Source organism: Anguilla rostrata, chromosome 14 (genome assembly GCF_018555375.3).
Source record: "Anguilla rostrata isolate EN2019 chromosome 14, ASM1855537v3, whole genome shotgun sequence".
NCBI classification, from domain to species: Eukaryota; Metazoa; Chordata; class Actinopteri; order Anguilliformes; family Anguillidae; genus Anguilla; species Anguilla rostrata.
This window is the reverse complement of record NC_057946.1, coordinates 37,239,150-37,351,456: the sequence shown is the minus strand read 5'-3', so window position 1 is coordinate 37,351,456 and position 112,307 is coordinate 37,239,150. Positions and strand designations below refer to the sequence as shown.

General features: G+C 42.0%; 2 protein-coding genes, 1 long non-coding RNA gene and 1 pseudogene across 3 annotated transcripts; 1 reads left to right on the top strand and 3 right to left on the bottom strand.

The window, feature by feature from the left end:
- Window positions 1-2,948: 2,948 nt before the first annotated feature.
- On the bottom strand, window positions 2,949-20,128 carry LOC135239014 (intelectin-like; annotated as a pseudogene).
- Window positions 20,129-30,839: 10,711 nt separating this feature from the next.
- On the bottom strand, window positions 30,840-73,850 carry LOC135239016 (intelectin-like). Its single transcript, XM_064307328.1, has 8 exons — window positions 73,677-73,850; window positions 36,518-36,586; window positions 35,357-35,425; window positions 35,016-35,263; window positions 32,849-33,007; window positions 32,505-32,625; window positions 32,241-32,344; window positions 30,840-31,272 (listed from the first exon to the last, which is right to left on the bottom strand). The coding sequence occupies exons 1-8, from the start codon at window positions 73,831-73,833 to the stop codon at window positions 31,120-31,122; spliced, it is 1,080 nt and encodes a 359-aa protein (XP_064163398.1). The 5' UTR covers window positions 73,834-73,850; the 3' UTR covers window positions 30,840-31,119.
- Window positions 49,317-53,443, top strand: LOC135239679 (uncharacterized). The gene is made up of 2 exons (XR_010325456.1): window positions 49,317-53,179; window positions 53,241-53,443. It is a non-coding gene; the product is annotated as an uncharacterized LOC135239679 (long non-coding RNA).
- Window positions 73,851-80,709: 6,859 nt separating the features above from the next.
- On the bottom strand, window positions 80,710-97,921 carry LOC135239015 (intelectin-like). The gene is made up of 8 exons (XM_064307327.1): window positions 97,729-97,921; window positions 86,601-86,669; window positions 85,435-85,503; window positions 85,094-85,341; window positions 82,809-82,967; window positions 82,464-82,584; window positions 82,200-82,303; window positions 80,710-81,136 (listed from the first exon to the last, which is right to left on the bottom strand). The coding sequence occupies exons 1-8, from the start codon at window positions 97,883-97,885 to the stop codon at window positions 80,984-80,986; spliced, it is 1,080 nt and encodes a 359-aa protein (XP_064163397.1). The 5' UTR covers window positions 97,886-97,921; the 3' UTR covers window positions 80,710-80,983.
- Between the last annotated feature and the right edge of the window lie 14,386 nt (window positions 97,922-112,307).

Below are 112,307 nucleotides of genomic sequence, written 5' to 3'. Positions count from 1 at the left end.
TTCATCTAGCACATATCAGCAATGATTAAATTTGAATATTTACTTTCTATACCTATGGAGACATTAATACACCATGTACAATAAAATATAATATTCTACCATGAGGAAAATGCTGGAATGTTCTAGCTTCACAGCAGATTGGTGCATCAAACACAACACATGGCTGAGCCTCCTACGAATGCTTACACTACAGTAAGTTACATGTCCTCATTAGAGAATAGTGTTAATCCCTTGAAAGACATTCAGTTTCATTGTGTTATGAATTTTGACAAAGCTGGACACAACAAGCCACTACGATAATGATGATTATCTATTACTTAGCCCCCAATACAAATATGCTCAGCATTATTAGAAAAGGCTAACAGTTTTCAATTAAGTCCAATGCAAACATAACAATATCAAAATTCTGGCTAAGGCAAAGGTGAAATGGAAGGAAATGACATACAGTGAACAAAAATATAAACGCAATACTTTTATTAGGGGCGACATAGCTCAGGAGGTAAGAGCGGTTGTCTGGCTAGTCGGAGGGTTGCTGGTTCAAACCTCGCCCTGGGCGTGTCGAAGTGTCCCTGAGCAAGACACCTAACCCCTAACTGCTCTGGTGAATGAGAGGCATCAATTGTAAAGTGCTTTGGATAAAAGCGCTATATAAATGCAGTCCATTTACCATATTTTTGCAGCCGTTTTTAATGTGCTTAAATAATACCTCAAAGATTTGTTCTATGTGCAAAAAGCTCTAATTTCTCTCAAATTTTGCCCACAAATTTGTTTATATCACTGTTAGCTAGCATTGCTCCTTTGTCAAGATAATCCATCTCCTGCACAGGTGTGGCATATTAAGATGCTGATTAAAAGCCATGGTCACTATACAGGTGTTCCTTATGATGGGGTCAATAAAAGGCCAACCAAAAATGTTGAGTTTTTTGTTGTTCAACACCATGTCACAGATGCCTCAAGAGTTAAGAGATCATGCATGTTAACTGCATGAATGTCCTGTAGAGCTGTTGCCAGAGTAGTGGGTGTTCATTTCTCCACCATAAGCCGCCTCCAGCGTCATTTCAGAGATTTTGGATTGTCTGAGGCCAGCCACACGGAAAGCTGATGAAACTGTTGGTTTACACAACCGTAGAATTTCTGCACAAACTGGCAGAAATCGCCTCCGGGAAGCTCATCTGCGTGCTCGACGTCCTCACCGGGGTCTTGATTTGTCTGCAATTCGGCGTCACAGTCGACGTGAGTGGGCAAGAGCTCACCTTCGATGGCCACTGGCACCCTGGAGAGCGGTCCTCTTCACTGATGAATCATGGTTTCAGCTGTACAGGTGTCTGTGTAGCACAGTGGGTAAGGAACTGGGCTTGTAACCGAAAGGTCATAGGTTCGATTCCTGGGTAGGACACTGCTGTTGTACCGTTGAATAAGATACTTAACCTGTATTGCTTCAGTATATATCCAGCTGTATAAATGGATTCTGTGTAAAAGTTGTGTACGTCGCTCTGGATAAATGCCTGTAATGTGAGCGGTTTGCTGATGTCAACATTGTGAACAGGGTGGCCCATGGTGGTAGTGGGGTGTTGGTAAGGGCAGGCATATCCTATGGGCAGAGAACTCAAGTGCATTTTATCCATGGCAATTTGAATGCACAGAGATATCGTGATCTTCATCTATCGAGAGATCCTGAGGCCCATTGCTGTGCCATTCATCCACCGCCATCACCTCATGTTTCAGCATGACAATGCACGGCCCCATGTCGCAAGGATTGGTACACAATTCCTCAAAGCTGAAAATGTCCCAGTTCTTCCAAGGCCTGCATACTCACCTCACCTGTTGAGCATGTTTGGGATTCTCTGGACCGGCACATACAACAGCGTATTCCAGTTCCCACCAATATCCAACAACTTCGTACAGCTAGGAGTTGGACAATATTCCACAGGCTACAATCAACAATTTGATTAATTCAATGTGAAGGAGATGCGCTGCATGAGGCAAGTGTTGGTCACACAAGATACTGATCGTTATTCTGTTCATTTCATGGTATCTTATTTTTTTGGGAATCAAAAAATGCATATCTGTATCCCCAATCACATGAAATCAATAGATTAATGAATTTATTTCAGTTAACTGATTTACGTTTGAACTCAATAAAATCTTTGAAATTGATAAGTGTTGCATTTGTATTTTTGTTCAGTGTATGTATTTGAAATATTTCAAACAGTAATACATATCGAGGAGGACATCATTGCCGTATTTCTATATAAATCCACTTCAGCCAGGAGAGGAGATGCCCTTGCCATGCTAAGTTCTTGAGATTAATATAAAATATGTTTTATTCACTAAGTACACTTAATGAAAACATATACCACTCTGTTAACTACCTCGTTAGATTTCAGCACAACCTGCCATAAATAAAGGCTATATCTAACAAAACCTGTACTTTAATATAATTTAAAACACAAAATTGCCATATTGCTCATGCTTGCCATGAATATTATTCAAGAAAACAAAGAGTACATGAATGCATCATTTAAAAAAAATGTTCATTGAAATGTGCACATTTTTGCAACACAAGTAAAAAGCTATCTTATTGCTAAACTAACCTAATTGAGGAGAGCTGGCTATATCTGATGGTATTGAGTATTTTATGACTTAATCACTGTATGGTTAATGAAGGAAATTGAGACCAAAATCAGTGGGGAAATTTTCTGCCTCCTCAGTTTTCAGCTCAGCAGCCGCCACTGTTTGGTGCGATGCTGAAATCTTACCCTCCCAACCTTACCCTCTGAGAAGCTTTCACACGTCTTAAATAAATCCCCTTTATGATTATTATTCACTGTAAAGCACTTGGGATTAAATTCACATGTGAAATTGTGTTTTGGGGTGAAAAAGAACTATTCAGTATCAGTTTGTATCACCCATAAACTTACATTAAAAGGAAAACGTGACAACATAAATGCTGCATAATTTCATATATTTAGTTTTTACAATTTTACTGCCCAACACCAATTTTATATTCTGAAAAAGTAAAAAATAGAAAAAAAATGGATTACACATCACTTAAACCTGCTAAAACAGTTAAAAGATGAAGTAGTATCCTGTTTTCTCTGTTAAAGCCTAAATAACATAGAGAACCCCTTTGCACCTGTAATTAAGCAAAGATAGTAGAAAGAGATTTGCTGCAATGTAATAATAACGATGAAGAGTGATGGGGAGAAATGGTGTCTCTTCAGCGGTAAAACAGCAGCATGGCAGACTCAGTCATATCCTGGGAGGCACTCCATCCTCTGTGGGTTCCATAGCCGTCCCAGTCAAACGCAGCAAAATCCCCACACTGACGTGGTGCCCCTTCAGGGAAATGGCCTCCTCCCCCCACACAGTACTGCAATACAACAGAAAAACTGAAGCTGAAAGAGAGGTAGTTAGAAGCCAAAACAGAGCTGAAGCTGACAAATATGAAGCTGAAGCTGGTGCAGGTGAAACTGAAACTGGTGAAAATGCCACAGAACTGTAGCTGACACTGAGCTGAAGGCCATGATGACTCATTTGTTCTCTACACACTGCAAAGGGAGGCTCTTTTGCTCTGAGCACTTTGAAGGTTATAAGTTTAGTCAATAAAGGTATAATATAATAAAGGTGCTTTCATGTATGGTGATATATTTGCCTATGAATGCTAATTAAATCAGGGCCATGTTTTCAAAAAGAAAAAGAGAGCAGAGTGAGTATGCATGAGCATACGTGTTCATGGGTAGGCATTTCATTCATAGTTTTGATTTGTTTTTAGTTTTCCTGTAGATGTTGTGGTGTGTCGTTCGTGAACGATTTGTTCTTTTTAAATGATTTTTTTGGTGAACGAATCGTACTGACTCACTCCAAATAAAGATTTGTTCATTTGAATCAGCTCTCAGTAAATTGCGGACTTACCATTCGCTGAACCTGCAGATACTCCTGTTGAACTATTTTCACCATTGGGCTGTGTGCTAGCGATTATCCAATGACAGCATTGATCCGCTTGAGCGGGGCGTGCTCTAAGAGCCCCTCTCGCCTGTGTGCTCAGAAGCCTAAAAATACCCGAAACTGAAAGCAGCGGCGGTGTTGAAGACGTGAAGGGACCGGATCCGCAATGGGCTAACTACGCTGTTCCTGGATCCGTACCGCTCTCCCTCGCCCAAACGTTTTCAAATTGCAATGGCAAGCACTTGTCTGCGTAAAATTAAAGCGGTTGGCTTACAACTTAACCAAGCTCTTTGACTGCATGATATAATATTGTAACCTACATAAAAAGTGAATGAAATAGTATATTTTCAGTAGGTATTCCCCAATGGATTATGTATCAATAAAGCTACACATTCATTAGAAATTGCCCTACACTGCTAAATAGTGTCCTCTTTTAATAAAATAGCCTATAGGTTATATTGTTATAATCAGTCCTTAGTTGGTTGCAAACGATTTCGTAACTTCTGTCACCTAACTTGCGCACCTTTTATTTTTTAAATGCAGGCTAAATGTTGCTCAAGCCTAACAACGGTGTATGATATGTATAAATTCAGTTGGTGACTTATTTCTGAGCAGTTTTTAGTCACTAAAGACAAAAGACAATACATTATCAAAATGTAAGTAACTGGAATATGCCTACATGATTTTTTTTGTATTTGCACAGTAGGCATTGCAAATACCATTTATGTCATTAAATAAATTATCGCTTGTGTACTGCTGTGCTGGAGCGGAAGCCCATCAGACTGGTCTTTCCTTTGTTTTTGTCAATTCGTTAAAAGTTCAAAAGACTCAAATGAACGAGATGAACTGAATGTAGGCTACTGAATGACTAAAATAAACGAAATATACTGAAAGACTCAAATAAACGGAATATACTGAAAAACTCAAAAGAACGAAATATACTGAAAAAATCAAATGACTCAAATTAACGAAATGTACTGATGACTCAAATGACCAAATTGTACTGTAAGACTCAAATGACTTAAATGGACTCAAATGATTCAAATGAACAAAATTTACTGAAAGACTCAAATGACCAAAATTAACTGATTGTGCTGAATGTAGCCTATTGAAAGATTCAAACGAATGAAACTAACTGAAAGATTTAACTGGTACAAAAACTCGAAAAGAAGCTTACTGAGAAAGAACGACTCGAGGAGTGTAGGCATGCTAATGGCTGCTGCCAGCAGCTGCGACGCAAACGCAAACAGGAAATGCAATGTTTTGCGTAAGAAGTGTTAGGTTTTTGAAAAATAGTGTCACTAGGATGTTTATAATGACGTTAATGGCAATGTTGATGATAATTAGACATTTTTAAACAGTATTATAAGGGCATACTTGCCACATTTGGTAAAAAATAAAATCAGCACATGGACCATTTCTCTATACAAAACCCAATGTATCTGTATAGAATTATATTATTTCGCTTGTGCTGAGAAACGGCGTTGCCCTTAATTATACAGTATGAACAGATTGTAGCAAATATTTGAATATAAAATATGTATGCAATCCAAATTTAAAATATTAGAAATAAAGGCAGCCCATGGCAAGATCAACAAACAAAAAATAACAGCACAAGAATTAAGAATAATATATATAAAAAACAAGTAAGAAAAAAAAACTATAATAAAGAATGAGAATAATTAATATATATATATATATATATATATATTATATATAATAAATAGGAAAATAAATAAAATAAAATAACTAAACCCCTTCAGTTGGATAAACCAACTAATGCTGGCTATAATATCTGAGGCATTCAGTCCAGCGGTGAACCAGATTGGTCTCAGCTGAGCCAGCAGGTGGAGAGAGCACACGCACCTGGGTTGCGTTAGCTAATCAGCCCGGGTGCTTAAAGGTGTTCTGCTCTCCACAGTTCGGGGCCAAGACCGGGAGCTCACATCGAGAGTGCATTTTTATTTGAGCATGATGGGTAAAAGGGCTGACAGGCTCCAGAGAGAATATTCCTATCTCTGAACATAGCCTCACATTTTGTGTTTAATTATGCTTGTCCAGGGGTTAAATTGGGATTTGGGAGGTGGGTGGACCCTGAGATCCGGTGGGAGGTGGGTGAAAAAAGGTACAAACCAATGAATGTCTCAACTCAAAATAGTTGTATCATTAATGTATTGTGCACATAATTGTAATTAAGGAAAACAATGTTTTAAAAAGAATGTATACTGTTGATGCAAGCTTTTACATAATATATTTCAAGTTTATTGAGTGTCATTAATGCTGAGAATTTTTTTTACCCACGAAAATAATCGGTCATCCTCCTCTTGTCCTCACTTTATTATCCATCTTTCTTAAACTGGTGAGGCGCAAAACTTTCCTTTAAACTAATCATTGATCTCAAGCTGTTTTAATTAAATTAAATTTTCAGTGATTAACAAGCATACAAACATCTGACTAATCAAATGGAAAGGGACACAGCTTCTTTCTTCTTTGCATTGTGTTAGGGAGATTAAATGATAAATGCGATTTAGAAAAATCCGTTTTAATTGCTAAGCAGTGGCGGAATCTTCCCCTGATTTTCCTTGAGTATCAATACAATTAATCCACAAAATAGGCTACTCAATATACTATCATATATAGCCAGCTCTCCCCAAATAGGCAGTTTTAGCAAGTAGCCTAGGCCGTATAGCCTACATTTATTTTCATTTGCAGTACGAAATTGTGCACATTTTTAATCAACATTATTTGCGGATACATGCACTTCTTTCTCCGCACTCGTATTCATGGCAAATATCTACAATGCGTAGGCAAGATTGTAAACACAATTGAAGTGCAGGTTTTGTTTTTGCTGGTTATTCTGAGAGCTAACATGGTAGATAACAGACTGATGTATCTTGTTTGTTAAGTGAACTTGGTGATTAAAACGGATTTTTAACGGATACATTGAATTTATGATTTAATCCCCCTAACACGGTATGAAGACGCTGTGTTAGGCTACTTGCCATTTGATTAATCCGATCATTGGCATGCTTGATTATAAAGGAAAATTACTAATGAAAACAGGTTGAGATCAATGATTAGTTTAAAGTTTTGCGCCCCACCAATTTTCAGTTCACCAGTCGCCGCTGGCAGTGGCGGTTCTTTAATGCGGGGCACTGGGGCGCCGTCCCACTAAATGCGAAATAATTATAAAATAAAAATTGTTTACTCCTGCAATGCGCCTGGTAGTCTGCCAGCGCCTGTCAGCATTCATTAAAAATTGGTTTCAAAATCAAATTGTATTTGGTTAATTTCTGTGTGAATACATATAGGCTACTTCCTGGGTGAAGGGTAAGTCCTTCAACTTTTGGCAAGCAGGTGACCTGAGGCTGCTCCCTAAATGGTTGCTTCAGTTTTTCCACGGGGCGCCCCAGACACTCCTACTTTTATTGGCAGCGAATTGTTTTTATGTTTTTTGATGTAATGTGATTGGACAATTCTCGACGCTATCTTTCATGTTCACACCCGCCATTAATATAACTAAGGCGTTCGCTGGAAGAAAAAAAGAGAATAACGGAGCTTGGACCGGACCGACCTGATTTACAAATTCAGCAGCAGGCAAGTGATCGAGAACGAGCCTACACCCGGGGCTTCTCCCGCTCTTGTTATGACTAACGGAGTTGGCTAGCTGGATGTGGTGTGAGTAATGCCATTTATTGGTTTCCCTGTTTGCTATTTCAAAGTGTCGGCACCGAAGCGTATGGGACAACGACGGGGGTACAAGACCTATAACATCTTTCTGAAAAATGCAAACGGCACGAAAGTAGCCGCAGCCGTCTGGACAATAGTATGAGACAAAACATTTTTTGGCAGGCTTAGCATTGCTGAACAGCTAGATGAAGGCTACAGGGTTGGCATTAGAAGGCACAACGAAGAGGTGACAAAATCGACACATCCTGTCCAGAATAATAGAAATTTTGTGGAGCCTTTGAGTTGGCTTTGCGTAGCCAGGATGAGAGTGAGAGCTCCGATAATCCCGGGATATTCCGTGGGTTGGTGAATTTTGTTGCTTCCTATCAACTTCAGCATTCACATATTCACATTTTGTCCAGAAGATGGGAGCAGAAGGCTCTATAATGACCTTGGGGTTAGCTAATATTTTCCTACTCTTTTTATGACTTCATAGAATGTAACTGGCAGTAAAAATGACTTTAATAGTTCCATATTAAGAAATTGAGCTGTTGCCTGTTGGTAACTTTAGGTGATGTAGGTGAAATGGGCATTTTGTCATCTCTACATATTATTTTATATTATTAAGGAGGGCAAAATATGTTCAAGTAGTGGTACTGGTCAGTGTTTAGGCAACATTAGTGTGTTGTGTTGTTTTTAGATTTATTTATTTATTTATTTTGCTTAGCTATGAAGTGCTGCTTCAGTTTGTTTGTCACCCCCAAAACTGCGCCCCCCCAAAATTTTTATCGCCAGCCGCCATTGGACTGGAGCCTAAATGGACTGGATTGTCATAGTTATTTGTAAAATTGCCGGTCAAAATGATTTATTTATTTATCAAAGGTGGGTGAACACCGTCCACCCGCATTTACCCCCAGTTTAACCCCTGTGCTTGTCAGAGATGCATTTTAGTATCATAACGTTGTAAACATAGAATAATATTCTGAATCAATCAAATTACATCGTTGTGTAAAGCAACTTTATGTAAACTTTCAACATCACGCTAAGGACAAAAATGTTCCAAGTGGACCCATCTAAATGCAATAAACATAATATTATAGTTATTATTATCATTAAAGTACTGAGTATTACTCTAGCCTATGTTGTTTCAATAGTAGTTATAACCTTTGACGTTGTGAACCGAGCTTAAGCATGGCTATAGTATAAATAAGGCAGCCGGGGCAAAACCTAATCCACAGTAAAATGCAACACTCACTTTTTAGATAGTTGCATCAAGCTTGCCTTTAACAACGTATTTCAGGTAAACATGCAGAATTATCATCTCTTTGTCTCCAACGAACGCCAGGAGAGTTCAATAAATATTTCGGCAGATATTTCCAGAAGTCTGTTTTGGCTATTTGCAAGTGAATTATTTTTCACCGGAAGTGTTTTTCGGCTACTGTATTGTGTTTATGTCAAGGAATCCTGATGTATGTAATCGTAAAACAGACGTTTAGTGACAAACAAATCGCAGATATTTTTGATATAGCAGCTTGCTGGGATTGCTAGCCAGGCAGACGTGTAGACCCTCCCCACCCCCCCATCAGCGTTATTAGTCTGATGTCAGTCGACTATTCTTAAAACAATTGATTGGATTTGTTCAACTCCCAATCTGAGTTGAATCTGCATTTACTTAACTCAACTTTAACTTTAGTCAAAATGGTAACATCAAATTTCATGGTGGTGTAATCATAGCCAAGGTTATTTGTATTAAAAAATTATTAATGTATCTCTAGTTATATTTTCAGAATAATGTCAAACACTAAAGCCGTTAGTTATTTCCCTGCTATACCCTATATTCAGAAAAAGTGATTTATTGTCAGCAGAACCAAAACAAAGCATCACGTAGGAGCCGGAGGCACACTGCAGTCTGGGAAAATAAATTGAACGAATCAATGACTCGAAAGTACGATTCATTTAGATGAACTGACTCAAACATACTGATTCAGTTTCATGAATCAAACTTCCCAACAGTAGTAGACGTGGGCAGTTTGTTTTCAAACAAACGTCTCTTATGAAGAAATTCTAGCTTACTTTCTAATTCAGATATTTCCTAATTTAAAGTAGTGGTGAGCACATGGGGAAATAGCTTTCTGTTTAAATGAACTGTGCACAGTGAACATGCCAGTTATTCCTTAGTTCTAACTTAGAGTAATCATAGCTAGCCATTATTATACACTCCAATAAACACTTTGCTTTAGATATAGTCATATGTATGTCTTAAAAAGCCTGCCATGCTATAAGCCGTCATATGTATAGCACCATGCTATAACAGTCATATGTATGTCTTAAAGCACACATGCTATAAGCAGTCTTACATGTTCTGTGTTGCATCCTGGGACTGACTCCAGAGCAGATGGCCATAGCTGCCCTCTCATTGTTGAAGACTCGGAAAGTGATAAAACCTGCAGTAAACTCCCCTGTAACAAAAATGAGAAGAGAATGATAACATCTCTGTCTGTGTTGTCTCCATAAGCATATCAGTATGGGTTGTAATACACACATTACATTACATTACAGGCCAGTCTGTGTTGTTTCTAATACACACACCAATCTGAGCTGTTTCAAATACACACACCAGTCTGTGCTGTTTCTAATACACACACCAATCTGAGCTGTTTCAAATACACACACCAGTCTGTGCTGTTTCTCTAACACACACCAGTCTGTGCTGTTTCTAATACACACACCAGTCTGTGCTGTTTCTAATACACACACCAGTCTGTGCTGTTTCTAATACACACACCAGTCTGTGCTGTTTCTAATACACACACCAGTCTGTGCTGTTTCTCTAACACACACCAGTCTGTGCTGTTTCTAATACAACACCAGCTGTGCTGTTTCTCTAACACACACCAGTCTTGCTGTTTCTATACACACCGGTCTGTGCTGTTTCTAATACACACACCAGTCTGTGCTGTTTCTCTAACACACACCAGTCTGTGCTGTTTCTAATACATACACCAGGCTGTGCTGTTTCTAATACACACACCAGTCCACTCCATGCTGTTTCTATACACACTGGTCTGTGCTGTTTCTAATACACACACCAGTCTGTGCTGTTTCTAACACACACCAGTCTTGCTGTTTCTATACCACCAGTCTGTGCTGTTTTCTAAACACACCAGTCTGTGCTGTTTCTAATACACACACCAGTCTGTGCTGTTTCTAATACACACACCAGTCTGTGCTGTTTCTAATACACACACTGGTCTGTGCTGTGTCTAATACACACACCAGTCTGTGCTGTTTCTAATACACACACCAGTCTGTGCTGTTTCTAATACACACTGAGTCTGTGCTGTTTCTAATACATACACCAGCTGTGCGTTTCTAATACACACACCAGTCCACTCCATGCTGTTTCTATACACACTGGTCTGTGCTGTTTCTAATACATACACCAGGCTGTGCTGTTTCTAATACACACACCAGTCCACTCCATGCTGTTTCTATACACACTGGTCTGTGCTGTTTCTAATACATACACCAGGCTGTGCTGTTTCTAATACACACACCAGTCTACTCCATGCTGTTTCTATACACACTGGTCTGTGCTGTTTCTGATACATACACCAGTCTGTGCTGTTTCTAATACACACACCAGTCCACTCCATGCTGTTTCTATACACACTGGTCTGTGCTGTTTCTAATACATACACCAGGCTGTGCTGTTTCTAATACACACACCAGTCTACTCCATGCTGTTTCTATACACACTGGTCTGTGCTGTTTCTAATACACACACCAGGCTGTGCTGTTTCTAATGCTTTCATACCCCTTGAGTGTGGCCCATACAGATTTGCAGTAGTTTCTGCATTCCCAAAATCATACACTATAGGAACAGTTGGGCCTTTGTCAGTGTTGCATGTGCCCAAATTGAATCTCACAGGGTAGCGCTGAAACACAGAAAGAAAAACAGCATCAGCAAAACCCATTTTGACTGCTCTGCAACACACAAATACAGTTATTTTATTACATGAATAACTAGAGTTTGTTTTGCAGATTGTACTTTCAGCTGTTAGACAGTTAGCTGTTTTTAAGCAAGAATGCCTTCCCAAATACATTAATACATAAATAGATGCAATACCTTGAACAGCTGGTAGAGGTTTCCTCCCTGTAATGTCAGGAAGCTGGTCGCTGTGTGGTAGCGCAAGATGGACTTGGCGATCCATTCTTTAATATCTGCATTGTTCCGAACATGCCACATGGACACGTCTTCCGCTGTGATGTCATAATACCCGGGGTTCTAGAACACAGAATCCACAAGAAGATAAAAGTGGTTGAAACCACTTGCTGAAAACCGGTGTTGAAAACTAGCTTTAGTAATTTGAGATGAAAGACTACACGGGAAGACTAATGGGATAGGACTGAATTATACATCTTAGACCATCTTCACGTCCCCACACAAAAATATATCATTATGATTTGAATACAAACATATGAATCTTTATAATTCCAGCATGCAATAAAACTGAGAACTTCCCTTCTCTTCTCCCATTCCTTCATGTTGGTCTCTGCCCTTCTTTTATATAAGGATCTGTTAAACTGTATACCGTTCTTTTGGACTGGCTGGCTTTATGAAGTTTAGACTGGAGCAAGGGCCAGTTCTGTCTGCAGTCCAGTTCTGTGGGTGAGGTTAGTACTGCAGAACTGTGGAAGAGCCAGTTCTGTGGGTGAGGTCAGTACTGCAGAACTGTGGAAGGGCCAGTTCTGTGGGTGAGGTCAGTACTGCAGAACTGTGGAAGGGCCAGTTCTGTGGGTGAGGGCAGTACTGCAGAACTGTGGAAGGGCCAGTTCTGTGGGTGAGGTCAGTACTGCAGAACTGTGGAAGGGCCAGTTCTGTGGGTGAGGTCAGTACTGCAGAACTGTGGAAGGGCCAGTTCTGTGGGTGAGGTCAGTACTGCAGAACTGTGGAAGGGCCAGTTCTGTGGGTGAGGTAGTACTGCAGACTGTGGAAGGGCCAGTTCTCATGTGATGGTGGTCATTCTGTGAGAGGATGAGTTCTTTGCAATGTTCAGTCTGTGAGAGGACTCAGTGCTGTGAGTTGGTTAGTTCTGTGCGATGGCCAGTGCTGTGAGTTGGTTAGTTCTGTGCGATGGCTAGTGCTGTGAGTTGGTTAGTTCTGTGCGATGGCCAGTGCTGTGAGTTGGTTAGTTCTGTGAGAGAGGTCAGTACTGTGAGATGGTTCGTTCTGTGACATGGTCAGACTCAGTACTGTGAGATGGTCAGTGCTGTGAGTTAGTTCTGTGAGATGGTCAGTGCTGTGAGGTGGTCAGTTCTGTGAGATGGTCAGTGCTGTGAGATGGTTAGTTCTGTGAGATGGTCAGACTCAGTACTGTGAGATGGTCAGTGCTGTGAGTTAGTTAGTTCTGTGAGATGGTCAGTGCTGTGATAGAGGTCAGTACTATGAGATGGTCAGTGCTGTGAGTTAGTTCGTTCTGTGAGATGGTCAGTGCTGTGAGAGAGGTCAGTACTGTGGGTTGGTCAGTGCTGTGAGTTAGTAAGTTCTGTGAAATGGTCAGTACTGTGAGAGGGTCAGTGCTGTGAGATGGTGAATTCTGTGAGTTGGTTACTTCTGTGAGACGGTCAGTACTGTGAGATGGTCAGTGCTGTGAGTTAGTTAGTGCTTTGAGTTAGTTAGTTCTGCGAGATAGTCAGTGCTGTGAGTTGGTTATTGCTGTGAGATGGTCGGTGCTGTAAGAGAGGTCAGTACTGTGAGATGGTGAGTTCTGTGGTAGGTGTCAGGTCTGAGGGGCAGCAGTGAATGGTTCACCTTGTAATCATCAGAGGTGGCAGCCTCAGGAGACCCAAAGGTAACCTTGTTGCTCCAGGTTCCGTCCCCCTCCGGCAGATTGGGGTTGTCGCCCTGCTGGCTGGACCAGCGATCCCCCAGAGTGCACTTCCCATACAGGTTATTCTCATGGACGCTGGCCACCAGTGTCCAGCCCCCACCCGCCGTGGTCATGTCACAGAACGCCTCGTACAGAATTCCGTTTGTGGTAGTGAGGTAATACAGCCCATCTGAAAAATGCCATTTCACGTCCATTGTTATTAGGAAAAGACTTTCTGACGCAATTGTTCCTGCTGGATTCAGGTTCTGAAAATAGCTGCATACCGTCATGAACTTGATATTTTTCTTTGAGCTCTTTGCAGCTCCGGGCGACGTATTGGATCTTGTTCAGCAGTTTGTCTGCTTCTGAATTGTTGACTGGGTCCTCAACAATATACAGAGAACCTACTGCAGGGCAGGAGAAAAAATCCATGTTTAAATAACTAAACAGCCTAATCATAATCATCTCTGCAAATTAAAGCACATAGCCTTATCACTAGAAAGGCCAGAGGCCACTAATTCAGGCATTTAGACTTTAAAGTTACAATCTCAAAGATTTCCGTTTTGTTTTCTTTGGCGGTACCAATGGCGAGAAGCGGTAATTGCAGGTGCGTTTTCAGACCTCACTTCCCATAGATCCAACTGGATCCAACCAATGTTGCCTGTGTGACGTCAGTCAGTTGGCACCTGGGCCACGCCAACTATAACACTTAGCTTACTATTTACTGAATACAAAATGGCTGTTATAAAAGTAGCGTTAAGGACATACTCATTCGTTGTCTAACATTAGGCTAACTTAAACTGTCTTTACACTGCCGAGCCGGGTTAAAATGCTGTTGCAGACCTGGGGTAGAATTAGTGATGATCAATTTTCACAAACGTTCTTTATCCTTTTTCCCAGTATGAACATCTTCACACTGCAGAGGTGAATTTGCGGGATTTGCTGTGGCTCGTACAATTATGTATCTCATGCAGAATAAACAGTCTTTTTCGAGAATGATTGTTGTGTGATATTTTTGAAACAACTGCCTTGCAAAGTGTTACCCCTGGTATTTCTGGTTTTGCTAGCTAAACTGTTCGAGAATAAAGCTGAGCTGGGTGTTAAATTAGCAATCAGAACAAGACGAATAAAACAAGAACAAAGGAAATTTCATCAAAAAAGGGAATCAAGGCTGAAGGAACATGTGAGGAAGCGTAATAAAATAATAACAACGCTAACCCATACTGCCGTATTCTTTTATTTAGTTTTCTCCGGCTTGACATCTTTACACAGAAATCAGACCCGGCTCTGCTCCACCTATACGCTGGCTTTATTCCGATCATTATAATATATTGATGAACTTGACGGCAATGTAAATAACGGTAACGTTAAGGCCAGTTCAGATCAATGATTTGCAACGAGATGAAACGGTTTTAGAATGTTGCAGAGAAAACTGCAGCAATGAGAACTGGTTAGTAGCAGAGCCGTTGTCTGCCCTGGGGTCTCAAAAGACCCACCTTGTCAAATCGCCAAGTGCAGTTTTAGAACGTTTACAATCAGACGTCTTGGAATTTTGCAAGTTGCATCCAGTCTCGTTGCAAATCATTGATCTGAACTGGCCTTAACTGGTTAGCTACACTGCAATGTTGCAGCAAGGGAACACTGCATTCGAGAGACGGTTTGCGTGGTCGGTACCGGTCGGTAGTGTTAGCTAGCGTTTTTTCTAATTGTTAGCTGACCTTAGATTGTGTTAATTACATTGACTAGCTAGCTAACGCAACGTTACCTGATATGAGAGATGGATACTGTGCGCAACGTTGTCTAAACTAATGTTGTCTTTCTTGACATGGTCCGGTAGCTAGCGTTAGCCATGTAATTTAGTAACGTTACATTGTCATCAAATGTAATACGAAATCTACATCAACAAATAATATGACCTCTCATGTTACACAAAAACTTATTAGGGTTCCATAACCCCCCCAGTTTTAACGCTATCAGACACCGGAAAAAACAGTACGCCGCTCACACACAAGTGAGTTGAAGAGCGAGCCTGTTGCGTTAGCTCCGCCTATCCTCTCTGGCGGACAAACCACTGATGGGTGATGGAAAACGCGTCACTAACTATGCGCCGCTTGTGATTTTTTCCCGGGAATGTCGCCACAGACACCCAGTTCTTTAATCATAAATAATAATAATAATAATAATAATATAAATTAATATAATAATAGGCTCAATCACCATTGTTTTACCTAATTCGGCGATAGATAGTGACTTAACAAACATTTATTTTTAAATCTTCGAGATTATTACTTTTATATTTAAAATTTTCCAACAGTGTAAATGCACTATCCTTCTCCGTACACAATTCTGTCTAAATATTTTACGTTAAAATTAATGTGTTTGAATTTTTAAAAAAATTGACTAAAGAAATACGGGCATTTTTTCCCATTTTCTTCAAACGCCCTGCAGTCAATAGGCAGCAGGATTTGGTACCCGTGATATGCCTTGCTATGTTTTTCCTTTAGCCTATGTAACAAATAACCACTATATATTAGAGTTCTTTTTCAAGAAAATAGACAATAGTTTTGAAACCTGGTTTCAAATATTTATTTAGCTTACCAGATTTAGAATCACATAGGTAGGGCTCCAATAACAAGGACATCACGAGAATGGCCCAGTGTAGCATCTCTGAAAGAAACAAAGTTCAGCTTATTTTTCTTGAGATGGCAGGTATGCTATCCAGCCAAGTTACGCCTTGCTGTCCAGCCGAGTTACGCCTTGCTATCCAGCCAAGTTACGCCTTGCCATCCAGCCGAGTTATGCCATGGCAGCGCATGCCCCATGCCTACACAGCACCGAGAGTTTGGCACTTTTCAGAGTTCCCCACAGAAATAACTGCAACAGCCACAGACACTCAACCCTTAAAAACATTCATTTCTGTACATTTCAAGAGATAGAATTCATAAACAACTTCACGTCCACACAATGAAATTGCCCTGCAATCTGGAGATTGCCGTGGGACGGTCTCACAACCTGTTTACCCCACCAACACTTGGCCTGCCCAGAAAAGGATTATCAGGATGGTGTCTGTTTACATGCCGTAAAAGCACCCATAGGCACCGTTGGGTCAGACAGGAACCTGATTGACCATTGCCCACATTATGATCTGTTGACAGTGTTATATGTATGTGCATGTAAATGACTGGGAATAATGTGATAAATGTGGTGGACTGTGAATAATATCATTTGTGATACAGGGGATACTGTATGTGTGGACTGGCACACTGAGCTGTCATAAGTTGGTATAGGGAGGTTTATCCCAGGTATGTACTGCCTACATAAGTGTTTGGATTATAGAAAGACCACCACCTTGGGCCTCCATAGGATAGTATTTTAGAGACAGATATAAGCATAAGGTCATGTTATAACTGTCACTCGATTTTAGATAGAGGGGGAGTATGCTTCCTGGAGGAGAGTAGTAGAGGGTATGGGTCTCTTGGTGGTGTGAATGGTTTGGGCTTACAGAGGGAACTGTGTAATGTGGAAGGCTTGCTCAGGATTGCATTTAAGGGAAGTCCAAAGAAACATTCAAGGAGAATCTTCTTCACAGTTCCCCTGGTACTACCGTCGAAGGTGAATCTGCTTGTCAGTTCTCCTGGTACCATAGTCTTCTCATATGAATATTTTATAATTTGTGCATGCATCAATCTATTTGTGTTCCTTTTCTTTGTCTTAATATGTTGTCTTTTCTCTTATTGAATAGTGGTCTTTATTTGTCTTGTTATGTTTATGCAATATTTACCTATAACTGCCTATCTTTGGTTAATGTCAACTGTCATTATAAACTGTTCATACTACATACTGTACATATTTGTGGAGTCAGATAAATGTGGTTTTCCTCATTGCAAAACACATCAAAATAAACTTCTTAATCTTCTTAATCACTTGGTCTCTTAGTCCCTGTCACTAATTCTAAATCCTTACAGTTTGGTGACCCTTACGTGATCGGCAGGGAACTAACTTTAACCCCTTACATTATACATGCTTATTTGCTCACAAATAATTACTTCTCAATTATTGTTTTTGCACCACATCTACCCCGTCTTTCACCGAACGTATACACTGCATTGTGACACCCTCTACACGTTCAGTTAACTGGCTACAATATCGCCAGGCCATATGGATACAACCGGAGCTCAGCTGTGCTTCCTGGACTGTATTCGTCTTTAAAACCATGGACACATTTAACCAAGAACATTCAGGGCTTGGACACCTATTTGATGGTGGCACACTGCTAATGTCATTGACTGGGAAGGGCAAAGTTGGATAATCAAATCCCGCCTCAGCCTCATGCAGATCTTTTCTGATCTTACACTAACATTTTCTTACACTTATATTTGCTATCTAATAATTGTCTATTGCTTTTGAACTATTACTTTTGTACTTATCGGAATATCAGAATCATCAATGCATATGTTTACCAAAAGTCACTCACGGGCAGCCATATGTTGCGTCGCCTGCCGCGCCTTCACCTTGTAGATTCTTGCTTGCTGAACAAGCTTACTCTACAGGGTTGGAGTCCTGATCGATGTGGTCACTTCTGGCACTACGATCCTTACTTCACTCTAGTGTTTCTTTTGCGCCTCTACATCATGAAACCTATGCACTTGTTGTACGTCGCTCTGGATAAGAGCGTCTGCTAAATGCCTATAATGTAATGTAATGTAATGTAGATTTAATTTAGTTAATTTTCTACGATCTTTGGAGGCGTGGTTTTTCAATGACATTTCTCAGCTGTTACCGGTTTCTCACTCAGCAGGCATTTGCACGCCCTTCACTCATTACTGTTATTGTGTGCACCTGTTTTCCACTGTTTATATTCCCTGTTCACCAGTCATTCAGTGCGAGATTGTTGCACCAGTTTACTGAGCCAGTCAATCGGTTTGTTCCTGCTGTTCTGATTGCCTGTTAGTTTTGATCCTTGCCCGTTTCCCGACCTGTCTGTCTCGTTATGACCCTGATTAATTTTAATTTTTTCCTACGCAATTTCACCCGTTACTTCAAGTATATAAACAAGTAATTAGTAATACCGTCTGTTTACTTATTGAACGGTATATAAAACTCATATAGCTCATGGTCACTATATTTTCTTTGCACTATAGTCTGTGAACATCAAACTTCACCTACATGCCCATTCTGCTAAAAACATATTGTTTCAGCTACTCAATTTCATCATTTCTCCTCATTTCTCTCATGCTACTGTTATTTTCTGATATGCAAAGATTGCTGGGAAATATGTCTGTGCTGCTATTCTCCACTGTCAAGTGTTCCTATTCTCCTTCTCGAATTCTCACATAAGGTCAGTGATCTAGCTAAGCAAAACAGTGAAGAGGAGGCCTACCTACAGCTAAGCGTATCAAAATGCCCTTTTAGCCTTAGAAACACTAAATGTGCATTTCAACAAAATAACATAAAATGGAGCAGGACAGAAGGGTACACAAGTTGCGACCTAGGGAGCTCTAATTCTACAAGCTTGCTGATAATTTTGTCAATGAAAGCTCATTGGATGGCTGTCAAATCAGTGAATACACACAATGGGGACATTACTGTTGCTTTTCTGCTGGTTCAGGTTTCTTTTATATACTTAAGCCACCCTTTGTCACAGTCATTTTTTTTAACATATATAGCAAAGCGAAATTGCTAAACGGTACATGTTGATCAGACTACAAATTCACACAAGGATAGCCATAATCCACAACCATTTCTTAAGGGGTCACTTCACATTTCTTCTCCCAGATCCACTCCGCTGCTCATTAAGAATCATGTCCTCAACTTGGCCCCTCCAAAATCTCGCTCTGCCTCTCAATCAAACCAGCCTGCATCCGGGACTGCCTACACTCTATGCATGCATATATGTGTATGCATACTTCTCATGTAGGTAGTCACCAGCAGTTTTGTACATTCATTGAAATGTCTTGCATAAGTCATTTTTAGTTATTTGACACTTTGATGTGACACAAAGTGCGAATGACAACATTATGAGATGGTTGATGGAGATGATTATAAGATTGATAAACACAAGGCCAAGTGACTTGAAACTATTTAGGAAATATTGGATATCATTGCTTTGGAATACAGCTTCTTTAATTTCAGTGAGCCAAGATAGCCTATTGTTTGTAGTAGAGTAGCTTGGCGTCATTTTGATTTAATGGCAGGCGTAAATTTTGCCTGTGTTTGAATGAATGACTTATAGACAATGCTTTGTATGTGTGAGTAACTTTTTTTGTATGTTGAAAACACGATTTTTATAAGATTTCATATACAGGACATATAAAGTGAAAGTGAAAATAGAATGAGTTATAAACAATGATGACACTAGAACAGGAATAATAAAACACAGGTATGAAAAACATGAGTAGGTGTCAAAGATAGCGATAATGATTAATTAATGATTAATGATAATTAATGACATATGATTCATCCTTACTTGGTCTGAAGATCCCGAATTCGGTTGTCGGCCTAGGGGTGTGTGGGTTCCGTGTGGGGCTCCTTGAGCTGGTGCTGTGTCGCTCCAGCGCAGAAACAAGCCGTTTCGTTGTGGAATGAAGCTTTGCTTCTTGTTCACAGTGCAGGTCTGTGCCCATTTTTATTCTCACAATTGCGTCACATCTTTGGTGATATACCCAATCATAAAGCTGTTAGACCAAGAAAAGGGCGTAACTGAGAACATTAACTTGGAGCCAAGTTTAACAAACTGTGTAATAAGTAGCCTACGATTTCAGGCATTCAGAAACATTGTATGTTTCTCACACATACTCACACATGTTGAATGTCTTCAGATTCAACCCAAAAACAGGGATTCCCTTCAATTCTGTCATCTTTTATTTAGGAAACTTCAAATTACCGGAGTGAATTTCCACCTTTTGTGTTATATCTCTTCTTTTGTGCTGTATGTAGATAACTGATTTAAAAAAAAACCTGTTATGAGAAACTTATCTGTGCTTTATCATTTGTAACAAGCATTATTAGTCAGAGTTGTCAGTGTTAGCAAACAGACGTTTGCTAACATTAACAAGTGTTTAGATAGTCTGTCCATCTGTGGTTGGTTGACACAGTTGCTTGTAGTACTAAAGATGATGTTTTTGACAAAGAAAATATAATTGAACAAGTAGAACTTTAATTAAATTGAATTGAATTAACCTATGAATAAAATGCATACTGTTCTTTGTTTTAAGTTTGCTTATCTTTACATACCAAGAAGGTTACTATCACACAGGCTATTTTTATAATTAACATATCAATCAAATTAATTTAATTTATCAGAGAGGTAGATACATAGGAAATCAATTAGATGATTTTTCATTATTCTTGTGTGGTTTGTTTGCATATGATTCTAATGAATGCTTGGAAAATGCATTACTTAAATAGTTTAATGCTTTTTGTGTCTTATTCTCACTTTAAGAAATACATGTATAAGTTGTATTTAATCCAAGGTATGCATAAGGCTATTTGCTTTCTCAGAAGAAAGTCCCAACCTACTTTGCCCACTGTTCCATCTGTTGCACCAAAATTAAAAAAAAAAAAAAAAAACGTTGCACGAAAATAAAAAATTAAAAACGTGCTCTTTGAGCATTTGGTAATGTTGTGCCTTTCAGGCTTGTGTGGTGATTTGACCAACTTCATCAGGCGTTAGGAAGCAGGTACATGTATTTAGGATGAAAATATTATGTTTCGTGTGTCTGTTGATTGGGAGTAATTGCCATGATAGTCTGCTTGTCTTGATGACTTGACATAATGAACAAATTCACAAATTACATGTTTTGAGTCAAACTGTAGCCCTGTATTACAAATTTAACCAATAAAAAACTTTTTGTTTAGCCGAAGGTAGAACATCAAAAATACCATGAACATAACCAATTGTATCCATAGAATTTTATCCACATTGAATGCATAATTTCAAATCATGGAACAGCCCTACTGTTTGGATGGAAGGATAAATAGATTGAGGGAGTGATGGGTTTGCAGCAAGAGATCTGTTCATTCTGCACATGAATGGAAGTATGTGAGGATCTGTGTGTGTGACCCGCATATTTACGCTTTACAGGTGTAACAAGTTGTGTTGTTTTTACCGTCTTCCTTGAAAGGGCAGGCATGGCACCTGCCCTGTTTGCTTTCTCCTTGCTATCACCACAGAGAGGATGTATGATCCTGTATGTGTATCAACATTATTCACTCCTTTCTTGTTATTGCAGTCAAGCATAAATGGACCTTCCATCACATGCCACCCATATCCTGATGCCATATTAATCTGTCCTGCTGGAAATGTACCGGCCAAAAGGACAGCAGCCTCTGCAATGACCCAGTCATTTGTCCACCATGACTTTAGTTTGCAATGAAATCATGAAAGTGTGAGGGAGGGGGGAGTGTCGGAGGACCACGCGCAACTGTACAGGAACGTGAAAATCTTATCCCCGAAGTGATAAGCCACTGAGGCTAGAGGAAACGAGGAAGGGGAAAAATAAAACAGACTGACAGGAGTGAAAACTCAAACTCCCTGTCAAGCCTTAAAAACCGGCCAAACCGAAAACAACCCTGTAAAAAACAAGGGCGAGAAACAGAGTACACTGAGTACCGCTCAGGGACGAAAATAGTTGGGATAGAAACCAGGGAAACCCAACGTGACTGAGTCGCAGCTCAGACCCAAAACAAAAAGGAAAACTTGGGGTCGAACACCGAGATACCCAAGAACCTAAGACGCAGCTTAGGAAAACGAAAAGGTAAAGCCCAAACACAGACCGAAATACAAACCTTCTAAGGGGGAAATGCTTCTTGAGAAAGTGAGAGAATAGGAGGCTTTTAAACAGGCTCTGAACACCTTACTCAAGTGAACATAAGTTAACACTGAATCAAGGACTGAAAGTCAGACAGCATCTTAAATACCCTTGCACGACGCGGTGGAATCACGCATAGGAGAATCGGAACGGCACCAATGAGGTATAAACAGCGGGGGCACTCAGCCAAGACTGACTGCACCCCAAACCTATGACAGAAAGTCACAATACAGATAAACCTGTACATTTCCTGGAACATGACCTCCCTGACAGCAAGTTTGCCAAATCAGAGAGTGATATGTGGAACTATTAAAGAACTATTAAGCAAAATATAAGCCATGTACCCTGGTGTCTTCAAATCTATCCAAATAGGCTAAATTGTGCATTTCAGTAAACCATAAAATTATCATATATTCCTCTACAAGTCACCTGTTGTGACTCATGAAACTCACTTGTGCATTATTTTCAAGTGGGAATTAATGCAAAAGCAATATGATGCACTTATGTACACACAGACCTAAATATGTAACAATAAACTCCTGTGCTTCATTAAAACACCACTTTGTACTCTATAGTATATAATCTTTTGTTGCATGCCAAGGGATGACATTTGTCTGTAGTGTGTCTCACAGATGTTTCTAGTTTTTGTCAGTTGGAAATTTTACATTCATCTAGCACATATCAGCAATGATTAAATTTGAATATTTACTTTCTATACCTATGGAGACATTAATACACCATGTACAATAAAATATAATATTCTACCATGAGGAAAATGCTGGAATGTTCTAGCTTCACAGCAGATTGGTGCATCAAACACATGGCTGAGCCTCCTACGAACGCTTACACTACAGTAAGTTACATGTCCTCATTAGAGAATAGTGTTAATCCCTTGAAAGACATTCAGTTTCATTGTGTTATGAATTTTGACAAAGCTGGACACAACAAGCCACTATGATAATGATGATTATCTATTACTTAGCCCCCAATACAAATATGCTCAGCATTATTAGAAAAGGCTAACAGTTTTCAATTAAGACCAATGCAAACATAACAATATCAAAATTCTGGCTAAGGCAAAGGTGAAATGGAAGGAAATGACATACAGTGAACAAAAATATAAACGCAATACTTTTATTAGGGGCGACATAGCTCAGGAGGTAAGAGCGGTTGTCTGGCTAGTCGGAGGGTTGCCGGTTCAAACCCCGCCCTGGGCGTGTCGAAGTGTCCCTGAGCAAGACACCTAACCCTTAACTGCTCTGGTGAATGAGAGGCATCAATTGTAAAGTGCTTTGGATAAAAGCGCTATATAAATGCAGTCCATTTACCATATTTTTGCAGCCGTTTTTAATGTGCTTAAATAATACCTCAAAGATTTGTTCTATGTGCAAAAAGATCTAATTTCTCTCAAATTTTGCCCACAAATTTGTTTATATCACTGTTAGCTAGCATTGCTCCTTTGTCAAGATAATACATCTCCTGCACAGGTGTGGCATATTAAGATGCTGATTAAAAGCCATGGTCACTATACAGGTGTTCCTTATGATGGGGTCAACAAAAGGCCACCCAAAAATGTTGAGTTTTTTGTTGTTCAACACCATGTCACAGATGCCTCAAGAGTTAAGAGATCATGCATGTTAACTACATGAATGTCCTGTAGAGCTGTTGCCAGAGTAGTGGGTGTTCATTTCTCCACCATAAGCCGCCTCCAGCGTCATTTCAGAGATTTTGGATTGTCTGAGGCCAGCCACACGGAAAGCTGATGAAACTGTTGGTTTACACAACCGTAGAATGTCTGCACAAACTGTCAGAAATTGCCTCAGGGAAGCTCATCTGCGTGCTCGACGTCCTCACCGGGGTCTTGATTTGTCTGCAATTCGGCGTCACAGTCGACGTGAGTGGGCAAGAGCTCACCTTCGATGGCCACTGGCACCCTGGAGAGCGGTCCTCTTCACTGATGAATCATGGTTTCAGCTGTACAGGTGTCTGTGTAGCACAGTGGGTAAGGAACTGGGCTTGTAACCGAAAGGTCATAGGTTCGATTCCTGGGTAGGACACTGCTGTTGTACCGTTGAATAAGATACTTAACCTGTATTGCTTCAGTATATATCCAGCTGTATAAATGGATTCTATGTAAAAGTTGTGTACGTCGCTCTGGATAAATGCCTGTAATGTGAGCGGTTTGCTGATGTCAACGTTGTGAACAGGGTGGCCCATGGTGTTAGTGGGGTGTTGGTAAGGGCAGGCATATCCTATGGGCAGAGAACTCAAGTGCATTTTATCCATGGCAATTTGAATGCACAGAGATATCGTGATCTTCATCTATCGAGAGATCCTGAGGCCCATTGCTGTGCCATTCATCCACCGCCATCACCTCATGTTTCAGCATGACAATGCACGGCCCCATGTTGCAAGGATTGGTACACAATTCCTCATAGCTGAAAATGTCCCAGTTCTTCCAAGGCCTGCATACTCACCTCACCTGTTGAGCATGTTTGGGATGCTCTGGACCGGCACATACAACAGCGTATTCCAGTTCCCACCAATATCCAACAACTTCGTACAGCTATTGGAGAGGAGTTGGACAATATTCCACAGGCTACAATCAACAATTTTATTAATTCAATGTGAAGGAGATGCGCTGCATGAGGCAAGTGTTGGTCACATAAGATACTGATCGGTATTCTGTTCATTTCATGGTATCTTATTTTTTGGGGAATCAAAAAATGCATATCTGTATCCCCAATCACATGAAATCAATAGATTAATGAATTTATTTCAGTTAACTGATTTACGTTTAAACTCAATAAAATCTTTGAAATTGATAAGTGTTGCATTTGTATTTTTGTTCAGTGTATGTATTTGAAATATTTCAAACAGTAATACATATCGAGGAGGACATCATTGCCGTATTTCTATATAAATCCACTTCAGCCAGGAGAGGAGATGCCCTTGCCATGCTAAGTTCTTGAGATTAATATAAAATATGTTTTATTCACTAAGTACACTTAATGAAAACATATACCACTCTGTTAACTACCTTGTTAGATTTCAGCACAACCTGCCATAAATAAAGGCTATATCTAACAAAACCTGTACTTTAATATAATTTAAAACACAAAATTGCCATATTGCTCATGCTTGCCATGAATATTATTCAAGTGCAGAAAACAGAGTACATGAATGCATCATTTAAAAAAATGTTCATTGAAATGTGCACATTTTTGCAACACAAGTAAAAAGCTATCTTATTGCTAAACTAACCTAATTGAGGAGAGCTGGCTATATCTGATGGTATTGAGTATTTTATGACTTAATCACTGTATGGTTAATGAAGGAAATTGAGACCAAAAATCAGTGGGGAAATTTTCTGCCTCCTCAGTTTTCAGCTCATCAGCCGCCACTGTTTGGTGCTGTCATGGTCCTGTTTTCCTGTCTGTGTTTCCCCTGTTGGGCCGCCAGATGGCGGCACTTCTGTTTTGTGTCCTGCTCCCCCCGTGTTAATTGCATTATTGTCTGTCTCGTTATTCTATCATTGTTCTCACCTGTGTCTTGTTATCCCCTCCTTCTGGTTTGATTGTTTTTTGAGTTCACCTGTGTCTTGTTACCCCTTGTCTATTTAAGTTCTCTGTTCCCTTGACTCGGGTGCTGGTTCCTTGCGTTTGTTCTTCCTTGTGTTTGTTGCCTATGAATTTTCAGACCCATTGTACCTGCCTGCGTTTTTTACCCGTTTGTGTTTTGTTCCTGATGTGTTTGTTTCCTATCCTGTTGCAAACTGTATTTACCTGCCTGCGTTTGTTCTGCCTTGTGTTTGTTTCATGACTTATATGTACCTGCCTGTATTTTGTTCCTGACTGTTTTGTTTGACCTTCCTTTGTGCTCTGCCTTCCCGTGTTCTGCCCTGCTTGTGTTTGTTTCACGACTTATATGTACCTGCCTGTATTTTGTTCCTGACTGTTTTGTTTGACCTTCCTTTGTGCTCTGCCTGCCTGTGCTCTGCCCTGACCGTGTTCTGCCCTGCCTGTAATTGTGAGTCCCTCTTGTTTTCTGCTTTTAGTTATTTTTTGAGTTTGTGGTTTTGCCCTTTGTGGCCTTGTTTGTTCCCTGTTTGTTTACCCGTTAGTAAAGTCTTTGTTAATTTTCCCCTTTTTGAGTTTCGTGTTTTTTTCCCACTCTGCGCCTGGGTCCCAGCACCCGAACCGTCACAGAAGGAACCAGCCAGTGTGGGACCCAGCAGAGTTTTTTTTTTTTTTTTTTTTTTTGTTTAGTTTAACATGCCATCGGGGTGGTGGGAGCTTGAGCCTCCCAGTGCCCGGGGCGGGCGGTCGCGGAGGCGCCGTGGTCGGGCTGCCTCCCGGTCGGCCAGACCTCCAGCTGCTCAGCAGGCGGATCCTGACCCTTTTGAGGGATCTCGGCTTGCCATTTTTCCGGGGTCCGGCCCGCGGGGGTCCCGCCGGTCCCGTCCGGCTGCCCAGCCGGGTTCCCTACAGCTGTGGTCCGTGTTCCTGTCGCCTGCTCCACCCCAAGTCCCGGAGGGGCCTTCACGGCCTGCTCTGCCCCGAGTGCCGGAGGGACCTTCACGGCCTGCTCTGCCCCGAGTGCCGGAGGGACCTTCACGGCCTGCTCTGCCCCGAGTGCCGGAGGGACCTTCACGGCCTGCTCTGCCCCGAGTGCCGGAGGGACCTTCACGGCCTGCTCTGCCCCGAGTGCCGGAGGGACCTTCACGGCCTGCTCTGCCCCGAGTGCCGGAGGGGCCTTCACGGCCTGCTCTGCCTCAAGTCCTGGAGCGGCCTTCACGGCCTGCTCTGCCCCAAGTCCCGAAGCGGCCTTCACGGCCTGCTCTGCCCCAAGTCCCGGAGGGGCCCCCAGAGCCACCTGGAGCCCCGGAGAGGCTCCCAGATCCGCCTCGAGCCCCGGAGAGGCTCCCAGAGCCGCCTCGAGCCCCGGAGAGGCTCCCAGAGCCGCCTCGAGCCCCGGAGAGGCCCCCAGAGCCACCTGGAGCCCCGGAGAGGCTCCCAGATCCGCCTCGAGCCCCGGAGAGGCTCCCAGATCCGCCTCGAGCCCCGGAGAGGCTCCCAGATCCGCCTCGAGCCCCGGAGAGGCTCCCAGATCCGCCTCGAGCCCCAGAGAGGCCCCCAGAGCCGCCTCGAGCCCCGGAGAGGCCCCCAGAGCCGCCTCGAGCCCCGGAGAGGCCCCCAGAGCCGCCTCGAGCCCGGAGAGGCCCCCAGAGCCGCCTCGAGCCCGGAGAGGCCCCCAGAGCCGCCTCGAGCCCCGGGAGGCCCCCAGAGCCGCCTCCAGCCCCGGAGAGGCCCCCAGAGCCGCCTCCAGCCCCGGAGAGGCCCCCAGAGCCGCCTCCAGCCCCGGAGGCCTCGCCTGCTCTGACCCTTCCGCGGAAGCCGCCTGCTACACCCAAGTTTCGGGCTGTACTTGTGCCTCGAGCCCGGGGGGCCTCCGGAGCCGCCTCAAGCCCCAGGGGAGCCTCCGCAGCCGCCTCGAGTCCCGGGGGGCCTCCGGAGCCGTCCAGAGCTTCGGAGAGGCCTCCAGAGCCGTCCCGAGCCCCGGAGAGGACAACGGTCCCATCTGTTGTCCCGCAGGGGCCGCCTCAGACTGCTCTGGCCGCCCCGCAGGCTAAGCCGCCTGCCTTGCCCCCTAGCGTTCGTGCTCCCCCTGGCGTTCGTGCTCCCCCTGGCGTTCGCGCTCCCCCTGGCGTTCGTTCTCCCCCTAGCGTTCGTGCTCCCCTAGTGTTCTCGCGCCCCCAGTGTCCGTTCTTCCCCTAGTGTTCTTGCTCTCCCTAGTGTCCACACCTTGCCCCCTGGCGTTCGTGCTCCCCCTAGTGTTCTCGCGCCCCCCAGTGTCCGTTCTTTCCCTAGTGTTCTCGCTCCCCCTAGTGTCCACACCTTGCCCTCTGGCGTTCGTGCTTCCCCTGGCGTTCGTGCTTCCCCTGGTTTCGTCGCTCCCCCAGTGGTCGTTCCCGGCTCCTCCCCAGTGTCGTCCGTCCTCCCCAGTGCGTCGCCTCCCCGTCTGCTCCCCCAGTGGTCGTCCCTCCCCGGTCTCGTCGCTCCCCCTGGTGTCCATTCTCCCTTTGGTGTCTGTCCTCCCAACCGTGTGTCCGTGTGTTCCCGGCCCCCTGTCTAATTGTCTGCCCGCCTGTTTGTCTGTTAGTCTACCCGTATGTGTGTCAGCCAGTTTGTTGGCCTGTTTGTCTGCCCCCAGGCCGTCAGCCCATCGGCCAACGTGTTTGCCCGCCTGTCTGCCTGTCTGTCTGTGTGCCAGTCCGCGTGTGTTTTGTCTTGTTTGCCTGTGTGTCAGTCCCTATGTCAGTTGTTGGGTTCCCCCCTCGCCTTCCCTGTCTGCCTGTCCCTTTGTGTGTCCATCGGTGTCGCCGTGTGCCTCCCCGCCTGCTTGTCCCTGTGTCTGTCTTTGTAGGTCTCCCTATTGTGCCAGTGTCTGTCAGTCTTTCCCTCTCAGTCTTACCCTACCCAGTCCAGTGTTGTCCACCTCGCCCCAGTCCAGTCCTGTATGTCTGCCTTGCCCCTGTCCTAGTCCCCCTGGTTTCCTAAGTTTCCCCGAGTCGCCCGATGTGCGGGCCCTGAGTTTCCCCGTGTCGCCCGATGTGCGGGCCCTGAGTTTCCCCGTGTCGCCCGATGTGCGGGCCCTGAATTTCCCCGTGTCGCCCGATGTGCGGGCCCTGAATTTCCCCGTGTCGCCCGATGTGCGGGCCCTGAGTTTCCCCCGAGTCGCCCGATGTGCGGGCCCTGAGTTTCCCCCGAGTCGCCCGATGTGCGGGCCCTGAGTTTCCCCGAGTCGCCCGAGTGCGGGCCCTGAGTTTCCCCCGTGTCGCCCGAGTGCGGGCCCTGAGTTTCGCCCGGGTCCTGCCCAGCCCTGAGTCTCCCCGTGTCGCCCGGGTCCTGCCCAGCCCTGAGTCTCCCCGTGTCGCCCAGGTCCTGTCCAGCCCTGTGTCTTCGTCGCCCGGGTCCTGCCCAGCCCTGTGTCTCCTGTTTCCTAGTTCCTGAGTTTTGTCCCAAGTTTTCCTGTTCTGTTTTCCCCCGTCCTCCTGTTCCCCAAGTCCGAGTCCAGTCCCAAGTCCTGTTCCCCCGTCCTAGTCCAGTCCCGAGTCCCGTCCTGTTCCTGTCCAGTCCTGGTTCTGCCCTGAGTCCTGTGTCCAGTCCTGTTCCTGTCCAGTCCTGTTTCCAGCCCCGAGTTCCCGTCCAGCCCCGAGTTCCCGTCCAGCCCCGAGTTCCCGTCCAGCCCCGAGTTCCCCTCCAGCCCCGAGTCTTGTTCTTGTTTTGTTCCTGTCCTGCCCAGTCCAGCCCCGAGTCTTGTTCTCGTCTTGTTCCTGTCCTGTCCAGTCCAGCCCTGAGTCTTGTCCTGTCTCTAGCTCCCACCCTCTGTTGACTCCCTCCCCGGGTCGGCCTCCTGGGACGTCAGGAGCCGTCCCTTGGGGGGGGGGTACTGTCATGGTCCTGTTTTCCTGTCTGTGTTTCCCCTGTTGGGCCGCCAGATGGCGGCACTTCTGTTTTGTGTCCTGCTCCCCCCCTGTTAATTGTATTATTGTCTGTCTCGTTATTCTATCATTGTTCTCACCTGTGTCTTGTTATCCCCTCCTTCTGGTTTGATTGTTTTTTGAGTTCACCTGTGTCTTGTTACCCCTTGTCTATTTAAGTTCTCTGTTCCCTTGACTCGGGTGCTGGTTCCTTGCGTTTGTTCTTCCTTGTGTTTGTTGCCTATGAATTTTCAGACCCATTGTACCTGCCTGCGTTTTTTACCCGTTTGTGTTTTGTTCCTGATGTGTTTGTTTCCTATCCTGTTGCAAACTGTATTTACCTGCCTGCGTTTGTTCTGCCTTGTGTTTGTTTCATGACTTATATGTACCTGCCTGTATTTTGTTCCTGACTGTTTTGTTTGACCTTCCTTTGTGCTCTGCCTTCCCGTGTTCTGCCCTGCTTGTGTTTGTTTCACGACTTATATGTACCTGCCTGTATTTTGTTCCTGACTGTTTTGTTTGACCTTCCTTTGTGCTCTGCCTGCCTGTGCTCTGCCCTGACCGTGTTCTGCCCTGCCTGTAATTGTGAGTCCCTCTTGTTTTCTGCTTTTAGTTATTTTTTGAGTTTGTGGTTTTGCCCTTTGTGGCCTTGTTTGTTCCCTGTTTGTTTACCCGTTAGTAAAGTCTTTGTTAATTTTCCCCTTTTTGAGTTTCGTGTTTTTTTCCCACTCTGCGCCTGGGTCCCAGCACCCGAACCGTCACAGGTGCGATGCCAAATTCTTACCCTCCCAACCTTACCCTCTGAGAAGCTTTCACACGTTTTAAATAAATCCCCTTTATGTTAATTATTCACTGTAAAGGGATTAAATTCACATGTGAAATTGTGTTTAGGGGGTGAAAAGAAAGTATTTTCCACTGAAAGGAGGCCATTTGTTTATTATGAATGGACATTTCTGGTTTAAGCAAAGCTGCTTCACATTTCCATTATGGAAAATTCAGTATCAGTTTTTATCACCCATGAACTTACATTGAAAGGAAAATGTGAAAACGTAAATGCTGCATAATTTCATATATTTATTCAGTTTTTACAATTGTACTGCCCAACACCAATTTTATATTCTGAAATATGAAAAAATAAAAAACAGAACAAAATGGATTACACATCACTTAAACCTGCTAAAACAGTTAAAAGGTGAAGTAGTATCCTGCTTTCTCCGTAAAAGCCTAAATAACATAGAGAACCCCTTTTGATCTGTAATTAAGCAAAGATAGTAGAAAGAGATTTGCTGCAATGTAATAATAACGATGAAGAGTGATGGAGAGAAATGGTGTCTCTTCAGCGGTAAAACAGCAGCATGGCAGACTCAGTGATATCCAGAGAGGCACTCCATCCTCTGAGGGTTCCATAGCCTTCCGCGTCAAACGCAGCAAAATCCCCACACTGATGTGGTGGTTGTTGAGGGAAATGGCCTCCTCCCCCCACACAGTACTGCAATACAACAGAAGAAAATTGGGCTGAAAGAGAGGTAGGTAGCAGCCAAAACAGAGCTGAAGCTGAGACAACTATGAAGCTGAAACCAGCTGAAGCTGATGCAGGTGAAACTGATACAGGTGAAGCTAATGTAGGTGAAGCTAATGCAGGTGAAGCTGAAACTGTCGAAGCTAATGCAGGTGACGCTAATGCAGGTGAAAATGCCACAGAACTGTGGCTGACACTGAGCTGAAGGCCATGATAACTCATTTGTTCCCTACACACTGCAAAGGGAGGCTCCTTTGCTCTGAGCACTTGGAAGGTTATAAGTTTAGTAAATAAAAATATTATATAATAAAGATGCTTTCATGTGTGGTGATATATTTGCCTGTGAATGCTAATTAAATCAGGGCCATGTTTTCAAAAATGAAAAGAAGGCAGAGTGAGTATGCATGAGCATACGTGTTCATGTGCAGGCATTTCATTCATAGTTTTGATTTGTTTTTAGTTTTCCTTTAAATGAGGCCTGTGGATATTTTGTTTTCAAGCAAATCTCTACTATTAATTAAGAAATTCTACCTTACTTTGTAATTCAAATATTTCCTAATTTAATGTAGTGGGGAGCACATGGAGAAATAGCTCTCTGTTTAAATGAACTGTACACAGTGATGAACATGCCAGTTATTCCTTAGTTCTAACTCAGAGTAATCATGCCTAGCCATTATTATATACTCATACTTATGTAAGTATGTGATATAAAGTACACCATGCTATAAGCCGTCATATGTATGTCTTATGAAGCACACCATGCTATAAGCCGTCATATGTATGTCTTATGAAGCACACCATGCTATAAGCAGTCATATGTATGTCTTATAAAGCACACCATACTATAAGCAGTCATATGTATGTCTTATGAAGCACGCCATGCTATAAGCAGTCATATGTATGTCTTATGAAGCACAACATGCTATAAGCAGTCTTACATGTTCTGTGTTGCATCCCCTGGGACTGACTCCAGAACAGATGGCCATAGCTGCCCTCTCATAGTTGAAGACTCGGAAAGTGATAAAACCTGCAGTAAACTCCCCTGTAACAAAAATGAGAAGAGAATGATAACATCTCTGTCTGTGTTGTCTCCATAAGCATATCAGTATGGGTTGTACTACACACATTACATTACATTAGCGGCCAGTCTGTGCGGTTTCTAATACACACACCAGGCTGTGCTGTTTCTAATGCTTTCATACCCCTTGAGTGTGGCCCATACAGATTTGCAGTAGTTTCTCCATTCCCAAAATCATACACTATAGGAACAGTTGGGCCTTTGTCAGTGTTGCATGTGCCCAAATTGAATCTCACAGGGTAGCGCTGAAACACATAAAGAAAAACAGCATCAGCAAAACCCATTTTGACTGCTCTGCAACACACAAACACAGTTTCTTTATTACACAAATAACTATTTTATGTAATAAAGTTTATTTTGCAGGTTGTACTTTCAGCTGTTAGACAGTCAGCTGTTCATGGTTTTAAGCAAGAATGCCTGACCAAATATATGAATAAATAAATAAATGCACTGTGTCAAATGCAATACCTTGAACAGCTGGTAGAGGTTTCCTCCCTGTAAAGTCAGGAATCTGGTCGCTGTGTGGTAGCGCAAGATGGACTTGGCGACCCATTTCTCCATTTCTGCATTGTTCCGAACATGCCATACGGACACGTCTTCCGCTGTGATGTCATAATACCCGGGGTTCTAGAACACGGAACCCACACAAAGACAAAAGCCAGTGTTGATAACTAGCTTTGATGAAAAACTACACGGGAGACTAATGGGATGGGAAGTCTCCACACAAAAATGTACCATAATGATGTGAATACCAACATATGTATCTTTATAATTCCAGCATGCAATACAACTGAGATAAGAACTTCCTTTCTCTTCTCCCATTTCTTCATGTTGGTCTTTGCCCTTCTTTTATATAAGGATCTCTTTTCTTTTCAACTGTACACTGTACTTTTGGACAGGTTGTCTTTATGAACCCGAGACAGGAGGAAGGGCCAGTTCTGTCTGTGGTCAGTACTGCAGAAATGTGGAACGGCCAGTTCTGTGGGGGATGGGTGGCGGTGGTCATTACTGTGAGAGAGATCAGTTTGGTGCAATGGGTCAGAACTCTGATATGGGCAACTACTGTGAGAGGTGTCAGTTCTGTCAGAGTTGTCCGTACTGAGACATGTAGGTACTGGGAGAGGTGTCAATGCTGTCAGAGGGGTCAGTACTGTGAGATGGTTAGTTCTGTCAGAGTGGTCAGTTTTGTGAGAGGGGTCAGTTCTGTGAGATGGGCAGTACTGTGAGATGGTTAGTTCTGTGAGAGAGGTCAGTTCCGTGACAGGGTAAGTTCCGTGTGATGGGTCATCATTGTGAGATGTGTAAGTACTTTGAGAGGGGTCTGTATTGTGAGATGGTTAGGTCTGTGAGAGGGGTCAGTTTTGTGAGTGGGGTGAGTACTATGAGATGGTTAGGTCTGTGAGAGGGGTCAGTATTGTGAGATGGTTAGTTCTGTGCAACGGGTCAGTACTGTGAGATGGTCAGTGCTGCAAGTTAGTTAGTTCTATGAGATGGCCAGTGCTGTGAGGTGGTCAGTTCTGTGAGATAGTCAGTGCTGTGAGTTGGTCAGTACTGTGAGTTGGTTAGTTCTGTGAGGTGGTCAGTTCTATGAGTTGATTAGTGCTGTGAGATGGTCAGTGCTATGAGAGAGGTCAGTTCTGTGAGTTGGTTAGTGCTGTGAAAAGGTCAGTGCTGTAAGAGAGGTCAGTACTGTGCGATGGTCAATGCTATGAGTTAGTTAGTTCTGTGAGAAGGTCTGTGCTGTGAGTTGGTTAGTTTTGTGAGATGGTCAGTGCTGTGAGTTATGAGTTAGTTTTGTGAGATGGTCAGTGCTGTGATTTGATCAGTGCTGTGAGTTAGTTAGTTTTGTGAGATGGCCAGTGCTATGAGTTAGTTAGTTCTGTGAGAAGGTCAGTGCTGTGAGTTGGTTAGTTCTGTGAGATGGTCAGTGCTGTGAGTTGGTTAGTTCTGTGAGATGGTCAGTGCTGTGAGTTATGAGTTAGTTCTGTGAGATGGTTTGTGCTGTGAGATGGTCAGTGCTGTGAGTTGGTTAGTTCTGTGAGATGGCCAGTGCTATGAGTTATGAGTTAGTTCTGTGAGATGGTCAGTGCTGTGAGTTGGTTAGTTTTGTGAGATGGTCAGTGCTGTGATTTGGTCAGTGCTGTGAGTTAGTTAGTTTTGTGAGATGGCCAGTGCTATGAGTTAGTTAGTTCTGTGAGAAGGTCAGTGCTGTGAGTTGGTTAGTTCTGTGAGATGGTCAGTGCTGTGAGTTGGTTAGTTATGTGAGATGGTCAGTGCTGTGAGTTATGAGTTAGTTCTGTGAGATGGTTTGTGCTGTGAGATGGTCAGTGCTGTGAGTTGGTTAGTTCTGTGAGATGGCCAGTGCTGTGAGTTGGTTAGTTCCGTGAGAGAGGTCAGTACTGTGAGATGATCGGTGCAGTGAGTTGTTTAGTTCTGTGAGATGGTCAGTGCTGTGAGTTATGAGTTAGTTCTGTGAGATGGTTAGTGCTGTGAGAGAGGTCAGTGCTGTGAGATGGCCAGTGCTGTGATTTGGTTATTGCTGTTAGATGGTCAGTGCTGTAAGAGAGGTCAGTACTGTGAGATGATGAGTTCTGTGGGAGGTGTCGGGTCTGAGGGGCAGCACTGAGTGGTTCACCTTGTAGTCATCAGAGGTGGCAGCCTCAGGAGACCCAAAGGTAACCTTGTTGCTCCAGGTTCCGTCCCCCTCCGGCAGATTGGGGTTGTCGCCCTGCTGGCTGGACCAGCGATCCCCCAGAGTGCACTTCCCATACATGTTATTCTCATGGACGCTGGCCACCAGTGTCCAGCCCCCACCCGCCGTGGTCATGTCACAGAATGCCTCGTACCGAATGCCATTTTTGGTAGTGAGGTAATACAGCCCATCTGAAAAAATGCCATTTCACGTCCATTGTTATTAGGAAAAGACTTTCTGACGCAATTGTTCCTGCTGGATTCAGGTTGAAAATAGTTGCATACCGTCATGAACTTTATATTTTTCTTTGAGCTCTTTGCAGCACCGGGCGACATATTGGATCTTGTCTCCTTCTGCATTGTTGACAATATACAGGAGAAAAAAAGAACAGAAGAAAAAATGCATGATCAAATAATTAAACAGCCAAATTGCAATCATCTCTGCAAAGTACAGCATTAAGGAATTTAGACTATTTAAATGTTTCCAACACTGTAAATGCACTACCCTTTTCCTTCCACAACTGTTTCTAAACATTCTACATTAAAATAAGTGTTTAATTTTTTTTGAAAAAATGGACATACAGGCATTTTTCCCCTTTTTTTCCAAACTCCTGGCAGTCAATAAGCAGCAGGATTTGGTACCCAGGTGCATATGTGTTGCTCTCACCTCCAGCACACTATTCAGCAACTGCATGACAGATGCTTTGATACAAATTGTTCTATCAAGCGCTATCAAACTAATTTCACCCATACAATCACTCACAATTCATTCATTTCAATACTACAATGGAGTTGAATATTTTAGGGTGGGGCCATTGTAGAAATATAAATGATAGGTTTATAAATCTGCAGAGATAACACCTTAGACAATGTTCACTGTAAGACTGAATAAACTGTGAAAACACAGCGTCAGGTCAACAAATGCAGTCAGAATAAGGTTAAAGACAACTGTGTGAAGTGCAATCGATTTGTGTGTGTTTCCTGCTCACTTATATCACCAAAGATGTGTGTTCTTTGTGCAATTGATAGGTAAGGGGAGAGAGATGCGTGAAAGTGCACTCCGAAGCAGGGGAAGGGAAAGTGTTATTGAATTTGTTATGAGAATAAATTACTTATTTAGAAATACTGAGAAATATTGCACTGTGTATTTTGTTACTACTTTTTCCATTTTTTGTTTTGTCTTGTTTTTCACATTTTAGTGGTTTTTCTCAGTGTACCTGTAATATGCCTTGCTGTGTTTTCCCTTTAGCCTATATACAAAGTAACCACTATATACTAGAAATTAAAATCTTGGAATGATTCAGTTGTGTCCTGTTTCAAGAAAATGGCAAACAGTTTCATAGCTTCTAAAGTTTTAATTCCTATAAAATAGTCAACATTTAAGTAAACATTAGTCACTAAAGACACTGAAAGCTCTGCATTAGAATACTTTGGACATTTGCTTACCACATTTAGAATCACATAGGTAGGGCTCCAATAACAAGGACATCACGAAAATGGCCCAGTGTAGCATCTCTAAAAGAAACAAAGTTCAGCTGACGTTTATTTTATTTAGCTCACTTATATGTTATCAATAATTCCATTTAGTACTTATAGCACCTATAACCATCATCAATCTCATAATTTCCATGAAATGAATGAAATGGTTTGCAGGACAATTGATTGTATCTGCGGTCTGGGTGAAAGGGTTGTGTAAAATAAGCTTGTATGCAAGAATATTCCTGTATTTATTATGGCAGGTTCTGTGATTTTGGGTTAAATAAAGAGGTATCAGACATTTCTTTAGGGAAGCAGAGGAAGTAAATAAATTACAACCCTGCCTCTTTTTCTTCACACTGATTCCTCACTTTTATTTCTGTGTAATTGCTATTCAGCTGCACACACTTTTTTACTTTAACTTCAGCATGATGTATAACTCAATATTACTAGTCCATATTTACTAGGGGTGTGCAGAGACATCATTATCTGTATCTGTATCTGTATCTGTTCAACCAACAAATTATCTGTACCTGTGTTTGGATAGAAGACAGGAAGTGGGCGTGGTTTATACAGGAAGTCACGTTAAATCAGGCAAATGTTGTATTTTTTAACCTAATATTCATTGGCAATGCAATTGTTGTGCCTTCAAAGCATCAAATTGATTTAATATTGGCATATAATTAATCATGAAATATATTTACACATCCTCATGCTGTACTTTTCATCTCTCTCTCTTTTTTATTTTTAACCAAACTAAGTTTTATGAACACTGTTCATTATAGCCAAGACCTATGACTGATACATATATCATGTTACATCTTAAATGGCTGAATATTGACTAAAATACAAGGTAAAACGTCGGTTTTTTCAATATTTCGACTGGGTTTTTTTTTTAATGGAGGAAATTAACACATACAGCTAAAAAGTGGATCTAAGCTTCATTTTGATGTATAGGTTGCGGGGGTTTGAAAGAAATCCAGCTGCCACACCAGGTTTGTGTCTCGCTAGCTCCCGCACCTCCTCCTCGATGCGAGAGTTTCCCTAAGTGATAGCCGGGAATGGTCAGGTCTCAGCCCGCTGCCTGCTGTGCGCTGACTCAGTGGGGGCAACTACATAATATAGCGATCACTTTTCGGTAATGTGTAGTAAATGAAACGACTAGTTAGTGAAATCAAAGTCCTATGTTGCAAACAGAATGGGCATTTTTATCTAGTGGCCATCCACAATGATTTGAATCGATTTGAAGAAACATAATGGCTGACGCATAGAACTTGCAGCGCAGTGGCTCAAAGTTTGTTGGTGTGTGTAACTGGTGCCCCCCACCCCTCTCTCTCTCTCTCTCTCTCTCTCTCTCTCTTCCCATGTAACGTTAGATAGAGGTTATGAGATACATCCCTAATATTTATAATATTTTCTCAGATTTATCCATGTACTGTACATTATACTTCCATCGCACCACATGGCCCTTTCCTTCCAAAAGAGCAAACAAAAACAAAATTGGGTTTGCTAATTTAGCAGTATAAGAGACCAGAGTATAATGTTGAGTAGGAGGATATGTATTATTCATGTAAACACACAACGGTTGAGGGGCAGTTACAGAATCCATTGCTGACCGATATTATGCGCAAATTTGAATGGCTTGTATTAGAGTAATACAGTCATTTTAGATAAAATAAACGGCATAGTGATTTTCAAAAGGGTGAATTACCTATACCTAGCAACTTTCAAGTCTTGTAGAGTGTTTTCCCACACCGTTTCAGCATGAATGGCAGTGAATGACGTGTCTGGACAAAATGTAAACAAACACGATATCTCAAAAATAAGGCAATTTTGGGAAAAATGGTTGAGGTTTATGTAAACTATGTGGCCGATGTTGATGGCCACTGACATGTAGTAACACTGGTGCGGTCCTTTAACTTTTTTCATAATTACGAGATCCTGATTGTAATATACTGGATGATTATACACTTAATTACTTGAAATAAGGAGGTCTGTCGGTAACGTATAGCTGGCTTGCTTTATTTCAACTTCAAGCCTGACATAATACATCAGCACTATGATACAGTACACTTCCGGGGCACAACTGCGGTTCCTTTGTAGATGGCACAAGTATTCCACAGACAAGGTAGTATAGCTATGCAAGTATATATACTATGATACTGATCTCGTAATTACGAGATCCTGATCTCGTAATTATGAGATTTTCTCGTAATTAGGCTACAAGATCTTTTCTCATAATTACGAGATCCTGATCTTTATATTTGCTGATAGACCTAGCTGACATCGTTTTCTGGAGTAAGAAGCGGATAGGCCTGTATCATTGATTTACTGCCTCTACCGAACACAGATAAGATCTCATCATTATGTAAGTATTACTGCTCAAAATATTTCGGTTATATACGTTATTTTTGAAATTGAGTGTCTTTAAATAGGTTAGTGGTATTTTATTGGATATTTCACACTGTAATGTAAGCGTTCGTTAGAAGTTTAGTAGTTTTTGTGATGCATGCAACAATGAGAGTTGGAACATTGCCAGAACGTGGTGGACGGTTGTTTTCGTGTCGTCCCATCCCCATTCAAGAAAACATACAAGAGCACAGAGTATAGAGTTGGAAGGAACATTGCCAAAACGTCCCCTCCCCATACAAGAAAACATGAGAGTATAGAAATAGAGTTAATTATTACACATTTAGGTACTGTACCGCATTGTGTGACATTATTTCTCCATAATTTTTTAATATCAATGCTTCATCTTAAACCTTCATAAGAGGCTAATTTATATGCTTTATAATGGACAAAAAGCATTTTATTCATTTTTGGAGAAATTTTGGATATGTCTCTGGACCCCTAGATATTTTAGACCACCAAAAGCTTGTAATTCCCAATTGAAAATGATACAATAGTGAGTTTCTTGAGTCAAAACAGTTGATTTGTAGTGAAATACGTGAATATATTGTGATATGTTGTGTTCTGACAGCAATGCATAATTTAGACATTTTGGGTAGATTTGGAGAGGCTGGGTACACTGCTTAGTGTTTGCTTCATAGATCTTTAGCAGTTCTACATATCCACCCTTAAGATTTTATGAACTTGTGGTCAAGAAGTTTTTGATCCAGGACATAGTTTAACCTGCTGTATCTTTCAGTATTTCATTGCAAACTAAAAAGAGCAAATTCATTTTGATTTTTGCCTAGACAATTGCATTTGTAGCACTTTATTTCTTCCAAAATTATGAATATGAACTAATCTAAATGGCATGGTATTTCTTCATTTAAGCCATTTTTCAAGTCTCTGTGGTGTTCTCATCTGAAGTTAAAAAGCTTTAAATAGGGTACCCCCTAAATGGGCAAGGATTGGTCAGATTTGGCATGTGCACTAAGGGGTTAAGTTCAGGAACTGTATTGTCACACGTGAGTGTTACAGGTGCAAATACGATGTGAACACATGCCACTTGACAACTGAAAAGGCTGACAGAATCCCTTATCATATTGCTCATTTCACTCGAACAGGATATGCTTTAATGAGCTCAAGATGTAAGGGATCGTCCCTGATTAATATGGGTTCACTAGAGTCAAGTGCAAACCACGTTGGGGAGATGTGAGAAAAAGAGACACTTATAATGAGATTAAGCAATGATCCCTTCAAAACACAGCTCTCTGTGTTAGTAATATTATTCCTCTGGTACTTTGTGTTCATGGTGTTCAGGCAAAGCCTCATTCTGGCACAGTGGTTTGCTGTTGATATAATGCTGACTGTGACAGTGAAGCCTATTTACAAACAGAACATTTTAAAAATCCACCTCTCTGTCAACCCGAGAGCAGCACCTTACAGCCTAGCTAAGTTTAATGGAATAAGCTTTTACTGAGAGCAGTTTACAGCCTAGCTAAGCTTAATGGAATAAGCTTTTACTGAGAGCACCTTACAGCCTAGCTAAGCTTAATGGAATAAGCTTTTACAGAGAGCAGCTTACAGCCTAACTAAGCTTAATGGAATAAGCTTTTACTGAGAGCAGCTTACAGCCTAACTAAGTTTAATGGAATAAGCTTTTACTGAGAGCAGCTTACAGCCTAGCAAAGCTTAATGGAATAAGCTTTTACAGAGAGCAGCTTACAGCCTAGCTAAGCTTAATGGAATAAGCTTTTACTGAGAGCACCTTACAGCCTAACTAAGTTTAATGGAATAAGCTTTTACTGAGAGCAGCTTACAGCCTAGCTAAGCTTAATGGAATAAGCTTTTACAGAGAGCAGCTTACAGCCTAACTAAGTTTAATGGAATAAGCTTTTACTGAGAGCAGCTTACAGCCTAGCAAAGCTTAATGGAATAAGCTTTTACTGAGAGCAGCTTACAGCCTAGCTAAGCTTAATGGAATAAGCTTTGTGGCGTGGATCTCAGCCTAAGCGGCGTAAGCTGAACCCGGCCGCCAGACAATCGATTCAGGACCCGGGACAGCGCCGGAGTAAGCAACCCAGCCGCAGGACCCTGGAGAGCGGCACGCTGTAAAATCACCAGCTCCCTGATTGCCGAGATGCACACCTGCAAGCACAGAGGAGACACAGCTGCCGCCACTCCAGGGAACTGTTCTGGGCACATAAAAGAGGGCGCCTAGCTCCCTTGGGGAGCGCCGTTAGGGAGTGCTGCGAAGCACCATGTTCGCTCTGTTAACCTGTATTCTCATTGTATTTCAGAATCCGGTTGAGACGCGGGAACGTCACCCTTCAGAAATTAAAAGAAGGACTTCTCTTGCTGTCTCCCGGACAAAGATAACCCCGCGACTTTTTTTGTTCATTTTATTGTTAAAAGGAAACTTTGTTTTTGCGCGTAGTATGGGGTTACGCGTGTAGGTGATAATAAAAAGTCAGATTGAGTTAATTTTTCTAAAACCTCCGCTCTGTGTGTTCTCTGTGCCGCCCACCTGCACCGTCACACCCAGTACGATGCCACAGCTTTTACTGAGAGCAGCTTACAGCCTAACTAAGCTTAATGGAATAAGCTTTTACAGAGAGCAGCTTACAGCCTAACTAAGGTTAATGGAATAAGCTTTTACTGAGAGCAGCTTACAGCCTAGCTAAGGTTAATGGAATAAGCTTTTACTGAGAGCAGTTTACAGCCTAACTAAGTTTAATGGAATAAGCTTTTACTGAGAGCAGCTTACAGCCTAACTAAGGTTAATGGAATAAGCTTTTACAGAGAGCAGCTTACAGCCTAACTAAGTTTAATGGAATAAGCTTTTACTGAGAGCAGTTTACAGCCTAGCTTAACTTAATGGAATAAGCTTTTACTAGGAGCACCTTACAGGCTAACTAAACATAATGGAATAAGCTTTTACAGAGAGCAGTTTACAGCCTAGCTAAACTCAATGCGATACCCCAAATGGGAGCTGAACCCACAACCTCAGAGTTATAAGCCCAGTTCCGTAACCATGACGCTCCTCTGTCCCTGTCAGGCAGGGTACATGAGTAGTTTCAAAAAATTTTGAATTTAAGAACACTGATTTTAACTGATTTTAATTTTTTAAACTATGATATTATATTACATTAGCATTTTAAAACTGTAAATTCTGTACTTTTTTATTTATTCCCTGTCTCACTGATAATTTTATCGATTTGAATTTGTTGGATGTGAATTCAAATCATATTTCAATCAATCACATGCACACATCACGAATGGAGCACCTTCTTAACCATTGGTGATGTGTGCATGTGATTGGATGAGTATTGGTGTCTGCCATAGGTGGCTCAATCTCATGTCATCAACTGAAATCTTCATTCTTTGGCCATTCTCACAGTTATCGATAATGATTAATTAATCATGAGGGGCGTGTATCTACGTACATCAGTGTGATCTGAGGCACAAGTGTTGTGTGTTTGAGAGAAGGACCGTGAACTGAAATGGAGGGAGAAACAGAACGGGCCTCGTTGCCTCTCCAAGTCTGAGATTACTGAACAAGTTAGGAATCACAAAATGCACAAAATGAACATCGTAATCATTTGACAAAACAATCCACTTTCCTTGACGGTCAACACAGACTCACACTAAATAAAACCAAACACTGCCCAGATGATTCAGCCTTACTTGGTCTGAAGATCCCGATCGGTTGTCGGCCTAGAGGTGTGCGGGTTCCGTGTGGGGCTCCTTGAGCTGGTGCTGTGTTGTTCCAGCGCAGAAACAAGCCGCTTCGCTGTGGAATGAAGCTTTGCTTCTTGTTCACAGTGCAGGTCTGTGCCCATTTTTATTCTCACAATTGCGTCACATGGTTGGTGATATACCCAATCATAAAGCTGTTAGAACTGCAAAAGGGCGTAACTGAGAACATTAACTTGGATCCAAGTTAAATAAACTATGCATAATCAGTAGCCTATGATTCAGTCTTTTATTAAGCCAACTTCAAATACCCAAGTGAATTTTACATTTGCGTTATTTCTCTTTTATTGTGCATTATGTAGATAACTGATACAAAAATCTGTTATTACATTACATTACAGGCATTTAGCAGACGCTCTTATCCAGGCGACTTACACAACTTTTTTTTTTTTTACATAGCATTTTACATTGTATCCATTTATACAGCTGGATATATACTGAAGCAATGCAGGTTAAGTACCTTGCTCAAGGGTACAACGGCAGTGTCCTTACCCGGAATCGAACCTGCGACCTTACCCACTGTGCTACACTCCGTCCTATATGTTATGAATGGTAAATGGACTGCATTTATATAGCGCTTTTATCCAAAGCGCTTTACATGATGTCTCTCATTCGCCAGAGCAGTTAGGGGTTAGGTGTCTTGCTCAAGGACACTTCGACATGCCCAGGGCAGGGTTTGAACCGACAATCCTCCGACTGCCAGACAATCGGTCTTACCTCCTGAGCTATGTCGCCCCAACATTTATGAGAAACTTATGCCTTATCATTTGTGCTGAGCATTATTAGTCAGAGTTATCAATGTTATCAAACAGACAAGTGTTTACCTAGTCTGTCCTTCTAGGGTTGGTTGGCACAGTTGCTTGCAGTATAAAAGATGATGTTTTGACAGGTAGGCTGTTTTGCTGGGAAAATATAAGTGAACAAGTAGAACTTTAATGAAATTGCATTGCATTAACCTATACATAACAATACATACTGTTCTTTGTTGTAAGTTTGCTTATCTTTACATAGCAATAAGGTCACTTTTTCACACAGGCTATTTTATAATTAACATATCAATGACATTAATTTATCAGAGGGATAGATACGTAGGAAATCAATTAGATTTTATACTGAAATGATTTTCATTATTCTTGCATGGTTTGTCTGCATATGATTCTAATGAATGCTGTTATTCTGAAATAATGCTTTTTGTGACTGGGAGTCAGGACTCTAATTGATTGGGAGAATAAATGTTAAATGTGTGATGCTCCATCTTGGCATATATCATCTCGTGTTTGCGTTCTGATGACTCAAAGACCAAAATCTGTGAAATCTGTTTTTGTTAAGTGTGGGGTCTCCAATGTTTTCAACATCGGCTTAGGATATGAAAACTCCTGTAGTGTGTACCAGGCATTAGTTACCACCTAGTCAGTCAGCTACAAGTATGAGATTGATGTTTTTTGTACTTTAAAGTCCCTACAGACTTTATTGAGATAGAGGGACTGATGGGTTTGCAGCAAGAGATCTGTTCATTCTGCACATAAAAGACAGTGTGTGAGTCTATTTGTGTGACCTGAAGATGTACTTGTGGCACATAGAATATTTATATATAATTGCCCACTTACTTAAATGTGTTATTTTATATGTATGCACTTTATTTTGCATGTTTACAGACACCCCCCATTCCATTTCAAGCATTTGAGTATAAAAGGCATGAGATCACCTGCGGGTATATAAGCTGTGGGTGCGCTGCGTTCTTCAGTTGGCAGTTAACACCTGAATCAATAAAGCCACTGAAGACCAGCCTCAATATTGTGTTTTTCGTTTATTCTTTCAGAATAAATAATTTCTAAAATATGTCACCCCTTGAGTCAGCTTGCACTCTATGGGTGTAATATACGCTTTGCAGGTGTAACAAGTTGTTTTGCTTTTACCGTCTTCCTTGGAAGGGCAGGTGAGGCCCCTTGCTCAGTTTGCTTTCTCCTTGCTACTGTACGCTTATCAGCATCCTTGGGGCTTGTGTTTGTGCCATAGATAAAGTTGGCGCTTAGGAGCCACGTCGCAGTCCAGTTTGGATGAATGCCATCTTGTTTAAAAAATCAATTTCGGAGCCAAAACAGGTTGAAGTTGTCAATGAAATCGACTCCGCATGTGGCACAGGCTGTTGTTAGCCAGGTATTAAGGCTGAGTGGCCTGCTGAAGGATCCAACTCCTCAGTTCAGAGTAGGAATTGAGCCTGAGATGAATGTCTGTAAAGGAAGCTTAGCAAGTAGCTTCAACAGGTTGGAAAAGTCCTTTTTCAATAGCTCAGATCCCTGTGATTCCTTAGGGAGGATATCATATAACGCTGCATGTACAATAACTTTCTGTACATAGGGTTTGGTGGAGAGGATTTGTGGTGTTAACTCTGTTACCCATTTGACTGTTGCATTTGGGATGAAAATATTTTATATTATCTTGCTCTTCATGTTTATGGTTATTGAGTCCCCAGTGAGTAGTATTTTTGTGTTAGTAGTTTGCTATTTCTCAGCAGGATCAGTGATCAGATTCATCCTGGCATTAGCATTATGGCTGGTAAATCTAGCAGACTGTCACGTAACGGGAAACATACGTCGGAAACAAACACAAGGAACCAGCACCCGAGTCAAGGGAACAAAGAACTTAAATAGACAGGGGGTAACAAGACACAGGTGAACTCAAAAAACAATCAACCCAGAAAAGGAGGGGATAACAAGACACAGGTGGGAACAATGATAGGATAACGAGACAATTGGAAACAATTATACAATTAACAGAGGGGAGCAGGACACAAAACAGAAGTGCCGCCATCTGGCGGCCCAACAAGGGAAACACAGACAGGAAAACACAGAACCATGACACAGACATCACGTTAGACTCACCACTGGCGCCGGAGCTGGCGCTAGTGGGCTGCTTAGGTCCAGTAGGGCAGCTGGTGTTAGTGTTCGGACTAGCATTAGCAGGCAGTTTATGGTAATTGAGAATTGAGTTTATGGTAATTGAGGCAGTTTATGGTAATTGAGAATGCAGAAGAGTGGATGACCAGTGTGTAGATCAAGTCTATGACTATCTATGAGTTTTGCTTGCATACACACACATAAACAGACACACAATGTCTATGCGAAAGCTACAACCTCAAAACATGAGAAAGATACACTCTCTGCTCTTTGGATTATGTGGGATAAGCAGATGGAGCAGTTGCTGCTCCTGGACAATCCTGAACCTGAAGTCATGGTGGACAAATGACTGGGTCCTTGCAGAGGCTGCTGTCCTTTTGACCAGTACATTTCCAGCAGGACAGATTAATATGGCATCAGGATATGGCTGGCATGTGATGGAAGGTCCATTTATGCTTGACTGCAATAACAAGAAAGGAGTGAATAATCTTGAACGCATACAGGATCATACATCCTCTCTGTGGTGATAGCAAGGAGAAAGCAAACAGGGCAGGTGCCATGCCTGCCCTTCCAAGGAAGACGATAAAATCAGAACAACTTGTTACACCTGCAAAGCGTAAATATGCGGGTCACACACACAGATCCTCACATACTTCCATTCATGTGCAGAATGAACAGATCTCTTGCTGCAAACCCATCACTCCCTCAATCTATTTATCCTTCCATCCAAATAGTAGGGCTGTTCCATGATTTGAAATTATGCATTCAATGTGGATAAAATTCTATGGATACAATTGGTTATGTTCATTGTATTTTTGATGTTCTACCTTCGGCTAAACAAAAAGTTTTTTTATTGGTTAAATTTGTAATACAGGACTCAAACCTTGTAATTTGTGAATTTGTTCATTATGTCAAGTCATCAAGACAAGCAGACTATCATGGCAATTACTCCCAATCAACAGACACACGAAACATAATATTTCCATCCTAAATACATGTACCTGCTTCCTAACACCTGATGAAGTTGGTCAAATCACCACACAAGCCTGAAAGGCACAACATTACCACATGCTCAAAGAGCACGTTGTGGAGGATCGGTGATGAGCTGGCGGTGCTTTAGCAAGGCTGGAATCGGGCAGATTTGTCTTTGTGAGGGATACGTGAATCAAGCCACGTATGAGGTTATCCTGGAAGAAAACTTGCTTCCTTCTGCTCTGACAATGTTCCCCAACTCTGAGGATTGGTTTTTCCAGCAGGACAATTATTTATGCCGCACAGCCAGGTCAATCAAGGTGAGGATGGAGGACCACCAGATCAAGACCCTGTCATGGCCAGCCCAATCTCCAGACCTGAACCCCATTGAAAACCTCTGGAATGTGATCAAGAGGAAGATGGATGGTCACAAGCCATCAAACAAAGCTGAGCTGCTTGAATGTTTGTGCCAGGAGTGGCATGAAGTCACCCAACAGCAATGTGAAAGACTGGTGGAGAGCATACATTACATTACATTACAGGCATTTAGCAGACGCTCTTATCCGGAGCGACGTACAACAAGTGCATTGGTTCACGATGTAGAGGTGCAAAAGAAACACTAGAGTGAAGTAAGGATCGTAGTGCCAGAAGTGACCACATCGATCAGGACTCCAACCCTGTAGAGTAAGCAGAAAGCTGTGATTGAAAATCAGGGTTATTCCACCAAATATTGATTTCTGAACTCTTCCTAAGTTAAAACATTAGTATTGTGTTGTTTAAAAATGAATATGAACTTGTGTTCTTTGCATTAATCGAGGTCTGAAAACACTGCATCTTTTTTGTTATTTTGACAAGTTGTCATTTTCTGCAAATAAAGAGAAATGTTGTCAGTAGTTTATAGAATAAAACAAAAATGTTCATTATACTCAAACACATACCTATAAATAGTGAAACCAGAGAAACTGATCATTTTGCAGTGGTCTCTTAATTTTTTCCAGAGCTGTATACATACATACACACAGTATATATGCAAAAATATGTTGTGTATTTTTAAAAAATATTTTAAATAGCTATTTTTCAAGATAGGGCAGGTTTGTGATTAGGCTGTGATTAGGCGGGTTGATTATTTTCAAATCAAGGAACATGAAAAACTCATTTCTCACTTTAATGTCAATGAAACACCTATAAAATACTTAATTTCTTCAGCAAGAAACTTGAGGACATCCTCAAAAGTGTGGATATGAAAATATAAAACTGATGATGACAAATTATTATCATATATCCAGAATGCAACATAGATTATTTATATCACTGTAAAAATAATATAGCAGAGAAATGCAGTATTACATCCAGTTGTAAGAGGGAAATTATACTGGGACCCAGAAAGGGCTGACATTTGAACGAGCCAGCATGCTGGGACGCAGCGTGTACTTCAAAGGACCCGAGAGCCTTGTGGTAAAACAATAAGTCACTCGGACTTCCTCTGAATGGGCAGGCCATTTGGCTCTCTGGAATGTTACCACCTGGACACAACCAAGATAAGGGGAACTAGTCTCTTTGCCTGTGGTTGTGGGTGTGGGTGTTTTGGGGTCATAAAGGGTGAAATGACCGGCCACATGGCGGGACAGTGCCCTCATTTGGGCCCCTCTGACATTCCACTTTGTATTTCTTTTCTGGATCTGGACTTTAAATCATCTGTTTATCCTATTTACAAACCCCAGAAAACCGTACAAACCATGCACATGTTTTCATTGTATTATTGTATTATGCATTATGTAATAATAACATGGATTGCATGTACAATGGTTAAACAAAAGGGTATTTTCATGACAACTGCACCATAATATTACATCCACTTGACATGTTTAGTATGGACATATTCAGGAAAATTATAGCAATTGAATGAAATATGTTTCATACCAAATAGAATTTAATAAAACATAGTTTCAATAACTCAGGAAAAAACTAACACAATGGAATGTCCTCTCTGGTAATCATCTCCTTTTCCCCATTTCCCCACCAATTGTTTTAACAACCTCCTCCAAATGGTGGGGGCCGGAATTAGAGATTTATGATTCGGACAGGTTAATTTATGGCAATGCCGCCTAGACCAAACGCGGGATTTGGCTTAAAAGGAAGGGAGACAAAGCAATCGAGGAAGATCGTAATCGACTTCCCACAGTGCACATACTCTGTGCGCTGTGTGTAGACAGACAAGGAAGATCGTAATCAACTTCCCTCAGTGCACATACTAGGCTATGTGTTCTGTGTAGAGATAGCCATGGAATACTTCCATGGCATACTTCCTGCTCTCAACGAAGGACGCTTTTTCCTCTGCTCCCTCCCTGCCCTTATCTGCCCCTGCTTGCTGCTCTCTTGTCTTGTGCTGCGTCTGTCTGAACTATCCGGAGCCTCTCTCTGCATTTCTCTCCGAAACCTAAAAGCATGGATCTGATCAACTGGTCTCTCAACGCAATTGATAGTATTTTCTCGACGAGAAGAACGGGTCAGGGAGAGCCCTCTTGCCCTGACGGAACGTTTGCAGCCGGATACACGATGGACTCCTGGAACGAGTGGAGGGTCGTGTGCCTGTCGATCCTTTCCGTTGAGGATGTTGAAGACGTTTACTTGATTGGAATTATGATAACAGGCTTTCTGCTGTTTGGAGCTGGCAGCATCCTGATTTATCACAAAATGCCGAAGGCGTTGGCAGCACTAATTGGGAAGCTGCCCGCCATTGAGGGTTACTGGGTTTCCTGATCCTTGGTGTGGTGAGTGACACAATTCTCATATATTAGCCTGTGCTAGGGAGAGTTTTTTAGTCACTGTGCAGGGGATCGACATATCCCAGACAGGCCTGGGACCGTAGAAACCAGGCATTTTCCATATTACTACCCTTCGGGGGAATGCATAAACAGGGAAAGAAAGAAGCTTAGGCTGGCATGTTTTTAGGAAATGTGTTGTGCTAATACGGCAAAATGCGGTTTAGAAAAAACTAGCCTATAGCAGTAGATGGTTGCGTATGTGTACAAAAATGTAAATGTTTGTAGAAAGGAAGGGAGTTTTGATGCAAGGCTTACTACTGTTTCTGCGCAGAGGCGCAGAAAACCTTGCTCAAACTCAGGAGAAATGAGGCACTGGTGAACAGCCAGTGAATTCTGAAGGTGAACAGAATGGAGTATGAAAGACTAAAAAGCAATAGAAGGTGAACAGTGAGAAAGTTTATAGCTGCCAGTAAGCGTGTGCAATCCCAGAATGCACACGCGAAGAAGTTTGAACTTTGCTAGGGGGCTAACCCAGGAAAAGTGGCAAGCTTCTTGTTATATTTAAATTAAATAATATTAAAACACTGCTGAATGCTGAATCAGGTGCATAACCTCGGCTTCAAAGTTACAGTCCTGAAAGCAGAGTCTGTGCTGATCCTTAAACCCAGGTATGGCCCTGCGGCAGTACACACGTCTCAAGACCTCTGACAGTGCAGACTGCAGCTGCACCAAGTTTTGAAACTGTTCGTATCTGTCCGGAGAAGACCATACTTTAAGTCTCAGAGATCGAGGCCGGTGCTGGTGTAGTCACTGTACCTCTGAGTACCGCGCCCGATGTAATGTCACAGGACCGCTGAGTGCCACGGCAAATGCAAGTCTCCATCCCTCTGAAAGTGTAGCTACAGGCTACAACAAGGGTGGCGACCGTCTGGAATTTGCCACATGTGGGACTCATGTCTAAAGACCTCTGAGACTGGTGAAAAGGTATCAGGACACAGAACTTCTGCATTTCTGAGGTGCTGGAACCAAGGTCCTTGGCCTGTGTTATCTGTCTCAGTAAACAGTGGTGTACTATTAATTAAATAAATAGGTTAGGATTTATGAAACAGTTGAGATAAGCCAGTGTAGAAGGTAAAATTCCAACATGGCTTACAACCAACCAAAAAATAGACTTTGGCCTATTATAAATAAAATAACCATTAGCCTAGAGCTAAATTAAATTATATAGGCATAGGTGTACCACCATTCACCTTTCTTTAGAAAGCTCGCTTTCAAAAAAGTGTAGTGAATTCTGGAGTACCCTATTGTTTTCATCTGGGTTTTATTCTGTGTGTTTTAGCGGCACAAGGAGGAAATCAGAGGATTTAAACTAATAATATTAACAAATAATATATTAATTATTAACGCATGCCTGTGCACGCCATTTAGAAACTGTCAGAATTCACTAACAGACTTATTTGGGTGCCAATTACATTAGCCAAGGCATGTTAGATACTAGAGATCTAATGGTATTTTTGTGTGAATTTCACCATAGCACAACATATACCTATTAGACTCTTTGTCAAACCGTTGATAAGCCAGTCAAATGCCATAAATGAACATAAGGTTATCAAGCTTAAACTCAGTTAATAAAGGCCAGTATCATCTGTGCCTGCAATGAAAATTATTTAAGGAAGAAGTCTTCCAAACTACATATCTCAAATAAATAAATAAATAAATAAGGAGAAGAAGCACTTACTCCTAAGTTTACACCAAATTTGTCTTTTTAGCATTCAAATGTTGAAAGGGGTGTCATTTTTTGGCAAGGACTGGCTTACTGGTCTCACTTTATTCTACTTTTCCACATTTTCTCTCCTTTGATCTCCTCCTTCTTTTTCATTTACTGTTCCTCCTCCTCCTTTCTCCCTTCTCCCCATCTGTCTGTCTTGTTCTGTTTCCCCCCCTTCTCTGTCAGTTGTTGAATATTTAAGGAGCAGTAAACCTACACTCCCAAGACAGTGTCTGATTTTCTTTTTGTTTTTTCATCTTTTTATTTTTTGTCAGTTGTGGTTTAACCCCCAAATTATGCAGATAGTAACCATACCTAGATTTTCTCTTCTTTGCACAACTACAGGCAAAGAGTTTCACACCTCATGGTTAGGGGGATTTGTAGGTCCTTTCTGGAAGAATGTTTTAGAAATATGTGAAATTTTCTTAATATTTATGGAATTTCTGTTAATGTTAATGGCAAGTTTCACATTCATTTTAAAATATATCTGTCACAGACTTCAGGATGCTACAACCCCCGAACACTACTTGTCTTATATGTCTTAAATTGTGCTTTTTGTGTTTTTCTTTATTTTTATACTGTATGTTCATTATAATGGTTCTTTATTTTTATACTATCATTTTCAATGCCCATCCATACAAAATGTCTTGAGTTTTGTCTCCTTTCTTTTTAATTTCCCAAATCCAGTTTATCCAAAATTACAAAGGATATTATCATGAGAAGGACAAAAAACATATTTACCACAAAATGCAGTTGTCATGAAAACTCCGAACTACCTCATTCATATATACCATGTCTCACAAACCTTTTTCCCCCTAATCCCACCAAGTTTATTAAGGTTCAACCTCTGCACAGCCCCGTGGATGTCAACCTTAAGTACAGTGTCTCCAAGACTTTGCTTCGATAGATTCAATCGAGAGGACACCTCCTGGTACAAAGTTCCTACGTCACTGTCAGCTGTCTTGTGAGTTTTCCTGTGCTTAAGAACACGGCGGGCCCCGACTGATGGAATGGACTTAGTGCAACAGGTCATCTGAGGCAAAAAAGTTTCCATCTTCACTCCAACATCTGATCCGTTCCATACCATACACACCTCAACCCACACAACCCTTGATATCTGCCTTCCCAGTTATTCCCACCATCAGCCCTACGACCCTGGACCTCCGGCACCAACCATTTGGGAAAGTGTCCATGACCCCTTGGGAGGACGTTTTGAAGTGTCCCCCATTGGGCCAGAGGGGGGAGCTGTAAGAGGGAAATTATACTGGGACCCAGAAAAGGCTGACATTTGAACGAGCCAGCATGCTGGGACGCAGCGTGTACTTCAAAGGACCCGAGAGCCTTGTGGTAAAACAATAAGTCACTCGGACTTCCTCTGAATGGGCAGGCCATTTGGCTCTCTGGAATGTTACCACCTGGACACAACCAAGATAAGGGGAACTAGTCTCTTTGCCTGTGGTTGTGGGTGTGGGTGTTTTGGGGTCATAAAGGGTGAAATGACCGGCCACATGGCGGGACAGTGCCCTCATTTGGGCCCCTCTGACATTCCACTTTGTATTTCTTTTCTGGATCTGGACTTTAAATCATCTGTTTATCCTATTTACAAACCCCAGAAAACCGTACAAACCATGCACATGTTTTCATTGTATTATTGTATTATGCATTATGTAATAATAACATGGATTGCATGTACAATGGTTAAACAAAAGGGTATTTTCATGACAACTGCACCATAATATTACATCCACTTGACATGTTTAGTATGGACATATTCAGGAAAATTATAGCAATTGAATGAAATATGTTTCATACCAAATAGAATTTAATAAAACATAGTTTCAATAACTCAGGAAAAAACTAACACAATGGAATGTCCTCTCTGGTAATCATCTCCTTTTCCCCATTTCCCCACCAATTGTTTTAACAACCTCCTCCAAATGGTGGGGGCCGGAATTAGAGATTTATGATTCGGACAGGTTAATTTATGGCAATGCCGCCTAGACCAAACGCGGGATTTGGCTTAAAAGGAAGGGAGACAAAGCAATCGAGGAAGATCGTAATCGACTTCCCGCAGTGCACATACTCTGTGCGCTGTGTGTAGACAGACAAGGAAGATCGTAATCGACTTCCCTCAGTGCACATACTAGGCTATGTGTTCTGTGTAGAGATAGCCATGGAAGATCGTAAACGACTTCCCCACGTGGTACATACTCTGTGCTCTGTGTGTAGCTAAACAGGCTGGGTAAGAACTATTTTACTCTGTATTTATGTTTTTAACCCTTATAATTGATTTTGGAAATTGAAGATAATAACCTACCTGCCTGTTCAATAAATTCTTATTTTTAACTTGCGTGGTCTTCATGACTCTAATCCATTTTATCTTCTTTTCAGCCGAAATTCCGTTTAAATACTCAGGGGGGCAATTCTGACGGGGACCTCCTGATCAGGGGTCTAGTACAGTAAACGTCTTTAGTGGGGTCTTCAAGTTAGATAGGTGACCACGATCTGCCTGTTAAGGGATTGGTGGTATTGGTTCTGGTGTTTTGGCTTAAGAGAACCCATGGGCGTAGTACGCCGGTTCTTGTCAAATTCGCCTGAAGGAGCCCGATAGTATACGCACCGTCCTGGGCTCATAACTGTCGATGCACTATCCATGTAAGCCAGGCATGGAAGGCATGTATTATGGTGGTCAGCCTCCTACCCTCTGGATTCCTCGCCGAACTGAGATTTAACAATAATGCTAAAGCCCGGGAGCATATATTGAGGAATGATGGCACAAGATAGAGTCGAGTGTAACCACTCCCAAGTTCCACGTATAGTTAAACCCTAATTTTAATTTTCATATAAAATGGAGTCAGATTTAACACGAGAGTAAAACATAGTAACTGTTACGCTTTCTTGCTGTAGTCACGGATAGATCGGGTGTGTTGTTCCGCGTATTTGTGAATATTCTGATGCTCCCATTGGATTATTGACAGTCCGGCGACAGATCTAATCTATCTCTGATGACAACATAGCCCCGTTTACGAACGGAGAGTAACCAGAGTGCTACTGATCCGTTTCAGGCCAGCTTTAAGCGGGATACGAAGCAGCGCCTTCATATCTAACCCGTGGCAACGGAACCAGTGCATTCTTAAGTATAATTGTGCCCTGTTCTTACGAACAGAGGAAAAATAACTAACATCTCCGGTTTTGAATCACACCAGCCAAGGGAGAACACGCGATACCTTCCCCTCCAGCTACAAACCCTCATTGGTCTAGCTGTGAGGTGTTTACACAGTATTACTTGCCTCCATAGCACTGTTAACTCAATGCCAGCACTTGTGTTTCCACATTTCCCATATTCAGCTGTTATTGCACTTTCCATTAACCCTTCTGTTATGTTCGGGACAAAATGGATCCTTTGCAGATTTTATTCCAGCCTGAAACTCGACAATATCCTGAAAAGTGTGGATATGAACAAATACATTGAACAAATAAATTAATGGTTTTATTAAGCCAGTACACCATTTTGGTGCAAAGACACTGCTCCAGGTCAAATTTGACCCCGTGATACAGAATGGTAATTGAGAATGCAGCAGAGTGGAAGAACAGTGTGCAGATCAAGTTAATGACTGTCTGAAGTTTTGCACGCACACAAACACATGCACACTCACACACACACACACACACACATGTACACATACACTATCAATGTTAGAACTATAACTTCTCAACATGAGAAATAAAATTGCCTGCTCTTTGGGTTATGTGGGATAAGTAGGTGGAGCAGTTGCTGCTCCTGGACAATCCTGAAACTGAAGTCGTGGTGGAGAAATGACTGGGTCCTTGCAGAGGCTGCTGTCTTTTTGGCCAGTACATTTCCAGCAGAACAGATTAATATGGCATCAGGATATGGCTGGCATGTGATGGAAGGTCCATTTATGCTTGACTGCAATACCAAGGAAGGAGTGAACTATCTTGATACGCATACAGGATCATACATCCTCCCTGAGGTGGTCACAAGGAGAAAGCAAACAGAGCAGGTGCCATGCCTGCCCTTCCAAGGAAGACGATAAAAGCAGAACAACTTGTTACACCTGCAAAGCGCACACAAATAGACTCACACACTGTCTTTTATGTGTAGAATGAATAGATCACTGGCTGCACTTATTTAAAAAAATTGCATTGTATGAATATTGTTCATATTCATGAAATTTTTGATATTCTTAGTTTGGCTAAAAATAAAGGGGAACACTTTCTTTGAATGGTCCTTCATAAGAGCAATACTACTCCTTCACATGCTCTACATAGCACATTCATAAGCACTGCATAAACATTCTTCAGTGCTTCTGTGAATAACCACAAATAGTCATTTGGTGTGTTATGTCAACATTGCTGCAGCAAGAGACATTACCCTGCCATACCAAGTTAAATAACATAAGATCTTCATGTCTAGTACTGTAAATAGGCATAGTCCATTTTATTCCACTACAAAAGCAGCAAGTTACCTTAGCATGACACACCATATCCCAATGGGTAACAGCTGTAACCTGTAAGCCAGGCAAATGCAGTGCAGATCAGAATGACAAACCTGCCCATTGTTAGATGTAAAAGGTGAAAGTGGCACTTCAAACAGAAAAAACCACTTCCATCAACAGCACTCTGAGAATGACTGGTGCCTAAGCTACACGTCCCTGGGGTATTTGCACGTCCCTGGGGTATTTGCACGTCCCTGGGGTATTTGCACGTCCCTGGGGTATTTGCAGTGCTCTTCCCAGATGGTAAAAAAGCTCACCTTACTGGTGGGTGTGCGAAACTACCTGAGATACATGAGATTACTTTGAGATATATTACATAATATATGATAGAAAACATATATTATATATGTTTTATAACAGGACTCTGAAGGACTTTTTGGCCATGTGTCATACTATTCACAACAGTATATGAAACTATATTTCTCCCTCATGTAGTTGATGCATTAGCCTTTAATGCATATTCAAAACAGCTTTCTAAAGGATCAAAGTGACATATGATTCACCAACACACCAGCTCTGCGTGACCACAGGAACCTGTCTGTTCTCCCCACGCTCCCTCATCAACAAACACCCAAGGGAACATCCTTGGGGCAATTAAGCCAAGTTGCAGGTCTGATCTCTGCACAAACCAGGGGTGTCCTGGAGTGTCCTCTTCTTTGAAAGCTTTATGGCTTCACTGCCTTCTTCGTCATAATAGCTGAACTGAATGGCCTCCTAGCATATGCATGTTTGGTCTTGTTAGAAATGGGACTAAATTCATGAATGTTTTGATAATCATATCATGGTGATTAGCCCTGCTTTCAACAACATAAGTTCAGTTTAATTAATAAGTACATAGTCATCTTTTAGATTGGCCAGTCCTGGTCATAAATGAGCCAGATCCCTCCCATCCCCACCCACACTTGGCATTACCCAATCAAAGCAAACAACCTGAAGCCTTGCTGGTTATGGTATTTAAGATGGAAAACGTTGTGTGTGATGCAGTTGGTTTTGGAGCCTTGGAGAAGAGTTTCCCTCTTTTTATTTTGGTCGTGGTTCCTGTTTAGCTTTTCCATTCATCCTGTGGCACTGAAACTGGAACAGGGTAACACTCTGGGAAGGTCTTAGAAGTCTCTTTCTCTTTTCTGGTAATTTCAAATTAAAATCTTGTTTAATGTCTTCCATTTTGGAATGCAGAAGCAGTGAGCCTACATTCAGTAAATAATGTATGATTATTCTAATTGACTTCTTTTTGTTTAAATAAATTATTTAGTCTTAAGACATAGAGTTTGTTTTGACTTGTCAGTTGATTCCACCAGGTTACTGTAGATTGACCTATCAACAAATTCAGAAGCTTAATTGATAACTGATTTTCATATGGGAGTTCTAGAACACAATAACACTTCTGTTCAGCATTCAGAGTGCTGACCCTTTTAACAGGGGCATTGACTGTTGTAACTGCTGGATTCAGGAGATTAAACATATTTAACCTAATCCTCACTTCCCTGACAATTCCCGAGGAAGACGTTAGTGGGACATTATCCATAAAGACATTCATAACAGATTTATAAATTATTTGAGGACCCTTAAACTGAACTGCACTATTCATAAAAGCATTATGAAGCCATATCCCCCCCCCCCCCCCCCCCCCCATAAGCTTTATAAAGGATATTGGTGCAATTAACTAAACTGACCTAAAGTATTTTTCATTTGTATGAACTTAAAAACCTTTTTGAAAAATAATAGACTATTAGCACTTAAGATATTCAATATAAATAACTGTCACATTGTCTGCAACCCATTTTGTGTCCTTTCTTTCTATTTGTCAAGAAAAAAGGAACCAACATCACATTGCCTGATTTGAAAATAGTGAACCTGCCCAATCATGAAATTTTGTGAGCATGTTGATGTTTTCACTTAGGGCCACTATGGAAAATTTGGGAACAGTCGGCCATTAGGGGCAAAATAACAAATGTGCCGATGTATTTTCCACCATTTAGAATTTTTGACAAAATCTAATTTTGCTAACTAGTCCTAGGCCATTAGGCTGCACGCCACCAAATTATGCTTGAAAGAATCTGAGGAGTCTGTAATTGCGGAGTATGGAAGTATGTAGTTTGGAACACAGCCAATAAGAGAAATAATTAACTGCAATAAGAAAAGTGGCTGCGTTTGTCATCACATTGGTGGGCAGTGCCTCAAACCTGCCCAATCTTGAGAAATAGCCCTAATACAAAAAATGTACAACATGCAGAGGTGGGTAACCCGGCTTCAAAGAGTAAAAAGACTGACCATGTATTTGCTCCATCACCATGCACTAAACCAGCTGACTCTAATTAGCATAACTCTTCAGCATGATAGGAGACCTAATTATTGTAATCAGCTGGTTTAGTGCATGGTGGTGGAGCAAATACATGGTCAGTCTTTTTACTCTTTGAAGCCGGGTTACCCACCTCTGACAACGTGTTTTTTTATATATAATGTATATATGTGCGCGAGGGGTTATGGAGGAGGTCTTCAGCATAAAGCACTACTCGGAGAAAGATAAGCCATTGAATTGGGCCGACATGATGTCTGCGGTCCATTAATCCTTTGAAGCAGCACGACAGCATGTTGGCTAATCAGTTATAAAATAAACAAGGTGAAGACATACTGTGTGATATTTCTAAGACAGCTTTGCAACACGGAACACCCGCCACCAAAACGGCTGCTAAACCTGAGCTCATTCATATTGCATGGGATGTAACCGACCCTGTGACTACTGTGCCCCTCTGTTTCCCTGCTGGCGGGGATGGTTTCTTGTAATTTATAGGTGCGCCGGGTAGTGGCTGTGCTCGCCTGATTTGATTGGCTTCACCTGGCCTGCCTTATTAAGGAGACGGTTGGCCACTCCGTGGCGGCTCACACTTCCTCCTCTCCTCCACAGAACCGGGCGGCTGTGGTTGTGCAGTCCGCTTATTTCTTGTCATTGGTTTTCTTGCTGCCTGTGCAACACCTGCTTGCTGATCTCATGGCGCACACACGCGGCCATTCGTACGCCATTTGCATTGCGCTTCACACCTCACGCTGGCAGTGTCAGACGTTTGTGAGTGACGTGTTCAATTTCATTGCAATAGATTGTTTCTCGTACTCGTGTTGTCTCCATCTTGTGGCCATTCAATCGTTACAGCCGTGAGCTTCATATTATCAACAGCGTTTTAAATGTCAAAATATCATCAGTGATTGCTTTACGCAAATCGGCAGCAAATTATGCTTGTTTTTCCCAATTTCTGTTCCGCTGTGGAGAAGTCCCGCCTCCCTCACTCTCTTCTGATTCACTCCCCAAATCCAATTCAGCCAGGAGAGGAGATGCCCTTGCCATGCTAAATTCTTGAGATTAATATAAAATATGTTTTATTCACTAAGTACACGTAATGAAAAGATATACCACTCTGTTAACTACCTCGTTAGATTTCAGCAAAACCTGCCATAAATAAAGGCTATATCTAACAAAACCTGTACTTTAATATAATTTAAAACACAAAATTGCCATATTGCTGATGCTTGCCATGAATATTATTCAAGTGCAGAAAATGAAGAGTACATGAATGCATCATTTAAAAAAATGTTCATTGAAATGTGCACATTTTTGCAACATAAGTAAAAAGCTATCTTATTGCTAAACTAACCTAATTGAGGAGAGCTGGCTATATCTGATGGTATTGAGTATTTTATGACTTAATCACTGTATGGTTAATGAAGGAAATTGAGACCAAAATCAGTGGGGAAATTTTCTGCCTCCTCAGTTTTCAGCTCAGCAGCCATCACTGTTTGGTGCGATGCCAGAATCTTACCCTTGCAACCTTACCCTCTGAGAAGCTTTCACACGTCATAAATACATCCCCTTTATGATTATTATTCACTGTAAAGCACTTGGGATTAAATTCACATGTGAAATTGTGTTTAGGGGTGAAAAGGAAGTCTTTTCCACTGAAAGGAGGCCATTTGTTTATTATGAATGGACATTTCTGGTTTAAGCAAAGCTGCTTCACATTTCCATTATGGAAAATTCAGTATCAGTTTTTATCACCCATGAACTTACATTGAAAGGAAAATGTGAAAACGTAAATGCTGCATAATTTCATATATTTATTTAGTTTTTACAATTGTACTGCCCAACACCAATTTTATATTCTGAAATATGAAAAACAGAACAAAGTGGATTACACATCACTTAAACCTGCTAAAACAGTTAAAAGATGAAGTAGTATCCTGCTTTCTCTGTTAAAGCCTAAATAACATAGAGAACCCCTTTGCACCTGTAATTAAGCAAAGATAGTAGAAAGAGATTTGCTGCAATGTAATAATAACAATGAAGAGTGATGTGGAGAAATGGTGTCTCTTCAGCGGTAAAACAGCAGTATGGCAGACTCAGTCATATCCCGGAGGCACTCCATTCAATATGGGTTCCATAGCCGTTCCAGTCAAACGAAGCAAAATCCCCACACTGACGTGGTGGTTGTTCAGGGAAATGGCCTCCTCCCCCACACAGTACTGCAATACAACAGAAAAACTGAAGCTGAAAGAGAGGTAGGTAGAAGCCAAAACAGAGCTGAAGCTGACAAATATGAAGCTGAACCTGATGCAGGTGAAACTGAAACTGGTGAAAATGCCACAGAACTGTAGCTGACACTGAGCTGAAGGCCATGATGACTCATTTGTTCTCTACACACTGCAAAGGGAGGCTCTTTTGCTCTGAGCACTTTGAAGGTTATAAGTTTAGTCAATAAAGGTATAATATAATAAAGGTGCTTTCATGTGTGGTGATATATATTTCCCTGTGAATGCTAATTAAATCAGGGCCATGTTTTCAAAAATAAAAAGAGAGCAGAGTGAGTATGCATGAGCATACGTGTTCATGGGCAGGCATTTCATTCATAGTTTTGATTTGTTTTTAGTTTTCCTGTAGATGTTGTGGTGTGTCGTTTGTGAACGATTTGTTCTTTTTAAATGATTTTTTTGGTGAATGAATCGTACTGACTCATCTCCATATAAAGATCTGTTCATTCGAATCAGCTCTCAGTAAGTTGTGGACTTACCAGTCCCTAAACTGAAAGCAGCGGCTAACTCCGCTGTTCCTGGATCCGTACCGCTCTCCCTCGCCCAAACGTTTTCAAATTGCAATGGCAAGCACTTGCCTGCGTAAAATTAAAGCGATTGGCTTACAACTTAACCGAGCTCTTTGACTGCATGATATATTGTAGCCTACATAAAAGTGAATGAAATAGTATATTTTCAGTAGGCATTCCCCCAATGGATTCTGTATCAATACAACTACACATCCATTAGAAATTGCCCCACACTGCTAAATAGTGTCCTCTTTTAATAAAATAGCCTAAAGGTTATATTGTTGTAATCAGTCCTTAGTTGGTTGCAAACGACCTGGTCGTAAAAAATAAAATCAGCACGTGGCCATTTCTCTAGGCTATACAAAACCCAATGTATCTGTATAGCATTATAGTATTTTGCTTGTGCTGAGAAACTGCGTTGCCCTTAATTATACAGTATGAACAGATCGTAGCAAATATTTGAATATAAAATATGTATGCAATCCAAGTTAAAAATATTAGAAATAAAGGCAGCCCATGGCAAGATCAACAAACAAAAAATAACAGCCAAGAAATAAGAATAAGGAATTAAGAATAATATATATATAACATACAAATAAGAACTTTAATAAAGAATGAGAATAATTAAAATAAAAATATATATATAAAAAAATAATAAATATGAAAATAAATAAAATAAAATAACTAAACCCCTTCAGTTGGATAAACCAACTAATCTTGGCTACAATATCTGTGGCATTCAGTCCAGCGGTGAACCAGATTGGTCTCAGCTGAGCCAGCAGGTGGAGAGAGCACACGCTCCTGGGTTGCTAATCAGCCCGGGTGCTTAAAGGTGTTCTGCTCTCCACAGTTCGGGGCCAAGACCGGGAGCTCACATCGTGAGTGCATTTTTATTTGAGCATGACGGGTAAAAGGGCTGACAGGCTCCAGAGAGAATATTCCTATCTCTGAACATAGCCTCACATTTTGTGTTTAATTATGCTTGTCCAGGGGTTAAATTGGCATTTGGGAGGTGGGTGGACCCTGAGATTCGGTGGGAGGTGGGTGAGAAAAGGTACAAACCAATGAATGTCTCAGCTCAAAATTGTTGTATCTTTAATGTATTGTGCACATAATTGTAATTAAGGAAAAGAATGTTAAAAAAAATGTATACTATTGATGCAAGCTTTTACATAATATATTTCAAGTTTATTGAGTGTCATTAATGCTGAGAATTTTTTTTACCCACGAAAATAATCGGTCATCCTCCTCTTGTCCTCACTTTCTTATCCATCTTTCTTAAACTGGTGAGGTGCAAAATTTTCCTTTAATCTAATCATTGATCTCAAGCTGTTTTAATTAATTTTCAGTGATTAACAAGCATACAAACATCTGACTAATCAAATGGAAAGGGACACAGCTTCTTCGCATTGTGTTAGGGAGATTAAATGATAAATGCGATTTAGAAAAATCAGTTTTAATTGCTAAGCAGTGGCGGAATCTTCCCCTGATTTTCCTTGAGTATCAATACAATTAATCCACAAAATAGCCTACTCAATACTATCATATGTAGCCAGCTCTCCCCAAATAGGCAGTTTTAGCGAGTAGCCTAGGCCGTATAGCCTACATTTATTTTCATTTGCTGTACGAAATTGTGCACATTTTTAATCAACATTATTTGCGGATACATGCACTTCTTTCTCCGCACTCGTATTCATGGCAAATATCTGCAATGAGTAGGCAAGATTGTAAACACAATTGAAGTGCAGGTTTTGTTTTTGCTGGTTATTCTGAGAGCTAACATGATAGATAACAGACTGGTGTATCTTGTTTGTTAAGTGTACTTGGTGATTAAAATGGATTTTTAACGGATAAATTTAATTTATGATTTAATCCCCCCTAACACGGTATGAAGTGTTAGGCTACTTGCCATTTGATTAATCCGATCGTTGGCACGCTTGATTATAAAGGAAAATTACTAATGAAAACAGGTTGAGATCAATGATTAGTTTAAAGTTTTGCGCCCACCAATTTATCAGTTCACCAGTCGCCGCTGGCAGTGGCGGTTCTTTAGTGCGGGCACTGGGCGCCCCCCACTAAATGTGAAATAATTATAAAATAAAAATTTTACTCGTACAATGTGCCTGGTAGTCTGCCAGCGCCTGTCAGCATTCATTAAAAATTGATTTCAAAATCAAATTGTATTTGGTTAATTTCTGTGTGAATACATATACTTCCTTGGTGAATGGCGCTGGCCAAATGAGTGTGTATGTAAGTCCTTCTACTTTTGGCAAGCAGGTGACCCGAGGTTGCTCTCTAAATGGTTGCTTCAGTTTTTCCACGCACTCCTACTTTTATTGGCAGCGAATTGGTATTGTTTTTATGTTTTTTGATCTAATGTGATTGGACAATTCTCAACGCTATCTTTCATGTTCACACCCGCCATTAATATAACTAGGGATGCGCGACTGTCACTCCTGCTCCTTAGCTAGCTGACCGGTATTTTCAGGAGATGACAGGAGGTTATTTCCTTACAAAAACGCCTTTTCACAAGGCGTTCGCTGGAAGAAAAAAAGAGAATAACGGAGCTTGGACCGGACCGACCTGATTTACAAATTCAGCAGCAGGCAAGTGATCGAGAACGAGCCTACACCCGGGGCTTCTCCCGCTCTTGTTATGACAAACGGAGTTGGTTAGCTGGATGTGGTGTAAGTAATGCCTTTGTGGTAGAGTGGGCGTGGTTTTGCGTTGGCTGCAGAGAGAGAGAGTGGGCGGGGCGGCTCTCGGAACTCTGCGCCACAGCTGTTGGGGATTATTAATCAGCACAGATGGTTAATTGTTTGATTGATGGACAATGTGCTGATTACCTCGACAGTGAGCCTGGACACTTAAAAGCCGGTCTACGGAGGCAGAAAAGAACGGACTGGAGACAGAGGAAGTGCTGACAGAGAATCAGCAGCGACCATTGTGTTTTGTATTAAACAGAAAGCCGCGTGGTGGCCGTGAAAATAAAAAAGACGCATTCGCGTCCAGAAATAACCTCGCCTCTCGCTCTTAACTGAACGGTGGCACTCAGCCTGCTACAGCCTTTTATTGCTTTTCCTGTTTGCTATTTCAAATTGTCGGCACCGAAGCATTGTGGACAACGACGGGGTACAAGACCTATAACATCTTTCTGCAAAGGGCACGAAAGTAGCCGCAGCCATCTAGACAATAGTATGAGACAAAAAAAGTTTTGGCAGGCTTAGCATTGCTGAACAGCTAGATGAAGGCTACAGGGTTGGCATTAGAAGGCACAACGAAGAGGTGACAAAATCGACACATCCTGTCCAGAATAATAGACTGTGTGAAATTTTGTGGAGCCTTTGAGTTGGCTTTGGGTAGCCAGGATGAAAGTGAGAGCTCTGATAATCCCGGGATATTCCGTGGGTTGGTGAATTTTGTTTCTTCCTATCAATTTCAGCATTCACATATTCACATTTTGTCCAGCAGATGGCAGCAGGAGGCTCTATAATGACCTTGGGGTTAGCTAATATTTTCCTACTCTTTTTATGACTTCATAGAATGTAACAGTGGCAGTAAAAATGACTTTAGTAGTTCCATATTTAGAAATTGAGCTGTTGCCTACATTTGAGCTGTTGCCTACATATTATTTAATATTATTAATGAGGGCAAAATATGTTCAAGTAGTGGTACTGGTCAGTGTTTAGGCAACATTATTGTGTTGTGTTGTTTTTAGATTTATTTATTTATTTTATTTTTTTGCTTAGCTATGAAGTGCTGCTTCAGTTTGTTTGCCCCCCCAAAACTGCACCCCCAAAATTTTTTATCACCAGCGGCCCCTAGACTGGAGCCTAAATTGACTGGATTGTCATAGTTATTTGTAAAACTGCCGGTCAAAATTATTTATTTATTTACCAAAGGTGGGTGGACCCCAGTTTAACCCTTGTGCTTGTCACAGATGCATTTTAGTATCATAACGTTGTAAACATATAATAATATTCTCAATCAATCAAATTACATCGTTGTGTAAAGCAACTTTATGTAAACTTTCAACATCACGCTAAAGACAAAAATGTTCCAAGTGGACCCATCTAAATGCAATAATCATAATATTATAGTTATTATCATTACAGTACTGACTATTACTCTAGCCTGTATTGTTTCAATAGTAGATATAACCTTTGCAGGGTTTCCGCCAGTGTATTGCAAGCCCGGCGGCCCGCCGGGCCTACGCATCGGGGAATTTAAAATATATATATATATTTTAATGTATTTTTAAGATGTTTTTTAAACTACAGTTACAGTGGGGCGGCTCGGTTGAAAAGCTCACCACGACATCTGTTGGTTAAAACGTGAACGCACTGTAGGAAAGCAGGTCTGAGGTCAGTGTTCTTTACCCTCATTGTCCGCAGAGTGACATTCAACACTTGACGCTTCCAACTATCACAAGCTAACATTACCTAGGAAGCCACCATTTTGTATTTAGTAGGCTAACTAACCTCGTTACAAACTGCATTATCACTTCATCTCATCGGTAAGTAGGCCTACATTGTTTTTATATTAACGTAAGCAGTGTGTAGGTAACGTTAAATAGTAGCATGAATGTAACGTTCGATATATTGTAACATTACATGACTTATTCATTGCCATCAAAATAACAACTTCACTTGTTTATTAATAACGTTAGCTTGATGACATTGATGTGCACGAGAATGTTGTCATAAAGTTTTTCCCGACCGTGAAAAGTGCCTGACTTTTTTAACATTTTGGACAGATGTGGCTACATAGTAAATCCATTGTTGTTTCCATTGCAGCACTTTCGACACAAGTAATATCGGAAAAATTCTAAAATTTCTTCTTATGGTGAAGAGTGCCTGACCGGCAACCGTAAAAACGCTACAGTTAAGGGTCAGGCACTCTTCACGATAAGAAGAAATTTCAGGATTTTTTCGATATTGCTTGTGTCTGAAGTGCTGCGACGGATTGATTTACTGAGGAGCCACATCTGTCCAAAATGTAAACAATCAGCCAGTTTTCACGGTTGGGAAAAATTTTATGACAACGTGGTCATGTAGCTAACTTAGCTAGCTAGCCAAACAGTCAATAACACAGATACTTACTTTGTGCCATTTAGGGATAATGTCAAGGAGGAAAGGTAGCCTACTGTTAAAGCCAAAAAACCTTAGACAGATTTTTAAATGTGCTCAGCATTCCAAGGCTTGTTGTAAGATTCAGTAGCCAATCAGGACTTGAATACAAGTTTTTGTAGAGTGCAAAAACCTTGATATTATTTATTTTAATTTAATTAATTTTGTTGTTGAAATGTGCCCAGCATTCCACGGCTGTAAGAATCAGTAGCCAGGTTTTTTTTCCAAGTTTTTTGTGGAGTGCAAAAACTTTGATATTATTTATTTAAATTTAGTTTAATTTCTTTTGTTGTTGTTGAAACCACAGCATTCCAAGACTGTACATTGTTGTCAGATTCTTTGTAAGACTCTGCTATGCTGTAAATAGTTGTTGAATTTTTAAATGTGTGTTGAATAAATGACTTATTTATAACAACATTCACATTACGTAGTCATATTTTCAAATCTCCAGTCAGCTTTTAGCACTGACTTAATGTAGGGCCCTATGGAATCTGTGTTATAGCTTTTTTAAATTCTCAATTCTGCGATTCCGTCCATGATTCTGTTATCACAGAAACTATGGGGCCCTACCTTAATGCTGCCATCAGTCTGTCGCAGGCCCGCGCTGGACCCCATCAAAAAGACACTTGGCCGCCGGCCCGTGCCGGGCCGCTGGGCCCCGTCAGAAGATGCTTGCCACCGGGCCTAGCAACTTTTCTGGGGGAAACCCTGCTTTGACGTTGTGAACCGAGCTTAAGCGTGGCTATAGTATAAATAAGGCAGCCGGGGCAAAACCTAATCCACGGTAAAATGCAACACTCACTTTTTAGATAGTTGCATCAAGCTTGCCTTTAACAACGTATTTCAGGTAAACATGCAGAATTATCATCTCTTTGTCTCCAACGAACGCCAGGAGAGTTCAATAAATATTTTGGGAGATATTTCCAGAAGTCTGTTTTGGCTATTTGCAAGTGAATTCTTTTTCACCAGAAGTGTTTTTCGGCTACTGTATTGTGTTTATGTCACGGAATCCTGATGTATGTAATCGTAAAACAGACGTTTAGTGACAAACAGATATTTTTGATATAGCAGCTTGCTGGGATTGCTAGCCAGGCAGACGTGTAGACCCTCCCCTCCCCCCATCAGCGTTATTAGTCTGATGTCAGTCGACTATTCTTAAAACAATTGATTGGATTTGTTCAACTCCCAATCTGAGTTGAATCTGCATTTACTTAACTCAACTTTAACTTTAGTCAAAGTGGTAACATCAAATTTCATGGTGGTGTAATCATAGCCAAGGTTATTTGTATTAAAAAATTATTAATGCATCTCTAGTTATATTTTCAGAATAATGTCAAACACTAAAGCCGTTAGTTATTTCCCTGCTATACCCTATATTCGGAAAAAGTGATTTATTGTCAGCAGAACCAAACCAAAGCATCACGTAGGAGCCGGAGGCGCACTGCAGTCTGGGAAATAAATTGAACGAATCAATGACTCGAAAGTACGATTCATTTAGATGAACTGACTCAAACATACTGATTCAGTTTAATGAATCAAACTTCCCAACAATAGTAGAGGTGGGCAGTTTGTTTTCAAACAAATATCTCTTATTAAGAAATTCTAGCTTACTTTCTAATTCAGATATTTCCTAATTTAAAGTAGTGGTGAGCACATGGGGAAATAGCTTTCTGTTTAAATGAACTGTGCACAGTGAACATGCCAGTTATTCCTTAGTTCTAACTTAGAGTAATCATGCCTAGCCATTATTATACACTCCAATGAACACTTTGCTTTAGATATAGTCATATGTATGTCTTAAAAAGCCTGCCATGCTATAAGCAGGCATATGCATGTCCTATGAAGCACACCATGCTATAAGCAGTCATATGTATTTCTTATAAAGCACACCATGCTATAAGCAGTCATATGTATGTCTTATGAAGCACAACATGCTATAAGCAGTCTTACATGTTCTGTGTTGCATCCCCTGGGACTGACTCCAGAGCAGATGGCCATAGGTGCCCTCTCCCTGTTGAAGACTCGGAAAGTGATAAAACCTGCAGTAAACTCCTCTGTAACAAAAATGAGAAGAGAATGATAACATCTCTGTCTGTGTTGTCCCCATAAGCATATCAGTATGGGTTGTAATACACACATTACATTACATTAGCGGCCAGTCTGTGTTGTTTCTACTATAAACACCGGTCTGTGCTGTGTCTAATACAAACACCAGTCTGTGCTGTTTCTGTTACACACACCAGTCTGTTCTGTTTCTAATACAAACACCAGTCCGTGCTGTTTCTCTAACACACACCGGTCTGTGCTGTTTCTAATACACACACCAGTCTGTGCTGTTTCTCTAATTCACACCGGTCTGTGCTGTTTCTAATACACACACCGGTCTGTGCTGTTTCTAATACACACACCAGTCCATGCTGTTTCTATACACACTGGTCTGTGCTGTTTCTAATACACACACCAGTCTGTGCTGTTTCTATACACACTGGTCTGTGCTGTTTCTAATACACACGCCAGGCTGTGCTGTTTCTAATGCTTTCATACCCCTTGTGTTTGGGCCATACATATTTGCAGTAGTTTCTGGATTCCCCAAATCATACACTATAGGAACAGTTGGGCCTTTGTCAGTGTTGCATGTGCCCAAATTGAATTTCAAAGGGTAGCGCTGAAACACAGAAAGAAAAACAGCATCAGCAAAACCCATTTCTGACTGCTCTGCAACACACAAATACAGTTATTTTATTACATGAATAACTAGAGTTTATTTAGCAGATTGTACTTTCTGCTGTTAGACAGTCAGCTGTTTTTAAGCAAGAATGCCTTCCCAAATACATTAATACATAAATAGATGCAATACCTTGAACAGCTGGTAGAGGTTTCCTCCCTGTAAAGTCAGGAAGCTGGTCTCTGTGTGGTAGCGCAAGATGGAGTTAGCGATCCATTTCTCCATCTCTGCATTGTTCCGAACATGCCACACGGACACGTCCTCTGCTGTGATGTCATAATACCCGGGGTTCTAGAACACAGAATCCACAAGAAGATAAAAGTGGTTGAAACCACTTGCTGAAAACCGGTGCTGAAAACTAGCATTAGTAATCTGAGATGAAAGACTACACGGAAGACTAATGGGATGGGACTGTATTATACATCTTAGACCATCTTCACGTCCCCACACAAAAATATATCAGTATGATTTGAATACAGTCTTATGCATGTTTATAATTCCAGCATGCAATAAAACTGAGATAAGAACTTCCCTTCTCTTCTCCCATTCCTTCATGCTGGTCTCTGCCCTTCTTTTATATAAGGATTTGTTAAACTGTATACCGTTCTTTTGGACTGGCTGGCTTTATGAAGTTTAGACTGGAGCAAGGGGCAGTTCTGTCTGCAGTCCAGTTCTGTGGGTGAGGTCAGTACTGCAGAACTGTGGAAGGGCCAGTTCTGTGGGTGAGGTCAGTACTGCAGAACTGTGGAAGGGCCAGTACTGCAGGGGGTGGGTGGGGGTGGTCATTCTGTGAGAGCGATGAGTTCTTTGCAATGGGTCAGTACTGTGAGAGGACTCCGTGCTATGAGTTAGTTAGTTCTGTAGGATGGTCAGTGCTGTGAGATGGTTCGTTCTGTGAGAGAGGTCAGTACTGTCAGTTAGTTAGTTTTGTGACATGGTCAGTGCTGTGAGATGGTTAGTTCTGTGAGATGGTCAGTGCTGTGAGGTGGTCAGTTCTGTGAGATGGTCAGTGCTGTGAGATGGGTAGTTCTGTGAGATGGTCAAACTCATTACTGTGCGATGGTCAGTGCTGTGAGTTAGTTAGTTCTGTGAGATGGTCAGTGCTGTGATAGAGGTCAGTACTGTGAGTTGGTCAGTGCTGTGAGTTAGTTCGTTCTGTGAGATGGTCAGTGCTGTGAGAAAGGTCAGTACTGTGAGTTGGTCAGTGCTGTGAGTTAGTAAGTTCTGTGAAATGGTCAGTACTGTGAGATGGTCAGTGCTGTGAGATGGTGAATTCTGTGAGATGGTCAGTGCTGTAAGAGAGGTCAGTGCTGTGAGATGGTCAGTGCTGTGAGTCAGTTAGTGCTTTGAGTTAGTTAGTTCTGTGAGATAGTCAGTGCTGTGAGTTGGTTATTGCTGTGAGATGGTCAGTGCTGTAAGAGAGGTCAGTACTGTGAGTTGGTTAGTTCTGTGGGAGGCGTCAGGGGCTCTCAAACTGGCCACCTTCCTGAGACACCCACAGCCTCCGTGTGTCCAATGCTCCAACCTTTATTGAGGACAGGGGGGGATTCTTAAAAAAGCCCTGGATTTTAAGTGGGTTTTAAGGAATGAAGCACGACAATATCAAAGTGATTCAGTCATTTTGTTCATGAGTAACGGGAATTTTCACATTTTCAGCTGCAATAGTGCCACCTATTGACCAAACAGAACAAAGATTTTCATGTGTCCTGGATTTGACCTGGGGAAACTCTGTGTCATGTTTCCTGATGCTGAGACATTGCGTTCAAAAGCTATTAACATGTTCTGTGAAAAGCCACACCCACATCAATTTTCATTGGCTCCTTATTCATCAATTCTGTAACCTTGGTCTAACGTGGGTTTGCATCAAATTCCATGCAAATCAGTCCATTTTTGTAGGAGCAGTAGCATTTTAAGTGTTTTCCACTTAATTCAAATTAGAAAAAAATCCTAATATGGCACACAATATGGGCCCTTGAGGCAAATGTGTTTGCTATGAGCCAGCCAGAATCTGAAAAAACTATTTTGACAATAAGCCAATTAGTTCTAAAGTTATAGTCCAAAAAAGGTTAATTTAACTTTATTCCTACAGTGCCATCATCTGGCCACCATGTCAAGTTTTGTGATCTGAGCAGTGGGTGGGAACTGCCATACTGCCAAATTTGGTTGCTCTAAAATATACAGTTTTTTCTATGTACTTTTAGGGCAGAAAATCATAAATATTTGGACCCAAATTAAATTTTTAAAATAGTAACAAAAACAGCATGGTTCCAGCACTTTGTGATCTGAAACTGATAAAACTGTTTGGAGAGGTGATTTAAGAAATAAACGGATAGTATAAAACATACAGAAAAGCCACGCACACTATATGTGACAATGAATCTTGGCATTGAAGCCAGTTTACAGACTGAACATTTTTAAAAAGTCCTCCTCAATCTTTGCCACAAACATTACATATAATTCAGCAGCCATATGTCAATTGCTAACTGTTTAGGTGGCCATTTAGAATTTCTTCAATAACTCACTTCCTGTTTAAGATTTTTTTGGGCACCCCTTCTAGGATGTCTTAGGATCACCCAAGGGACATATGTACCAAATTTCACGCTTTTATCCGCCGCATAACGACTTTTCGCAAAGTTCCCCCTACTACCACTCTAGCCCAGAGCAGGGTTGCTAGATTTAGAATTTCTCAAAACCGGACAACACACCTGGAAGCATAGTCATGAAAAAGGGCCTCTAGCCATCTGAACTGGCATCAAATTTAAATTCGGGCCATCAGTTACTCAGACAGAACACCACAAACCAAACCTGTACAAATAATTTGTAAAACAGACATTTTGTCCAGAAACTTGATGTCTGGCAACCCTTAACTCAGAGCACACCCTAAGTGCAAGTGGAAAGGAGCAGTACCCAGCCAGAGAATCAAACTTATAACCACAGAACAGTAAGCCTCATTCCTTAGCCATTACACTACACTGCCTCTCGCTGAGTCCAGCAGCAATTTAACATGAGCAATGCCCACATTAAGATTAAGCCGTGAGATGATAATCCAGTGGAATTAATCGTGCACTTGAACTGTGCATGAATGTGTGTATCAAATGAATTCACATTTATGGGGTCAGTCAGCATCTGATTGGCTGTCTCCTGGCCTAGTTTTGGGATTCTGGGGAAGAGGGTAACCAAGTAAGTGCGCTTGGCTGCTTTCATTTGCTTGTCACAGCAATACTTTTTTGATAAGTAAACATGACCCTATTGTTGAAGTTCAGTAGAGTGACTGTGTGTTGTAGTCTGTATTTCCCAGTCACTTGTCTCCCCAGTACTGTCTCTGTGTCTGTGTTCCCTGAGCTGCTTCACTCCCCTGTATTTGTGTGATTTCACTATTCGGGTGGTTCCGGGTTTTCGTGGTTTCCCCCCTTCCTTCCAGTCTCGTTTTTACTTACTTCCTACTTATTTCTAGTTTTACTAATTTCTACTAATCCTTACTAACTTATAGATTGTAAAGTACTAACCTCATTAATATACTAACATGTGAATATCACTAATGGATTAACACACACTAGTTTTGGGTTTTTGATAGTTTAGATCACTATACTAATACATTAACCAGTCTCCCCTTTTCCATGCTGCGCTGTAGCTCCGCCCCTTTTCTTTCTAGCCTGCTCTAACGCTGAGTTCTGCAATTGCCTGCACCTGTCTCTTGCTCTGACTGCACCTCTCTCTCTCTGCACGTGTTTTTACCTGCTTAACCCAGGCCGTCTATTATCATTGTTGTCTATGTGATTCCAGTTCCGCGTTTTGTCAGTCCCCTGTCATTTAGTTAGTTATCCTAATGTTCTTCACCTGGATGTTGTTTGTTACTCCTCCCTCACTCACTTAACCCCTCCTTGATTGTTACCTTCCCCAGTGTATAAATGTCAGTCTTTTCCCCCAGCTCACGGTCAGAACGTTGATCGAATTCATTGTGCCGATATTTAGTAAGCCTTTGTTTATCGAGATTCCTGAGACACCCCTTCTGAACGACTTCGAGTTTGCCTGCCCCTTTTGGTTTGTTTGCTTCTGGTTTGACCTTCGCTTTGCTTTGACTTCTCTTTTGCCTGTCCCTTTGTACCTTCACCATTCTGATCTCCTGGTTTTTGATTTTTTGCCTGTTTATCACAATTCTTTTGGAAACTCGATTCGGCACCGTCCTTTCTCTGATTACCTGGCTTCTAACCTCGGACTGAATAAAGACAACGTTTTTTGGATTTTCCTGGTCTGCGTTTGGGTCCTTGCACAGAACATCACTGTGTGCACATCCAACCAGTATTTGGCCAGGTGCAGGATAAAAGTACATGTGATGATTGAAAGAAAATGGATATCTGCCCACTGGATTACAGCTCCCAATACTTTATTGACTAACAAAGCAAAGCAACGTTTCAACCCAACAGGGTCTTCATCAGGCAAATGACTCACATGACAGGTAAAAAAGGTATATATAGGCAGTAAGCCAATGACATCGCATTGACATCACTGTCAGCCAATTAAGTAGGCCATAGCACATTGGCCATTTGACAGTCGAATTGAACTGTAATCCAGTGTGTGGATATCCATTTTCTTTCAATCCTATTGTTGAAGTTAGCTATGTGCATGTGTGCTCAAAGGAAGCATAGACACAACAAAGGGATGATCTGTGGCCCAGGTAAGGTACAGCAGAGGGAAGCAGCCTTGCCCTTTCTGGTTGGGGGGACAGCTGCTCCACAAATGGAGAACACCTTGCAAAAACGTCATTATTGCATTCTGTTCTTCGTTGTTCTGCTCCAGTTGTAGGTTTGTGGACAAGAAAGTGAGAGAGCGAGTGAGAGAGAGAGAATGATAGAGAGCGACAGAGAGAGAAGAGAAAAGAGGAGGGGTGTGTATGAACATACTTCAGTGTGACCTCAGGCACAAGTGTGCACAAAGGGCCATAAACCAAAATGGAGGGAGAAACAGGACAGGCCTTGTTACCTCTCCAAGTTAGAAATTACTGAACAGTCAAAATCACAAAATATATGGTGCAATCATTTGACAAAATAATGCACTTTCCATGACATTCAGCACAGGCTCACACTAAATAAAGTCAAACACTGTCCATATGATTCATCCTTACTTGGTCTGAAGATCCCGAATTCGGTTGTCGGCCTAGGGGTGTGCGGGTTCTGTGTGGGGTTCTTTGAGCTGGTGCTGTGTTGTTCCAGCGCAGAAACAAGCCGCTTCGCTGTGGAATGAAACTTTGCCTCTTGTTCACAATGCAGGTCTGTGCCCATTTTTATTCTCACAATTGCGTCACATCTTTGGAAATGCGTGTACAGGTGTTTAAATAGTTACACTGGATAAAGTCTAAAGGTACCTATATTGATTTTGTGATTTTTTCTTGGGAAAATGAGAATTTGTTAAAATTATGGCAGTTTTTGAATACAGCGGTTTTATCAGCTAACGCCCTCATTTAACATTTGCCACTGAATACCAAACACAAGTGCATCAACAGTACAAACATCTCATTTGTCCAACATATAAAATATATTTATTTGATTTAATTTGGTAATTATTATGAAAGATATCAATTATCAATTAAATTGAAAAATTGGTTGATAGGCAGAGCAACCAGCTGGATCAAACTTTATCAAAATGCACAATTCACAACCATATTAAAATTAAGAATTGTATTAAGTTACAACAAATATATGTCTAATCTGAAGACGAAGGTCAACTATCTTAAAAACATGTTACAGACATTGACAGGTCACAGTCACAAAATACATTTTACCAAAAGCAAAAACAAACCACAGCTCTCAGACAATCACAGTGTCTCTCAAGAAAACCAAGCTCAAAGTTCAAAAACCAAAAAACAGCTGAATATTACAAAATGCCAGGTATAAAAATGTAAACATGCCAGACAAGCCGTAAGACCTAGAATGTCAGACCCTGTGCACACTAAAAACATGAGGCACAAATGCAAGGTTCAGATTCCCTGGATACCAACAACAGAAGCCAACCCCGATTTCCACCACAACAGAAGGAAACTGGCTGTAACTACGCTGATGACGACTCTCATGAGCACCAAATTTGCGGAAAGGCCCACATTTTTTGTAGTTGAAAGAGGGTGAGAACAGCCCTCTTCCCTGGCGTACGCATACTTACTGAATGATCAGGGGATGGTGGTTGCATTGATTTTTGAGGCTTGGATGGAAGGTCAGACAAGGCCTGGCTTATCTAAGACCTGACAAATTTACATGTTAAAGTTGCTTTATGTTGTTGGAATCTGGGCTAACCACTATGCCATTCTTATGAAAAGATTCATGGTTCTTGCCTCTTTATAATGAGACCAAACATGAATATGTGAGGAGATAATGCAGCTCAGCTACTGAATACTTCTACAAAAATGGAAGTTTACTCCTGCTTCTAACAAAAGAGGTGATATTTGTTGACAAATAATTCTTAAATCCAGCCAATTGTAATCTCCACCTTCAGGCAAAATATTTTCCATGTAACAAAACCAAATTGCATAATGTTGCTTCACACTTGAAACTGGAACTGCCTCTAAAATGTCTGACCCCAACAACCATTACCTATATAGACATTAATATTTTCAATCAATAATTTCAATTAAATGTCACAGATTGCATTCAAATTTAAAATCAAAAGGAACCACGACACTGTGTGAACTATGAGCAAGTTTGCCAGATCAAATTATATTGTCTGTCTCACAAATATGATAATTTATTAGAAAAACTATCAGATATCAGACAGTACAGTCACAGCAAATAGATTTGGTAAAAAAGGTGTTACTTAAAAGTTACTTAAAAAAAAAAAAAAAATTATTATTTTTAGATCCTCTGTCACATTGTCTTGGAGGCAAGTTATACTGCATGTTGAGTTTTTCCTCTGTAATATTAGTTTTACACAGAAAATAAAAATACGCTATTTTATGCACAGGATATAATATGAATGTCAAATGAGGGTCAAAAGTATGGCCTGGGTATTAACAAGTAGAAATATCAGGTGTAGGAAACTGTTTGCATGGAGAATAGAAGAACATGCATTCAATATTCTTGATGTTTAAAGTCAGATTATTTTGTTTGAGCCAGGAGTAATGGGTGTTTACATCACTATTTAGTTTTGAGGTAATTTGATTTGGGGTCTTACCTGAGATTAATATAACATATCAGCATTCAGAAGACTATGTCAAGCATTGGTAATATATGGTGATCATTAATATATAAAAGAAAAAGCAAGGGACCCAGAATAGAGCCTTGTGGGTCTCCCAAGAGAGCAGGGGGATGAGGTTCAGTGAGTAATGACTATTCTTACTGACAAGGATTGGTCTTGGAGGTATGATGCAATCAAGGTGGAAGAAGTAGGTGATATGTTAAAATGCTGTAGTTTTAGCAGAAGGAGTTCATGGTTATTGGTATCAAATGATTTCCTGAAGTCTTTGAATATGGCTCCAGTCATTTGACCATTGTTAAGAGCAGAGCGGATGTGTTTATTGAAGAGAAATGCATCTGATATCACAGAGTGTTTTTTCATTACATTTATTTGGCAGACGCTTTTATCTGAAGCGACATACAATAAGTGCACACCGAAGGTCATTGGAACATCTACAAAACACAGGTCCAATAAGGTACAATACTCATTATGAAACAGTTCATAGCCATGAACACATCATCAAGATAATGATACAAGTGCAATATAAGTGCTGGATGGAGGTACATGTAACATGAAAGTAGCACAGGAGGTACATGTGTAACATGAAAGTGCTATAGGAACATAGCAGAAGTATATACATGATAAGAATGATCCTATATTGGGAGTGCCCTGCAAAGTGGTGATAATCCAGGTATAGTTTGAAGAGATGCATCTTTAGACCACGGCAAAAGATGGGCAGTGAGTGTTTCATAGAGGAACAGGGAGTTTGTTCCCCCACTGGGGAGGGTGGAGGCAAGAACCGTTCACCCGAACGGCAAGGGGTGCACGTCGCCCTGCTGCAGCAGAGCAGAGTGGTCGAGCTGGCGTGTGGGGTTGAATCATGTCCTGTAGGTAGGCGAGGGCTGTACTGTTGGCTGCAGTGTAGGCGAGGGTCAGGACTTGGAACCTGATCCTGGCAGTGACCGGTAGCCAGTGGAGTGACCTCAGCAGGAGAGTGACACGTGAGAACACAATTCAGTCGGGCAGCAGCATTTTGAATCATCTGTAGTGGCTGTATGGCACAAGCTGGCAGGCTTGTAAGGAGGGATTTGCAGTAGTCAAGACTACTCCCTCCTTGCAAGCCTGCCAGCTTTTGCAATCCATATTGGAGAACGTTTAGGAGATGTTGACTGGCTAGGTAGCATGTGAGTTTCTTTGTAAGAATCCTTTCAAGCATCTTTTTTAAAAACAGGCTAATAGGTCAATTATTAGATGCTATTTGTATCACCGGATTTAAAAACTGGAGATATTAGGGCATATATAGGTCTGGTTATCAATGACTATGATTATAGTTTAGCCTCTGTTGTGAATATGATTCAATAGTTGACTAGCTAGCCATCTGTGAAACAAACATGCTGTATGACCATTGAGAGAGGAACTAGACAGACACGGTTGTTGCTAAGTGGTATAGGGATACGTGATTTGCTGGAATACTTAAATAACTTTTCCATTGCAGTAAAATCCCTTATTCTGAAATGCATGTTTTTATTACAATTATGCTTTTTGTTGGCAAGCCATTGTATAAGCAGGAAAATGACAAAGGGGCTGGGCCTATGCACAGTTTATGTTCATAATTTAGGTATAAATTAAGTGAGACACATTTTTTTAAAATCTAGGCAAAGATGCAAACATGAAGCTATTGCCATTTAGTTTGCAATGAGATCATCAGAGTCACAAATGTAAAACAGGTAAACCTACACATTTCCTGGATCATAACCTCGCTGACTACAAGTGTGATAAGTGGAACTAATAAAGAACTATTAAGCAAAATGTAAGCAGTGTACCCTGGAGTCTTCAAATCTATCCAAATTGGCTAAATTGTGCATTGCAGTAAATCATAAAATTATCATGTATTTTTCTACAAATCACCTGTTGTGACTCATGAAACTCACTTGTGCGTTATTTTCAAGTGGGAATTACTGTATTTTCACCATTATAGGGAGATGGATATCAAGAGATCCAAAAGCAAATCCAAAACCTCTCAGAACATGAATAAAATGCTTTTTTTCCCATTATAAAGCATTTAAATTCATCAATTTTTCATCACAGCCCCATAAGAAATGTTAGAATATGAACAAATGACATAATGCAAAAGCAATATAACACACTTCTGTACACTCACCAAATTATCTAACCATAAATTTTTGTACTTCATTAAAACACCACATTGTAATCTATAGTATGTAATCTTTTTTGCATGCCCAGGGATGACATTTGTCTGTAGTGTGTTTCACAGATGTCTCTAGTTTTTCTCAGATGGAAATTTTACATTCATCTAGCACATATCAGCAATTAATATATTTTAATATTTACTTTACCATTGAGACATTAATACACCATAGTGTGCCTTATGTACAATAAAATATAATATTCTACCATGAGGAAAGTGCTGGCAATGTTCTAGCTTCACAGCAGATTGGTGCATCAAACATAACACATAGCTGAGCCCCCTACAAACACTTACACTGCAGCAAGGATCATAAACTCTGGCCCTCAAATCCAAATCCAGCCCTGGTTTTCTTTTCTTCCGGGTAATTAGTGCTACTGATTGGCCAGACTGTCTTCACACCTGACTCCCAGGCAAAGGGAGGGTGGAAGACCAGCAGTTCTCGGCCCTCGAGGACCGTGAACTGCTGATCCCTGCACTACAGTATGCGACATGTCCTTATTAGAGAATAGTGTTAACCCCTTGAAAGACATGGGGCTCTATCTTACACTCGGCGCAAAGCGGCGGCAAGCGCAACTCAAGTGTCTTTGCTAGTTTCAGACCGACGCCAGTTGTCATTTTCCCGTCCAGCGCCCACGTTGTTTAAATAGCAAATGTACTTGCGCCCATCTGAGCGCCCATGGGCGTGTTGGTCTTAAAATGAGGTGTGGTCAGGCGCATTGTGGGCGCATTGCTATCTTGAGGCAGCGGAAAGCAATTGCGCGATTGACCAACAAAAACCTGGTCTTAAGTCAATGGCGCAGTATTTTACTTTTATTTTAAGGGCGCATTTTTAAGATAGTCATATGTGCCTACATAGGCAGGTGCACATGTCATACATGTCATAATGGTCATAATGGTTAGTCTATTATCTGATAATATTTATCAGAATTAGCTACCTACTACTTGGTAAATTTCCCTCAACTGCACGTTAACGCAAATATCTAATCAGCCAATCACGTGGCCGCAACTAAATTCATTCAGGCATGTAGACATGGTCAATACGATCTGCTGATGTCCGAACCAAGTCTCAGAATGGGGAAGAAAGGTGATTTAAGTGACTTTGAACATGGCATGGTTGTTGGTGCCAGAAGGACTGATTTGAGTATTTCAAAAACTGCTGATCTACTGGGATTTTCACGCACAACCATCTCTAGGGTTTACAGAGAATGGTCCGAAAAAGAGAAAATATCCAGTGAGTGGCAGTTCTCCAGGCGAAAATGCCTTGTTGATGGCAGAGTTCAGAGGAGAATGGCCAGACTGGTTCGAGCTGATAAAAAGGCAACAGTACTGCAAATAACCACTCGTTACAACCGAGGTATGCAGAAGAGCATCTCTGAACACACAGCACGTTGAACCTTGAAGTAAATGGGCTACAGTAACAGAAGCCAACTCGGTACTAGGGAGGTGTACCTAATAAAGTGGCCGGTGAGTGTATATTTGAAATATTTCAAACAGCAATACATATCGAGGAGGACATCATTGCCGTATTTGTGTATGTTCTATAGATCCCCCTCGTGAGAATCACTGCTGTCCCGCCTCCCTCGCTCTCTTCTGATTCACTCCCCAAATCCAATTCAGCCAGGAGAGGAGATGCCCTTGCCATGCTAAGTCCTTGAGATTAATATAAAATATGTTTTATTCACTAAGTACACTTAATGAAAAGATATACCACTCTGTTAACTACCTCGTTAGATTTCAGCACAACCTGCCATAAATAAAGGCTATATCTAACAAAACCTGTACTTTAAGATAATTTAAAATACAAAACTGCCATATTGGTGATGCTTGCCATTTCCTCAAGTGCAGAAAACGAAGAGTGCATGAATGCATTATTATAACAAGCACGAAACCGTCCAGACCCACGGCGCACCTGTACAAAGTGTCATGAGTAAAACTTGACTAACTGTATATCTAGCTAGCTATGGCATGTCCGCACCTCTGTAACGTTACTTGTTGTCCTCTGTGTGTCCATACATCTGTATCGATGGTACGCGCTAGGTGTAGGTGAAACGCTAACATGTTAGGGTTAGTTAAAGTAACATTAGGCGATAAAGCTGTGCTTAAAAATCTTGTGCCGTTCGAAGTGGTGATTTTGGGAGATGCACCTGCGCATGCATCCTACTAAACGAAGCACCACCTGCGCATGCATCCTACGAAACGTCCCTCTCAGATCGTCCATGAGTGAGTGAGTGAGTGACCACAATTTGCCATGCATAGCCCATGGCGGCAGGCAGTCATGCACGCCGTGGGAAAAAATGTTCATTGAAATGTGCACATTTTTGCAACACAAGTAAAAAGATATCTTATTGCTCAACTAACCTAATTGAGGAGAGCTGGCTATATCTGATGGTATTGAGTATATTATGACTTTATCAGTGTATGGTTAATGAAGGAAATTGAGACCAAAATCAGTGGGGAAATTTTCTGCCTCCTCAGTTTTCAGCTCAGCAGCCGCCACTGTTTGGTGCGATGCTGAAATCTTACCCTCCCAACCTTACCCTCTGAGAAGCTTTCACGCGTCTTAAATAAATCCCCTTTATGATTATTATTCACTGTAAAGGGATTAAATTCACATGTGAAATTGTCTTTAGGGGGTGAAAAGGAAGTCTTCCACTGAAAGGAGGCCATTTGGACATTTCTGGTTTAATTACTGGGCAAAGCTGCTTCACATTTCCATTATGGAAAATTCAGTATCAGTTTTTATCACCCATGAACTTACATTGAAAGGAAAATGTGAAAACATAAATGCTGCATAATTTCATATATTTATTCAGTTTTTACAATTGTACTGCCCAACACCAATTTTATATTCTGAAATATGAAAAACAGAACAAAGTGGATTACACATCACTTAAACCTGCTAAAACAGTTAAAACGTGAAGTAGTATCCTCCTTTCTCTGTAAAAGCCTAAATAACATAGAGAACCCCTTTTGACCTGTAATTAAGCAAAGATAGTAGAAAGAGATTTTCTGCAATGTAATAATAACGATGAAGAGTGATGGGGAGAAATGGTGTCTCTTCAGCGGTAAAACAGCAGCATGGCAGACTCAGTGATATCCCGGGAGGCACTCCATCTTTCGTGGGTTCCATAGCCGTCCCAGTCAAACGCAGGAAAATCCCCACACTGACGTGGTGCAGCTTGAGGGAAATGGCCCCCTCCACCCACACAGTACTGCAATACAACAGAAGAAAATTGGGCTGAAAGAGAGGTAGGTAGCAGCCAAAACAGAGCTGAAGCTGAGACAACTATGAAGCTGAAACCAGCTGAAGCTGATGCAGGTGAAACTGATACAGGTGAAGCTATTATAGGTGAAACTGATACAGGTGAAGCTAATGCAGGTGAAGCTGAAACTGTCGAAGCTAATGCAGGTGACGCTAATGCAGGTGAAAATGCCACAGAACTGTAGCTGACACTGAGCTGAAGGCCATGATAACTCATTTGTTCCCTACACACTGCAAAGGGAGGCTCCTTTGCTCTGAGCACTTGGAAGGTTATAAGTTTAGTAAATAAAAATATTATATAATAAAGATGCTTTCATGTGTGGTGATATATTTGCCTGTGAATGCTAATTAAATCAGGGCCATGTTTTCAAAAATGTAAAGAGAGCAGAGTGAGTATGCATGAGCATACGTGTTCATGTGCAGGCATTTCATTCATAGTTTTGATTTGTTTTTAGTTTTCCTTTAAATGAGGCCTGTGGATATTTTGTTTTCAAGCAAATCTCTACTATTAATTAAGAAATTCTACCTTACTTTGTAATTCAAATATTTCCTAATTTAATGTAGTGGGGAGCACATGGAGAAATAGCTCTCTGTTTAAATGAACTGTACACAGTGATGAACATGCCAGTTATTCCTTAGTTCTAACTCAGAGTAATCATGCCTAGCCATTATTATATACTCATACTTATGTAAGTATGTGATATAAAGTACACCATGCTATAAGCCGTCATATGTATGTCTTATGAAGCACACCATGCTATAAGCAGTCATATGTATGTCTTATGAAGCACGCCATGCTATAAGCAGTCATATGTATGTCTTATGAAGCACACCATGCTATAAGCAGTCATATATATGTCTTATGAAGCACACCATGCTATAAGCAGTCATATGTATGTCTTATGAAGCACACCATGCTATAAACAGTCATATGTATGTCTTATGAAGCACGCCATGCTATAAGCAGTCATATGTATGTCTTATGAAGCACAACATGCTATAAGCAGTCTTACATGTTCTGTGTTGCATCCCCTGGGACTGACTCCAGAGCAGATGGCCATAGCTGCCCTCTCAATGTTGAAGACTCGGAAAGTGATAAAACCTGCAGTAAACTCCTCTGTAACAAAAATGAGAAGAGAATGATAACATCTCTGTCTGTGTTGTCTCCATAAGCATATCAGTATGGGTTGTACTACACACATTACATTACATTAGCGGCCAGTCTGTGCGGTTTCTAATACACACACCAGGCTGTGCTGTTTCTAATGCTTTCATACCCCTTGGGAGTGGCCCATACAGATTTGCAGTAGTTTCTGCATTCCCAAAATCATACACTATAGGAACAGTTGGGCCTTTGTCAGTGTTGCATGTGCCCAAATTGAATCTCACAGGGTAGCGCTGAAACACAGAAAGAAAAACAGCATCAGCAAAACCCATTTTGACTGCTCTGCAACACACAAACACAGTTTCTTTATTACACAAATAACTATTTTATGTAATGAAGTTTATTTTGCAGGTTGTACTTTCAGCTGTTAGACAGTCAGCTGTTCATGGTTTTAAGCAAGTGATGCCTGACCAAATATATGAATAAATAAATAAATGCACTGTGTCAAATGCAATACCTTGAACAGCTGGTAGAGGTTTCCTCCCTGTAAAGTCAGGAATCTGGTCGCTGTGTGGTAGCGCAAGATGGACTTGGCGATCCATTTCTCCATTTCTGCATTGTTCCGAACATGCCACACGGACACGTCTTCCGCTGTGATGTCATAATACCCGGGGTTCTAGAACACGGAACCCACACAAAGATAAAAGCCAGTGTTGATAACTAGCTTTGATGAAAAACTACACGGGAGACTAATGGGATGGGAAGTCTCCACACAAAAATGTACCATAATGATGTGAATACCAACATATGTATCTTTATAATTCCAGCATGCAATACAACAGAGATAAGAACTTCCTTTCTCTTCTCCCATTTCTTCATGTTGGTCTTTGCCCTTCTTTTATATAAGGATCTCTTTTCTTTTCAACTGTACACTGTACTTTTGGACAGGTTGTCTTTATGAACCCGAGACAGGAGGAAGGGCCAGTTCTGTCTGTGGTCAGTACTGCAGAAATGTGGAACGGCCAGTTCTGTGGGGGATGGGTGGGGGTGGTCATTACTGTGAGAGAGATCAGTTTGGTGCAATGGGTCAGAACTCTGATATGGGCAACTACTGTGAGAGGTGTCAGTTCTGTCAGAGTTGTCCGTACTGAGACATGTAGGTACTGGGAGAGGTGTCAATGCTGTCAGAGGGGTCAGTACTGTGAGATGGTTAGTTCTGTCAGAGTGGTCAGTTTTGTGAGAGGGGTCAGTTCTGTGAGATGGGCAGTACTGTGAGATGGTTAGTTCTGTGAGAGAGGTCAGTTCCGTGACAGGGTAAGTTCCGTGTGATGGGTCATCATTGTGAGATGTGTAAGTACTTTGAGAGGGGTCTGTATTGCGAGATGGTTAGGTCTGTGAGAGGGGTCAGTTTTGTGAGTGGGGTGAGTACTATGAGATGGTTAGGTCTGTGAGAGGGGTCAGTATTGTGAGATGTTAGTTCTGTGCAACGGGTCAGTACTGTGAGATGGTCAGTGCTGCAAGTTAGTTAGTTCTATGAGATGGCCAGTGCTGTGAGGTGGTCAGTTCTGTGAGATAGTCAGTGCTGTGAGTTGGTCAGTACTGTGAGTTGGTTAGTTCTGTGAGGTGGTCAGTTCTATGAGTTGATTAGTGCTGTGAGATGGTCAGTGCTATGAGAGAGGTCAGTTCTGTGAGTTGGTTAGTGCTGTGAAAAGGTCAGTGCTGTAAGAGAGGTCAGTACTGTGCGATGGTCAATGCTATGAGTTAGTTAGTTCTGTGAGAAGGTCTGTGCTGTGAGTTGGTTAGTTCTGTGAGGTGGTCAGTGCTGTGAGTTATGAGTTAGTTTTGTGAGATGGTCAGTGCTGTGATTTGATCAGTGCTGTGAGTTAGTTAGTTTTGTGAGATGGCCAGTGCTATGAGTTAGTTAGTTCTGTGAGATGGTCAGTGCTGTGAGTTGGTTAGTTCTGTGAGTTGGTCAGTGCTGTGAGTTGGTTAGTTCTGTGAGATGGTCAGTGCTGTGAGTTATGAATTAGTTCTGTGAGATGGTTTGTGCTGTGAGATGGTCAGTGCTGTGAGTTGGTTAGTTCTGTGAGATGGCCAGTGCTGTGAGTTGGTTAGTTCCGTGAGAGAGGTCAGTACTGTGAGATGGTCAGTGCAGTGAGTTGTTTAGTTCTGTGAGATGGTCAGTGCTGTGAGTTATGAGTTAGTTCTGTGAGATGGTTAGTGCTGTGAGAGAGGTCAGTGCTGTGAGATGGCCAGTGCTGTGATTTGGTTATTGCTGTGAGATGGTCAGTGCTGTAAGAGAGGTCAGTACTGTGAGATGGTCAGTGCAGTGAGTTGGTTAGTTCTGTGAGATGGTCAGTGCTGTGAGTTATGAGTTAGTTCTGTGAGATGGTTAGTGCTGTGAGAGAGGTCAGTGCTGTGAGATGGCCAGTGCTGTGATTTGGTTATTGCTGTGTGATGGTCAGTACTGTGAGATAGTCAGTGCTGTGAGTTACTTAGTTCTGTGAGATAGTCAGGGCTGTGATTTGGTTAATGCTGTGAGATGGTCAGTGCTGTAAGAGAGGTCAGTACTGTGAGATGGTGAATTCTGTGAGTTGGTTACTTCTGTGAGACGGTCAGTACTGTGAGATGGTCAGTGCTGTGAGTTAGTCAGTGCTTTGAGTTAGTTAGTTCTGCGAGATAGTCAGTGCTGTGAGTTGGTTATTGCTGTGAGATGGTCGGTGCTGTAAGAGAGGTCAGTACTGTGAGATGGTGAGTTCTGTGGTAGGTGTCAGGTCTGAGGGGCAGCAGTGAGTGGTTCACCTTGTAGTCATCAGAGGTGGCAGCCTCAGGAGACCCAAAGGTAACCTTGTTGCTCCAGGTTCCGTCCCCCTCCGGCCGATTGGGGTCGTCGCCCTGCTGGCTGGACCAGCGATCCCCCAGAGTGCACTTCCCATACAGGTTATTCTCATGGACGCTGGCCACCAGTGTCCAGCCCCCACCCGCCGTGGTCATGTCACAGAATGCCTCGTACCGAATGCCATTTGTGGTATTGAGGTAATACAGCCCATCTGAAAAAATGCCATTTCACGTCCATTGTTATTAGGAAAAGACTTTCTGACGCAATTGTTCCTGCTGGATTCAGGTTGAAAATAGTTGCATACCGTCATGAACTTTATATTTTTCTTTGAGCTCTTTGCAGCTCCGGGCGACATATTGGATCTTGTCTCCTTCTGCATTGTTGACAATATACAGGAGAAAAAAAGAACAGAAGAAAAAATGCATGATCAAATAATTAAACAGCCAAATTGCAATCATCTCTGCAAAGTACAGAATTAAGGAATTTAGACTATTTAAATGTTTCCAACACTGTAAATGCACTACCCTTTCCTTCCACAACTGTTTCTAAACATTCTACTTTAAAATAAGTGTTTAATTTTTTTTGAAAAAAATGGACATACAGACATTTTTCCCCTTTTTTTCCAAACTCCTGGCAGTCAATAAGCAGCAGGATTTGGTACCCAGGTGCATATGTGTTGCTCTCACCTCCAGCACACTATTCAGCAACTGCATGACAGATGCTTTGATACAAATTGTTCTATCAAGCGCTATCAAACTAATTTCACCCATACAATCACTCACAATTCATTCATTTCAATACTACAATGGAGTTGAATATTTTAGGGTGGGGCCATTGTAGAAATATAAATGATAGGTTTATAAATCTGCAGAGATAACACCTTAGACAATGTTCACTGTAAGACTGAATAAACTGTGAAAACACAGCGTCAGGTCAACAAATGCAGTCAGAATAAGGTTAAAGACAACTGTGTGAAGTGCAATCGATTTGTGTGTGTTTCCTGCTCACTTATATCACCAAAGATGTGTGTTCTTTGTGCAATTGATAGGTAAGGGGAGAGAGATGCGTGAAAGTGCACTCCGAAGCAGGGGAAGGGAAAGTGTTATTGAATTTGTTATGAGAATAAATTACTTATTTAGAAATACTGAGAAATATTGCACTGTGTATTTTGTTACTACTTTTTCCATTTTTTGTTTTGTCTTGTTTTTCACATTTTAGTGGTTTTTCTCAGTGTACCTGTAATATTCCTTGCTGTGTTTTCCCTTTAGCCTATATACAAAGTAACCACTATATACTAGAAATTAAAATCTTGGAATGATTCAGTTGTGTCCTGTTTCAAGAAAATGGCAAACAGTTTCATAGCTTCTAAAGTCTTAATTCCTATAAAATGGGTAGTAAACATTTAAAAAACACATTAGTCACTAAAGACACTGAAAGCTCTGCATTAGAATACTTTGGACATTTGCTTACCACATTTAGAATCACATAGGTAGGGCTCCAATAACAAGGACATCACGAAAATGGCCCAGTGTAGCATCTCTAAAAGAAACAAAGTTCAGCTGACGTTTATTTTATTTAGCTCACTTATATGTTATCAATAATTCCATTTAGTACTTATAGCACCTATAACCATCATCAATCTCATAATTTCCATGAAATGAATGAAATGGTTTGCAGGACAATTGATTGTATCTGCGGTCTGGGTGAAAGGGTTGTGTAAAATAAGCTTGTATGCAAGAATATTCCTGTATTTATTATGGCAGGTTCTGTGATTTTGGGTTAAATAAAGAGGTATCAGACATTTCTTTAGGGAAGCAGAGGAAGTAAATAAATTACAACCCTGCCTCTTTTTCTTCACACTGATTCCTCACTTTTATTTCTGTGTAATTGCTATTCAGCTGCACACACTTTTTTACTTTAACTTCAGCATGATGTATAACTCAATATTACTAGTCCATATTTACTAGGGGTGTGCAGAGACATCATTATCTGTATCTGTATCTGTATCTGTTCAACCAACAAAATTATCTGTATCTGTGTTTGGATAGAAGACAGGAAGTGGGCGTGGATTATACAGGAAGTCACGTTAAATCAGGCAAATGTATTTTTTAACCTAATATTCATTGGCAATGCAATTGTTGTGCCTTCAAAGCATCAAATTGATTTAATATTGGCATATAATTAATCATGAAATATATTTACACATCCTCATGCTGTACTTTTCATCTCTCTCTCTTTTTTTATTTTTAACCAAACTAAGTTTTATGAACACTGTTCATTATAGCCAAGACCTATGACTGATACATATATCATGTTACATCTTAAATGGCTGAATATTGACTAAAATACAAGGTAAAACGTCGGTTTTTTCAATATTTCGACTGGGTTTTTTTTTTAATGGAGGAAATTAACACATACAGCTAAAAAGTGGATCTAAGCTTCATTTTGATGTATAGGTTGCGGGGGTTTGAAAGAAATCCAGCTGCCACACCAGGTTTGTGTCTCGCTAGCTCCCGCACCTCCTCCTCGATGCGAGAGTTCCCCTAAGTGATAGCCGGGAATGGTCAGGTCTCAGCCCGCTGCCTGCTGTGCGCTGACTCAGTGGGGGCAACTACATAATATAGCGATCACTTTTCGGTAATGTGTAGTAAATGAAACGACTAGTTAGTGAAATCAAAGTCCTATGTTGCAAACAGAATGGGCATTTTTATCTAGTGGCCATCCACAATGATTTGAATCGATTTGAAGAAACATAATGGCTGACGCATAGAACTTGCAGCGCAGTGGCTCAAAGTTTGTTGGTGTGTGTAACTGGTGCCCCCCACCCCTCTCTCTCTCTCTCTCTCTCTCTCTCTCTTCCCATGTAACGTTAGATAGAGGTTATGAGATACATCCCTAATATTTACAATATTTTCTCAGATTTATCCATGTACTGTACATTATACTTCCATCGCACCACATGGCCCTTTCCTTCCAAAAGAGCAAACAAAAACAAAATTGGGTTTGCTAATTTAGCAGTATAAGAGACCAGAGTATAATGTTGAGTAGGAGGATATGTATTATTCATGTAAACACACAAACGGTTAGAGGGGCAGTTACAGAATCCATTGCTGACCGATATTATGCGCGAATTTGAACGGCTTGTATTAGAGTAATACAGTCATTTTAGATAAAATAAACGGCATAGTGATTTTCAAAAGGGTGAATTACCTATACCTAGCAACTTTCAAGTCTTGTAGAGTGTTTTCCCACACCGTTTCAGCATGAATGGCAGTGAATGACGTGTCTGGACAAAATGTAAACAAACACGATATCTCAAAAATAAGGCAATTTTGGGAAAAATGGTTGAGGTTTATGTAAACTATGTGGCCGATGTTGATGGCCACTGACATGTAGTAACACTGGTGCGGTCCTTTAACTTTTTTCATAATTACGAGATCCTGATTGTAATATACTGGATGATTATACACTTAATTACTTGAAATAAGGAGGTCTGTCGGTAACGTATAGCTGGCTTGCTTTATTTCAACTTCAAGCCTGACACAATACATCAGCACTATGATACAGTACACTTCCGGGGCACAACTGCGGTTCCTTTGTAGATGGCACAAGTATTCCACAGACAAGGTAGTATAGCTATGCAAGTATATATACTATGATACTGATCTCATAATTACGAGATCCTGATCTCGTAATTATGAGATTTTCTCGTAATTAGGCTACAAGATCTTTTCTCATAATTACGAGATCCTGATCTTTATATTTGCTGATAGACCTAGCTGACATCGTTTTCTGGAGTAAGACAGAAGCGGATAGGCCTGTATCATTGATTTACTGCCTCTGTCTCTACCGAACACAGATAAGATCTCATCATTATGTAAGTATTACTGCTCAAAATATTTCGGTTATATACGTTATTTTTGAAATTGAGTGTCTTTAAATAGGTTAGTGGTATTTTATTGGATATTTCACACTGTAATGTAAGCGTTCGTTAGAAGTTTAGTAGTTTTTGTGATGCATGCAACAATGAGAGTTGGAACATTGCCAGAACGTGGTGGACGGTTGTTTTCGTGTCGTCCCATCCCCATTCAAGAACACAAACGAGAGCACAGAGTATAGAGTTGGAAGGAACATAGCCAAAACGTCCCCTCCCCATACAAGAAAACATGAGAGTATAGAAATAGAGTTAATTATTACACATTTAGGTACTGTACCGCATTGTGTGACATTATTTCTCCATAATTTTTTAATATCAATGCTTCATCTTAAACCTTCATAAGAGGCTAATTTATATGCTTTATAATGGACAAAAAGCATTTTATTCATTTTTGGAGAAATTTTGGATATGTCTCTGGACCCCTAGATATTTTAGACCACCAAAAGCTTGTAATTCCCAATTGAAAATTATACAATAGTGAGTTTCTTGAGTCAAAACAGTTGATTTGTAGTGAAGTACGTGAATATATTGTGATATGTTGTGTTGTGACAGCAATGCATAATTTAGACATTTTGGGTAGATTTGGAGAGGCTGGGTACACTGCTTAGTGTTTGCTTCATAGATCTTTAGCAGTTCTACATATCTACCCTTAAGATTTTATGAACTTGTGGTCAAGAAGTTTTTGATCCAGGACATAGTTTAACCTGCTGTATCTTTCAGTATTTCATTGCAAACTAAAAAAGAGCAAATTCATTTTTGATTTTTTGCCTAGACAATTGCATTTGTAGCACTTTATTTCTTCCAAAATTATGAATATGAACTAATCTAAATGGCATGGTATTTCTTCATTTAAGCTATTTTTCAAGTCTCTGTGGTGTTCTCATCTGAAGTTAAAAAGCTTTAAATAGGGTACCCCCTAAATGGGCAAGGATTGGTCAGATTTGGCATGTGCACTAAGGGGTTAAGTTCAGGAACTGTATTGTCACACGTGAGTGTTACAGGTGCAAATACGATGTGAACACATGCCACTTGACAACTGAAAAGGCTGACAGAATCCCTTATCATATTGCTTATTTCACTCAAACAGGATATGCTTTAATGAGCTCAAGATGTAAGGGATCGTCCCTGATTAATATGGGTTCACTAGAGTCAAGTGCAAACCACGTTGGGGAGATGTGAGAAAAAGAGACACTTATAATGAGATTAAGCAATGATCCCTTCAAAACACAGCTCTCTGTGTTAGTAATATTATTCCTCTGGTACTTTGTGTTCATGGTGTTCAGGCAAAGCCTCATTCTGGCACAGTGGTTTGCTGTTGATATAATGCTGACTGTGACAGTGAAGCCTATTTACAAACAGAACATTTTAAAAATCCACCTCTCTGTCAACCCGAGAGCAGCACCTTACAGCCTAGCTAAGTTTAATGGAATAAGCTTTTACTGAGAGCAGTTTACAGCCTAGCTAAGCTTAATGGAATAAGCTTTTACTGAGAGCACCTTACAGCCTAGCTAAGCTTAATGGAATAAGCTTTTACAGAGAGCAGCTTACAGCCTAACTAAGCTTAATGGAATAAGCTTTTACTGAGAGCAGCTTACAGCCTAACTAAGTTTAATGGAATAAGCTTTTACTGAGAGCAGCTTACAGCCTAGCAAAGCTTAATGGAATAAGCTTTTACTGAGAGCAGCTTACAGCCTAGCTAAGCTTAATGGAATAAGCTTTGTGGCGTGGATCTCAGCCTAAGCGGCGTAAGCTGAACCCGGCCGCCAGACAATCGATTCAGGACCCGGGACAGCGCCGGAGTAAGCAACCCAGCCGCAGGACCCTGGAGAGCGGCACGCTGGAAAATCACCAGCTCCCTGATTGCCGAGCTGCACACCTGCAAGCACAGAGGAGACACAGCTGCCGCCACTCCAGGGAACTGGGCTGGGCACATAAAAGAGGGCGCCTAGCTCCCTTGGGGAGCGCCGTTAGGGAGTGCTGCGAAGCACCACGTTCGCTCTGTTAACCTGTATTCTCATTGTATTTCAGAATCCGGTTGAGACGCGGGAACGTCACCCTTCAGAAATTAAAAGAAGGACTTCTCTTGCTGTCTCCCGGACAAAGATAACCCCGCAACTTTTTTTGTTCATTTTATTGTTAAAAGGAAACTTTGTTTTTGCGCATAGTATGGGGTTACGCGTGTAGGTGATAATAAAAAGTCAGATTGAGTTAATTTTTCTAAAACCTCCGCTCTGTGTGTTCTCTGTGCCGCCCACCTGCACCTCCACACCCAGTACGATGCCACAGCTTTTACTGAGAGCAGCTTACAGCCTAACTAAGGTTAATGGAATAAGCTTTTACAGAGAGCAGCTTACAGCCTAACTAAGGTTAATGGAATAAGCTTTTACAGAGAGCAGCTTACAGCCTAACTAAGTTTAATGGAATAAGCTTTTACTGAGAGCAGCTTACAGCCTAACTAAGTTTAATGGAATAAGCTTTTACTGAGAGCAGCTTACAGCCTAACTAAGTTTAATGGAATAAGCTTTTACTGAGAGCAGCTTACAGCCTAAGATTAATGGAATAAGCTTTTACAGAGAGCAGCTTACAGCCTAACTAAGTTTAATGGAATAAGCTTTTACTGAGAGCAGCTTACAGCCTAACTAAGGTTAATGGAATAAGCTTTTACAGAGAGCAGCTTACACCCTAACTGTCATGGTCCTGTGTTCCTGTCTGTGTTTCCCTTGTTGGGCCGCCAGATGGCGGCACTTCTGTTTTGTGTCCTGCTCCCCTCCTGTTAATTGTATGATTGTTTCAATTGTCTCGTTATCCCATCATGGTTCCCACCTGTGTCTTGTTATCCCCTCCTTCTGGTTTGATTGTTTTTTGAGTTCACCTGTGTCTTGTTACCCCTTGTCTATTTAAGTTCTCTGTTCCCTTGACTCGGGTGCTGGTTCCTTGCGTTTGTTCTGCCTTGCGTTTGTTACCAATGTATGTTCAGTCCATTTATACCTGCCTGCGTTTGTTACCCGTTTGTGTTTTGTTCCTGACCCGTATGTATTTTCTGGTGTTTCTTTTATGTGTTTGTTTCCGATGTTGCAAACTGTATGTACCTGCTTGTTCCCTTGTGCTCTGCCTTCCCGTGTTCTGCCCCGCCTGTGTTTTTGAGTTCTTGTTGTTTTCTGTTTCATTAGATTATTTTTTGAGTTTGTGTTTTAGCCCATTGTGGCCTTATCTGTTCCTTGTTTGTTCACCTTGTGTTAGTAAAGTCTTTGTTAATTTTCCCTTTTGAGTTTGTGTTTTTTTCCCTCTGCGTTTGGGTCCCCCCTACCCGGACCGTCACCCCCCCCTACCCGGACCGTCACAGAAGGAACCAGCCAGTGTGGGACCCAGCAGAGGTGTTTTTTATTTTTTATTTATTTATTTATTTATATTTTTTTTTTGGTTGTTCGTTGTTTGTTTGTTTATCATGCCACCGGGGTGGTGGAGTGACCCGGAGGACTCGCCACCCAGCGACTGGGAGTCCCTCGCCCTTGAGCTTCCCAGTGCCCGGGGTGGGCGGTCACGGAGGCGCCGTGGTCGGGCTGCCTCCCGGTCGGCCAGACCTCCAGCTGCCCAGCCAGCGGTTCCCGGCCCTGCGTCATTCGAAGGGACTCGACTGGCGATCTTTCCAGGGCCTGGCCCGCGGGGGTCCCGCCGGTCCCGTCCAGCTGCCCAGCCTGGTTCCCTACGGCTGTGGTCTGTGCTCCTGTCCCCTGCCCAGCCCAGTCGGCAGGGCCCTCGGCCTGCTCCACCCCAAGTCCAGGAAGGGCCTTCACGGCCTGCTCTGCTCCAAGTCCCGGAGGGGCCTTCACGGCCTGCTCTGCCTCAAGTCCCGGAGCGGCCTTCACGGCCTGCTCTGCCTCAAGTCCCGGAGCGGCCCTCACGGCCTGCTCTGCCTCAAGTCCCGGAGCGGCCTTCACGGCCTGCTCTGCCTCAAGTCCCGGAGCGGCCTTCACGGCCTGCTCTGCCTCAAGCCCCGGAGCGGCCTTCACGGCCTGCTCTGCCTCAAGTCCCGGAGCGGCCTTCACGGCCTGCTCTGCCTCGAGCCCCGGAGCGGCCCCCAGATCCGCCTCGAGCCCCGGAGAGGCTCCCAGATTCGCCTCGAGCCCCGGAGAGGCTCCCAGATCCGCCTCGAGCCCCGGAGAGGCTCCCAGATCCGCCTCGAGCCCCAGAGAGGCCCCCAGAGCCGCCTCGAGCTCCGGAGAGGCCCCCAGAGCCGCCTCGAGCTCCGGAGAGGCCCCCAGAGCCGCCTCGAGCCCCGGAGAGGCCCCCAGAGCCGCCTCGAGCCCCGGAGAGGCCCCCAGAGCCGCCTCGAGCCCCGGAGAGGCCCCCAGAGCCGCCTCGAGCCCCGGAGAGGCCCCCAGAGCCGCCTCGAGCCCCGGAGAGGCCCCCAGAGCCGCCTCCAGCCCCGGAGAGGCCCCCAGAGCCGCCTCCAGCCCCGGAGGTCCCGCCTGCTCTGACCCTTCCGCGGAGGCCGCCTGCTACACCCAAGTTTCGGGCTTTACTTGTGCCTCGAGCCCCGGGGGGCCTCCGGAGCCGCCTCAAGCCCCAGGGGGCCTCCGCAGCTGCCTCGAGTCCGGGGGCCTCCGGAGCCGTCCAGAGCTCCGGAGAGGCTTCCGGAGCCGTCCAGAGCTCCGGAGAGGCTTCCAGAGCCGTCCAGAGCCCCGGAGAGGACAACGGTCCCTTCTGTTGTCCCGCAGGGGCCGCCGCAGACTGCTCTGGCCGCCCCGCAGGCTAAGCCACCTGCCTTGCCCCCTAGCGTTCGTGCTCCCCTGGCGTTCGTGCTCCCCCTGGCGTTCGTGCTCCCCTGGCGTTTGTGCTCCCCCTGGCGTTTGTGCTCCCCCTGGCGTTTGTGCTCCCCCTGGCGTTTGTGCTCCCCCTGGCGTTTGTGCTCCCCCTGGCGTTCGTGCTCCCCCTAGTGTTCTCGCGCCCCCCAGTGTCCGTTCTTCCCCTAGTGTTCTTGCTCTCCCTAGTGTCCACACCTTGCCCCTGGCGTTCGTGCTCCCCCTGGCGTTCGTGCTCCCCCTAGTGTTCTCGCGCCCCCAGTGTCCGTTCTTTCCCTAGTGTTCTCGCTCCCCCTAGTGTCCACACCTTGCCCCCTGGCGTTCGTGCTCCCCCTGGCGTTCGTGCTCCCCCTGGCGTTCGTGCTCCCCCTGGCGTTCGTGCTTCCCTAGTGTTCTCACGCCCCCAGTGTCCGTTTTCCCTCTAGTGTTCCCCCGTCCTCCAGGGTTCGTCCTTCCCCTGGTGTCGTCGCTCCCCGAGTGGTCGTCACTCCCCCGGTGTCCGTGCTCCCCCAGTGGTCGTCCCTCCCCGGTCTCGTCGCTCCCCCCAGTGGTCGTCCCTCCCCGGTCTCGTCGCTCCCCCTGGTGTCCATTCTCCCTTTGGTGTCTGTCCTCCCAACCGTGTGTCCGTGTGTTCCCCGGCCCCCCTGTCTAATTGTCTGCCCGCCTGTTTGTCTGTTAGTCTACCCGTATGTGTGTCAGCCAGTTTGTTGGCCTGTTTGTCTGCCCCCCAGGCCGTCAGCCCATCGGCCAACGTGTTTGCCCGTCTGTCTGCCTGTCTGTCTGTGTGCCAGTCCGCGTGTGTTTTGTCTTGTTTGCCTGTGTGTCAGTCCCTATGTCAGTTGTTGGGTTCCCCCCTCGCCTTCCCTGTCTGCCTGTCCCTTTGTGTGTCCATCGGTGTCGCCGTGTGCCTCCCCGCCTGCTTGTCCCTGTGTCTGTCTTTTTAGGTCTCCCTATTGTGCCAGTATCTGGCAGTCTGTTTCCCCCTCAGTCTTGTCCAACCCAGTCCAGTGTTGTCGTGCCCCGTCTCGTTGCTGTCCTGTGTCCACCTCGCCCCAGTCCAGTCCTGTATGTCTGCCTTGCCCCTGTCCAAGTTCCCCCTGGTTTCCTGAGTTCCCCCTGGTTTCCTGAGTCCCCCTGTCGCCCGAGTACGGGCCCTGATTTTCCCCCGAGTCGCCCGATGTGCGGGCCCTGAGTTTCCCCCGAGTCGCCCGATGTGCGGGCCCTGAGTTTCCCCGAGTCGCCCGATGTGCGGGCCCTGAGTTTCCCCCGAGTCGCCCGATGTGCGGGCCCTGAGTTTCCCCGAGTCGCCCGATGTGCGGGCCCTGAGTTTCCCCCGAGTCGCCCGATGTGCGGGCCCTGAGTTTCCCCGAGTCGCCCGATGTGCGGGCCCTGAGTTTCCCCGAGTCGCCCGATGTGCGGGCCCTGAGTTTCCCCCGTGTCGCCCGAGTGCGGGCCAGCCCTGAATTTCCCCGTGTCGCCCGATGTGCGGGCCCTGAGTCTCCCCGTGTCGCCCGATGTGCGGGCCCTGAGTCTCCCCCGTGTCGCCCGATGTGCGGGCCCTGAGTCTCCCCGTGTCGCCCGATGTGCGGGCCCTGAGTCTCCCCGTGTCGCCCGATGTGCGGGCCCTGAGTTTCCCCGTGTCGCCCGATGTGCGGGCCCTGAGTTTCCCCGTGTCGCCCGATGTGCGGACCCTGAATTTCCCGTGTCGCCCGGGTTCTGCCCAGCCCTGAGTCTCCCGTGTTGCCCGGGTCCTGCCCAGTCCCGAGTCCTGCTCCCCCGTCTGAGTCCAGTCCCGAGTCCTGCGTCCCGTTCTAGTCCTGAGTCCCGTCCTGTTCCTGTCCAGTCCTGCTTCTGCCCTGAGTCCTGTGTCCAGTCCTGTTCCTGTCCAGTCCTGTTCCTGTCGAGTCCTGTTTCCAGCCCCGAGTCCCTCTCCAGCCCCGAGTCCCTCTCCAGCCCCGAGATCCCTTCCTGTCCACTCCAGCCCCGAGTCTTGTCTTGTTCCGTTCCTGTCCAGTCCAGCCCCGAGTCTTGTCTTGTTCCGTTCCTGTCCAGTCCAGCCCCGAGTCTTGTCTTGTTCCGTTCCTGTCCAGTCCAGCCCCGAGTCTTGTCTTGTTCCGTTCCTGTCCTGTTCCTGCCCCAGTTCTGTGTCCAGTCCCTGTTCCTGTCTGAGTCCTGTTCCCTCGTCAGAGTCCGGTCCAGAGTCTTGTTCCTGTGTTCTGTCCCTGTTCTTGTCTTGTCCAGTCCTGAATCCGGTCTCCAGCCCCACCCTCTGTTGACTCCCTCCCGGGTCGGCCTCCTGGGACGTCAGGAGCCGTCCCTTGGGGGGGGTACTGTCATGGTCCTGTGTTCCTGTCTGTGTTTCCCTTGTTGGGCCGCCAGATGGCGGCACTTCTGTTTTGTGTCCTGCTCCCCTCCTGTTAATTGTATGATTGTTTCAATTGTCTCGTTATCCCATCATGGTTCCCACCTGTGTCTTGTTATCCCCTCCTTCTGGTTTGATTGTTTTTTGAGTTCACCTGTGTCTTGTTACCCCTTGTCTATTTAAGTTCTCTGTTCCCTTGACTCGGGTGCTGGTTCCTTGCGTTTGTTCTGCCTTGCGTTTGTTACCAATGTATGTTCAGTCCATTTATACCTGCCTGCGTTTGTTACCCGTTTGTGTTTTGTTCCTGACCCGTATGTATTTTCTGGTGTTTCTTTTATGTGTTTGTTTCCGATGTTGCAAACTGTATGTACCTGCTTGTTCCCTTGTGCTCTGCCTTCCCGTGTTCTGCCCCGCCTGTGTTTTTGAGTTCTTGTTGTTTTCTGTTTCATTAGATTATTTTTTGAGTTTGTGTTTTAGCCCATTGTGGCCTTATCTGTTCCTTGTTTGTTCACCTTGTGTTAGTAAAGTCTTTGTTAATTTTCCCTTTTGAGTTTGTGTTTTTTTCCCTCTGCGTTTGGGTCCCCCCTACCCGGACCGTCACCCCCCCCTACCCGGACCGTCACACTAACTAAGTTTAATGGAATAAGCTTTTACTGAGAGCAGTTTACAGCCTAGCTTAACTTAATGGAATAAGCTTTTACTAGGAGCACCTTACAGGCTAACTAAACATAATGGAATAAGCTTTTACAGAGAGCAGTTTACAGCCTAGCTAAACTCAATGCGATACCCCAAATGGGAGCTGAACCCACAACCTCAGAGTTATAAGCCCAGTTCCGTAATCATGACGCTCCTCTGTCCCTGTCAGGCAGGGTACATGAGTAGTTTCAAAAAATTTTGAATTTAAGAACACTGATTTTAACTGATTTTAATTTTTTTAACTATGATATTATATTACATTAGCATTTTAAAACTGTAAATTCTGTACTTTTTAATTTATTCCCTGTCTCACTGATAATTTTATCGATTTGAATTTGTTGGATGTGAATTCAAATCATATTGTCCAATCCAATCACATGCACACATCACGAATGGAGCACCTTCTTAACCATTGGTGATGTGTGCATGTGATTGGATGAGTATTGGTGTCTGCCATAGGTGGCTCAATCTCATGTCATCAACTGAAATCTTCATTCTTTGGCCATTCTCACAGTTATCGATAATGATTAATTAATCATGAGGGGCGTGTATCTATGTACATCAGTGTGATCTGAGGCACAAGTGTTGTGTGTTTGAGAGAAGGACCGTGAACTGAAATGGAGGGAGAAACAAAACGGGCCTCGTTGCCTCTCCAAGTCTGAGATTACTGAACAAGTTAGGAATCACAAAATGCACAAAATGAACATCGTAATCATTTGACAAAACAATCCACTTTCCTTGACGGCCAACACAGACTCACACTAAATAAAACCAAACACTGCCCAGATGATTCAGCCTTACTTGGTCTGAAGATCCCGAATTCGGTTGTCGGCCTAGAGGTGTGCGGGTTCCGTGTGGGGCTCCTTGAGCTGGTGCTGTGTTGTTCCAGCGCAGAAACAAGCCGCTTCGCTGTGGAATGAAGCTTTGCTTCTTGTTCACAGTGCAGGTCTGTGCCCATTTTTATTCTCACAATTGCGTCACATGGTTGGTGATATACCCAATCATAAAGCTGTTAGAACTGCAAAAGGGCGTAACTGAGAACATTAACTTGGATCCAAGTTAAATAAACTATGCATAATCAGTAGCCTATGATTCAGTCTTTTATTAAGCCAACTTCAAATACCCAAGTGAATTTTTACATTTCGCGTTATTTCTCTTTTTATTGTGCATTATGTAGATAACTGATACAAAAAATCTGTTATTACATTACATTACAGGCATTTAGCAGACGCTCTTATCCAGAGCGACTTACACAACTTTTTTTTTTTTTACATAGCATTTTACATTGTATCCATTTATACAGCTGGATATATACTGAAGCAATGCAGGTTAAGTACCTTGCTCAAGGGTACAACGGCAGTGTCCTTACCCGGGAATCGAACCTGCGACCTTACCCACTGTGCTACACTCCGTCCTATATGTTATGAATGGTAAATGGACTGCATTTATATAGCGCTTTTATCCAAAGCGCTTTACAATTGATGCCTCTCATTCGCCAGAGCAGTTAGGGGTTAGGTGTCTTGCTCAAGGACACTTCGACATGCCCAGGGCAGGGTTTGAACCGACAATCCTCCGACTGCCAGACAATCGGTCTTACCTCCTGAGCTATGTCGCCCCAACATTTATGAGAAACTTATGCCTTATCATTTGTGCTGAGCATTATTAGTCAGAGTTATCAATGTTATCAAACAGACAAGTGTTTACCTAGTCTGTCCTTCTAGGGTTGGTTGGCACAGTTGCTTGCAGTATAAAAGATGATGTTTTTGACAGGTAGGCTGTTTTGCTGGGAAAATATAAGTGAACAAGTAGAACTTTAATGAAATTGCATTGCATTAACCTATACATAACAATACATACTGTTCTTTGTTGTAAGTTTGCTTATCTTTACATAGCAATAAGGTCACTTTTTCACACAGGCTATTTTTATAATTAACATATCAATGACATTAATTTATCAGAGGGATAGATACGTAGGAAATCAATTAGATTTTATACTGAAATGATTTTTCATTATTCTTGCATGGTTTGTCTGCATATGATTCTAATGAATGCTGTTATTCTGAAATAATGCTTTTTGTGACTGGGAGTCAGGACTCTAATTGATTGGGAGAATAAATGTTAAATGTGTGATGCTCCATCTTGGCATATATCATCTCGTGTTTGCGTTCTGATGACTCAAAGACCAAAATCTGTGAAATCTGTTTTTGTTAAGTGTGGGGTCTCCAATGTTTTCAACATCGGCTTAGGATATGAAAACTCCTGTAGTGTGTACTAGGCATTAGTTACCACCTAGTCAGTCAGCTACAAGTATGAGATTGATGTTTTTTGTACTTTAAAGTCCCTACAGACTTTATTGAGATAGAGGGACTGATGGGTTTGCAGCAAGAGATCTGTTCATTCTGCACATAAAAGACAGTGTGTGAGTCTATTTGTGTGACCTGAAGATGTACTTGTGGCACATAGAATATTTATATATAATTGCCCACTTACTTAAATGTGTTATTTTATATGTATGCACTTTATTTTTCATGTTTACAGACACCCCCCATTCCATTTCAAGCATTTGAGTATAAAAGGCATGAGATCACCTGCGGGTATATAAGCTGTGGGTGCGCTGCGTTCTTCAGTTGGCAGTTAACACCTGAATCAATAAAGCCACTGAGGACCAGCCTCAATATTGTGTTTTTCGTTTATTCTTTCAGAATAAATCATTTCTAAAATATGTCACCCCTTGAGTCAGCTTGCACTCTATGGGTGTAACATACACTTTGCAGGTGTAACAGGTTGTTCTGATTTTGCCGCCTTCCTTGGAAGGGCAGGTATGGCCCCTTGCTCTGTTTGCTTTCTCCTTGCTACTGTACGCTTATCAGCATCCTTGGGGCTTGTGTTTGTGCCATAGATAAAGTTGGCGCTAAGGAGTCACGTCCCGAGTCCAGTTGGGACGAATGCCATCTTGTTTAAAAATCAATTTCGAGCCAAAACAGGTTGAAGTTGTCAATGAAATGGACTCTGCATGTGGCACAGGCTGTTGTTGGCCAGGTATTAAGGCTGAGTGGCCTGCTGAAGGATCCAACTCCTCTGTTCAGAGTAGGAATTGAGCCTGAGATGAATGTCTGTAAAGGAAGCTTAGCAAGTAGCTTCAACAGGTTGGAAAAGTCCTTTTTCAATAGCTCAGATCCCTGTGATTCCTTAGGGAGGATATCATATAACGCTGCATGTACAATAACTTTCTGTACATAGGGTTTGGTGGAGAGGATTTGTGTGTTAACTCTGTTACCCATTTGACTGTTGCATTTGGGATGAAAATATTTAATATTATCTTGCTCTTTATGTTTATGGTTATTGAGTCCCCAATGAGTAGTATTTTTGTGTGTGTTAGTAGTTTGCTATTTCTCAGCAGGATCAGTGTTCAGATTCATCCTGGCATTAGCATTATGGCTGGTAAATCTAGCAGACTGTCACGTAACGGAAACATACGTCGGAAACAAACACAAGGAACCAGCACCCGAGTCAAGGGAACAAAGAACTTAAATAGACAGGGGTAACAAGACACAGGTGAACTAAAAAACAATCAACCCAGAAAGGAGGGGATAACAAGACACAGGTGGGAACAATGATAGGATAACGAGACAATTGGAAACAATTATACAATTAACAGAGGGGAGCAGGACACAAAACAGAAGTGCCATCTGGCGGCCCAACAAGGGAAACACAGACAGGAAAACACAGAACCATGACACAGACATCATGTTAGACTCACCACTGGCGCCGGAGCTGGCGCTAGTGGGCTGCTTAGGTCCAGTAGGGCAGCTGGTATTAGTGTTCGGACTAGCATTAGCAGGCAGCTTATGGTAATTGAGAATTGAGTTTATGGTAATTGAGAATGCAGAAGAGTGGATGACCAGTGTGTAGATCAAGTTTATGACTATCCCTGAGTTTTGCTTGCATACACACACAAACAGACACACAATGTCTATGCGAAAGCTACAACTTCAAAACATGAGAGACTCACTCTCTGCTCTTTGGATTATGTGGGATAAGCAGATGGAGCAGTTGCCTTTCCTGGACAATCCTGAACCTGAAGTCGTGGTGGAGAAATGGCTGGGTCCTTGCAGAGGCTGCTGTCCTTTTGACAGTACATTTCCAGCAGGACAGATTAATATGGCATCAGGATATGGCTGGCATGTGATGGAAGGTCCATTTATGCTTGACTACAATAACAAGGAAGGAGTGAATAATCTTGATACGCATACAGGATCATACATCCTCTCTGTGGTGATAGCAAGGAGAAAGCAAACAGGGCAGGGCTGCCTGCCCTTCCAAGGAAGACGATAAATCAGAACAACTTGTTACACCTGCAAAGCGTAAATATGCGGGTCACACACACAGATCCTCACATACTTCCATTCATGTGCAGAATGAACAGATCTCTGCTGCAAACCCATCACTCCCTCAATCTATTTTCCTTCCATCCAAATAGTAGGGCTGTTCCATGATTTGAAATTATGCATTCAATGTGGATAAAATTCTATGGATACAATTGGTTATGTTCATTGTATTTTTTGATGTTCTACCTTCGCTAAACAAAAAGTTTTTATTGGTTAAATTTGTAATACAGGACTCAAACCTTGTAATTTGTGAATTTGTTCATTATGTCAAGTCATCAAGACAAGCAGACTATCATGGCAATTACTCCCAATCAACAGACACACAAAACATTATATTTTCATCCTAATACATGTACTTGCTTCCTAACGCCTGATGAAGTTGGTCAAATCACCACACAAGCCTGGAAAGGCACAACATTACCAAATGCTCAAAGAGCACGTTGTGGAGGATCGTGATGAGCTGGGGTGCTTTAGCAAGGCTGGAATCGGGCAGATTTGTCTTTGGGGATCGTGAACAAGCCACTTGAGGGTTATACTAGAAAGAAAACTTGCTTCCTTCTCTTGACAATGTTCCCAACTCGAGGTTGTTTTCCAGAGGAAATTATTTATGCTGCACACCCAGGTAACAAGGGGATGGGGACCACCAGATCAAGACCCGTCATGGCCAGCCCAATCTCAACCTGAACCCCATTGAAAACCTCTGGAATTGATCAAGAGGAAGATGGATGGCAAAGCCATCAAACAAAGCCGAGGTGTTGAATGTTTGTCCAGGAGTGGCATGAAGTCACCCCAGCAATGTGAAGGACTGGTGAACATACCAAGACGCAGAAGGTGTGATTGAAAATCAGGGTTATTCCACCAAATATTGATTTCGAACTCTTCCAAGTTAAAACATTAGTATTGTGTTGTTTAAAATAATATGAACTTGTTTCTTTATTAATCGAGGTCTGAAAACACTGCATCTTTTTTTTATTTTGACAATTGTCATTTTCTGCAAATAAAGAAATGTTGTCAGTAGTTTATAGAATAAAACAAAAATTTCTTACTCAAACACATCCTATAAATAGGAAACCAGAGAAAGTCATTTTGCAGTGGTCTCTTAATTTTTCAGATGTATACATACATACACACATATATATGAAAAAAATATGTTTTATTTTAAAAATTTTAAATATATTTTTCAAATTAGTTCAGGTTTGTGATTAGGCGGGTTGATTATTTTCAAACACGAACATGAAAAACTCATTTCTCACTTTAATGTCAATGAAACACCTATAAAATATTAATTTCTTCCGAAACTTGAGGACATCCTCAAAAGTGTGGATATGAAAATATAAAACGATGATGCAAAATTATCATATATCCAGAATACAACATAGATTATTTATATCACTGTCAAATAATATAGCAAGAAATGCAGTATTACATCCAGTATTACTTCCTCCATAGCACTGTTAACTCAATGCCAATGCTCCACTTGTGTTTCCACATTTCCCATATTCAGCTGTTTTGCACTTTGCATTCAAGATGAACCCTACTGTTATGTTGGGACAAAATGGATCCTTTGCAGACCAGCCTGAAACTCACAATTCCGAAAAGGTGGTATGAACAAAACATTGAACAAATAAATTAATGGTTTTATTAAGCCAGTACACCATTTGGGTGCAAAGACACTGCTCCAGATCAAATTTGACAGTGATAAAGAATGGTAATTGAGAATGCAGCAGAGTGGAAAACAGTGTGAGATCAAGAAGACTGTCTGAAGTTTTGCCGCCAGCACACAAACACATGCACTCACACACACACACACACACACACACGTACACAACACTATCAATGTTAGAACTATAACTTCTAACATGAGAAATAAAATTGGCTGTCTTTGGGTTTGTGGGATAAGGGTGGGTTGTGCTCCTGGACAATCCTGAACCTGAAGTGTGGGGACAAATGGCTGGATCCTTGCAGGGCTGCTGTCTTTTGGCCAGTACATTTCCAGCAGGACAGATTAAATGGCATCAGGATATGGGTGGCATGTGATGGAAGGTCCATTTATGCTGGCTGCTCCAAGAAAAAGGAACTATCTTGATACGCATCAGGATCATACATCCTCCCAGGGGGTAGGGAGAAAGCAAACAGGGCAGGTGCCATGCCCGCCCTTCCAAGAAAGTAAAATCAGAACAACTTTTTCACCCAAAAGCGTAAAATGGGTCCACACACAGATCCCCATACTTCCATTCATGTGCAGAATGAACAAGATTCTTGCTGCAAACCCATCACTCCTAATCTTTTATCCTTCCATCCAAACAGAGGGCTGTTCCAGATTTGAAATTTCATTCAATGTGGATAAAATTTATGGATACAATTGGTTATGTTCATTGTATTTTTGATGTTCTACCTTGTAAACAAAAGTTTTTTTATTTTAAATTTGTAATACAGGACTCAAACCTTGTAATTTGTAATTTGTTCATTATGTCAAGTCATCAAGACAACAGACTATCATGGCAATTACTCCCAATCAACAGACACACAAAACATTATATTTTCATCCTAAATACATTTACTTGCTTCCTCCCAGAAGTTTAAACACCACAAACCTGAAAGGCTAACATTACCACATGCTCAAGAGCCGTTGTGGAGGATCGGTGATGAGCTGGGGGGCTTTAGCAAGGCTAGAATCGGCGTTTGTTTTGTGAGGGATACGGAATCAAGCCACGATGAGGTTATACTAGAAGAAAGCTTGCTTCCTTCTGCTCTGACAATGTTCCCCCAACTCTGAGGATTGGTTTTTCCAGCAGGACAATTATTTATCCCACAGCCAGGTCAATCAAGGTGAGGATGGAGGACCACCAGATCAAGACCCTGCATGGCCGCCCAATCTCCAGACCCCGAACCATTAATTACATTACATTATAGACATTTAGCGCTCTTTCGAGCGGCGTCAACAAGTCATGGTTCATGATGTGGGTGCAAAAGAAACACTAAGTGAATAAGGATCGTAGTGCCAGAAGGACCATGATCAGGACTCCAACCCTTAGAGGTGCTTGTCCGCCCAAATCCTACAAATCAAACCACTGGAATCACACCTAATCATACAAAAACAATCCTGCCAGATACACTAACATAATCAAATTATCCTGCTAGGTACAGTGAGCTGAACTATAGGCTAGGGAGGGGTGGGGAGAGGTGCAGCCTGAAGAGATGAGTCTTCAGTTTGCGTTTGAAAGTGTGAGATTCTCTGCTGTTCTGACCATCACGGGAGGTCATTCCACCAGCGAGGGGCCAGGACAGACAGCAGCGCGAAAGGGGGAGGTGCCAAGCGTCCAGAGGTGGCAGAACGGAGAGGTCTGGCTGGTGTGAGGGTCTGATGATCCTCTGAATGTACCTGGTGCTGACCCCTTAGCTGCCTGGTATGCAAGCACCAAGGACTTAAATTTGATGCGAGCCATAACAGGCAGCCAGTGGAGGTCGAGGAGCAGGGGGTGACATGGGAATGTCTGGGGAGGTTGAGACCAGCGCTGCAGCATTCTGGATGAGCTGCAGGGGTCTGATGGCGGATGCTGGCAGACCAGCCAGCAGCGAGTTACAGTAGTCCAGGCGGGAGCAGGACCATGCTTGAACCAGGAGCTGGGTTGCGTAGGTGGTGAGGAAGGGCGGATTCTCGGATGTTGTACAGAAGAACCTGCACGGCTGCTCACCACGCCCGTGATGTCCTGGGAGAGGGACAGTCTGTTGTCCATCACCACTCCAAGGTTTTTTGCGGTGGGTGATGATGACACCACAGTGTCCCCTAGGGAAATAGAAAAGTCGAGAACCCCATTGAAAACCTCTGGAATGTGATCAAGAGGAAGATGGATGGTCACAAGCCATCAAACAAAGCTGAGCTGCTTGAATGTTTGTGCCAGGAGTGGCATGAAGTCACCCAACAGCAATGTGAAAGACTGGTGGAGACATACCACATTACATTACAGGCATTTAGCAGCGCTCTTATCCGGACGGTACAACAAGTGCATTGGTTCACGGTGTAGAGGTGCAAAGAAACACTGAGTGAAAAGGATCGTAGTGCCAGAAGTGACCACATCGATCAGGACTCAACCCGAGAGTAAGCAAAGCTGTGATTGAAAATCAGGTTATTCCACCAAATATTGATTTCTGAACTCTTTCCTAAGTTAAAACATTAGTATTGTTTCTTTAAAAATGAATATGAACTTGTGTTCTTTGCATTAATCGAGGTCTGAAAACACTGCATCTTTTTGTTATTTTGACAAGTTGTCATTTTCTGCAAATAAAGAGAAATGTTGTCAGTAGTTTATAAATAAAACAAAAATGTTCATTATACTCAAAACATACCTATAAATATGAAACCAGAGAAACTGATCATTTTGCAGTGGTCTCTTAATTTTTTCAGAGCTGTATACATACATACACACAGTGTATATGCAAAAATATGTTGTGTATTTTTAAAAATATTTTAAATAGCTTTTTTTTCAAGATAGGGCAGGTTTGTGATTGGGCTGTGATTAGGCGGGTTGATTATTTTCAAATCAAGAACATGAAAAACTCATTTCTCACTTTAATGTCAATGAAACACCTATAAAATACTTAATTTCTTCAGCAAGAAACTTGAGGACATCCTCAAAAAGTGTGGATATGAAAATATAAAACTGATGATGACAAATTATTATCATATATCCAGAATGCAACATAGATTATTTATATCACTGTCAAATAATATAGCAGAGAAATGCAGTATTACTCAGTATTACTTGCCTCCATAGCACTGTTAACTCAATGCCAGCATGCTCCACTTGTGTTTCCACATTTCCCATATTCGCTGTTTTGCACTTTCCTTAATTAGTTCCCTTCCTGATTTGGGACAAAATGGATCCTTTGCAGTTTTATTCCGCCTGAAACTAAAATATCCTGAAAAGTGGGAATGAACAAATACATTGAACAAATAAATTAATGGTTTTATTAAGCCAGTAACCATTTTGGAAAGACACTGCTCCAGGTCAAATTTGACCCCGTGATACAGAATGGTAATTGAGAATGCAGCAAGTGGAAGAACAGTGTGAACGTTAATGACTGTTGAGGTTTGCAACACAAACACATGCACACTCACACACACACCCACACACACACACATGTACACATACACTATCAATGTTAGAACTATAACTTCTCAACATGAGAAATAAAATTGGTCCTTTGGGTTTGTGGGATAAAGGGGTGGGCAGTTGCTGCCCTGGACAATCTGAACCTGAAGTCGTGGTGGAGAAATGACTGGTCCTTGCAGAGGCTCTGTCTTTTTGGATACATTTCCAGCAGGACAAAATATGGATCAGGATTGGGTGGCATGTATGGAAGGTCCATTTATGTGACTGCAATAAAGAAAGGGTGAATAATCTTGATACGCATACAGGATTACACCTCTCTGTGGGATAGCAAGGAGAAAGCAAATAGACAGGTGCCATGCCTGCCCGCCCCAAGAGGCATAAAACAGAACAACTTTTACACCTGAAAAACACACAAATAGACCACACTCTTTTTATGTGTAGAATGAATAGATCACTGGCGCACTTATTTTAAAAATGCATTGTATGAATATTGTTCAATTCTGAAATTTTTGATATTCTTGTTTTAAAAATAAAGGGAACATTTTTTGAATGGTTTCATAAAACAATACTACTCCTTCATATCACTACATAGCACATTCAAAGCACCATAAACATTCTTCATCTTTGGAATAAATAATAGTCATTTGTTGTGTTATGTCAACATTGCTGCACAAGAGACATTACCCTGCCATGCCCCAAATGAAATAACATAAGAAGAAGATCTTCTTCTAGTACTGTAAAAGATATCCATTTTATTCCACCAAAGCAGCAAGTTCCACATAACACCGTATCCCAATGGGTAACAGCAACCGTAAACCAGGCGAATCAGTGCAGATCAGTGGAACCTGCCCATTGTTGTGTAAAAGGTGAAAGTGGCACTTAAACAGAAAAAACCACTTCCATCAACACCTCGGAATGACTGGTTCTAAGCGACATGTCCCTGGGGTATTTGCCTGGGGTTTTGCAGTGCTCTTCCCAGTGGTAAAAAGCTCACCTTACTGGTGGGTGGAAACTACCTGAGATACATGAGATTATTGAGTTATTACATAATATTGATAGAAAACATATATTATATATGTTTATAACAGGACTCTGGAGGACGGGCATGTGTCATACTATTCATAACAGTATATGAAACTATATTTCTCCCTCATGTAGTTGATCATTAGCCTTTAATGCATATTCAAAACACTTTCTAAAGATGGGCCATTAAATCAAAGTGACATATGATTCACGTTCAAACCCCGCTCTGGGACCAAGGAACCTGCTGCTCCCCCCTCCCTCATCAACAAACACCCGGGAACATCCTTGGGGAATTAAAAGTTGCAGGTCTATTCTACACAAACCTGGGGTGTCCTGGAGTGTCCTCTCCTTTGGCTTTTGGCCAAATTTCTTTTCATAATAGCTGAACTGAATGGCCCCCTAGCATATGATTTTGGTCTTTTAGAAATGGGACTAAATGAGAATGTTTTATAATATATCATGGTGATTAGCCCTGCTTTCCAAAAAAAGTTCAGTTTAATTAAAAATAGTCATCTTTTAGATTGGAGTCCCCATAAATAAACCAGTCCTCCCATCCCCACCACCTTGGCATTACCCAATCAAACAAACAACCTGGTTGCTGGTTATGGTATTTAAGAGGGAAAAAACGTTGTGTGGTGAGTTGGTTTTGGAGCCTTGGAGAAGAGTTTCCCTCTTTTATTTTGGTGTGGTTCCTTTTATTTTTCCTTTCATCCTGTGGCACAAACTGGAAGAGGGTAACCTTGGGAAGGTCTTGAAGTTTCTCTCTTTTCTGGTAATTAAAAATAACCAAATTAAAATCTTGTTTAATGTCTTCCATTTTTGGAATGCAGAACAGTGAGCCACATTCAGTAAATGTATGATTATTCTAATTGACTTTTTTGTTTAAATAAATTATTTGTCTTAAGACATGAGTTTGTTTTGACTTGTCAGATGATTCCACCAGGTTACTGTAGTTGACCTATCGCAAATTCAGAACAATTGTAACTGATTTTCATAAGGGGGTTCTAGAAGCTAACACTTCTGTTCAGCATTCAGGTGCGACCCTTTTAAAGGGGCATTGACTGTTGTAATGCTGGATTGGAGTTAAACATATTTTCCCTTTCCCTCCCCCTGACAATTCCTGAGGAAACGTTAAGGGACATTATCCATAAAGACATTCTCAGTTTATAAATTATTTGAGGGCCCTTAAACTGAACGCACTATTCTAAAAGCATTGAACCATATTACCCCCATAAACTTTATAAAGGAATTGGTAATTAACTAAACTGACCTAAAGATTTTTCATTTGTATTAACTTAAAAACCTTTTGAAAAATAATAATATTAGATTAAGATATTCAATATAAATAACTTCACTTTCTGCAACCCATTTTGTGTCCTTTCTTTCATTTTAAAAAAGGAACCCTCACTTCCCATTTGAAAATAGTGAACCTGCCCAATCATGAAATTTTTAATGTTGATGTTTTCACTTGGGCCACTATGGAAAATTTGGGAACAGTCGGCCATTAGGGCAAAATAACAAATTTCCGATGTATTTTCCATTTAGAATTTTGACAAAATCAATTTTCTAACTATCCTAGGCCATTGGCTGCATTACCAAATTAGCGAAAGAATCGAGGAGTCTGTAATTCGGAGGGGAAGTATGTAGTTTGGAACACAGCCAAAAAAATAATTAACTGCAATAAGAAAAAGTGGCTGCGTTTGTCATCACATTGGTGGGGGTCCTCAAACCTGCCCAACTTGAAAATAGCCCTATCAAAAATGTTAACATGCAGAGGTGGGAACGGCTAAAGAAAGACGAATGTATTTTATCACCATCACTAAACCAGCTGACTTAATTGCATAACTCTTCGCTGATAGGAGACCTAATTATTGTAATCAGCTGGTTTATGTTGTGAAAATCTGGTCATCTTTTACTCGGCAATTACCCTCTAAAGTGTTTTTATATATAATGTATTAATGTGGGAGGGGGAGGAGGTCTTCGCCAAAGCACTCCGGAGAAAGATGATTGTTGGGCCGACCATGATGTCTGGGTCCATTAATCCTTAAACAACAAGATGTTGGCTAATCAGTTATAAAATAAACAAGGTGAAGAATATGTTGATATTTCTAAGACAGCTTTGCAACAGGAACACCCGCCACCCGGCTCAAACCCGGCTCATTCATTTGCATGGGATGTAACCACCCGGACTACTTGCCCCCCGCCCTGCTGGCGGGATGGTTTCTTGTAATTTAAGGTGCGCCGGGTGGCGGCTGTGCTCGCCTGATTTGATTGGCTTCACCTGGCCCCTTATTGGGGCGGTTTGGCCCTCCGTGGCCTCCACTTCCTCCTCTCCTCCACAGAACCGGGCGGCTGTGGTTGTGCAGTCCGCATTTTTTGTCATTGGTTTTCTTGCTGCCTGTGCAACACCTTTTGATCCGCCACACCGCGGCCATTTCGCCATTGCTGCGCTTCACACCTCCGTTGGCAGTGTCAGCGTTGTGAGTGCGGTTCAATTTCATTGCAATAGATTATTTTCGTGCTCGTGTTGTCTCCATCTTGTCCCATTTGGCTGTTCAATCGTTCCCTTGGGCTTCATATTATCAAAGTTTTAAATTAAAATATCATCAGTGATTGCTTTACGCAAATAGGCACAAATTATGCTTGTTTTTCCCAACTGTTCCGCTGTGGAGAAATCTGTTCCTGTTTAGCATCCTGTCAGGTGGCAGGAAGGAAAAACAGCAGGTGCCATCCTGCCCTTTCAAACGAAAAAAAGCACAATTTGTTACACATGGAAAATGTACATCTTGGGTCCACAAACAGACACTCCACACTGTCATTCATGTACAATGAATAGATCCTGGCTTAAACCCATCACTCCTCCATCCATCAAACAGTCGGCAGTTTTAATTATTTAAAAGGGACTTCATGTAAAAATTCAAGGGAACGTATTCTTTGAGCAGCTGGGCAAAGTTTGTATCCCCCATTCAGAGAACACAGACCCTTCCCAGAACCCCTCTCTCTCTCTGCATTCATCGGAAGGTCACCTTTGGAGAAATCTGGGCCCTCATTTATCTCCCTGCAAAAAAAGGTTCTTAACACTCAGACAGGGAACATTTAGAATGTCGTACCCAAGAAAGTCAGAGTTTCAAAACTCATATGGACTTTAACACCTCTAAGTAATCTGCATTAAATCTCACCCAATCTTTAAAACTAAACTCGTATCAAGTTTAATTGTGGGCAGGCATTTAAATTGGAAGATGCAAAAGCTTATTTCTTTTTCCATCTGAAACAACATTTTTTACTGTTGGTGGACTTTGTGAGTACTCTCTCAGGTCTGCATGTGAACTTGTTTTGTCTCCTGTCGACCTGAAGAAGGCTCCACCATTAATTTTATTATAAAATACATTTTCATTATAAAATACTTTCTACTTTTTGTATTGAAGCCTTTCCGTTGGAAAGCTGAATTGGTTAAATGATATTCCTTTCATTGAAATGTGTTACAGGCAATTTCTCCAAGCATTGGAAATGCAGTGATCATGGGCCTTTTCACTCTGGCCTGGTGGGAGCGGTTTATGGAAACTGTGTATTGTGGGGTCAATGCAGTCATGATCAATGACTGCAAATATTTTCCTTAGGGTGGGTGGTGACACCAGAAATCCCAATCTCCCGTTGGAATGTGCCGGTGGGGAAGGTTAACCCGAGATCCAATAAAAAGGCCGTTAACATGACAGTATCTCCTAATAGCCAAGTGTCATTCTCAGAAAAGCAATCCTCGGTCTTTGAAAAACCCTGTGCAGTATGCCAGATCCTCAAGCAATGAGTTTGCCATTTTGCACAATCATGTCTCAGTGTTGCATTTCATGTGATTTAACTGGTGACCAAATTGCCCAACCATCATTTTCAATTTACTGAATTTGGGTTGAATTTGGAAACCACAAGAAAACTATTCACAGAAGAGGCCCCTTAAAAAGAAATACATAAATAGATATACTGTTAATGCATTGATTTTTTTCTTCAATTTCCTTTTAGGCAATGTCAATCCTTTTATCATTTGTGGTGGTATTTCAATAATAGCTTTTTAGCCCAAGGTGCTGTGTATGAACATGGTCAAGTTGTGCTGAATTTAAGCACATTCTCAAGTATGTTCAAATAACCTGCTCCACCTGAAGTCCTGCCTGAAAGGATAGCAAGGGAGAAACAACAAAGGAGGTGCCATACCTGCTCGTTCAGAAAGACTGCAAAACAAGCACAACTATCAGGGTTCTCAGGGGGAAAGGGTCCAACCGAGGCTCTCAGGAGACAGATGTGTGGGAAATAACATGTCTAAGTTTACTTGGAAAGGGGAAAAAAAGAACAAAACAAACACTGGGAAAAAAATATTAACTAACACAAGGAAACTAAGACTGGAAGAACAAACACATGACCACACAGACACTCTTATGTCACTCATGTGCAGAATGAACAGATCTTGGCTGCTAACACATCCAGTCCATACGTATCAGTTCAATGATTTGAAATGTTGATTTATATATGGATAAAATTGTTCATGTTCATGGTATTATTGATATTGTTCTGCAATTGACTCTTTTGGGTAAAATTGTAATACAACGTATTACAAAAAATTTTGACCCAAATTTAATGTGTTCCTTAAGGCAAGACGAGCAAAGTTTCTGGGAAGTGTACACATGCAAAAAAAAGAGATAAAGATTTTACTGTTATTTTAAGGGCGCATTTTTATTATCTGATAATATTTATCAGAATTAGCTACCTACTACTTGGTAAATCCACCATTATAATAGCAATCTGCCAAGGTGCAAGCGCACCTGGCGTTTAAAGGGATGGAATAACTCTGGTTGGTTTTTTATGGTATGCC

What these genes read in the sequence shown, in the direction of transcription:
- LOC135239016 (XM_064307328.1), bottom strand. Translation starts at nt 73,833, where the DNA reads ATGGGCACAGACCTGCATTGTGAACAAGAGGCAAAGTTTCATTCCACA. An exon ending in CCTATGTGATTCTAAATGTG is followed by an intron (nt 35,426 to 36,517) that starts GTAAGCAAATGT and finishes TCAACAATGCAG; the next exon opens with AAGGAGACAAGATCCAATAT. An exon ending in CCACCTCTGATGACTACAAG is followed by an intron (nt 33,008 to 35,015) that starts GTGAACCACTCA and finishes TCCGTGTTCTAG; the next exon opens with AACCCCGGGTATTATGACAT.
- LOC135239015 (XM_064307327.1), bottom strand. Translation starts at nt 97,885, where the DNA reads ATGGGCACAGACCTGCACTGTGAACAAGAAGCAAAGCTTCATTCCACA. An exon ending in CCTATGTGATTCTAAATGTG is followed by an intron (nt 85,504 to 86,600) that starts GTAAGCAAATGT and finishes TCAACAATGCAG; the next exon opens with AAGGAGACAAGATCCAATAT. An exon ending in AAAATATAAAGTTCATGACG is followed by an intron (nt 85,342 to 85,434) that starts GTATGCAACTAT and finishes GCATTTTTTCAG; the next exon opens with ATGGGCTGTATTACCTCAAT.